The 140955-nt window shown below is 39.1% G+C and overlaps 1 protein-coding gene across 4 annotated transcripts; it reads right to left on the bottom strand.

The window, feature by feature from the left end:
• Positions 1–22258: 22258 nt before the first annotated feature.
• ABCB1 (ATP binding cassette subfamily B member 1) lies at positions 22259–135485 on the bottom strand. 4 transcript variants are annotated; one of them, XM_053218511.1, is made up of 29 exons: positions 135345–135485; positions 134791–134861; positions 131297–131411; positions 129584–129632; positions 116274–116445; positions 104154–104205; positions 101188–101379; positions 100608–100779; positions 88767–88891; positions 80187–80358; positions 77999–78112; positions 77771–77881; positions 77466–77591; positions 77153–77356; positions 76661–76831; positions 67867–68028; positions 66622–66798; positions 65930–66076; positions 63589–63696; positions 58454–58531; positions 55429–55512; positions 49242–49445; positions 45020–45120; positions 43637–43777; positions 40242–40398; positions 39551–39748; positions 27250–27456; positions 24011–24157; positions 22259–22863 (listed from the first exon to the last, which is right to left on the bottom strand). In XM_053218511.1, the coding sequence occupies exons 2-29, from the start codon at positions 134831–134833 to the stop codon at positions 22660–22662; spliced, it is 3933 nt and encodes a 1310-aa protein (XP_053074486.1). In that variant the 5' UTR covers positions 134834–134861; positions 135345–135485; the 3' UTR covers positions 22259–22659. The 4 variants fall into 4 exon arrangements, with proteins under 4 accessions (XP_053074486.1, XP_014941360.1, XP_053074487.1 ...); XM_015085874.3 differs by lacking the exon at positions 131297–131411; XM_053218512.1 differs by lacking the exons at positions 131297–131411; positions 134791–134861; positions 135345–135485 and adding an exon at positions 134600–134768.
• Between the last annotated feature and the right edge of the window lie 5470 nt (positions 135486–140955).

Below are 140955 nucleotides of genomic sequence, written 5' to 3'. Positions count from 1 at the left end.
ACCTGATAAAAACCTGCATTTTTTTTTTAACAAGAATAAATTGATGCTACAGAGGTTGAGTCTTGCTTGAGGCTGCATCAGGGTATGAGAATCCAGTCTCCAGTGGCCTCTCCTCTCCCTACTCTGATCTTAGACTTCTCCCTATACTAAATTGTCTCTGCACCTAGCACCTACTTGAGTCCCCTGTATGGGAACTGTCCCTTCTGATTAATTTCTTCACACTCTTTTGAAAAGAAAGTGTCTAAAACAGGGAGCAGTGCATCATTAAGGCTTCGAAGCCAGTGCGATTCAATCCCAGAGGTTCACATCTTGTAAGCTGTGTGACCTTGGACACTTTGCTCACTTCTCTGGGCCTCAGTTTCCTCATAGGGAAAATAAGGATAAAAACAACTCCTTTTCCAGGTTACTGTGAGGAATAAGTGAATTAAGAAGGTAAAAACCTAGTATGACGCCTAAAACATAGTAAATGGTCAACATTTATGGCCTGCCTTCTTCCTGATCAGGTAGCAAGATTCTCCACGGTCTCTTCCTTATGCTGTGCCTTTTATTAGTACTGAAGTCTACTATTAGTCCTGCCACAACTTGACTGATTCTATGGCATATGCTCGAATTAGGTGATAGAAGTGAATTTACTTACGTATTTTTCCCCTCAGAATGCTTTTTCTTCTTACCCAGTCTACCATAACCATGAAGAGTCTCTTTTTTTGATCAACCAGAAGTTGAGGCACCTGGGCGGCTCAGTCGGTTAAGCATCCAATTTCAGTTCAGGTCATGATCTCGCAATCCGTGGGTTCTAGCCCCGCGTCAGGCCCTGTGCTGACAGCTCAGAACCTGGAGCCTACTTCAGATTTTGTGTCTCCCTCTCCCTCTGTCTCTCCCCCACTCATACTCTGTCTCTGTCTCTCTCTCAAAAATAAATAAACATTAAAAAAATTTTTAAAAAAGATTCATAAGGACAAAGTTTTTCATTCTCTCTTCCACTATCTAATTTTCATGCCTTTTCTTTCCTCAAAACTCTATCATTCTTTCCCGATCTTTACCTTCTGCTGACTTACTCTGTTTCTTACTTCACAGATAGAATCAAAGTGTTCAGAAGGGAACTGCCACTGACATGACATTTGCTCACTCACCAGAATGTACCCAACACTCTGCCTTTCCACCCGTTTCTCTAAATGAACTATCCATGCCCCTATTATGTTTGTATTTTTATACTTTAGATCTCATCCTCCTAAGAACGCTTTTCCTCCCAGCATCATCAACTTCCCCATCCTAGCTGGATCATTCCTCTTGGCACACATGAGGCTGTTATTTTTGCCATCTTAAAAAAAAAAAAAAACAAAAAACCTCTCTTGACTCAACTTCTTCTGCCAACTACCATCACATTTCTCTCCTTCTCTTTGCAGCTAGACTTCTTAAGAGAGTTGTTTCTATCACTGTTTCCATTTCCTGCCCTCCTCTTTTCCCTTAAGCCCACTCTAATTAGGAGTTTGACTTTCACACCACTAAAACTGTTCTATTAAGGGTCACTCATAACCTCCATATTGCTAAATCCAAAGGTCAGTTCTCTCTAACTTACTTGACAAATCTAAGCAATTGACAAGTTTATCTTTCTCTTTTCCATAATACACTTTCTTCACTTGGATTCCTGGAGGAAATCTTGGATTTTCCAATGCTTCGTTGATCACTCTTTCTCAGTCTCCTTTGTCTTCCTTTTCTTGCAACTTTTAAACTACCATCAGCGTGCTCCAAGGCTCCCTCTTTGGACTTTTCCTCTGTTTTTCTCACTCCTTCTGTAATCTCAGCCAGTCTCATGGCTTTAAGTACCACTCGTATCCAACAATTTCTAAATTATTACTTCTAGCCTAGAACTCCCTCCTGAATTCCTGACTGAGACATATGAATGCATCTTTGACATTTCTACTGGGATGTCTGATATGCCCAACCTTGACTCCTGGTCCTCTCTCCAAGCTGCACCCCCCAACAGGCTTCTCATGTGGCAGTTCTAGCCTTCCATTTGTTCAGCAAAAACAGTGGAGTCATCATGCAGGCTCCTCTGTCTTCCACATCCCATACGCAGACTGTCGAAATATTTCCAGATCTGACCACTTCTCTTTCTCCAGTTCTACCACCGGGGTGCAGGCACTATCATCTCTCACCTGAATTACTACAATAGCTCTTAACAATCTCTCTGCTGCTGTCATTTCCCCCTCGTCTGCCTGTATCCACTCTCAAAGTAGCAGCCAGAGTGATTCTTTTGAAGCTAATCAGACCACATCAGGGTACATCTTCTCATTACCCCGCAGTGGCCCCCAGTGCACTCAGAGGCGCACCTGCAATAGCTCACTCTGTCCATGTCCTCTCTGACCTCCCTTTCTGTTCCTCTTCTTGCCTTCTTCCACCCAGAAAACCCCGGCTTATTTGATGTTCCTTGAACAAGAGAGGCAGAGTTCCACCAACTAGGAAACTGGTCTTTCCCTCTGCCCCCAATTTTCTTCCCGCGAATATTCACATGGCTAAAACCCTCACCTTCTATAAAGTGGAATCAAGCCTGGTCTCCCCTTTAAGAACTGCATCTCATATCCTCAGGACTCTGAGTTCTCATTACTCAGATTTTTATTCCCACAGCATGTATCACTTCTAGTATGCCATATAATGTATAGATTTTTTATCCTTGTTGTTTATTGTCACCTCGGTAGTAAGACCCATGCGAGTAAAGATATTATTCACTGAGATATCCAGCATTTGCTGCCCACACTTACTATGTGCCAGACCCTGTGCTAGGGTGTGAGGATATAAAGAACATAGGGCATGGTTACTGCCCCACAATGGACTGAGTATAAACAAATACAAAAATCATACAAAAATATATCATGCTTTATAAAGAACAGAGTTCATCACACACTTAAGATTATCCCATTCGATTCTCAAAACAAGAAGCACATTTAAGGTAAGCACATCAGAAGCTATTCTCAATTTAAAGGTGTAGAAATGGTTTGCCAAAGAGTAGATGACTTTCCACGTGGCTAGGACACGATGGTATTAGGACTCCATCCCTGGCCATGTGACTCCAGCTGCCCATTCAGTATCCCTGGGGAAGACAACTGCCAGGCAGAGGCCATGCCTATCTATATTTCTAGTCTCCACAGCAATAGAAGGCTCATTAAATGTGTATTGAATAGATCAATATTTTAAAGCTATAGCATAAAAGATTACAAAAAAGAGTTCCTTATAAGGGCCAAAGGGAAGAACAAATGCCATGTACCAAATTATTTTAAAATATATATTTAATATGACTGTATGGAATATTTATATGATATAATAATAAATTATAATGTTTTATTTTAAATATAAATTCATTTGCAACAGTTTTTCCTGAAGAGAATACAATGGACTTGGTTCCTTCTCCAGTTGACCTCTAGCTTGACAATAATATCCTTTGTGGCTTCCCCCCCACACACTGTATTTGTGGCTAACAGTCCTGACCTTGCAGCTCTGAAAATAGCTAGATACTATCTTCGACTACTGTGTTTGCACATGGTCACTCTCAACAGCACTCTGTTTCCAAACTCTCTGCCACCAGTACCTTTCAACTCTAACTTTTCCATCTTCTTCTCAGGGTTTATAGATTGATTTCTTCTTTAACTTTCTTTAAACTATGCTCCACATTATACTTTTCTCCAGAATTAAAAACAAAAAGCAAAAAAAAAAAAAAAACCCAACAAAAAAAAACCCCTTTTCATTGCTTGAAAACCAAAACAAAAATCCCTCTCACTTTTGACCTAGCTTTCTCCTAAAAAATAATTTGCTTTTTTTTAAATTTTTTTAATGTTTATTTATTTTTGAGACAGACAGAGACAGAATGTGAGTGGGTTAGGGGCAGAGAGAGAGGGAGACACAGAAGCAGAAGCAGGCTCCAGGCTCTGAGCTGTCAGCACAGAGCCCGACGCAAGGCTCGATCTCATGAGCTGTGAGATCATGACCTGAGCCGAAGTTGGACGCTCAACCGACTGAGCCACCCAGGCGCCCCCAAAATAATTTGCTTTTGATTTCAGTCTTCTTTTGTTCATTATAAAATTCATCTAACCAATTTGGTCCAGCACACTGGAATTCATATGATAATGAAGATGAGGGTGGTACTGATTCAGCTATCTCTTTCCCAAATAACACTTCCTTACACCCTCTTCAACCAGGGCAGACTTACAAAGCTACCATGACAAACCGTTGAGAAGCAGTTGGCAAGGGTTTGCTATGAATCACAGTGTCATATCATTTCTGTCAGCATAGAGTAATGGCACATTGGAGAGTTCCAAGGTCACATTGCCTAATGTAATTCTTGTGCTCTGTGTGGATTATGGGAATGATTAGGTAGACAGGAATGGCTGCAGGGTGCCAAGGTTAGGGATGAAATGAATAAGCATGAGTTAGGGTCACTATGCTTTAGGTCATTTATGTTGACTTACTCCTAAGGTTATTCCAAAACCATATCTTTTCAAAAGATTGCACTTTACTTTGCTACAGATTAAGACATGTGCTAGTACTGAAGTATCTATAAATAATATAACAAAGAAGAACAGTAACATCAAGTTTGCATTTGACATTAGTTTTCAATTACTCACAGTACTATTTCCTAGCCCTAAAATTGTGGCATCCTTCAACCACTTAAAGGGAGTTGTAAAATGTTCAGAAATCTATTGGAGCAAAACTAACTTGGGTTTGTAATAACCTATAAATCAATTTTGGAATTCTACTAACATCAGATGGAATCTAAGATTGTCTTCACCCACTCCTTTGCTCTGTTTTTTTTTTAACTAAACTTTTTATTTTATTTTTAAAAAATTTTTTTTAAATGTTTATTTATTTTTGAGACAGAGAGAGACAGAGCATGAGCAGGGAAGGGGCAGAGAGAGAGGGAGACACAGAATGTGAAGCAGGCTCTAGGCTCTGAGCTGTCAGCACAGAGCACGATGTGGGGCTTGAACTCACGGAGTGTGAGATCATGACCTGAGCCGAAGTCGGACGCTTAACCAACTGAGCCACCCAGGCTCCCCTAAATAAACTTTTATTTTGAGATACTTACAGATTCACATGCAGTTGTAAGAATACCACAGAGAGATCCCCTGTACCTTCCCCAGTAGTAATATATTGTACTTTTGTGTCTAAATTCATAAAGAATATTAGTCTGTAGTTTTCTTTTCCTCCCTTCCTTCCTTCCTTCCTTCCTTCCTTCCCTCCCTCCCTCCCTCCCTCCCTCCCTCCCTTCTTCCTTCCTTCCTTCCTTCCTTCCTTCCTTCCTTCCTTCCTTCCTTCCTTCCTCTATCTGTCTGTCTTTGGTTTTAGTATCAAGGAAATTCTAGCTTCATAAAATGAATTGGGAAGCATTTCCTTCATTTCTGTGTTCTGTAAGAGATTGTGGGTTCCCTGAACATTTTTTGAACTTCCATTTTGTGTGGTTCTGAATATTACTGTTGCTGCCATTTTACCTGCTTGAGTAAATATAGAAGTCTCATCTCCATTACAGCCATTTACCCTCTCCTCCTTATAAACAGATTTTCTTATACATTTCCTCTATATACATACATTTGAAACCACACCAGGGTGTGGGGTTAATTTTTTTATAATTTTTGGCTTCAATCATCAAAAATATTTAGAAAACACTATAGGAGAGAGGTCATTGTATTAGCAATATTTTTGCTTATCACATTCTTCCTTCCTGATATTCCAAGGTTCCATCTTTTATCATTTCTTTTCTGTTTAGAGAACTTCTTTTAGCCCTTCTTTTAAGGTAGGTGGTCTAGTGACAAATTCCCTTAGTTTTCCTTTAATTAAGAATGTCTTCATTTTCCCTTTATTCCTAAAGGATAATTTCACTGGATATGAGATTCCTGGTTGAGGGTGCTTTTCTTTCAGCATTTGAAAAAGGTTGTCAGTTCCTTCTGGCCCCCATAGTTTCTGAGGAGAGGTCCAGTATCATTTAAATAATTTTTCCCTATAATGATGTGTCCTTTTCCCATTGATGTTTGAATATTTTTTCTTTATATTTAGTTTTATCTTTTTGTCTTTATTTTTTTTTTTTTTAAGCAGTAGAATTAAGTAGAAGGTACAGAAATTTCCCACATTCAGTTTGACATGTTCCCAGTTCCTGGTCTGTTGAGTGTAATTCAACTGGCACTTGGACATTTGAGATATTATGTTATGAGATTCTAGATCTTAAGCCTTTGTTTTCCTTGATTTTTAGACATTTCTCCAAAAGAAAAAGGGGTATCATTACTGTCTCGTTGCTGTAAGTGGGAGAAAATCCAAGTTCTCCACTTGGTCTCTATTCACACCTGATGTGGTAGGGGGTCCTTGTTACTACTGAGCACTCATTACTGGCTTCCTGCTAGGCCTCCACTGTTATCGAAGTGCATTGTCAGAGTTCTCCATATGATCTCCCCTGGCACCATGGAAGATGGGGGCCGGAGTGGGGGATGGCCAGGTGGACTTATTACCACTCTGTGGTGGTGAAAGTCCTCAGCCTCCACTGGGCCCCTTTGAAATGACACCACCCCAGAGAGAAAGGGAAGAGAGAGTGCTTCATTTCTATCAGGTGAGGATGAAAAATTGGCTCCCTACTTAGTCTTGCCTGACACCACAGTGGCTGGGGACAGGCAATGAGGTTGGGGTACCTTGTTACAGCCAAGCCAGGGTGGAGGTTGAAAGTCCCTTTTAGCCTTTTCAGATGTGGGTCTGGAAAAACATAGTTTTTTTCTATGTTGTTTGGCCAGAGTAGAGTAGCAACTGTCTAAACATTTTCTGTCTTGCTAGGCTGTCCCTTTCCTGGTCCTTTGGCTAGAGAGAGCAGGCTGTCATTGGGGCTCCCCTTTGTCTGTGCACACTGGAAGTTCTGGCTTTTCACATCTTCAGTTCCAAGCCTGGGACATATAGGGCAAGAATAAAGCAAATCAAATCAAAACAAAATGAAAAATGGGTAACTCACCACTGTGTCATTCTTTGGATTCAAAGGTCCTTAACTGGTTTGCCTTTTTCAGAGTCTTATGTTTGCTTTACATCTGATGTTCAGTGCTTCTAGCTACACTCAGCAGGATGAATAGGAAAAAACACATCTACTCCATCTTTCTAGAACTTGCTGCCTAATTTTTAAGTCTATTTTCTCTAATAAAATGCAGAAGCAAAGGAAGAAGACCCTAAATTAATCAAATTAGCCAATATTTGTATTTGTTGATCAGTAGAAGAAGGGGTGTGAAATATTAGATAAAAAGACTTCTCTAACTTATCTGCTCATTTCCCACTCTACCCTCTTAGCAACATCCAGTCCATATGTCTACTTCTAAAAATCTGTATATTTTTCTACATAAGACATGAACACAAGTGGACATTATTTCAGTCTGGTCTCAAGCTTACTCCACAATAAAATAGGGAGTCAAATGTCAATAATTATAGATGCTGACATAGCAGAATAATGAGACAATGTTAAAGAAAACAGGGTGCAAGCTCTTCATTCATACACACTTATGTTTTGTGGTATGTTACGTTACACTGCATTAATTATACTTATTTTTATGTCTTTTCCTTCCTGTGAGCTTCCTAGACTGTGAGCTTCTCCGGGAAAGGAGATAACCCAAATATAGTACTTGGCATATTGCAAGCACCTGATAAATACTACTCTCTGCCTTCTTGTTTACTCCTTTTTCCACCCCTACCAAGTTCAGGGTTAAGGCAGAAAGCCCAGAGGAGAAACTGCACCTACAATTAATCTAGGCATAAAAGCTTGAAGAAGACCTCTGAATCCATAGCCAGGTACCATCAATCAGTACCTCAAACTGGATCTTATAGGAAATGCTGGCCACCTCCCAGCTCACACCATCTTAGAAGATCCTGATACAACAGACACCATGGGATTAAAAGAAAGGGGGGTGTAGAGCCCTTGCTTCCACTTCCTTTCTCTTAGAGCTCTGACCTATTGTGTCAATATTTGTTCATTCATTCAATACATATTTATGGAGGAAGAGCAGGATAGAGTTAGAAGCATCCTCCTACAGCAAAGTTTTCCAAACTGTGAACTGAGGAATGACGGCAGGTTCTTAGTAGGTAACAAGGTTCCCTTAGATAACAAGAGTCCCATGGTCAAATAAGTTTGAGAAATGCTGCTTACCCTCTGCTCTCTCAGAGGGTCACAATGCACATCAAAGACCAAAAAGTGCTGCCGTAAAAAAGTGATTTAGCTTTGTTTACCTGTGTTACCTCTCCACCCCCATCCCACAATACCCATTGAAAATGTAATATTCATATTCACTTTAGCCTTGCACATGAAGCTACTTCTAAGAAAAGTATTCTCAAAGTTCAAAGAGCAGAGAAGTAACGCAAGAACAGATGGGGGTGAAGAGTGGAGCCCTGGAAGGAAGAAGGTGTGATCTTAATTTGGCTGAGGTGAAAGACAGAAAAGGATGTGGCTGGGTACATAAGAAGTTTTACACACCAAGAGCCTAAAAGTTAGGCTAAATTCCTAAAGGAATTTAGACTTACAGAAGCTATTGAGAAGATTTTTAGAAAGCAATCATTATACTGGTCAAGAATGGTAGATTCTTTTTGCAATAATAAAAACTGTCTTTTATCAGTCAAGGTCTCAGCAGGAGAGGAATGGTATATCCAAATTAGGATATTCAAGGAACTAGTAATAAAGATAGGACAATAAGACAGAGACTCAGCCCTCAGGTATGCAAAAAAAAAAAAGTGAAAAAGAAGTAAATGATTAAAATACAGAGTAAAATATAAACATAAAAGATGAACAACATATATGGGAGTTTTGGTGCAGAGAATTTGCTTAGCTAACTTGTGACCTTAGCCTTGATATGCAATGCTAATAGATAAAATTGTTAGCCAAAGTAACCTTTCTGGTATAAATACAAATTTTGAGAATTTAAAATGTACTTGAAATTTAATTTCATCTATTAATAGCCAATAATAACCCATAATAGAAAATTTAGCTATTCAAAAATTTTGCTTTCATAATTAAAGTATATGCAAAAGACTTTCATGAATCTTAGGTATTGTGAAAGATCCAGTATTTTGTATTAAGCCTCCAACATTCTTAAAGACCCTTTTAAATATTTGTTCTCACAGAGAAAATCATCAAAAGTGTTTTTTCACTGTAACCCAACAACTTCCATTTTGACATATTTCTCTCCAGGTTTTATCTGTATGCACATGTTCCAGACATGGGCTGTCTGATCCCAAAGAATTTTATACCTTTTTTTTTTTTTAAGTCTAGGGAGGTAGATTATTACAGTCATTACAGTTTTTCAAATAAAACAGTCTCTGCCCTAGCTTGGCTGGAACTGGCACTTTCCCAAAGCAATGGAGGAAATCCATGGATAAATCCTAGGTGAGTCATCTATTTAAACTCTAAAGGGTTGGAGTCGTGGGGTCATTGCCCACACTGATAGACATGTTTTGCATAAGAGAATTGAAGAAGGACAATGAACTCTTTTGGAAAGGAAAAAAATTGTGACACTCAAATTCTGATTGAATAAGGAAGGCTCGACTTCAATACTGGTTTGATTTTAGGAATGAAATATTGGAGTTATGACCTTGATAATTAGTTTTCTCTAACTTTTGACTAAAAAGGAAAAAAAAAAACCCTCCTCTGCCCTGCCTCCTGATAGAATAGTGTGATTTCCTGCCTAAGACGCCAGGATGCTGTGTTTCCCTGATGCTTGAAAAAATGAAATGCTATGGCCACAGAAGCTCTCTTGGAGGCTACCTATGTGACTGAGAGATGCAAGATAGGTTTGTAAAGTGCGTTCTTTTCTTCCTTTACTTGTGGAAGTTGTAAGGTATATATTTTCATCTTTCTAATGAAAATAAAAAAGGTAAGATGTGGTTTATTTTATGAAATCTCACTGCACAATTGTAGGAATGTGGGCCCTCTAAATTAAGGCATGTCTCAATAATCTATTTCAAATAAACCACAGTGAGACCACAAATCAGTCTGTTCTGTCACACCAGGCCTTTCAGGTCTGGTTCCTACCTCACTTCCCAGACTCATCCCTGTGTTGGCCACCACCCACTCCTCCCAACGCACAACACAGGAAGCTGACCATCCTGAGTCACTTCACATTTCAGCCTTCTGGGCTGTTCTACACAGTTCTCCGCATCCACATCCTTGCCCTACCATCCACCTGACAGGTAGGTACTCAGTTCTCCAGGAAGCTTTTTAATCCTCAAATCACTCGCAGGAGAAGTGATTGCTCTCTTCTTGATTCCCCAAGAAGTCTTGAATCACGGCACTAAGACATATTACTAACCTAATTTCTAGTCTCCTAAACTGTGGGCTCTTTGTCTTATTATTGTGCTGCTAGTATCTAGTCCAGAAGGCACTCAAGATACTTGTTAAAAGAATAAATACAAAACAAAATTTCCTTTTCTTATGTAAGAGAATCGGTAGCCCTGGAGAGTGAGAAAAATATGAAGCAATGGCAAACAACATTATTATTTGCTTATATTCTATGTATTGAGTATTGTCCTAAATACTTTTAATATTTAGTGCTCAAGTAATCCAAGAAGGTAGCTATTGAAATCCCTTATTTGCCAATGAGGAAATAAAGGCTTAGGGAAAATAAGTAACTTGCTCAAAGAATCATACATGTTAACAAACTGGCAGCCAAAAGAGAAGCCCAGCGTTTTCTGACTGGAGAAACTAGATGTTTCTCCCCACACTAAGTGACAATCGCTAGGAGGAAAAACATTTCAGTGGAGCTGCCCAGTGGAGAAAGCGAAAACACTGAGTTTCCAACTCCAAGGTCACTTTTCCTTATGACCAAAACTGGCTCTTTTGAAAGAGTCCAGGTGAAAATATTTCATCATGTACCTTTGCCTTTTGCACATATCTGGAAGCATTCCTGCTTTTCTCTTTGCTATTCTGATTTCTCCAGACTCCAAGGGCAGAGGTCTTTAACCTTGGTGTTAGAAGTTCCAAGTGGGACAAAGGACTACAGTTGCAGAAACTGCACCCTGAAAATCTCGTTTAATCATTTTTAAGAGCAACAACTTTTTTTCATTTCACAAATACTTTTGTTGAGGATTTTCAACGTGCCAGGTGATGAAAGAGGACTTGGAGTACATGGGTAAACCAGGTGCCCACCAACATATTGCAGCTAAGTGGGATCCTTTGGAAGATCAAGGGTGTTAAAATACGTGAACATCCTTCATAGGCTCTGGAACAGTTACTACTTGTTGGCTATCAACTGGCTTAACTCATTTTGTCAGGGAAGGCTCCTAGAGGAAAGCAGGCAATTATCCTTACCCCACCAGGATGCCTCACGCCTCTCTCTGCCTTGTTTAGCCAGCTCCAACTTCAAAGTCCTTTCTGTACTGCAAACTCTCTTTGAACAGGCCACTTCCTCCACCTGAAATCTCTCCCTCATTCCCTATGGCTTTTCTCCCCACTCCCACCACTTCCTGGGTAACTCCTCGATTTTCAGATTTCAGCCCAAATCATTATCAAGAGCAGCAAATCCTTAAGTCTGATTCTCCTGTTTCTTTTTCCTTAGCTTTTTGTTGTGAAATAATGACAGATTCACAGGCAGTTGAAAAAAACTGTAGAGGGCTGTGGATCCTTTATCCAGCTTCCCCAAATGGTGACATGTAGTTACTGAAGGACAAAATGAAACCCAGGGCATTGACACTGATACAATACTGTTACCAGTTCACTCCAATTCCTTATTTTTTTTCTTTTATGAAATTATGGATACAATTTCCATAAGGCTTTCTTTTTTATTCTGTAGATTAGGTAAGGCTGGATTATAGGTTTTATGTTTTATGGTAATGATGGGCTCCCCTCACTACTTTTTATATAAAATTATATGGCCTTAGATAGAAACTCTCTTAATATATATTATATTAACAGAGGACTTTTCAGATGTTAATATGGGATAAAACAAAACTGACCCAGAGGAAGGTACACATTGGATCAAAAACTTGGCAGAAAAGCAAACCCTCATTCAACTTCTATATACAAGGACTTTGCCAAACACAAGTGATGCAAAGACACAGTCCTTCTCTCAAGGGTTCATAAACTGGGAGCAGGCATCTGAAACAGAGATGTGAGGAAGAAAAATGAATCAAAAAGATTTCTTATAATTGAGGCCAAATAGTTACTTTGTGGGGCAGGAAACAGACTGAAATACATTTTGGCCTGAATTCAGAATTTGATTCTGATGAACCATCATTGTTTAGACCATCATTGTTTAGACCATCATTGTTTAGAGTTGGATACAGCTGGATAATCCTAGGATGGAACTAGGAAGATAAAAGAGTAGAACTCAAGCAAACAGTACAGAATGGGACCCACCTGTGTTTAGTTAGTACCCTGAGGGTCACACATCCAAACACCTTCTACTATGATGTCACTTCTAAGCCAGAAGAACAAGCCATCTTCTTTCCAAAAGAGTTCTTCATCTCCATCAATGTCACAGAATTTTTCTAGCTAATTTTTATTACCCCTTTACCTTTCTCATGGATGTTTCTCATAGCCACCTGTTCTCTGTTCCCACCAGCCCAACACAGAATCTCATTACCCTTGTTGTTTGTTTTTAAATAAAAGTATCCTGTTTAGATTCCCTGATTTGAGTTTCCTGAGGCTATTGTAACAAATGACCACAAATTTGATAGTTTAACATTAGAGAAAACAGTATGGAGGTTCTTTTAAAAATTAAAAATAGAGCTGCCATATAACTGAGCAATCGCACTTCTGGGTACGTATCCAAAGAAAATGAAATCAGCACTCCTGTGCTGAATCCAGAATTATTCACACTGCTCAAGATATAGAAACCCACATGTCCACTGATGGACGAATGGATAAAGAAAATGTGTATATAAATATCTACAATGGAATATTATTCATCCATAAAACAGAAGGTAATCTTGCCATTTGTGACAACATGGATGAACTGGAGGACATTATGCGAAGTGGAATAAGCCAGACAGAGAAAGACAAATTTTTCAGTGGGGTCTTTAGTATTTTTTTATATTTATGATCCTATTATTTACAAACAAAGACAATTTTACTTCTTCCTTTCTGATTTTATTTCTTTTTCTTGCCTGGTTGCCCTGGCTAGGACTTCCAGTATGATATTGAATAGGAGTGCTAAGAGGTAACTTTTACTTTGTTCCTAATCTTAGACGAAAAACTTTCAATCTTTCACCACTGCATATGATGTTAGCAGTGGGCTTGTCATACATGGCCTTTATTATGTTGAGGTATATATTCCTCTATACTCAATTTGTTCAGAATTTTTATCATGAAAGTATGTTGTATTTTTGTCAAATGCTTTTGGTGTATGTATTAAGAAGATCATATATGATTTTTATCCTTCATTCTATTAAAGTGGTGTGCCACAATTACTCATTTGCATATGTTGAACCATTCTTGCATCCCTGGGATAATTCCTATAATTCCTCCTTGATAATGGTATTGGATCCTTAAAATGTGCTTTTGAATTCAGTGTGCCAGTATCTTATTGAGAGATTTTGTATCTATATTAGGAATATTGACCTATAGTTTTCTTCCTTCCTTCCTTCCTTTCTTCCTTCCTCCTTCCTTCCTTCCTTCCTTCCTTCCTTCCTTCCTTCCTCCCTCCCTCCCTCCCTCCCTTCTTTCTTTCTTTCTTTCTTTCTTTCTTTCTTTCTTTCTTTCTTTCTTTCTTTCTTTCTTTCTTTCTTTCCAGTACAATTAACATACAGTGTTATTTTGGTTTTGGGTATCTTGCAGTATCTTTGTCTGGCTTAGGTAACAGAGCAATGTTGGTCTGGCTAAAATGAGTCTTTTTTTTTTTTTTTAATATTTATTTACTTTTGAGAGAGAGACAGAACATGAGTGGGGGAGGGGAAGAGAGAAAGGGAGACACATAATCCAAAGCAGGCTCCAGGCTCTGAGCTGTCAGCACAGAGCCTGACAGGATCTCGACGTGGGACTCAAACTCATGAACCGCAAGACCATGACCTGAGCTGAAGTCGGATGCTTAACGGACTGAGCCATTCAGGCGCCCCTAAGATGAGTTTTGAAGTATTTTCTCCTCTTAATTTTTTTTTGGAAGAGTTTGAGAAGGCGTAGCGTTAATTCTTTAATGTAGAATTTACCAGTGAAAGCATCTGATCCTGGGCTTTTCTTGGTTGGTTTTTGATTACAGATTCAATCTCCTCATTTGTTTCTAGTCTATTCAGATTTTCTATTTCTTCACAATTCAGTCTTGGTAGGGTGTATCCTTCTAGAAATTTATCCATTTCTTCTAGATTTATCCAATGTGTTGGCATGTAATCATAGTAATCTCTCATAAACCTTTGAATTTCTGTGGTATTAGTTGGGGGTTCATTTCTGACTTTGACTTGTCTCTCTGTTTTCCTCAGTCTAACTAAAGTTTTGTCACTTTTGTTTATCTTTTCAAAAAAACAACTTTTAATTTCATTGATCTTTTCTATTGTTTTTCTGGTCTCTATTTCATTTATTTCTGCTCTGATCTTTGTTTGGGCTTAGTTTGGGCTTAGTTTGTTTTCTTTTTTCTAGTTCCTTAAGGTGTAAAGTTAGGTTATTTTAGATCTTCCTTAATGTAGATATTTGTATCTATAAATTTCCCTCTTAGAATTACCTTTGCTGCATCTCATAGGTTTTAGTATGTTGTGTTTCCATTTTCATTCAATATTTTTATTTGTTTCAAGATATTTTTTTTATTTCCATGTTGATTTCTTTTTTCACTCATTGCTTGTTGAGGAGCATGTTATTTAATTTCCACATTATTATGAATTTTCCAGCTTTCCTCCTGTTATTGATTTCAAGTTTCATATTACTGGGGTCAGTACAGATATTTGGTAGGATTTCAATCTTCTTAAATTTGCTATGACTTGTGACCTCTCACATGACCTATTCTGAAGAATGCTCCATGTGTGCTTGAGAAGAACATATATTCTGTAACTATTGGATGGAATGTTCTTTACATCTGTTAAACCATTTGGTCTAAAGTGTAGTTCAAGTCCAACTTTTCTTTGTTGATTTTCTGTCTGGATGACCAATCCATTGTTGAAAGTGGGGTACTGAAATCCTCTGGTATTGTCTGAAGTGTTCTACTATTATTGTATTGTCTATTTCTCCCTTCATGTCTTGTAGTATTTGCTTAATATATTAGATTCTCTGATGTTAGGTGCATACGTATTTACAATTATTATATCTTCTTAATGAACTGACCCCTTTATCGTTATATAAAGACCTTCTTTTCTTTTGTTACCGTTTTTGGTTTAGAGTCTATTTTGTCTGATATAAGTACAGCTACTCCTGATTTCTTTTGGTTTCTATTGCATGGAATATCTTTTTCCATCTCTTCACTTTTAGTCTGTGTGTGTCATTAAAGCTGAAGTGAGTCTCTTCATAGGCAGCATAGAGTTGCATCTTGTTTTGTTACCCATCCAACCACTCTATTCTTTTGATTGGAGAATTCAATTTACATTGAATAATTATTGATAGAGAGGACTTGTAATGCCATATTATTGTTTCTGGCTGTTTGGTAGTTCCCTTGTTTCTTTCTTCTCTTGCTGCCTTCCTTTGCGAATTGATGATTTTCCATAGTGGTAACTTTTGATTTCCTTCTTTTTATCTTTTGTGACTCTGTTGTAGGTTTTTGCTTTGTGGTTGCCATGCGGCTAACATAAAACATCTTATAACAGAGTATTTTACAAAACATACATAAACTAGCATACAAAAACACTAACCTTTTATTGCCCCTTTCTATGTTTTTAATGTCACAAATTACCTCTTTTGCATTATATACTCATTAACAAATTATTACAGCTATATAGTTATTTTAACACTATTGTCCATTAACCTTTATATTAGAGTTAAGCATTTAACACACTTAACCATATTATAGTATTAGAGTATTATAAATTTGACTACATACTTAGCTTTGCCAGTATGTTGTAAATTGTCATATGTTCTCATGCTACTAATTAGCATCATTTCATTTCACCTTGAAAAATTGTTTGCAGCATTTCTAGTAAGGCAGGTCTAGTGGTGATAAATTCCCTCAGATTTTGTTTGTCTGGGAAAGTCTCTCTCCTTCATTTCTGAAGAACTGTGCCAGACAGGTTGGCAGGGATTTTTTTTTTTTTTTCCAGCACTTGGAATGTATCAGCCCACTGTCTCCTGGCCAACAAAGTTCCTGTTGAAAAACCCAAGGATTAGCCTTATAGGGGCCCCTTGTAAGGTACAAGCTTTTAATTTTTCTCTTCCTACTTTTAAGAGTCTTTGTCTTTAATTTTTGATAGTTTTATTGTAATATGTACGGAAGGGGATCTAAGTTGATTTTATTTGGTGATCTATGAGCTTTGTGAACTTGAATATCCAATTTCTTCCCAGGCTTGGGATGTTCTCAGCTATTATTTTTTTACATAAGTTTTCTGTTCCCTTCTTCCTCTCTTCTCCTTCTGGAACTCTAATGATTCAGAAACTGGTTCCTTTGATGATATTCTATGGATCACATAGGCTTTCTTCACTCTTTTTCATTCATTTTCCTTTGTTCTCCTCTGACTGGATAGTCTCAAAATTGTTGTCTTATTTCTTACAGACTCTTTCTTCTGACTAATCTTTTCTGTTAATGATCTCCATTACATTTTTCATTTCATTCATTATATTCTTCAGCTCCAGAATTTGCTTGGTTCTTTTTTATATTTTCCATCTCTTTGTTAAAATTCTCATTTTGTTTATGTATTGTTTTCTTGGTTTTGTTGAATTATCTTTCCGTGTTATCTTCAAGTTCATCAAATTTCCTTAAAACTGCTATTTTGAAACCACACTCAGGTATCACCTCACGCCAGTCAGAGTGGCCAAAATGAACAAATCAGGAGACTATAGATGCTGGAGAGGATGTGGAGAAATGGGAACCCTCTTGCACTGTTGGTGGGAATGCAAATTGGTGCAGCCACTCTGGAAAACAGTGTGGAGGTTCCTCAAAAAATTAAAAATAGACCTACCCTATGACCCAGCAATAGCACTGCTAGGAATTTACCCAAGGGATACAGAAGTACTGATGTATAGGGGCACTTGTACCCCAATGTTTATAGCAGCACTCCCAACAATACCCAAATTATGGAAAGAGCCTAAATGTCCATCAACTGATGAATGGATAAAGAAATTGTGGTTTATATACACAATGGAGTACTACGTGGCAATGAGAAAGAACGAAATATGGCCCTTTGTAGCAACGTGGATGGAACTGGAGAGTGTGATGCTAAGTGAAATAAGCCATACAGAGAAAGACAGATACCATATGTTTTCACTCTTAGGTGGATCCTGAGAAACTTAACAGAAACCCATGCGGGAGGGGAAGGAAAAAAAAAAAAAAGAGGTTAGAGTGAGAGAGAGTCAAAGCATAAGAGACTCTTAAAAACTGAGAACAAACTGAGGGTTGATGGGGGGTGGGAGGGAGGGGAGGGTGGGTGATGGGTATTGAGGAGGGCACCTTTTGGGATGAGCACTGGGTGTTGTATGGAAACCAATTTGACAATAAATTTCATATATTGAAAAAAAAACCCTGCTATTTTGAATTCTTTACCAGATAAATCACAGAGCTCCATGTCACAGGAACAATTACTGGAAAATTGTGACCCTTTGATGGTGTCATGTTTCCTTGATTTTTCATATTTCTTGAAGTTTTGCATTACTATCTTCCCATGCAAAGTACCAGTCATCTCCAGTCTTTATTAACTGTCATCAGGAGAGAAATATCTTCCCTCAGCTCTGCTAGTAATTTGAAGGTTTCATTAGACTCTCTATGGATACAGCTGATCCACACTTTTTACTCCTTTATTGGAAGAGTTCTTAAGCTCGTGTGCCTTCTCTTGACTCCACACCAGGCCATGTTTTGACTGTCTTCCTTTTGTTTTACTGAAAGTAGTAGTAAAGCCCAAGTTTGTGGTTTCTCCCTGGCCCACAGATTCGGGTCAGTCTTCTGTGTATGCTCAATAGCTCTTGCCATCACCTTTGGGAACTTGTACAAAGATCCAGACACAGGACTGGGGAGGGGCTATGTGTGTGTGGGTGAAGAACACTAAGCACTAGGGTGCTCCGTGGGCCAGTTGAGGGGATCTGCAAGCAAGGTACTCCTGGTGGCTTGCCAGTGAGTTTCTTGATAGAGTCCGTGACATGCTTGGTAGGATCTGTGTCCCTTCCATGACCTCTGAGAGTCCAATCTGCTGCTCTCTCAGTTTCTTCCCATTTCCTAAAGCCATGCAGCTCTAGATTCAGTCCTGTGGATGAGGCAGATAAACCTCTGTACAGCATTCTGCACAGCTGGGGAAGTCAGGTTCTCATTCACCCTTTCACTTCCCTCCACAAGAGAAGTCTGGGGCTAAGATCTTTCTTGGGCCCTCAGTTATGTTGCCTTGGGAGCAGGGTGGTACAAATCAAATCAAACTGTTCTTCTGACCCTCTCCAATGCATTCAAGCTAGTATTTTTGTTGTTGTTCTAATTTTTTTTGCTGTAACTTCTCCTCTGGACTCCTGAACTTCTACAAAGTCTCTTTCATCCATGGGTGACTGTCCAACAGTGTTTTTTTTTTCTAGGACTGTGGCTGAGAGGGCTTGGAGACAGTTCACAGGCCACTGCAGCGTCCATAGCCAGGACTAAAATGTGTATGCCTATTTCCTGACACACAAGTCAGTGAGACTCCTGAGGACTGATGGCTTATGGTGCTGGATCTCACAGCTCCCACAGAGGCATTTTTGTCTGTTGATAGGTGCTAAATTATTGTTGTTGAGGTGGAGAGAAAAAAACAAGGGATATTTTTTTATTTTAATTTTTTTAATGTTTGTTTATTTTTGAAGGAGAGAGAGACAAAGTATGAGCAGGGGAGGGGCAAAGAGGGGACACAGAATCTGAAGTGGTCTTCAGGCTCTGAGCTGTCAGCACAGAGCCCAATGCAAGGCTCGAACTCCTGAGCCGTGAGACCATGACCTGACTTAAAGTCGGATGCTTAACTGACTGAACCACCCAGGAGCCCTCAAAACAAGGGACATCTTATTCCACCATGAAACTGCTGTTATTCCTCCAGGGTATTTTATTACATTTCCTTCATTATTGAGACTGTGTACTTTTTAAAAAAAACATATTTCTTTTTGGAAGCAGAAAAGAGCCCAAAGAGCCAAAGAAATCTTGAAAAAGAAAACTGAAGCTGGAAGCATCACAATCCTGGATTTCAAGATGTATTACAAAGCTGTAAGCATCCAGACAGTATGGAACTGGCACAAAAATAGACATTCAGATCAATGGAACAGAACAGAGAACCCAGAAATGGACCCACAAACGTATGGCCAACTAATCTCTGACAAAGCAGTAAAGAATATGCAATGGAGTAAGGACAGTCTCTTCATCAAATGGTGCTGGGAAAACTGGACAGCGACATGCAGAAAAATGAACCTGGACCACTTTCTTACACTATATACAAAAATAAACTCAAAATGGATGAAAGACCTAAATGTAGGAAGCAAGCCATCAAAATCCTAGAGAAGCAAGCAGGCAAAAACGTCTTTGACCTCAGCCGCAGCAACTTACTCAACACATCTCCGGAAGCAAGGGAAACCAAAGCACAAATGAACTATTGGGACCTCATTAAAATAAAAAGCTTTTGCATAGCAAAGGAAACAATCAGGAAAACTAAAAGGCAACCGATGGGATGGGAGAAGATCTTTGCAAATGACATATCAGATGAAGGGTTAGTATCCAAAATCTTTAAAGAACTTCTCAAACTCAACACCCCAAAAACAAATAATCCAGGGAAGGAATGGGCAAAAAACAGGAAGGAACAGACACTTCTCCAAAGAAGACATCCAGATGGCCAACTGACACATGAAAACATGTTCAACATCACTCATCATCAGGGAAATACAAATCAAAACCACAATGAGATAGCACCTCATACATGTCAGAATGGCTAACATTAACAACTCAGGGAACAAGAGATGTTGGCGAGGATGCGCAGAAAGAGGATCTCTTTTGCACTGCTGGTGAGAATGCAAACTGGTGCAGCCACTCTGGAAAACAGTATGGAGGTTCCTCAAAAAATTAAAAATAGAACTACCCTACAACCCAGCAATTGCACTACTAGGTATTTACCCAAGGAATACAGGTGTGCTGTTTCGAAGGGACACATGTACCCCAATATTTATAGCAGCGCTATCGACAATAGCCAAAGTATGGAAAGAGCCCAAAGGTCCATCGACAGATGAATGGATAAAGAAGATGTGGTATATATATATATATATATATATATATATATATATATATATATATAGACAGACACACACACACACACACACACACAATGGATTATTACTTGGTAATCAAAAAGAATGAAATCTTGCCATTTGCAACCATGTGGATGGAACTAGAAGGTATTAGGCTAAACGACATTAGTCAGAGAAAGATAAATATCCTATGACTTCACTCATATGAGGACTTTAAGATACAAAACATGAACACAAGGGAAGGGAAGCAAAAGTAATATATAAAAACAGGAAAGGGGACAAAACATAAGAGACTCAGAAACATGGAGAACAAACTGAGGGTTACGGGAGGGGTTATGGGAGGGAGGATGGGCTAAATGGGTAAGGGGCACTAAGGAATCTACTCCTGAAATCATTGTTGCACTATATGCTAACTTGGATGTAAAATAAACAATAAATTAATTAAAAAAATGTATTTCTTCTTGGGAATTACCTGATCACGTCCTTTGCCCATTTTTCTTTGCAGGTGATGGCATTTTTTTTCCTTTTATAATTCTTTATGGGGTGCCTGAGTGGGTCTGTCATTGAGCATCTATTGATTTCCAACTCAGGTTGTGATCTCATAGTTCATGAAATCAAGCCCAGTGTAGGGCTCTGCTTGGAATTCTCTCTCTCCCTCTCTCTGCCCCTCCCCTGCTCTCTCTCTCAAGATAAATAAACATTAAAAAAATTCTTTATATAGTAAGGTTATCAAGTCTTTTTTTTAATTTATTTTGAGAAAGAGAGTCAGAATGTGAGTGCGGGAGGGGCAGAGAGAGAGGGAAACAGAATCTGAATCTGATGCAGGGCTCAAACTCACAAGTGTCAGATTATGACCTGAGCCGAAGTGGGACATTCAACCAACTGAGCCATCCAGCTGACCCATCAATTCTTTTCAATAAATATGGCAAATACTCTTCCCCAGCTGGTCTTTCAATCTTATTTTCAATCTTATTTGTAGTGGTTTTTGTTGTTGCTGTTGTTGTTGTTGTTGTAGTCAGAGTATCATTCTTTTGTGCTATTTTCTTTTTTTATTGTGTTTGCATACATCTGCCACCAGAAGGATCAGCTTTGGAAGCAACCAATTATCGGGAAAAGTGACTCATTATCAAAACAGAAAAAGAGTTACTGCATTTTTTAAAATGCAAAAATAGGGGCACCTGGGTGGCTCAGTCAGTTGAGCATCCAAGTCTTTAACTTTTTTAATGTTTATTTTTGAGAGAGACAGAGACAGACAGACAAGCGTGAGCGGGGGAGGGGCAGAGAGAGAGGGAGACACAGAATCTGAAGCAGGCTCCAGGCTCTGAGCTGTCAGCACAGAGTCTGACATGGGGCTTGAATCCACAGACTATAAGATTATGACCTGAATTGAAGCTGGATGCTTAACCAACTGAGAGACCCAGGGACCCCCAGCATCCAACTCTTAATTTTGGCTCAAGTCACAATCCCAGGGTTGTGAGATCAAGCCCCGTGTCAGGCTCTGTGCTGAGCATGGTGTCTGCCTGAGATTCTCTCACTCTCTCCCTCTGCCCCTCCCTGATTCACTCTCTTCCTCTCAGGGAAAAAAAATTAAAATCCCGTAAGAGCCCTTTATCAGAGCAAGGCAAAATGTTTGATGTATATCAGAATAGACACTTAACAACTGTGCATCCTTGGCTGCACTCCCACCTCTAAAATTCTGTATTGATGTATGTGGTTGGTTTAAGAGCCATCATAATGTGGAAACGTAAGAACCAGTAGGATCAAGCCCACAAAGCATGAAAGCAGATGGTTCTGTAGGACCCAATGTGAAAAGACATGTATAATAGGGATTATTTATAGTATTTAACATTCTCACAATTAATGGGAGTTTTTAAAAGAAGTCTTTTTTTTTTTTTCCCCCAAATGCAGACAGAATCTTCAATATTCCAATTGGGAGATGATCATTTACAAGCATTTCAGACAAGATGACTGTGCTCATACAAAAGTTTAGTTTTATTATAGCACTTTATGCAAACATTCAGCACTTTTTGCCACTTCTATTATCTTTCAGCAAGGCAGTAAGTTACAAATAAGAAAATATAAACAAAAATTACACTATTTATTAACAAAATCTACTTTGAATTATTCTACCAATTTTTATAATGCAATTAACACCAGTGTTTTATTCCTTTCAATAATATTTCTTTCGATTCCTTTAATGATAAAGCCTGAGGGCTCTGAACTTGGTGGAATGATCTTCAGCTGCGGAAGGAAATGTTAAACAGGTAATTCTACATAGCGTTTCCAGTGATGCGCTCGCTTTTTAACTTTGATTAAATGCCATATTTTAACACAAATAGAAAATATTTATATGGTCATAAGGTCACAGTTCACTAGCGCTTTGCTCCAGCTTGGACACTGACCATGGAAAAGTAGATGCCTTTCTGAGCCAGCAGCTGTTGATGTGTGCCATGCTCCTTGACCTTGCCATTCTGAAACACCACTATTAGGTCTGCGTTCTGGATGGTGGACAGGCGGTGAGCGATCACGATGCAGGTGCGGCCTTCTCTGGCTTTGTCCAGGGCTTCTTGGACAACCTGATCAGTAACCACATACATTAATGCTGGTAAAAAAACAGTCCTCTCCTTTCTTCCTTCATAAGGCTCACTCTCTTCCAACAATAGGTCCTCCTATTTTAATAATGGTATCAGTGAAATATAACAGAATTTACAAAGCCAGGAAGTAATCCTAGTGTGGATTAGTTCTGAGGCAGGAGTTATCTGTTTTCAAAGTTATGACAATAAATGCAGTCTGTCCGGTCATTTAAAAACATGTACAGGTATGTCCACCCACAAAACATCCTTCAAAGCCACCCTCCGGTCCAGCAATAAAGCAAATTCAGGAAGACTGAGCATAGGCTGAACTTCTGGCATTTTTAAGACAGTATATGGCTCAGAATTAACTTGTCTTTCAGATACCTGAATACTCAACTTTTTCTTAAACTGAAAATGATTACTAATATGTATCTTAAGATACCATCAGCTTTTGCACCGTATTAACCTCCTGCTTTTTTATATAGTTGCTGAGGAGATGCCACCAGTAGAAATAGGACATTGGCTTCCTGACACAGCTTCGTAGATCAATACAGAGATCCAGGGCTGCTTTTTGGAGCCTAAGTGCTATAAGACCGATTTCCCCTACTTCATCTTGTTCTCTTGAATAACAGCCACAGAAAGTGTTTAAATTCCGCTGACGCTGACAGCAGACAAAAATAACAATCAACGTATCTAGGCTGAATTTTGTTCTCTACTGTGGAAGACAGAAGCATAAATGTAAAACATTAAAAAAAATTTTTTTTCAATCTTTATTTTTGAGAGAGAGAGAGAGAGAGAGAGAGAGAGAGAGAGAGAGAACTCTAGCAGGGGAGGATCAGAGAGACAGGGAGACACAGAATGTGAAGCAGGCTCCAGGCTCTGAGCTGTCAGCACAGAGCCCGACCCGGGGCTCAAACTCAGGAACTGTGAGATCATGACCTGAGCCCAAGTCAGACACTTAACCGACTAAGCCACCCAGGTTCCCCTTAAAATTTTTTTTTTCAATCTTTATTTTTGACACAGAGAGAGAGAGAGAGAGAGAGAGAGAGAGAGAGAGACAGAGTGCGAGTGGGGGAGGGGCAGAGAGAGGGAGATAAATGTAAACCTTTTAAGGACAACCAATTCGACTGCAAATGAATTAAATTCTTACCTTTTCACTTTCTGTATCCAGAGCTGATGTAGCTTCATCCAAAAGCAAAATACGAGGCTGTCTCACAAGAGCACGAGCTATTGCTATGCGCTGCTTCTGGCCACCAGAGAGCTGGGTTCCTTTGTCTCCTACTCTGGTGTTATATTTCTGTGAATAGGGTTTTGTTATTATGAAACATAGAACTGATAATTCTAAAGAAGAGTTTGCTCAGAGAAAACAGGACAACTACTACCATAAACACACACAATAAATTTAAGTTCAGAAGTTCAGAATGGGTTCATAGAGAATTAAACGACAAAAATGGAGCTCTAAACGGCAGGTTTGAGCTCTCTTCTTGAAAACAGACATTTGGGTTTTAGAGGTTATGTTTTTGTGTAAACAAGTTGATAAATTTATCAGGAAGAATACTTTTATAATGTTAGTCTCTTCCAGTCTTCTGATTTCATTATATTTGGGACAAAGATTGGTTTTGATGAAAGAAATCTGACTTGTACAGGCCTTGCAGAAATAAATGAAGCTCATCTTACAACCAGCAGGTGGTGCTCTCTGCATTATTTTAAAGTCAGGGAGGGAACAAATTCTTGGGATGCTAGCCTTTTGGTATCTGTTTTTATAAACTATCTTCTAATGCTTCAATACTTTTAATGGATGGTAAGGAATTCCACTTTGATATCTAACTTTAAAAGCTAAAATCTCTAAAATTTTTTGATTTCAGAGTTCTTCCAAAGTTCTTCAGATATAGTTTCCCACAGTAGGTAATTGTCATTAACTATTCAATAGGAGGATAGGAACAGGAGTTACAAGGATATATAAGGGAGAGGAGGAACAAGAAATGACAGCATGCACAACCTAGAAAACAATACTGTGGGCTCTGATCCTGCATCCAGAATTTGACTCAACAATTCATGTTCTATACAGGATTGCCTATTTTTATTTGCTTTACCTGGTAACCCTAGTTCACTGGCACTCAGATTGAGATGTCCAGGTGCAGATGGAGTCAGAGGACCCCAGGTGAGGCTCCAGCAGATGCTTTTGACCGGCTCCATCCCAGAGCTGCAGGTGCCTCAGAAGGCAGGAGCCACAGGGTGCCTGGCTGACTCAATCAGTTAAGTGTTCGACTCTAGATTTCAGTTCAGGTCACATCACACAGTTCGTGGGGTCAAGCTCCACATCAGGCTCTGTGCTGACAATGCGGAGCCTGCTTGGGATTCTCTCTCTCCCTCTCTCTCTCTCTCTCTCTCTCTCTCTGCCCCTCCCCCACTCACACTCTCTCAAAAATAATTAAACATTAAGAAAAAAAGGTGGCAGGAGCAATGAAGTGTGTCCCATGTGAGTGCAGGCATTCTCCAGTTGTACTGAGCCAATATCGATCCTGTTGAAGCAGGCAAAGGCAGGGCCGTCACCCTGAAGGAAGCTGGTAACCAGACTAGCTTCTTGAAGGGTGAGGAATTCCTAGTAGGAATCACTCAGGTAAAGAAGTGGGTCCTTGGGCAGAAAAAATAAGACTTAAGGAGTTCTGCCTTCTGTTTGTGCATCTAGACACCGAGGGAAAGAATCATGACACCTATAGGTGTGTGCTCTGTGTGCGAGAGCCCAGGAGCCCAGAAAGGTTGGGTTCCTCTGGTAGACAAATAATGAATGCCAGAGGACAAGGTATGTTTAATAAGCTAGTTAGTACTCTCTGTGTTTGTCTTTGTTAACCACTAGCCCAGTGGCTCTCAAAGTGCAACCTGGTAACTGGGCCATTAAAACACACATTGCTAAACTGTACCTCCAAAGTTTCTGATGCAGCAGCTCTAATATGATGGTCAATGCCCATACTTTAGAACATACTTAATGACAGATCACTAGTAAAGGGGGTTGAAGCTATATCTTTCAAGTTTTCTAGCTTTGGGAAGGACCAATTATCCACAGCTGGGCAAGAAGGTTAAAAGGAGGGAAGAGGGGGAGCCTGGGTGGCTCAGTTGGTTGAGCGTCTGACTTTGGCTCAGTTCATGATCTAGTGGTTCATGAGTTCAAGCCTCTTGTCGGGCTCTGGGCTAACAGCTCAGAGCTTGGAGCCTGCTTCAAATTCTGTCTCTCCCCGCCCCCCTCTCAAGAATAGATAAACATTTAAAAAATTTTTTTTTAATTAAAAAAAGGAGGGTAGAGGGACAATTCCTCCTCCCCGGAGGTCTATGATGTGATGGCAGAAGTTATCGGAAGAAGAGCTTCAGGTAAAGGAAACCTTGTGAAACAGAGCCAGCTGTTTTTGCCATCCTTCTGCATAAGGAGATTGCCTTCTGCTGGTTTGAGGCTACTGAGCTTTATTTTTAGGGGTGCTTCCTAATAACAAACCTAGTAATAATGGGAGGGGGTATAGATATACCAGATCAAGGTGACTTCAAAATGCAGAACCTGGGGCACCTGGGTGGCTCAGTCAGTTAAGCGTCTGACTCTTGGTTTCAGCTCAGGTCATGATCTCAGGGTTCATGGGATAGAGCCCCACACTGGGCTCTTTGCTGACAGCACAGAGCCTGCTTGGGATTCTGTCTCCTTCTCTTTCTGCCCCTCCCCTGCTCTCTCTCTCTCTTAAAAAAATAAAATAAATAAATAAACATAAAAAAAAAAAAAAACAACACAGGACCTAAGGGGCTTAAGGTAATGCAAGAGGTTCCTTTTATCTAACTTCCCAGGAAGAATTTAGAGGGCATCCACAGACGACAGCCCTGGGAGCCCCAAAGAAGGTTTCAATAATCAACCCTATAAGCAGAGATTGGGACCCATGAAATGTGCAATGGTGAGAGATTACATGTTACAACATCCACTCCAAGGGCTCAGCTCTTTTCAGGGAGAGCCTTCTTTCTGACATGGGCTTAGTTCTCCAGCCTGGCCCAACTCCACCCAGGTAGGTTTGCAGCTTGGGGGAGAGCAGCAAGGAGGCAGACAGAAGGCAGAAATTGGGGTAGAGGGGCTTGTTCCTGCTCCTGCAAGCCCTATGCTTAGTCTCAGAGGGAAAGGCCTGCCCCAGATATGCACTGTTCAGTCAGGCTTGCTCACAGGGAGAGCTAGTTGGGTAATCAGGCAAACATAATAGCAAATGGGGATACAAAGTGTGGGTAGATGTTGTGTACAGGTGGGTGTGTATTTTGGTTGCTCACTTCTCTTCACCTTTGGGAAACCAGGCCTATAGAAATCAAACTGTGGGTCAGGGAGGCTGCGACAGGCTCCTGGGCTCCTAATCTGGAGAAAAGACTTACATCAGGCAGTGTCTCAATGAAGGGGTGGATGTTGGCCTCCTTGGCCGCACGCACAATCTCTTCTTGTGACACCACCCGGCTGTTGTCTCCGTAAGCAATGTTCTCACCAATGCTGCAGTCGAACAGGATGGGCTCCTGGGACACGATGCCCATGTGTGCTCGGAGCCACTGGACATTCAGGTGCTTTATCTCTTTGCCATCAATTAGCTGAAAATGAGAGTTCACAGAAAACTTCAGGACCAGCACATTTTTAACTTAGCAAAATCAGTATTGTTATTTCATACATTAAAATTGCCAAGTTACCGTGGGACACCGTTTTTGTTGCTGAGTTTGGACCATCAAAATTAACTCAACGAGGTCATGGCTGTATGTTCTGATGAACTGCCATGTTTCTTCTGTTTTAACCCTGGTTTCTGATACATGAATGTGGTAGGCGGGGTAACGCCTGCCCTCCAAGATACCCACGTTCTAATCCATGAAACCACTGAATGTTAGATCACATGGCAAAAGGGGATTAAGGTGTAAGGTTGCTCATCAGGTGATCTCAAAATGAGAAGATGATCTGGGATTATCCAGATGGGTCCAAAGTAATCATGAGGGTCTTTGAGCAAGAGGGAGGCAGGACAGTATCAGAGTGATGCAATATGACAAACACTCAAGTTGTCATTGTTGGCTTTAATATCGAGAAAGGGGCCAGGAGCTAGAAAAAGTAAGAGAAGAGTCCCTTTAAGCCTCCAGAAGGAACACAGCCCCAGTAACACTTTGATTTCAGCCCGGTGAAATCCATTTTAGACATCTGACTTCCAGAATTTGTAAGGTAATAAGTTTATGTTGTTTTATGCCACTGAATTTACTGGCACCCTCATTCTTATGTATCAATTTTTCACAAGAAATGCAGCTGAGATTAAACTGGAAGTAAGTAACTACTGTGAGCACTCAATAGGTTTTGAGGTCAGGTTTCTAAGAATCAGGTTTTGGTAGAATGGGATGCAGCAGTTAAATGGAATAGAAGTCTGTGTGGGAGGTGGCTGCTGTATCTGTAAGTAGTTGTTGATCTTGGGGAAATGAATTAATTTCTCTGACCATTTTGTTGTGGGTAAGACAGGTATTATGATAATAATTCCTATACTCATAAAACTGAGGACATGAGATTATGTCTGGACCTTACTCAGCACAGTGCTGGGCACTGAGTAAGTGCTCAAAGATTGTCAGAGACTGGTAACTCTGTGCCACTGTCACTGAACACTGTCATAGCCACTGTGTCACTATCTATCCATACAGTGGATGGACAGAGGCCTGGAGGGGGTGGGGGATGAAAGAGTGGACAGACATCTACAATGCTGAGCCAATGGAGTAAGAAGGAGAAGCTATCTCTTCTCTAAGTGACCTGGCTCCCTGGGTTGCTCTGCAGAAGCCTGGAGATCTACTTTGCAAGAGAACTCTGGTATTCAGGTGAGAGAGCTATTCATCCCCTCTGAAGAAGACATCAGTGACTCAGCTTCAAGCTTTGCTCAGAGTGATGGGGACTATATCCTGAGCTGTATATGCTCTTTGGATCCCATGTGCCTGGTTGGGTGCCCCTAGGAGACAGCTGGCCAGGGGTAGGGTGCAATCTTTGCTGCAGGAACACGGCTTCTGGTTGTGAAGCTGGCACGTGTGGGGATAGAAACAAAGCCATGACCTTGTTAGTAACAAGCCCAGTTGCCATGGAGACTATTCCAGCATCTGTGTTCCAGGCTTTCTTACAGTGTTAAGTGAAGGTGGGAAGTAGAAGGTGGAGAGAGGCAATAAAGACTATACAAGGATGTGGCAAAACAGCAGGTCTTGTTAGATCGAACACTGGACTTGAGAAATGGAAATTTCAGGAAACAAGGAGTGGTTTAATTTTTTTTCCAAGCTTATGCTCCTGGGAAGGAAACGGACATTGCCTAACTAATATAATTAGACAAATCTGAATGATCCCATCACGTTTTAATGAGTTTCCCTATCACACTGAATACAGTAACACTCTTGGCTCTCTTCATCCCCACATGATACACTGGAATTAGAAACTACTTAAAACCTGTTTCTGTAGAGAAAACATTTAGAAATCTAAAGATAAAAGAGATCAGTGCAGAGGTTATTTGGCTGAGGCATGGGTGAAGGTCTAAGGGAAGACCAAGGAACTCTGGGGAATCAGTGAACACTGTTCAAAAGACACTGGCCTAAATAAAAACTTAATGAGGAAAGTAAACACATTGGTAATAATGAGATCAAGCCAGATTAAAATGACTAGCCATCTCTATTCCAGACTGTTCAATATACTGCTGCTTTCATCAGCACAATCAAATATGTGTTATTCTGCTATATATGTTTACTCTGAAATCACGATTACAGATAAATTATTGAGCACTGGCTATATTATAGGTCCTGTGATAAGCTTGTCTCCTGCATTCTCTTGTTTAAACTTCACAACATCCCTTGTGAGGTAGGCGTGGTTTTAGTCTCCATTTTACAGATTCAAAAAAAAAAAAGCCAAGTGATACGCATGAGGACACACAATAACGAGAGGAGCTAGGATTGAATGTATACACTACAGGTTCGGTTTTGGTAACACAGTGTCTTATAATTGAAAGATACCTTCTGTCCTCCTTCTAAGAGGAATGTCCCATGTTAGCCCCGGCACCTACCAGCTAATACCCAGACTAGGACAACAGGCTTCTGACAACAGTGCATGGCATGGACTAGAGAAGGGAAAAGGAAAGGTTGGGCAAGACTCAGACCACAAGCAATTTTACAGTGAAGTTAATGAAGTTCAGCTTCAAGGATCCTAATCTGCAGGTAATTGTTGGGAGCTGAACTGTGTTCTGGGAGGGGGCAGGGTGGGGGAACAGCGGAAGGCCAGGCTGCAGTTAGGAATCTTCCAGGTGAATATTTATGATAACCTGTCTAAAGAGAAAAGGGACCTGAATCTTTAAGGTTTCGATATTTTGTTGTGATTTGTTTTATTAGAAGTAAATATTCACTTTTATACCTAATTTTGCATTCATAACTTTGTATTCTTTTACGGAGAGTCCCTAAAAAATGTAGAACCTTCATGCCCCAAAAAACCTGGAACCTCCCCTCTGTACAATTTGGTGGCTTCATTTTTCAAGAGTCTCCAAAATTTAACCTACACCTTTCAAATTTATGAGCTCAGTGGCTCTCAAACGATGGTTGGCACCAGAATCACCTGGGAAAATTGTAAAAATTAATGGACCAGATCCTGACCTACTGGAATGAGCCAGGGTGTTCTTTAGTAGTTCTGTAAACCATTCTGATGGTTTGAGAACCACAGCTCAGGTCACTGTTTCTCAAAGTATAATTCAAGGCCCACTGATGGTCATGAGGATTTCCTGACCTCAGGGTCACATCCTTCCTTCAGTTCTTATGATCAATCATGCTCAGATCCACACACATTTTTACATGGCAACAAGAGCTACTTACTCGTAACCTACTGAGTTATTAAGGGTTACTAGTTAATGGTCATTAACAAAACGGCACATGGACTCGTGTGTCTTGAGGACACTTCCACTATGAAGTCTGGCTTCTATGCAAAACTTGGCAGTACTTCAAAGCTCTAGCACAAATGTACAGGAGCAGATAATAGTGTTCCTTAAATAGGTAAGAACACTTGGTTTTCCTTGCATTGTCAGTGTTGTCTTGAGATGGTTACTGTCCGAGGCCCTCAGCATTCATTTCCATATTCCTCTGTACTACCTTTCTAGATAGGAAGGGCCAGAAGGCCAAAAACTATTTCTGAGACTCCCTTTTGGCTCTGGAAGTAATGGAGGTTATACCAGTGAGATGCACTGTGCAAAATCTGTAAGGTATGGACTCTCTTTAGCAGCAACAGTAAACTAACCCATGTGACTATGAATACAGTAGAGAGGCCATGACATTTTTGTTCTTCCTAAATGGGTTATAATTTGAAAGTTTAAGGATCAGATCTTTCATTATATCTGCTATTTCGGCCCAAATAGGCTATATGGATATATGGACATGGGAGGAAATCACCTATCAATGTAGCTCACATTATCTCTTGCATCAAATGACATCTTGACTGCTCACCCTCTCAGCCTCATTCAATGGCTCTGTTTATCTCTTAAGAACCAGCTCTAGGTGGAGGGGCCAACATGGTAGAGAAGAAGGGAGATCCATACTTCCTGCATCTCTCAAACAAAGAAGGGTTGAAGCCAAAGGACTTTGAACCCCAAGAGTCTGGAAGAAAAGAGACTGAGTCTAACAGGGAGACATCAGGACAACCAGACAGTCCATAGGCGGGTGATTGTGAACGGCAGGACATAAAACGGGCCGTGTAGGCATGGAGGAGAAGGATCCCCTTCTGCAGAGAGAGAAAGGGAAAAGAAAGAGTGTCCGGGGAAGCATAGGACTGTATCTGAACGAGAGAAAAACCTCTGACAGGGACGGAGAGGGATCCCATCTCTAACTGCAGGGCTTTCTCCAGACTGGGGTTGGCTGCCCTATTCGTGCACTTGGGGAAAAGGGGAGCCACCCCTGGATTCAGTGGTAGGTTAGGGGCACAGTCCACAACAGGAGAAAGCAGTCACCTCCCTGAAGTGCTGCTGCACGGGACAAAACCAGCTGGGACCACATATCAGCATAGAGAAGCGCTTCCCCAGTGCCAAGGCACACAGAGCGCGAGTTTAAATCCCAGCCAAGTGCCGGGGCATGGGAGTCGGTGGAGCGAGACGGACTACCCCATCTGCACCAGCAGCACAGCGAGGACGACTCCAACAGAGTGATTGGGGACACTAGGTGTGTGGAGAAGAGACTGGGGGGGGGGTTGCCATTTTTCTCCCCACCACCACCAAGGCAGGGCCTCAGGGATCAGTCCGCAGGGCCCACAGTGGAGGCGGACCCGCCTACACCAAACCACGTCCCTCCATCCCAGGTAACTGTGTGCCTACTGGAGCGGGATAGACGCTGAGGAACCAGACGGCCCCCTCCTCCAGACCAGCGCTGCTGAATTGCCTGGATTAATTCTAGGACAATTCTTGTGATTTGGATATATTCTTCCTTCCTTTTCTCCTTCTTATTTCTTCCCTCCTCTAGGCTGGATATTCCAGTTGTTGGTTTGTTTAAGCAGACATATTTAATCCATTCCCCTGATACATGTTCTACACCTCCTTCTTTACTTTCTGTTCTCTCTCTCTGGAATAATCAAGCCATACAGTTTCTCTGTCTGGGTAACTTTATCTTCCTTTCTTTTTCCCTTCTCCTTCTTTATTTTCCTTTCTCTCTCTCTGGATTAAGCCGTTTAGTCTCTCTGCCTGGTCAATGTTTATTTTCTCTCCCACCCCCCACCAACCCCAGTCATTTCTCTCTTTGTATATGCTCTTCCATCAGCTCTACCCTGTTCTTTACTTATAGCTGGTGTTTCTGGTTTTTTGCTTTTGCTTTGTTTGTTTGTTTGTTTTATTTGTCTCGTGTTTGTGTGTTTTTGTTTCCTGTTTGTCTGTTTGTTTTCCTTTCTAGGGCTACTTCAAGGAACAAATCAAAGCACACCTGGTGGAGGGTCCATAAGATCATTACAAGTAGGGAAGTAAAATTACCAAAGTCACAACAACAGAGAACAAGTAACACTCCCCAAAAAACACCTCCTGAAGGGCCAGGCCCTGGACAGTGTATGACCCCCTTTAATATAGCAGTACTCACAGGTGCAGAGCACATAACAAGCTTTTAAAATTCATAAGGGACAGAAAACTAGCCAAAATGATGAAACAGACAAATTCTCCTCAAAAGAAATTCCAGGAAGAAGGGACAGCTAAAGAATTGATCAAAACAGGTATAAACAATGTAACTGAACAAGAATTTAGAGTAACAGTCATAAGACTAGTCACTGGGCTTCAAAAAAGCATAGAAAACAGCAGAGAATTTATTGCTGCAGAGATCAAGGAACTAAAAAATAGTCATGATGAATTAAAAATGCTATAAATTAGGTGCAAAATAAAATGGAGGTGGCCACAGCATGGATTGAAGAAGGAGACGGGAGAATAGGTGAATTAGAAGATTAAATTATGGAAAAGAGGAAGCTCAGAAAAAGAGAGATAAAATAATCCAGGATCACGAGGAGAGAATTAAAGAACTAAGTGATTCAATCAAGTGGAACAACATCAGTATCATAGGAATTCCAGAAGAAAAAGAGAGAGAGAGAAAGGGGCTGAAGGTATACTTGAACAAATCATAGCTGAGAACTTCCCCAATCTGGGGAAGGGAATAAACAGTGAAATCCAAGAGGCACAGAGAACTCCCTTCAGACTAACTTGAATCAATCTTCTGCCTGACATATAGTGAAACTGGCAAAATAAAAGGATAAAGAGAGAATTCTGAAAACAGCTAGGGATAATCGGGTCTTAACATACAAAGGTAGACCCATAAGACTAGTGACAGACCTATCTAATGAAACTTGGCAGGCCAGAAAGGAATGGCAGGAAATCTTCAATGCGATGAACAGGAAAAATATGCAGCCAAGAATCCTTTATCCAGCAAGCCTGTCATTCAGAATAGAAGGAGAGAAAAGGTTTTCCCAAACAAACGAAAACTGAAGGAATTCATCACCACTAAACCAACCCTACAAGAGGTCCTAAGAGGGACCCTGTGAATGGAATGTTGCAAGGACCACAAAGTACCAGAAATATCATCACTACAACTACGAAACCTACAGATAACCCAATGACTCTAAACCCTTATCTTTCAATAAAAACAGTGAATGTAAAGGGACTAAATGCTCCAATCAAAAGACACAGGATATCAGAATGGTTAAAAAGACAAGGCCTATTTATTTGCTATCTATAAGAGACCCATTTTAGACCTGAGGATTGAAAGTGTGGGGATGGAGAACTATCATGCTACTGCAAGTCAAAAGAAAGCTGGAGTAGCCATACTTATAGCAGACAAACTAGACTTTAAAGGCTGTAACAAGAGATGAAGAAGGGCATTATATGACAATTACAACATCTATCCATCAGGGAGGCCTAACAATTATAAATGTCTATGCTCCGAATTCAGGAGCACCCAAATATAGAAAACAATCACAAACATAGCCAATCTTATTGGTAACAAAGTGGTAATTGCAAGGGACTTTAATATTGCACTTACATCAATGGACAGTTCATCTAGGCAGAAAATCAGTAAAGAAACAAGGGCCCCGAATGATACACTGGACCAGATGGACTTGACAAATGTATTTAGAACTCTACATCCTAAAGCAGCAGAATATACTTTCTTCTCGAGTGCACATGGAACATTCTCCAAGACAGATCACACACTGGGTCATAAATAGCCCTCAATAAATATAAAAGAATTGAGACCATACCATGCACACTTTCAGATCACAATGCTATGAAACTTGAGATAAACCACAGGCAAAAGTCTGGAAAACCTCCAAAATCATGAAGGGTAAAGAACATCCTACTAAAGAATGAATTGGTCAGTCAGGCAATTAGAGAAGAAATTTAAAAATATATGGAAACAAATGAAAAAAGAAAACACAACAATCCAAAACCTTTGGGATGTGGCAAAGGCAGTCCTAAGAGGAAAATACATTGCAATCCAGTCCTATCTCAAGAAATAAGAAAAATCCCAAATACAGAATCTAACAGCACACCTAAAGGAACTAGAAGCAGAACAGCAAAGATACCCCAAGCTCAGCAGAAGATGAGAAATAAGAAAGATCAGAGCAGAAATAAACAATATAGAATTAAAAAAAAAACAAAAACAAAACAAACAACAAAAAAAAACCAAACCATAGAACAGATCAATGAAACCAAGAGTCAGTTTTTTGAAGAAATAAACAAAATTCATAAAACTCTAGCCAGGCTTCTCAAAAAGAAAAAGAGAGGACCCAAATAGATAAAATCATGAATGAAAATGGACTTATTACAACCAACCCTCAGAAATATAAGCAATTATCAGGGAATACTATGAAAAACTATATGCCAACAAACTGGACAATCTGGAAGAAATGGACAAATTCCTAAACACCCACACACTAGCAAAATTCAAACAGGAAGAAATAGAAAACTTGAACAGACCCATAACCAGCAAATAAATTGAATTGGTTATCAAAAATCTCCCAACAAATAAGAGTCGTGGCCCAGATGGCTTCCCTGGGGCATTCTACCAGACATTTAAAGCAGAGTTAATACCTATCCTTCTCAAGTTCTTCCAGAAAATAGAGATGGAAGGAACACTTCTGGACTCATTCTATGAAGCCAGCATTACGTTGATTCCCAAACCAGACAGAGACCCAGCAAAAAAAGAAAACTACAGGCCAATATCCCCAATGAATATGGATGTAAACATTCTCAAGAAGATACTAGCAAATCGAGTTCAACAGCATATAAAAAGAATTATTCACCATGATCAAGTGGGATTCATTCCTGGGCTGCAAGGCTGGTTCAATATTTGCAAACCAATCAATGTGATACATCACATTAATAAAAGAAACGGTAAGAAACTTATGATCCTGTCAATAGATGCAGAAAAAGAATTTGACAAAATACAGCATCCTCTCTTGACAAAAACTCTTAAGAAAGTAGGGATAGAAGGATCGTACCTTGAGATCAGAAAAGCCATATATGAAAGACCCAACACTAATATCATCCTCAATGGGGAAAAACTGAGAGCTTTCCCCCTGAGATCAGGAACACGACAGGATGTCCACTCTTACCACTGTTGTTTAACATAGTGTTGGAAGTCCTAGCATCTGCAATCAGACAACAAAATGAAATAAAAGGCATCAAAATTGGCAAAGCAGAAGTCAAAGTTTCACTTTTCGCAGACAACATGATACTCTACATGGAAAACCTGACAGACTCCACCAAAAGCCTGCTAGAACAGATACATGAACTCAGCAAAGTTGCAGGGTACAAAATCAATGTACAGAAATCAGTTGCATTTTTATACACCAATAATGAAGCAACAGAAAGAGAAATAAAGAAATTGATCCCAATTACAATCGCACCAGGAACAATAAAACACCTAGGAATAAACCTAACCAAAGATGTAAAAGATATGTATGCTGAAAACTATAGAAAGAGCTTATGAAGAAAGCTGAAGAAGACACAAAGAAATGGAAAAACATTCCATGCTCATGGATTGGAAGAATAAATATTGTTAAAATGTCAATACTACTCAAGGCAATCTACACATTCAATGTAATCCCAATCAAAATTGCACCAGCATTCTTCTTGAAGCTAGAACAAGCAATCCGAAAATTTGTATGGAGCCATAAAAGACCCCGAACAGCCAAAGGAATTTTGAAGAAGAAGACCAAAGCAGGAGGCATCACAATCCCAGACTTCAGCTTCTACTACAAGGCTGTAATCATCAAGACAGCATGGTATTGGCACAAAAACAGACAAATAGACCAATGGAATAGAATAGAGAACCCAGAATTGGACCCACAAATGTATGACCAACTGATCTTTGACAAAGCAGGAAAGAGTATCTAATGGAAAAAAGACAGTCTCTTTAACAAATGGTGCTGGGAGAACTGGATGGCGACATGCAGAAGAATGAAACTAGATCACTTTCTTACACCATACACAAAAATAAACTCAAAATGGATGAAAGACCTGAATGTGAGACAGGAAACCATCAAAGCCCTAGAGGAGAAAGCAGGCAACAACCTCTTTCACCTCAGCCACAGCAATTTCTTACTTGACAGATCTCCTAAGGCAAGGGAATTAAAAGCAAAAATGAACTACTGGGACCTCATCAAGACAAAAAGCTTCTACACTGCAAAGGAAACAACCAACAAACCTAAAAGGCAACCGATGGTATGGAAGAAGATATTTGCAAATGACATATCAGATAAGGAGCTAGTATCCAAAATCTATAAAGAACTCACCAAACTCCACACCAGTGAAGAAATGGGCAGAAAACATGAACAGACACTTCCAAAGATGACACGCAGATGGCCAACAGACACATGAAACGATGCTCAACATCACTCATCATCAGGGAAATACAAATCAAAGCCACATTGAGGTACCACCTCATGCCGGTCAGAGTAGCTAAAATGAACAAATTGGGAGACTATAGATGCTAGGGAGAATGTGGAGAAATGGGAACCCTCTTGCACTGTTGGTGGGAATGCAAACTGGTGCAGCTGCTCTGGAAAACAGTGTGGAAGTACCTCAAAAAATTAAAAACAGATCTACCCTATGACCCAGCAATAGCACTGCTAGGAATTTACCCAAGGGATACAGGAGTGCTTATGCATAGGGGCACTTGTACCCCAATGTTTATAGCAGGACTTTCAACAATAGCCAAAGTATGGAAAGAGCCCAAATGTCCATCAATTGATGAATGGATAAAGAAGATGTGGTTTATATATATGATGGAATACTACTTGGCAATGAGAAAGAATGAAATCTGGCCATTTGCAGCAATGTGAATGGAAATGGAGGGTATTATGCTAAGTGAAATAAGTCAGGCAGAGAAAGACAGATACCATATGTGTTCACTCTTAGGTGGATCCTGAGAAACTTAACAGAAGAGCATGGGGGAGGGGAAGGGGAAAAAAAAGGAGTTACCAACAGAGAGAGAGGGAGGGAGGGAGGCAAAGCATAAGAGATTCTTAAATACAGAGAACAAACTGAGGATTGATGGAGGGTGGGGGAGAGGAGAAAGTGGGTGATGGGCACTGAGGAGGGCACTTGTTGGGATGAGCACTGGGTGTTATATGGAAACCAATTCGACAATAAATTATATTAAAAAAATTGATGGCAATGTTTAAAAAAATATGCTCTAGGTCTATCTTCTTTTATATAACTCATGGAAGTATACGCCACATCTCTTCAGTGAAATTCTTTGAGTACAGACATCACCTGTAATTTATTAGAGCTCAACATTTAATATACTGCTTACTCAACATCTGTTAAAGACCATAATCTTTCCTGAGAGCTAACATTTCCTCCTAATTGCTTCATTTCTCTCTTCCTTTAGAGCCCTTTGTTCAAATTTCAACCACAAAACTGAAGCATAAAGTCAGAATTCACAGAAAATATACAACAAGAAAATAAAAATAGAGGATAAAGCTTATGTCGCTGTTAAAAAACAGACTGAGTAGAATACAATAAAAATATTTATGAATAAGTCATAAATAAAAATATTTATGACTATAGGTTAAAAGTTTCATTTCCACCTCACTCATTAATCCAAGTGTGGCCCATATGGAGCTGGGGCATCAATTTGACTGTATGGAACAGGTGTCCATTCTGTTTGGTCAGTGCCCATGGCTTTCCGGTTGTTAAATATTTTTATTATCACCTGTGAGTATGACTAGTAACTAAAACTTCTTGCTATAAATTCTATTCCTTCCTAATCTGATTCTTTTCCTGTTCTGCACTGTAGTCACACTGCTCCCTTCACGACTTCTATCTCCTCCCCAGTACCCAAGATAGTCCCTGACAGGCACTGAGTAAACGTTTACTGAATGCTGAATGAACAAATCTGACCCTTCATTTATTCTTTTAGTTCAGGGAAGAAAAAGGAATCCTTCTATATTCTTTATCTGCTTCCCAAATTCATTGATTCCAGTTTTTAGAAGCTATTTCAATACCCTCTCTCAATGATTTTATCTCATCCTCAGCCATAAAAATACTTAAGATATCCCCCTGTTACACCTCTTCCCTGGCCTATGCTTCCCCCCTCACGCTACTGCTCTTACTGCTTTTCTTTCACCTTTAATCTTCTAGACGATCTGCATTCAGTCTCCACTTCCCTTTCCAGCCATCCCTCAGCCATGCTAAACTGTTTCCCCACCAATACCTCACTAAGAATACTTTAAAATGTCATAAGTAGCCCATTAAATTGCCAAATCACATCCTGTCATTTCAGTCTTCATCTTACTCTACCTGTCCACAGCATCTGTCATTGTTGACTACCTTCAACTTCTCAAAACATTCCCTATCCCTGGCACCCACCTTACTTGTCTCTCCTAGCATCCCTCCTGCTCCTGTATCTTTCTGGCTACTTAAATTTTTGCTGGATCCTCTCATGAAAACAGAAACGTAACGGAAGGAAGGAAGGGAGATGGATGATAAAAAGGCTGCTCACAAAGGAGGGTAGAGGGGCAATTTGAGACAGAGGTTGGGGCAGCAGACACAGCTTGGAGATGGTATCTAGGATGTCACACTTTAAGTGAGGCTGTTGTTTAAAGACTGGAAAAACTAGAGCTCATAGTCAGGAATTAAACATATCCAGGCATTCCAATGATTAAACACTTAAAATGAGATGAATAAGTGCTCACCACTGTTCCGGCCATTGGGTCGTAGAACCGCTCAAGGAGCTGGACCACCGTGCTCTTCCCGCAGCCACTGCTGCCCACCAGGGCCAGCGTCTGGCCCTTTTTCACCTCCAGGCTCAGCCCTTGAAGCACTGGGATATCTGGTCGAGTGGGATAGTTGAACATGACTTCATTAAATGTCACATTTCCTTCCAACGTGTTCTAAAATCAGAACAGTAACAATAGAGATGATTACTGCGATCCTGAAAATGCATTGCAAACCCCCTCTATCACCAGGTGTCAGAAGACGGCAAACTTGTATTACAATTAGGTTGCATTTGTAACTGCCAGAATGTAATAAGTAAAATCTAAGAGAGTCAGTGTTTGTACAGCATGTATTGTTAATACAATACAAATGTGATAACTCAAATCTGTTCTCCAAGAATAGAGTACCTAACCTACATATAATAAAATCCGATTAACAGAATTTGCTCATAAATTGGGTGGTATTTCCATCTCCCTGCAGCCTTGTTTTACAAAAGTACTGAATGTTAACATACATTATTAGCATTTATTAAAATGACCTCATGATCTAGAAAGTTTCATTTTATTACCTGCGAATAAAAAACCCCCACAGATTTTATTAAATTTCCTCTTAGAGTACTTTCACTCATTAGTTAGGAATGAAAACACATCATCAAAACTTCAAACTCACGGGCATTAGGCCTTCTGTGCTATAGCTGTCGATCAGAGGGATTTTTTCAATGATCATGATGACGTGGGCAGCTGATACTTTGGCTTTGGCATAGTCAGGAGCAAATGAACTGACCTGCCCCACTGCCATGGCACCAAAGACAATAGCTGAGAATACCCTGCAAAAACAAAGACAAAGCATGAGCGGAGTTATGGCTATAATGCTAGACAACTGACAGTTCTACAATAGAGAACACTGCCTCAAACAATGTAAAACACAAATTAAAAACATAAAACAAAATAAGTCAACACTTTCCCTTATAAGTTCGCATCAGTGTAACAGATTGTAAAAGGGCCCCCTTTTTCAACTGTCTCTGTATCCTCACCTTCTTGTAATGGGACTTTGCAGCTCCTCCATTTAAGAAGTGGAATCTGTATTCCTACCCTTTGAATCTGAGTTGGCCTGTGACTTGCTTTGGCCAACAAGATGTGGTGGAAGTGACTTCTGCCAGCTCTAAGCTTATGACTCAGGGGGCTTTGTGTGCTTTTCTCTCTCTCTCTCTGCCACCACCACAAGCCCAGCTAGCATCTGGAGGACAAGACACAGATGGAAGAAAGCTGTGGGGACCCCAGCCAACCAGCTTGTCATGCCCTACACACACAAGCGAGCCTACTTGCGATCTGCTATGTCCATCTTAGACCAGCAAAACTGCCCAGCTGACCCACAGACTTGTGGGCAAACATGAACGTTTATTATTGTGTGGCACTGAGGGTTAGTGGTTGGTTGTTATGTAGCATGATTGTGGCGATCAATAGCGGATACAGGCATTTGTGACATCGTAGATGGACCTTGTAGGCATTATGCTAAGTGGAAGAAGTCAGACTGAAAAAGACAAATACTGTATGATTTCACTCATGTGGAATTTAAAAATACAGATGAACAAACAAGCAAACAAAAGCAGTATCAGACCTATAAATGAGAGAACAAACTGACAGTGGCCAGAGGGGAATGGGTGAGCAAAATGGGTGAAGGGGAGGAGGAGACACAGGCTTCTAGTTATGGAATGAATGTCACAATAATAAAAGGTGCAGCAGAAGGAATCCAGCCAGTGATATTATAATAGCCTTGGATGGTAACAGATGGCAGCTGAACTTGCAGTGAGCGCAGCATAAAGTATAGAGAAGTAGAATCAGTATGTTGCACACCTGAAACTAATGTGACATTGTATGTCATGTCAACTATTAAAAAAATAACAGATCCAGGCAATGGTGCTGAAATTACACCAGATGCTTAGAAAACGTGTGAGCTGTACAGCAAAGAGTGAGTTCCTTATAGAGACAGGTAGCATGCTGCACTCAGGATGCACTCATATTCTTAACCTATGACATCAAAATCATAGCAGCTTAAAGCTGGGAAAGACTCCACAGGATATCGAGTCCAGTGCTCAATGTTTGTTTCCTGGGCACTTCTCCTAGGTTGGCCTCCATTCTTTGTTTTAGGAAGTAGCAAGTTTGATTAAGTTTGTTGTTCAGAAGTTCTTCTTCACATAGAAGAAAAATGTACATCCTTTGGCATAATATAGCCCTTACTGGAATATTTTTTAAAAGGCCCTGTGTTTCTTTGATGACTCCCATCTTTCTCAACACTCCAGCTGCCCTCCTCTGGACACATTTCTCAACATGTTTTTTTTGTTGTTTTGTTTTTTTTTTACCTTTATTTTTTTTTCTTTCCATGTTTCTATTTAAATTCCAGGTAGTTAACATACACCATACTATTAGTTTAGGTGTAGAATTCAGTGATTCATCACTTACATATAACACCCAGTGCTCATCACAAGTGCCCTCCTTAATACCCATCACCTATTTCATCCATCGCCCCACCCACGTCCCCTCTGGTCACCATCAGTGTGTTCTCTACAGTTAAGAGTCTGCTTCTTGGTTTTTCTCTATTTATTTCTCCCCCTGTGTTCATCTCTTTTGTTTCTTAAATTCCACATGAATGAAATCATATGGCATTTGTCTTTCACTAACTGACTTCTGTCGCTTAGCATGATACTCTCTAGCTCCATCCACATCATTGCAAATGGAAAGGTTTCATTCTTTTTGATGGCTGAGTAATATTCTGCCGTGTACGTATACTACTTCTTTATCCAATAATCAGTCAAAGGACACTTGGGCTGTTTCCACAATACGGCTATTTCACCATATCTTTTTAAACAGTGGGCCTGGAACTAACAGAATATTTGGGAACCCTCCTGGAAGAATACTGTGAGCCTGTCACATCCTCTCCTCTGAACTCTAAATAAATCATACAAATGGCTGGGTAATCTCAGGCTTGTCATCATTTACCCCTGGGAGATCTTTTAAAAAATGGACTGCCCTTCAGACAGTCTCCCCTTTCCTTTACTTGGAAGATTGATTTTCCCAATCTAAACACCCAACTGTCAGCAACTTTCACCAATTCAATGCCTTACCTTGAAGTAAAGCAATGTATCAAATAGTTATCTAATCGAAGACCCTATGCCAATGATGCTTGGTTTTGGTCTTTTGGTCCAAGTCATAAATAGCTTCTGTATATCATTTGTCAGATAGACATATCAAGTGGAAATTTTAAATCTTCTGTTGGGGTCGTCCTGAGCAAACTATAATGCACACACATGCCAATGTTTCAACAGAATGGAAATATTACACTAACACCTTATATCAGACAAGCTTAGGTGATTCTGGTTTAAATGAAAAACTCTATTACCACTATTTATGATATGCTGTCAAAGGGCATAATCTCACCCACCACCAAATCTACTTTATATCTACTTTTTCATTACCTAACTGCATATTCGAGTACTTGGGGGTACAATTAAGTTCGGGTCTGTCTTCTCCTGAGATAGAATTTTCTGCATTCACAGCAATGGGGCAGAAATCCCAATGTAGCCTTTCCTTTGTCATTTCTGAATTTCTTTAGCTCTTACCTTCTAACTGCTCTTCTTTTATCAAGGAAAGCAAATGTATCCTAGACTCCCCCAGGGCTTGCAGAACTCAGTGTTCTACTCCTGCTCTTTAGTTGCCTTTGTTCAGAGAGTTCTTTAAAAGGAGCTAGACACTTGGCTCCGAGTTAGGCTTCTTCTCAAATGCCAAAACCTCCTAGAATCCCCTCAGTGAATCACGACCCCATTGAGCCACAGATTCAGAAGGTCAAAGGTATGAGTCAGCACTGGGGAGGGGGGAAGTCACTGATTCCCTAAATGAAAATAGGGTCCCTCAGGGATCATACACAGAGACTCAAGAGGCAAATGACACCTTCTGAATCACCAAAATCTCTTCACAAAGCTTCACAGTAAGGTTTTCTACTTAGACATGAAGCATGTCCACCTCAGTTTTATTTCTAGAGTTCAACTGTAAATAAAACCTGATACTTACAAGAGAACATCTTGAAAGTCCATGAACTCATGTGCCACCAAGTAGGCACCAAACCGGAAACAACCAGCATAGGAAAAGTACATCATTGCCTGGGTGATGGAAAATGAGATTCCAAAGATGTGTGCTTTCCTCAAAGAGTTTCTGAAAAGGAGACGTTAAGAAACTCACTTGACTTTCATTTCTCAGTCCTTAAAACATAACCTTTGATAGATCAGCGGTGGGGTACGGCGGACAAAAATGGGTTCAATTTCCAAAAAAGTTAAGTTTGGTCCTCATTTTCCCACTTGTGAACATTCAGGAAACTTCCTGATGGAGTATTAACTGCACCTCAAAGTACTGAAGTAAAGTTAAAATAAGCCAAGGAAAACATGAAGAGGGGTTAATAAATGGAAGTTCTTTCCGTTTCCCCCCACTTTTGGACACATAAGATATATGCACTCTATGGTAAATATTCATTCAACACACATTTATCCAAAACCTACAAGCTTCAGGAACCATGCGGTGATACAGAAGAATCAGTCATGTTCTTGCCCTTGGGGTCCAGGAGTCAAGTTTACTATAATTATGCAGTGAAGGAACCTTATGAATAACATGTTAGGGGAAGAAAGGAGGAAGCACAACTCTCTGGAGGAGTTAGAGAAGACTTCACAAAGGCATTAACGTTGGTGGATTTTCTGAGCCATGTGAATTGGGTGATGTGGAGGTAAGGGCAGGCTGGTGAGTGGGTAGCCTCTGGGCCTCCAAGCCCTGCTTCAACCAGGTCAACTCCATTTCTATCTGTTTCATATATTGGGATTTCAAATGAAAACATTTTCAGGAAAAAACCTCTACTATTATTTTTTTTTAAACCTTTGAAAACTCATCGATAAGGTCCAGCTCTCTCCATTTACCATACAAGAAACTGAGACTCAGAGAGGTTGGGCTTACATTTTTGAACCCTCACTGGAGGAGTTCATTAGCTTCCTTTAATACAGAAATTCTCCACTAGAGAAGTGTCAAAAGAGGAAGGAAAGGCATACTCAAGAAGCACCACCCCTCAGGTCCCACAGATAGCTCAGATTTCATGTTCCATAGAGAATTCATTCCCAATGAGAGCAAATAATAGGGCCATTACCCAAACTTGGCATCAGAGTCATTCTCTATCCTCTCTCCCTCTGCTTCCCATCACTTACCTACTCTTACAGGTTCTACCTCAGAGAGGTCAGGGTCTTGTGATTTCTGTCCTGGATAACTATAAGTGGTTCCCTTTGGTTCCCATTTGGTTCCCTTCTAGTAGCTTCTCCACTTGTTCCCTACATTCTGGCCAAAGTAATCCTTCTGAAAACAAATCTGATGATTGAAAAACCTCCCCACACTCCCCTCCCACTCTTCAATGGTTATTACCTGTATGGTACCTGCAAACTCTGTGCATACATATATTCAAACTTCTGCTCTCGAGTCAAAGAGACAACAGTTCGGAAGTTTTCGATTGCTTCAGTAGCAATCTGTCACAGAGAGCCCCCAGTCACAGAGGCAAAAAAAAAAAACAAAAACAGTTGCAATTAGTGTGAATTCCATAAAAGAGATTAATAAAATTAATTTTATTGTTACATATTACTTATTTATTATCACCTATGATCTTCTTCACTATGAGAAAGAACAGTAATTTATAAAATCAAATTTCAGATCTGGCAGGAAGATTGGCTAATTCAGTGTTTTTATAGAAAGAGAAGCTAAGGCTTAAACAGATGAGACACTTATCTAAAGCCAAAATTACAGAGGCAAGGTTAACCTGAGAACTCAGTATTTTATGTCTAGTGTAGTGCTCTTTCTTCTATGACGGTCATGTTTTAGGTTTATTGTTATTTTACATAAATTTCAAATGTGATGTTTATATTTTCTCTTTATAATAACCATTCATGAAAATTGAAGAATATTTGGAAAATACTGAAAAAATAAAGGTTTTTTAAAAAAAGCTACATATAGGTGTATTTTATATATTAGCTTACCTGTTTTTTTTCCTAAGCATATACATACTTAACAAGATTGGGACCAAATTTTCTATTTGGCTTTACATCACTTTTTACGTTAAAAAATATCAAGAGCATTTTCCAAGGTCATGACATATACATTAATAATGGGATGTTTAATGAGCCACTTAATATCCCAGCCAGTTAAACATTCCTTTATTGTTGAACAAGGTTTTCCATTCTCTATTAAAAAAATTCTGTGATAAACATCCTTACACATAAACATTTGTCCATATTAAGTTACTTTCTTGGAAGAGGTTCTTAGAGTGAAATTACGAGGCCAAAGGGAACTAATTTTTAAGGAACATGGCACACATTATCAATTTGTTTTCCACAAACTTTTTATCATTCAGTTATTTTTTAATTGCATGTAACTTCCAATTAGTCTATGTGATTAGGATAAATACATCCTTTTGGAGTCTGCATAAAGGTCTGTGGAAAACATGAAAGATTCCAGTATATAAAATGAGACTTCAGCCATGGGACCTTGAAATATCTCTGTCTCATTTTCCTCATCAGTAAAATGAAGGGGGTGGACAACTGTGAGATCATGACCTGACCCAAAATCAAGAATGGGGATGCTCAACTGACTGAGCCACCCAGGCGCCCAGAGGTGAGAGAACTTCTAATGTGAGAAGAGTAAATAGCATTGAGTTTCCCTCAGAAGCCAGTGTGCACTAAATAATTTTGGAGAAAGCATTATACACATATTTCTAGAGAGAGGAAAAAAAACTCCTCCTCACACTTCTCTTCTTTCCTCAAATAAACTGAAGTTTGGTTATGGATTTTATTTCTGAAAAGGAAAAAGCATCTATGTTACTAAGATGTTCATTAGTCAGTAATAATGTGACAGAAATCTAAGGAGCACAGAACACAGACAGGTAGAGGTTATGCACAGGCTGACACCACACGGCCTTGCTCTTGAACACTAGGCCTGCTCTGTCCCTTTAAGGGCAAACCAACAGACATGGTCTTGGTCCCCATGGAGCTTATGTCTTAGGAGGAAAGACAGAACATTAATCAATAAACAAAGAAATAGTAAAAACAAACATAAAAAAACATCAGGTACTGAGAAGTGTCGTGAATTAATTCCAATGCAGGAAAGGCCCCTCTGAAGAGGTAATAATGGTGAGACTTGAGTAACATAAAGGAACCAGACATTGGAAGATCAGAGGGAGCCAGCTTGGAATGTTCTAGGAACTGAAAGAAGGCCCTGAGGCCAGAGGAGGGTGGGCATGGGAGAGAGCAGTACAAGATGAATTCACAGAAGTTGCCAGGGGAGCTGGGTCATGCAGAGTTTTATAAACCATGGTAAAAGGTTGCTCTTATTCTAACTGTGATCAGAAGCGATTGGAAGGTTTTAAGTTGGGGTTAGCATGATCTCATTTATGTTTGTAAGAGATCAGTGTGGCTTGTGTGAGAGGAATGTAGAAAGTGGGTGGACAAGAAAGGAAGGAGTGGAAGCAGGGAGATCAGTTAGACTACTGCTGTGTGATTTGGGCAACTTACCTAACTTCTCTGAACTCTGTATTTTTATCAACTAACTGGAATAATTCAAAGGGTTATTGAGAGTATCAAATGGGAAAATGCATGCAGAACTCTTTGCATGATGCTCGGTATATAATAAATACTAAATGGTAACCTGAGAATGATGATCTTTGGGAGTTGATATTCAAAATTACATAGACTAGATGTGCCGCCAGCACCACTTTTCTCACCTGCTTCTGCCTGTCTCATGAACCACCACGGAACACAGCATTTATCTCACCCCTAACCTTTGCGCAGTAAATCTGCCACATGTACACATATCCATTTCCGTCTTGCCCCTGTGACAGAACTCCAAAAGAGTCTTAAATCTGATGTGCCCCTTCAAAGGTGCTAATCTGTCTGTGATGTGCAGTGAATTCCTTATAATTGAGCTTCTCAATCACCTCCTTCCTATAAACAACCTAAGTCTCCTTTGTGGGACTTTTTGAACACCTCAGGAAACGATGATACTACTAAAGAGTAATACATTTTTTTAAAATACATTTTGTCCTAGATTTTTCCATCTTCCCCGCATTTGAAAAGTCTACCTTAGGTGGAAAAAACAAGAAAGAACAGCACTAAGTGAAGTGATTGGTGACAGCAAGTGTTCCCTGACAGGGGCCAATGTTACATGGGCCAGACCATAACCAGATGCCTGTGGGTCAGCACGGTCCTGCTGAGGCCCAAGACTGGGCCTCTGATAGCCTGAGGAGACCTTTTTCCCACAGACGCTAGTTAGGAAGCACTAAAGCTGTGGTCCAAAGGAATTTCCTGAAGGAATGCTAAGGAAATAAGGTACAATGTTTGAGGACAAAGTGTCAGCAGTGATGATCAACCTTCATGAAGAAGTACCCTCTTTGTCATTCTTTATTCTCTGGTGAGGTGCCTGGCCTGGAAACAAAGTACTTCAGACACACAGGCCTAGAGAGTCAGAGCCACTTGACCTTCCTCGGTCCCTGCCCCAACTCTTGGGAACCTCGGAAGGTCCACTAATAGATGTATCCCTACCCAATTTTAGGGCTCAGCCGTGCTCCGGCCATTTATATTTCTGCAATATACAAACTGTGTGATATCAGATTTATTCCTGTTTCTTTCTTTTTTAATGTTTATTTTTTGAGACAGAGACAGAGTGTGAGCAGGGGAGGGGCAGAGACAGAGGGAGACACCGAATCTGAAAGCAGGCTCCAGGCTCTAAGACGTTAGCACAGACCTGATGCAGGCTTGAACCCACGAACCGTGAGATCATGACCTGAGCCAAAGTCGGATGCTTAGCTGAGTGAGCCACCCAGGTGCCCCTCATCTCTGTTTCTTAACAGAGGCACAACTTTGAATCCTGGCTCTGAGGCTTATCAGCTCTAAGGCATTGGGATGATTACCCACCTGTGTCTCAGCCTCACCTGCAAGAGGAGCTAATAATAGAACCTACCTCATAGGATCACAATGAGGAAGAAAGCATTTGCCAAGGAAACACAGTAAATGCCATGTAAGCATTTGTTTAAACAACAACAACAACAAATAGACAAGCATGGAGGAAGAGAGAGAGAAGAGGAAAAGCAGGAGGAAGAGGAGTAGAGGGAGAAAGGAGTAACAGTAGCAGCAGCAGCAGGAGGAGGAGGGTAAAGGTAAACAGAAACAAGATGCTAACAGGAAGCATGATAAAAAGGAAAGAACGCTAATAATTTAAGCCTGACAAAATAAATACCTGTAGGACCTTTTACTATTTTAATCTTCCCCATCATATGTAATTAAATGAGGCTACTTTCCTCAATAAAGGAATGGATTTCAGCTGACTTGAGGGAAAGAGAGAGGAAGGGAGAGAGTAGAGGAAGAGTGTGAAGATGATGGTTTGACTTAGAAAAGCTTAATAAAGTTAGTCATAAGTCTGTGAGCCTAAGAATTGGTTTTGCTCCTTCCCTTCAGCTTCCAATCTGCTAATTCAGTGTCAAATAAGATCGCTGTGAGGAATGATTATAAAAACATTCTCCAACCACAGTAGTAGCAGTGAGTAACAGAACGGTACTGATTAGAATATTTTACTCTATTAGATCGGTAGTCGTATTTAGACTCACCTTCCCAGCACCTTCTAGTTCTTTCTTATCTTTCAGTGCTTGTCCAGACAACATTTTCATTTCAACAACTCCTGCTATTGCAATGATGGGTACAATTGCTAAGAGTAGAAGTGTCAACTGCCAGCCATAGATTAAGGATATAATAATGCCTGTCCCAAGATTTGCTATATTCTGGGTAATGATAGCAAGCCTGGAACCTATAGCCTATAAAACAAACACACAAAAATTAGAGAAATGCTTTCATATTCTCTTTCAGATCCATGCTTATACTTTCTTGAGGATTATGACAATTCAGCTTCATGAAGTTCTATTAATTATCTTCTCAGTTACGAAATAAAAACTAAAGATTTACTTGTAAGTTCACTTGGTTTCTAAAATGAAGATTTCTAGGACTTCAGAGCAAATACTCAAAGTAGAAGATCAATAATTCAGAGTTAAATTACATATTTGTATCTCTTCTGATTTTTGATACCAAGAAAATTTTCAGTAATCAATGAAACCATGGTCACTAAAGCTCTGCAAATGAGCAAGATAAAATAGCCTGACAGTTGGAAATTTCCAACATTAGATGCATAGCTACTCATAAGTTAAGCCTAATATTTGTCATTAAGGATATCCAAATATATCGTGGCCTATTTGAGATGCTTATTGTGTTTAATTTAACATGCATTTATTTGACACAGAGCTGAAAACTACGGAAGTTAATTTAGGATTTTAGGCAGGCATCAGAGCCTTTAGTTTGAATGCCAGAGGGGGCTTGAAGCAAGACTTTCAGTAGCATGCAGTGACTTCCAGTTCTAAAGCCAGAAGTCAAACCATACAGTCAATTTACTACTCTATACTGTACTTCTCTCCTCTACCCTGGAAACACCTGAGCCCTCAAGCCATTCCAAATTCCTGCTCTGGCACCCAGATCTGGAAATGGCCCATGTTTTTTTCCACTCTCAAAGTTCCCTCTGCCTGAGTGGGGTCAGACTTAGCTAAAGATCATGATGGAGTAGAGTCTAGAATGGTCACTCCCTCCTCTGTGACTTTGGACAAATTTCCCCCAACTCTCAAAATGAGCGAACACACTGATTAATAACCAACACTTCTCTTACCTCTAAATTTTAGAACAGAATCCTTCACACCCCCTTTCCCATCATCCCAGCATTAACCCTCTGATATCATTCAGTAGTGTTTATGTGATATAAACCCTAGACCGGTAATTAGGGGGAAAGGGCACAACAACTAGCAGGAGCCTCTGTACATGAAATTCTGTACCAGGAATTGCATCAGACAACATAAATGACGGGGCATTTCTTTTTATTTGATGCAGTCACTGAGTTTGTATTCAAGGGATGCTTAACCACATTTGGCCGAAGTCAAAGAATGAAGTGGATTTCAAAGCCAGCTCTCTGTATTTGCAAACTTTCAACCTGAAAGTCAAAGGTTATAACCTGGAGAGAGTCTGTGGCACTGGGAGGATGTAGAGTGCCCCTGTTCTTAGAATCTACAAGTCCTCCTCAGAATTCATTTCCCACAGCAACCGAGAGAAGTGCTCAGAACATTCCCCCAGTTCAAGGCAGGTGACTGACTGAAGCACATTAACCTTTCAGACCTATGACTGTTCAGCTTTGGATGGCAGTCAAGGCCATGAAAATAAGTAAAACGGGTCAAAGATGACAAATTCTCGCTTAATGTACATGAAAGGTGAGCGAAAAGATTGAGAACCTTAAGCTGATGAGGTCTGGGGAGATTTAGCTCCTTGGCTTAACCTGATATAGCACATGGGGGCCATGGCACCAGTTACCGTTCTGTATTCTAAAGACTAACACTCACGGTTCCAAAACTTTTCCTCATATAGAGTAGGAGTCTAGAATTCTAAGGATCACAGTGGATGAGAGAGCACAGCCTGGTAATTTTCATTTCAAAAGTAGAGCCAAGTGAAGGTAACACTCCAAAAACCACAGCCCAAGTGTGAAACGGTCCGATAAAAACAGGCTCACTCCTGAAACCCACTATCACCTCTCATAACCTCTCCATCCCACTGTATGTACACATATTTATATCTCACTTCCTCTTCTACTCATTTTTCTGCCCACCCTTCCTTGTCACTCCCTGTTCTGCTATTTATTTCCTCCTCCACACATGACCGTATTGCTTGAAATCTAATTTAAAACATTCGTGCTTACTGGGGGAAAAACAGCCTATTTCCTGAACCACCTTCTGAAATTAAAAACATTTATAACTTCATCCTTCCCTCAACCACCTTCTCCCGGGGAAAATTTTTTTTAAAGATGTGGTGGCTTTTGATCTCTGCGTGGCTCTCATTTGCTTTTTCCCCTGCAGAATTGTAGTCCTAATACCCAAATAAAATTTAAAAGCTCACCATTTCATAGGCAAAATATTGAGATCTATTTTCTTCCTGATTTATGTTTAGCAGAATTAAGCTACTTATTCAAAAATACATCTGAGAAAATGTTTCACCGGTGGTGAAGTTAAATGTGAAAAAAATTTAGCCTAGGTCACCATTATCACTAACTACCTACATACACACAAACTGGGGGTTAGTTCTGCCTTGGGTGGAATGATTTTTGACAGCACTGATTATGTCAGGTGTTTTTAGATATAAAAAACTAATTTCACTACTTCCCACTGTGGAATAGACAGATACACACACAGATGCGTGTGTTTACGTGATATATATATGTATACATGAGTGTGTATATGTACACATGTGTATATGTATGTATTACACATGTATCTGGGTACGTATTTACACACCTACACACATATCCCCCATCAGAAAGAAACTGGTCGGCTGGTAGCATCAGGTGGATACAATTGTCCCGTCTTGGCCAATTTGTGGTTATAGCTATTTCGGACTTTTCTAGCTCTGATGGCACTTACATACCTACTTGCTTCTTCTCCCCTGGTCCTTCTTTATTAGTCCCTGTTTTAAGTTCTGGACAACAGTTCCAACTCAGTAGCTCACACAGGCTGTGAAGGCACCTGTGCTCGTGGGGCCATGAGAGTGTGAGTTTGAAGAAACAAGTGAAAAGCAGACAGTCAACACCAGCAGGCCATCAGGGACTAATGGACTTGTTGCATGTGGCTGAGGACATCACAGCAAGGGACAGGGCTGACCACAAATTTTACAGATATAGGAAGGGACCACAGCCTTAAAACAGACCATAAGCCCAGAAGCATTTCAGAGGAGGGTGGAAGGACTACCAGCCCACAATGCCCAGACTGCACCTGCTCAGGGTTCTGCCGCAACTAACTGAGTCCGTGTTTCCCCTAGGATGTAGCCTTCACACCAAAAGGGATATGGGATGTGTGTGCCTATGCGAGCACATACAACAAGGTCTCTGTGAAAGGCATACTAAAGTATGGCAGCAAAGTTTAACTAGGGAAAATAGGGTTTCAAAATTTCAGGACACAGTTTGTCCAGAGTGATCATGCAAGATGGGAGAGAGCAAAATAAATTTATCCCAGGCTCAGTGATGGACTGTCATGCCAATGTAAATTAAAAAATAGAGACCGATGCTATCTGTCCTCTACCTACCATCCATTTCTCTCCTCCATTTACCAGAAAGTCCATTAACAATTTGTCCATTTGTGTTAGTCCTCTTTTCTCCTTCCTCTTGAAGCCACTCCCCAACAGACGTTGTTCCCACCACACTCTAGAATCAGTTCTTGTGAGAAACAAAAGCACCCTCTGTGTGGCTGCGGCACGGAGGTGAAACATTTGGTCACCTTACAAACTCACCAGTAGTACTTAATATCCTGTAATGCTCCTTCCTGAAACATTCCCTTTGTGTTGTTTCCAGGACCCTGCTCTCCTCTCTCTCTGGCCATTCCTTCACACTCTTCTTTGCAGGTCCATCCTCATAGCCCTGATGTAAAGGATCTCTATCTGTACAAAGTTCCTTGGCTATCTCATCCAGTCTCATTGGTTTATAAGCCACCGATGCACCGAAAAATCTCCAGATACTATTTCCAGAACAGACTTCTGTGCTCAACTCCAGACTTGCATGTCTACCTGCCTTCTTGACATCTCCACTTGGGCGTCTAATGTGGGCATCTCAAATTTGTCATGTTCCAAAAAGAACTCTAACTCTCCCTCAATTCTGCTCAATAGGCTCCCAGTTTCATTAAAAAGCAACTTTAGCTTTTAAGTAAAGCAGGTCAAAAATTGTGGAGACATTCTAGATCTCTGTTTTCTTATTCCCCATAGGTAACCAACAAATTCTGTTGGCTGTACCTTCAAACTATGTCCAGAATCTGATTACTTTGTGTCACCTATGACCACCCTAGTCTAAAACGCTATCATCTTTCCCCTGATTATGGCAATAGAGTCCCTGCTTCAACCCTTACCCCCTTCAGCCCATTATACAGCAGCCTTTAAAGATTTCAGATCCCATCATTCCTGTGTTCAAAAGCCTACAATGGTTTCCCATTTATTTCCAGATATAATACTGATTTCAATTCTTATGACTCTTCCTTTCACTCACTTTACTCCGCCATACTATCCTCTTTATTGTTTTGGGAACAGTTATGGAAATGCTCTAAGCCTCAGGGCCTTAGCACTTGCTGATCCTTCTGTTTAAAATACTTTTCCCTACACATCTACAGGGCTACTACCTTTCCCTCATTCAGGCCTCCTGCATCTATCACCAGATCTTTGAGGCCTTCCTTATCTGACAACCAGAATCCCCATACCCATCTATCCTGCTGCTCTTTTCTTTCCACAGCACTTAACGACAATGTGACATACCGTGTAGATGCCATAGAGCCAGAGTTGTCTGTTTTAGGAAGTTCAAAGTTATTTCAAGCAGGGCACATTCGGCTCTGTTAGGTTCTCTACAACTTGATCTAAACCTCAGTTTTTGTTGATTTGTTTGCCTCAAGCAAAGAAATCTGTTTAAAACAATCGCCAAGATTTATACTGTAATTTTACAACTGTGTGTACTTCCACATTCAAAACCCAATTTATTTTTACAGAAGGTCCATTTACTAGATAGAAGAAACTTTAAAATAGAGCTACCTTATAGAAAGGTTTAAAGATAAATAAGGTTCAAGTGAGGGAGAGACACAGGAGAGATCACATGTTTTTTTGAATTCTACATTATCTTGTGGAGTTTTGCTATCTCAACAGCTGTAGTTGTGTTTGTAGAAGAAGAAATTGTCATTTCATCCACAAATCAAAACCTCCTGGTTCAACAGTTTCTAGTTAGATCAATCAAAGAGATTCATGTGGTGGTAAAATTTAAGCTTTGTAGCCTGATATAGTTGTTCCACTGCTTTAATTTTTTAATGTGCTTCTCATTTCTTTCAACCTGCTTTTACATTTTTCTTCCCTCTCCTCTAAACTGCAATGCTCCTAAATGTTCATACAGAAACTACACACATTATTTTTTTCAGCAGCAATTACAATTTTCTCATTTTTAAAAATATAATTTATTGTCAAACTGGCTTCCATACAACAACCAGTGCTCATCCCAACAAGTGCCCTCCTCAATGCCCATCACCCACTTTCCTCTCTCCCCCACCTCCCATCAACCTTCAGTTTGTTCTCTTAATATTTAAGTCTCCTATGGTTTGCCTCTCTCCCTCTGTTTGTAACTATTTTTTCCCCTTCCCTTCCCCTCTTGTTTTTTAAATTATTTTCCAATGTTTATTTTTTGAGAGAGACAGAGACAGAGCCTGAGTGGGGAAGGGGCAGAAAGAAACAGAGTCACAGAACCTGAAGCAGGCTCTAGGCTCTGAGCTGTCAGCACAGAGCCCGACATGGGGCTTGAACTCACAAACTATGAGATCATGACCTGAGCTGAAGCTGGCCACTTAACCAACTGAGCCACCCAAGCACCCCTACAATTTTCTCTTGTTTAACTGATCACAACAGACTGGTCCTACGTGATATGCTGATAAGTACTTCCTTTTCTAAATAATTATCCTTCCATGTGTATCTTGTTAATAGCATGACTAAGTAGTAAATAACAAAAGAAAGCTTGTAAGTTATGTATACACTACACAATATATAATGTTTAAGCAGTTAACATTTTTGCTATAAAGCATATATACTGTGTTAAATACTTAACATTTTAATGATTATGAGAACACCTGTAATGAGAAAATTAATTTCCTGCTGAGATCCAAAATAGCCAATTAAGACAAACACCAGCACAAAGGAGGCACATACCCCTTTAACCTGAGCAGCGTCATTGGCAAGCCTGGTTGTTAATGCTCCAGTAGTATTTTTAGGGTCATCAAACCAGCTCACATCCTGTGGCACAGAAAATGATTTTATTATCTTAAAGCTCTATTTACAAGACTCTTAGCTCTTAGGGCAATGACAGGGTCAGGTTGGTTATCACTTATATCCCTTGTATTTAGCACTCAAGATTTGACACTCAATAGACAAGAATATAAATAATTTCATTTATCAAAAAAATTTGAGTGTTTTGTTCCAAATGTGATTTTAATTGTTGGATCTAAACAATAGTGAACAAAAAAGAAAATGTTGCTGCTTTCATAAAGCTTAGATTCTAGAGACGTATGCCACAAGTAAATAAATACATACAGGGCCAGGTGTAAATAAATGCAATGAAGAAAAACAGATCAGAATAAGAAGGAAAAAAAGCGAAGAAAGGCACTAGGGAACAGAGAAGGCCTCTCTAAGGTGATATTTAAGCAGAGATCTGAATGAAGAGAGGGAGAAAAATATTTGAGAGAAGGAAGAAATAGCATGTGCAAAGGCCCTGAGGCAAAGTCATACTTGATCTGTTTATGCACCTCCAAGAAGGCCTTAAGGGCTGCTAACAGCTTTAAGAGTACCTTTGTGTGAATTTGTAAAAGAAGTCTCTTCCTCTGGACAGATCTCCATTCTCATTTGGCTTTCCTACCCCTGCCCTCTCTCATCCTTGTGTAGCAAACCAGTGTGTAGACTGTACATTGGGGAAGGGGGGAAGCTGTAGAAGATGAGGTCTGAGAGGGAGTGGGGACCACATCATGACCTTAGAGGCAACTGTAAAGATTCCAGATTTTACCCTGAGGGATATGGGAAGCTTCTAGCAGGATTTGAGCAGGGGGATATGAGTTGACTTATATTTGAGAAGAATGACTCTGGCTCTTAGGAGGTGAAACTAATGGATTTGAATAAGGATCAGGGCAGCGAGACCAGTTAGGAGGTTATTATAACATCACATAGAAAGAGAGGAGTCAAAAATGACCTCAAAGTTTTTAGCCTGAACAACTGGTAGAATGGAGCTACCATTATGGATATGGGGGAAGACTAGGTAAAAAGTAAGCCCTGTACAGAGGGGAGAAACAAAAGTTCAATTTTATTTTTAACTTTTTTTTTCAAAAGTGCAATTTTAGATATAAGATTGAAATGCTACTTAGATATCTAAATAGAGAAGTTGAATAGGCAGTTTAGATAACTTATTATAGTTCAGGGCAGAATAAATGAATTGGGTTTAAAAAAATCAACAAAAGAAATCTAGATTAAAATTTAAGAATTACATACAACAGGATTTTTTTTCTATAAAGCCACTTACATTTTTAAATACATAAATACTAAAAAGATTGTGAGTTTGAAGTATGAATTTATATCTTTAATAAAAATAACTATGGTCCTGGTGGCTTGCAATTAAAGCAGTATCTACCATTTCCCCCCAAAGTATTAATGAAAAAGAAAGTGTTCTAAATTATCATAGCATGTATCACTTTGCTTTTTAGAATTATTGTGTTTAAGTGCCTCTTCTACTGGCATGTAACTTCCTTGAAGACAGAGACTGTTGAGGTTTGAATGCCTGACAATACTTAGTATTATGGCAAGCAGAAGGTCCCTAATGTGTATCTGATAGATTTAATAATTTATGGAGAGGGCATTACACAAACCATCAGCTCAACTGCCGAAGTATAACAGACCTAAGAGCTGGCCTGGCAGCTGGCGGGATAATGGGGCATTTGGTTCTGGACCAAGTTCAGCCTCAATCCTAACTGGAATCTCAGTTATAAATATGGTTTGACTCAGAGTCCTAGGACAGCGCCCCCATCAAACAGTGCTCTGTTACTCATTCAATTCAGTCCTGGCTCTGCCAGTCATGGGCCAGCAACTGCCATAAATATATGCTTCTTTTTTTTTTTTTTTTAACTTTTTTTTTAAACGTTTATTTACTTTTGAGACAGAGAGAGACAGAGCATGAATGGGGGAGGGTCAGAGAGAGAGAGGGAGACACAGAATCTGAAACAGGCTCCAGGCTCTGAGCTGTCAGCACAGAGCCCGACGCGGGGCTCGAACTCACAGAGCGCGAGATCATGACCTGAGCCGAAGTCAGACGCTTAGCCGACTGAGCCACCCAGGCACCCCTAAATATGCTTCTTTTTAAGTAATGGTGGTGTAGGTGGGAAAGGATTGAGGAACCAAAGACAGCTGGGAAGATGTGAATGCCAACTAGAAATCCTAACACAGCAAACTGATGCTTCTCAGCCAGGATTCCAGTATTCCTGGCATGTCCAGGGCATCCTTCTGGAGCCTCATGTTATTCGCTGGCAAGTGATCAGTAATTTTAAGATGGAGGGTTATAAACTCACATACAAAATTTTCATGGTTGTTAAAGAAACTCTCCCTTAGAACTGGACTGCTTTGGGTTACATTCCCAGAAGCTCCCTCCCCCTTTCCCCAGGAAAATATTCACGTCTGCCTGTTGTTAGGGTTTTGAAGGTGGAAAATGTAAGAGGCATTCTAGTAAGCCGTTATCAGCTTGTAACGAACACTATGAGCTGAACTGCTCTATCAGTCTGGCCACAGCAAAGAAAAAACTGGGCAGTCGGGATACATTTTGATTTGAGGAAAGGGCACAGGTAGCATCTCTTGGTGGGAAGACACACATATGGGTTCTGAGGGAAAAGAAGGAAAGAAGGAAAGAAAGAGAGGAAAGGGATGACTCTGCCTCCAGCTGCCAACACAAAGGCTGGAGGTGAACCAGCTCTGGGGACCATCTGTGATGATCCCATTCCTTGTCCCACCCACAGCAGATGGACAGCAGGGCCTCTGAGCCCAACCTGGGGGGCGGCGGTCCAGGCACATCTCTGAGGAGAGACCGAGGGAAGACCATTGCAGGAGTTCGCTCTGAGAAACCCAACCGCACTCCCTCTGCACGAGACCACGGGCCCAAGCGAAGAGTTCTGCACAGCCCCGGCACAATCCTCACCAGACATACCTGTCTTAGCATGGATCTGAAGACCATGTATCGGAGCCGCTTGGTGAGGATCTCCCCAGCCTTGCCAAACGTGAAGCCCTGTGAAGAAGAACATGCCACAAGGAAGAAGACTTGTCACAGACCCAGCCATGGGCTACACGAAAGGAGGGAGAGTTGATGTCACGGCTAACGGGGACACCAGACAAAGTCAGAAAGCCTGATTCAGGGTTGGCGGTGTTTCGGTGACTGTGTACTAAGGGCACCTAGCCACAGCAGCCGCATAGCCAGGGGAGCCCCGTTTGGAAACCATCACTGCTACTCCCCAGCTACTGGTGGGCTGATCAGGGGCTGACTGGGAAATGTGTTTCTTTGTCCCTATTCCTATCCCTGCTTATTTCTCCCAGTGAACCAGGGTCTGTCACTCAGAAAGCTGAAGTTGTTCCGAAGACAGGGGCACTCGAAGCAGGGTGGCTGTATTACCTATCATGCAAACCAGGACACTTGGAGAATGAAAAGGGGTGCTGTTAATAATCACACCAGGACCTGAGGTATAATGTGAGAAAAAAGAAGTATTTGGTCACCCCAGCCATAAAGGATGCAGAGAACAAAGATAACAAATTCCCAGTTTCAAATATAACCTTCTGTGTCTGGGAGGAGGGAAGAGTCACTCGGGGAAATAAAGAGTCAGATGTGAGTGTGCTGCCATGCAGCCACATCTGGGGAGGGAGGATATCAGAACCCTCATCCCAGTGGGTGTGGGGATTTAGGACTAGGATGGAGCAGCATCCCCCTTTCTTTCTGGAGCTCCAGGAAGCAGCAGTCTGTGGACGAGGCCTGACACACAATCTCATGGAGAAAGCAGAGTGGAAATGGCCGACGGTGCATCAGAAGAGGAGAGGCTCGAATAACAGCCCAAGTCCCTGCAGAATCAGAGACGTGGAAGAGGGCAGCCATAGCTCCTCTGGGCCCACTGAGACACATTAGCGAGAGAGAGAAGAAACACACGCAAAGGGCACAAGTGAAGCAAGAGCCAATTCTTCCAAGTGGTTCTGATAAAGGGGCACAGCCGGGTTGGACCACGTAACTGAAGGCCGTGGGCCCTGCCAGGTGCCAGCAAGAAGCAGGCAGGCACGTGACGTGCCTCTACTCTCTATGCCTCTGCTAACATAGACACTGATCTGGAAGAAGGAGGAAAGGGAGAAACCCTGGGTTAATTGAACTGAAGGCTGAAATTACTAAAACAGTAAATTTACTTAGACATGGCCAGATTAAGGTTTCTGTCACTGGACTGAATGAAATGTGAAATATCTCCCTCACTGCAGGAATATTACCGTTATTTCTATAGGGACCTAGCCGTTTTTAAGTGATTACTCTGACACTGTACTTTATACCAAGTACACAAACACATACACATATATGTGTGTACACCTATGACAACCTTTTTAATGATGGGAGAAGGTCATCCTTATGACAACCGTATAACCGCTTTACAAACGAAACTAAGGTTTAGAGAGACGACAGACACAATTGTAAGGTGGCAGAGTTGGAACCTGAATCTGGGTCTGTGAGAATTCCAAACAAAATGGGAACCCAGAGCCTGAAATTTAATCACCCACAGAGCTCCCTCCTTTGGTTTCTAAATGAAGGGCTGAGCATTCTAACATTGTTCAGCACATTGCCAGCTCTACAGCTCTGAGGTCCTATAATTTAGAGCCTTTGTTCTCACTTAGTTTTGCCAGGCAAGTCCGGCTCCAGTATCCTGGAGCATCATTATGTTACAAAGGTAACTGCTTTCACTGCCTTTGCTTCAGCAGTTCACGTCTCCGCCTCCGACATGTAAGGGACCAGTTCAAAGCCTACCACCCTTGAAACTCCTTAACCAACTTCACACTTGGCAATCTTTCCGTTCTGTGGCATTAACAGTTGCTCTGGCAATCTTGCATGTAGTTAAAGTATCAAATCTATTATATTTAGGTCAGGGGTGCCTGTGTGGCTCAGCTGGTTGAGCGACTGACTCTTTTACTTTGGTTCAGATCAAAATCTTATGGTTGGTGGGATTGAGCCCTGAGTCAGATTCCATGCTGACAGCTTGGAGGCTGCTTGGGATTCTCGCTTTCCTCTTTCTCTGCTCCTCCCCTGCTCTTGCTCTCTCATTCAAAATAAACAAATAAACACATAGACTTTAAAAAGTTACATGTGGCTAATTATCTATTCATTCAATAAGCAACTGTTTGCTACTGCCTCACGCAGACCTAGGAATTTGATCACATTATTTCTTCCTTCTCCCTTTCTCTCCTTTCTCTCTTTCAATGATTGTTTAATCCCTAGAATCCAGATTTGAAGTATCCATTCTTACAGGAACTAGTGTTTCCTACTGTAGCCAAAAAAGATTGGTGTGGATACAATAAAGGTAGCTTTGTAATTTATCACACACACACACACACACACACACACACACACACACACACACTTATTTCTTCATTTGGTTTTCTGGCATTTCCAAGTCTGCAGTAAAAGTTTCACTATGGGGGCACGTGGGTGGCTCAGTCAGTTAAGCACCTGACTCCTCATTTCGGCTCAGGTTATGATCTCATGGTTTGTGAGTTCGAGCCCTGCAGTGGGTTCTGTGCTGAGTGTAGATTCTACTTGGGATTCTCTCGCTCCTTCTCTCTCTGTCCCCCACCCCCAAAATAAATAAACTTTTAAAAAAAGTGATTTAAAAAATATTTTTAAAAGTTTCAGTATGAATTTTTTCTCTGGTCTACAACGGGGCAGCATTGTGCTTGTGCAACCTTAAAGAGCCCATTCAAATTTAGGAGAAGCAGACACCTATCCTAAGGAGACACAAACAACTGATGACACTCTCACAGGGATGCTTCTGTGTTAAAAAGTTCAGAAAGTCGAAAAGAGCTCCTGGAGTTGTATTCCAAAATTATGTTCAGGAAGGCTGGTGTTAGCAGGCTTCAACCTGTGGGCAACTCAACAGCAAGCGTAAGAGGACTGGGGACAACAGCTTCTTCTGGCAGAAGGAGAGCCTAATGAAGACTGGTGTAGAATGCATGAGCAGCTCTTTTATGTCAAACTTTTTTCAGGATCCAGCTTGATAGATAAGCTTATTGGCCCTGAGTACAGGGTCTTCTCATCCACACTTTGAACATTACAGGAAATAATTTCCTTCCTTGAACTTTATCAAGCTGGCTATTTATCACAACAGAGCAAAGGGGGATAGGCCTTTTAAAACTGATGTTGAGGGGCACCTGGCCCACTCAATCGGTTAAGCTTCAGGACTCTTGGTTTCAGCTCAGGTCATGATCTCGTCGTTTGTGAGATCAAGCCCTGCATCGGGATTCTTGCATTTGGGACTCTCTCTGCCCCTCCCCCGCTTACTAGCTCTCTCAAAATAAATAAATAAAACTTAAAAAATATAATAAAGCTGATGTTGAGATTGGCAGCCAGGGCAATTCCCCCGGCTATAACTGCAGACATACCAACAGCAGCAGTAATCATGGCGGCAATGGCACCTCCACGAAGGAATCTATGTGCTCCTTGCAAGTAAGTATCTCATTGAAATATGCAAATATCTTTTCTTCAGCATGATTATGAAACATTGCATATTCAAAGCTCAGGCCTTCCTCAAAACTTCTGGGAAAGAGTGGGGTCTGTGACATTTGTTCTTTTATAGGCTTTGTGTGAGGAAAAAAGGTTTTGAAGTCTTTGATCTTTCCAGTAGATTTACATTTGTATATGAAGGTAAATGTTTCCAGGAGCTGTCTGCACCTTTCCTCAGGAGCTGGTCAAAGAGGAGGCTCATGTCCTTGCTCCAGCTGGGGCTAGGAAGAGCATGGTCCTTATAAATGACCTTCTCAGAATAAAACAACCTTGGAAGTGGCCCTGGATCCCTTGACGGTGGAGATTCATCTCCCTGTGGGCCATGCAGGAAGCAGCTTTGCAGTCTGGCTCCAAAGGTGTGTGGGGCTCTCTCTGGTCCCAAAGATTGCATGGCTGCTGGCCAGCACACTCCTCCCCCCATCACAGAGGGGCACGAGACCCAGGTCACAATTATTTCTTTCAGTCATCAAGAGGCAGGTACTAATCTTCCTATTTTATAGATGAGGAAACTGAGGGTTGGTTTAAATTATTTTATTGCCCCCAAACACAAAATTAGGAATTGGTGCAGCTCATACTTGAATCAAAGTCTAACACCGCCTTATCATACTAAACTTTTAGAGCACTTAATTCCTTTACAATTTTGTTCCAGCCAAATCATTTGCAAGCTGTAAAATCTGACTCTTCAAAAATGTGTTGTACACTTTCTGTTTGAAGACTGGCATTCTTCCATCATTAAAAAGGTTCTTTCTCCTTTAGCAAAAGTTGAATGATAAACTCTTCAAACATTTTTAAAATAGTGTGACTTGCTTAACGTGTTTTTTGCTTTTTGTTGTTTTCAGAACATACCAAAGCATTTTGAGTACTTAAAGTGACTGGCAGTATTTCTATCCAAACTTATGTCCAGGGATTCCCTGAATTCCATTTTTGAGTACCTAGCTTTCATTTTGAATCATTGTATTAGATCAAATACCTGCTTCCCTCTGATTTCATTAATATTTCAGTTAGAGGAAGTCATGTTGGGGAGGAAAAGGTAACCAAGCAAAGTGAAAGCAAAACATCTTTGTTTTAATTATGTCAAAGAAGGGACTGAGCTTCAGTGGCTCACTCCATGAAGCGTCTGACTTCAGCTTGGGTCATGATCTCATGGCTTGTGAGTTCGAGGCCTTTATCAGGCTCTGCACTGACAATGCAGAGCCTGCCTGGGATTGTCTCTCCCTTTCTCTGTCCCTCCCCGACTTGGGGGCTCGCTCTTTCTCTCTCTCTCTCAAAATAAATAAAAATAAAACTTAAAAAAATAATAAATGAATATAATGTCTCTCCCTTTCTCTGTCCCTCCCCCACTTGGGGGCTCGCTCTCTGTCTCTGTCTCTCTCTCTCTCAAAATAAATAAAAATAAAACTTAAAAAAATAATAAATGAGTATGTCAAAGAAACTTGGTTGCTAACAGTCCAATTTATAAGAAAAAATCACACAGATGTTTAGAAATTTCCCCAGTTGAATAATAATGCATTCCCCAAAATGAATCAAGTGAAAATGTAGATATTTACCTGAAGGAAAAATGTAATGAAAGAAATAATTCCAAGGACTAGAAACAATAATGAAAATATGTTACTATTCTGTCGTTTTGTTTCAGGATCCTCAACTCTGGTAAAAACCTGTTAAGAAAATATTGAAAGGTTTCAGTTCAAGGCCTAAGGAAGTCATTCTGGGTCTGACTCGTGTCCTGTCAAGCATAGTATTTGGGGGTCAAGATAGCTTTAGTAAAACAGAAGTCAGGGCTGGTTTCCCTAATGCCAAACCTAAAGGTGTGTGTACTCTTCCTTCCTTAGGGGCTGAGAATGCGTCTCTCGTTCCTAAAGGGATCCACTCCTTTTTCTGGGCACACCCCTCTTGGAGTAACTGAGTGCCACAAGAGCCACACCTACTATGTAAAGTAGAAATGAGAATAAATACTGTCTTCTTCTTTTGATGGGAAACCACACTCAATGGCAGTTTGTTTTACAATTTGAACATTTCAAACTGGAGACAAACCTGCCGATGCTGTTTTGGTAAACTAGAGAGAGCCCAGGCCTTCGGCATGAAAGGAGCCTCCTTGAGGTAGGCTTTTTTGGAGGATGGACGGCTGGACAGCCAGCTGACCCAGCACCACACATGGAGATCTTTCCAGAGATGGTAAGAAGGCTCATAGGATGTGTTGGGCTTAGAGAACACAGAGAGTCACCGCTTCCCAGGAAAGAAACAACTCCCTTCACAGTGGGCCAAAACTGTCCTGTAACAGAGCTACACTCCTAATCCAACCTATTCAACTTTATACTCTGTAAAGTAACGACAGCCTTTTAGAGGAGATCAATTTTTGATGATTAGTTATTGCAACCAAAAAAAAAAAAGCAAACAATCAGCAAGCCCTTACTCTGTGACAGATATTCAGATATTCTTCTACACAAATTCATGTATATTGTTCCTTTTATCCTATCACCTCCTAAAGTTTATTATCATCACCACTTTATAAACGGTAACTGAAGCTCAGAGAGGCTAATTAACCTGTTTGAGTTAACACAGCCAGCAAGTGATGACCCAAGAGATAAACATGAGCAATCTAACTCAGAGCCCACAGCCTTAAATTCTGTGTTACAAACCTTCAACAGGCAGATAACTGGTTGCCTAACCAATGTGCTAGCCCCGGATCATTTGCTTCCAGCCTTACTGTTACATGAGGAATGAGAAAAATATAAAGTTCTTAGGCTGAGTTTTTGTTACATACAGCCAAACCCATTCCTATTTCCATTTTTTTTTTCTGATGATGCAAACTGTCTACCTCCCTGACTGTACAACAAATGTTAGAACAGGGATCAGCTCCCTGTGGACCACCAGCCAAATGTCTATATAAAGCCTTAATGGATACTGCCATGTTTGTTTCTGCTTGTATATGGGTGCTTCTGCACTACAACAGTAGAGCTAAGTATTTGCAACAGAGACCATCTGGCCCTCAAAATCTAAACTGTTTACTATCTTACCCTTTAAAGAAAAAGTCTGCTAACCCTTGTCCTAGAACATATGCTCTATGCAATCAGACACTAACTCCTTCTTGGTATTTTTCACCACCTAGAATAGTATATGGCTCAGAGCAGTCACTGAAAAAAATATTTCTTGAATGAATACATTATACATATGAGTATCAACCAGAAATAAGTTAGCCAAGCATGGGTAGAGAGCTGAATATTTACGTAGTTTTTAGTATAATCACAAGTTAGAGTTTCGCATCCTTCATGTAGGGATCAACTTCTTTGTCTGCAATTTTTTCAGCAGGTATGATGGCAAGGGTATCCTCAGCTTGATATATGAACATCTACCATCAAACAGAGAGCATTCCTGCCTGGGTTGTAGCATTATTGTTGAAAATGCCTTCCTTAAAAGCAGGTGCAGACAAAATATGTCAACCTTTCAGAAGCTGTTGCTTTTTGTTTTCATCTTTACAAGTGGGATGGACACCTCACAGAGGCGGCATTCCTGCTTGTGTCCTGACAAGTGCGTCTGTCCCAGAATGGCTCTGTCTCAAGCCAGTCTGACAAGCACACTGGTGACAGGACTTTTCATGACGTCTACTCAGAGCCCAGTGACAGCAGGCAAGAGAGAGTCATCTAGTCGGTTTTGTGACTATTTCAGCAACCTGGGCCCTAAGACAGCAACCAACCGCAAGGATGAAGGAAAGCTTGAAAAAGTAGTCTTTCTATCACAAATCAGATTTGCATTCTTACATCTTCAAGTTGCAGAGTTTCATATGAAGGTCCTCATTTTTTTGTGGCTTGTGTGTACACTTACAAATATAAACAGCTCATTCTTTAGTCAGGCCTCACAAGTCAATCCAAAAAAATGGACATAAACACTTACCCCTATAATCCTTGAAAATATTACTGAAAATGCTGGTTGCAGGCCTCCATTTATAATAGCACAGAATATACCAACCACAAAATAAGGCCATTCAGTTATATTGAGCTTCAGAATCCTCCAGAAGGAAACTGGAGGTACATGTTCATCCTGGGAAACAAAATATGACAACAGGCTAGTTATAAAAAGACTGATCCTCAATTGATTTAATGATGCACAGTTCTTCAGTATGCACAAATTTTTAAATGAAGATTTTTTTATTCCTGTTTTCTTATGAATTGGTGGCTATTTAACTTTTTAAAAAAGATTGTTATATTACTCCTTTATATTTTAAGAAATAAATGCTGTCTCCACAAACATTCAACTGGACATCTGGAAAATCACACTTGGAACAGGACAAGAGGATTTACAAGTAGGGATAAAAGAATAGAGCTATCCATATTTGAAGACCCCTTAGAATCTCTTTAACACTATAAATTCTAATTGTAAAATTCTTGGCCTGTAAATTCTCATGCATACATTCTAACCTGAATCTAAAATGTTGAGATTTGGTCTGTGGAAGGTTTTGGGAGACATGACAGGAGGATTCTGGATAACCCTTTCTTGTTTTGACCCCTACCACCCCACTGCTAGCCCACCAAACTACGAAAGCCGCAGAGAGAGGGTTGAAGACATAACTACATCCTCCTCCATACCAAGTTCTCTTTTGTACCAAGCTTTCTATCTTGGCCTTGTGATGCATGTATACTCTTGCGGGTTGATCTTCTTCTAATTAAACTGGATCCTGAATCTTTTGGAGACATTTCCAAGGCATCAATTTCACTTATGGATTCATAAACTGCATTTTCTAATTCAATTTCATTTCCTCTTGTCTAAAGTAAACAAGAAATATGCACAAGTGGGTTAGGCTGGGAAAAAATAATGAAAGTTAATTGCCAACCATCAGCTATCAAGCAAAGTGGTAATTTACATCATTATAGGAAAGGATAAAGTTGCTGAGGGTTTCTGTGCATGTGTGAATGTGTGATATATTTGAAAATTAAAACCACTGAAGAAGGATTGCCACTGAATATGCTGAAATAACATGACATCCTTTCCCTATATCTTACATTGTGATGTCCTTTTTGTGGTTGTTTGGGCCTCAATCCTATTTGCTTTGGACCAGTGCTATCAATGGGAATATGATCCAAGCCATTCTGTGACCCATACTTGTCATTTAAAATTTTCTCAGTAGCTGAGGAGTCTGGGTCGTTCAGTCAGGTAAGCGTCCAACTTTGGCTCAGGCCATCATCTCATGGTTCATGGGTTCCAGCCCCATGTCGGGCTCTGTGCTGACAGCTCAGAATCTGGAGCCTGCTTCAGATTCTGTGTCTCCCTCTCTATGCCCCTCACCAACACACACTCTGTCTCTCTCTGTCTCTCAAAACTGAATAAATGTTAAAAAAAACTTTTTAAAATAAAAAAATAAATAAATAAAATAAAATTTTCTCAGTGGCCACATTAAAAAATATAAGAGGAAAATCCGTTTGTACTATGTATTTGGTTTAAACCTAATACTGGCATTTCAACATGCAATCAATGTAAAAACTTACTGTGATATTTTGCATTCTTCTTCGGTACCACGTCCTTGGAATATGGTATGCATTTTCTCCCTAAAACACTTCATTTCAGAATAACTACCACTGACATGTCAGTAATTACATGTGGCTAATGCCTACTATGGTGGATAGATTACCTTTCAACGTTTTTAAATGTTTAATTTTCTCTAATTATCCTTCTTTATTTTCCCTCCTTTTAAATGGGGAAAAAATCTGGTCTGAATTCCCCAGTTATTTTTCTCACTTATTAACAAAATCAAGTAATGTTTATTTATAGTACTAAACACACAAAATCAGCTTATACCTGAGACAGTTCAGGAAAATTCTATAGTTGGATTATACCTGCATTGTGACAAGTTTGAAGTAAATGCCTTCCTCTTTCATGAGTTCATCATGATTTCCTTTCTCCACAATGACTCCATCATCAAAACCGGCGATGACATCAGCATTACGAATTGTAGACAATCGATGAGCTACCACTATGGTGGTCCGGCCTTTTCTGGCCTAAAGAGAAAGGTTAGGTTTTTGAATAAATGAACAATTACATGCAAAAATTCATTCAATTTAGATTTACTTGGACACTGTAAAGCCATCTAAACTATATAAGGTACTCTTGCTTCAGTAAATGTATAGTGAATTGATAATGATTTAAAAATGTTTTATTATTAACACAAATATGATAATCACCTAGTAATGTTATGTAAGCTTCTAAATATTCTACTTAACCTCTATCAGCCTCAGTTTACAATAGTAATAAGGGGTTTATACAAAGTAAAAAATGCTACGGTCCAGGCACTGGCCAGTCAGAGCAGACACAGGTCAATGTGCATTACTGGTGCAGACTAGATAGCATCAGTCTGGGGATCCATGGCATCCCATCTCACAGGATCTCTGGATGATTCAGATGGACAAGGAGTGTGAGGCAGCAGCATTCAGTCTCCAGTGTCACACTGATCTGAATTCAAACCTTAGTTCTGCCAATTATAAATTCTAGGATTTTATTCAACTCTTTTAACTTATGTGAGTTCGATTTGTTCACATATTAGTAGATAATATGTGTACTCACATTAGTAGATAATATTAGTACTCACATATTAGGAGATAATATTAGTACTCACTTCTTAGAGTAGTTGTGATGATCAAATAATATAATGTACACAAAGCATTATGATATATGCACTGTAAGTGCTTAATAAATGGTACTCACTCCTAGGTAGAAGCATTATAGAAAAACTGAAGAGCTATGCAAATGTTTTTCTTTTTTTTTAAAGAGTTCCCCATTCTTTTTTTTTTTTTTTTTTAACGTGTATTTATTTTTGAGAGAGAGACAGAACGTGAACGGGGGAGGGTCAGAGAGAGAGAGGGAGACACAGAATCGGAAGTAGGCTCCAGACTCTGAGCTGTCAACACAGAGCCCGACGTGGGGCACAAACCACAAACCACAAACCCACAAACCGTGAGATCATGACCTGAGCTGAAGTCTGGCACTTAACCAACTGAGCCACCCAGCTGCGCCTTAAAGCCTGGAGTTTTAAAGGTCAGTAGGCTTGCCTGGGACAGAGCCAAGAGGGCACTGTGCTGCTCCTGGAGAGAAGGCAGGCAAACAACCTGGGGACAGATAGTGTGTAAACAGCTACCTGAAAAATGCTTGGGGCACACTGGGGGATACTGTTTGCTGTTCTCAGAGCAGGAGGCAGAGTTCATGGAATTGCCCCTTGGGGACAAGGGAGCTGGCAGGCGCCATTTCACATAAACACAGAGTCACCTGCAGGAAGCACCGCAGCACCAGCACCAGCACCAGCACAGGCTGCTTGACTCGCTTACACCACGCTCCACACCCCTGTGCTCTCGCAGAACTGTCCTTCTCGGTCAAGCGTGTCTCATTCCCAGTGCTGTGGACTCCTTCCCCAGAAGACCAGGACAAGCCCTTGCCCACACCATGTCTCTAAAGCCTAGAGTTTTAAAGGTCAGCAAGCTTGGCTGGGATAGAGCCAAGAGGTCACTGTGCTGCTCCTAGAAAGAAGGCAGGCAAAAACCCTGGAGGCAGACAGTATGGAAAGAGCAATCTGAAAAAACATCTGGGGTAAACTGTGGGGAGATTATCCACTATTCTTGGAGTACTTCCCTGTCAGGCAGCATTCCTGGGAACAAAGGAGCTGTCTGGCTGGTGCCACTTCCCTCCCCGGCCCCCTCAGCATAAACAGAGCTACCTGAGGGAAACAGCTCAGCTCAAACAAAGGCTGCCTAACTTGCTGAAACCAACCTCCCCCTCACCATGCTTTGGCGGGACTGCCATTCTAAGTCAGGCTTGCCTTAGTCTCAGAGTGGCGGGGTCCTCCCCGAGAAGACCAGCACCAACTCCTGCCCACTCTACATCTCCCAATCAGAGAGTTCTGCAGGGCCTCAGTTCTGGGGAGTTGGTATGAAGTCTCACTTCATAAGCAGACCAGAGCATACCTAGTTAAAACCACATTCAGGCCAAGGATCAAACACTGCCCACAGCAGACAAGGAGAGCCTCTGCAGACGCCTGGCCTGAAGGATAGAGCAGCCAAAACACAATAGCAGAGCACACATAGCACAAACCAGAGACACTCCCTGAAGCACCAGGCCCTGGATACTACATGACTACTTCTTTATAAGGTCATCATTTTCAGAAGCAGGAGACATAAATGGCCTTTCTAACACAGAGAAGAAGGCAGACACTTAGAACATACTAAGACAGAGGAATTTATCCCAAATGAAAGAACAAGATAAAGCCATGACCAGAGAACTAAGCAAAACAGATATAAGTAACATGCCTGATGGAGAATTTAAAGCAACAATCATAAGGATCTTCACTGGGGACTTGAGAAAAGAAGATTTCAGGGAGATCCCTATCACAGAGATTGGAAACAGGTTTGATGCAATGAACAGCAGGCTGGAAGAATCAAAGGAATGAACTAGTGACCTAGAAAACAAAATAATGAAAAATAATAAAGCTGAACAAAAGAGAAAGAATTGTGGAATATGAGAATAGACTTTGGGAACTCAGTGACTCCATCAAACATAGTAACATTCCTATTATAGGAGTCCCAGGACAGGAAGAGAAAAGGGGGCAGAAAAATTATTTCAAGAAATAATAGCAGAAAAATTCCCTAATCTAACAACAACAACAACAACAAAACCAGACATCCAAATCCAGAAGACAAAAAGAATTCCTATTAAAATCAACAAAAGCAGGCCAACACCAAGACACACTGTGATTAAATTTGCAAAATATAGTGATAAAAAAAAATCTTAAAGGCAGCAAGAAAAAAAAGTGTTAACTTACAAGGGAAAACCCATAAGACTAGCTGGAGATCTCTCAACAGAAACTTGGGAAGTCAAAAAGGAGTGCCAGGATATATTTAAGCGCTGAAAGGGAAAAATCTGCAGCCAAGAATACTCTATTCTGCAAGGCTACCATTCAGAACAAAAGGAGAGATAGAGTTTCCCAGACAAACAAAAACTAAAGGAGTTTGTGACCACTAAAAAAGCCCTGCAAGAAATATTAAAGGGTACTCTTTGAGTGCAACAAAGAGACCAAAAGTGAAAAAGACAAAAAAGGATCAGAGAAAACCTCTAGTAACAGTGACAAAACAAGTAATAAAATGGCATTAAATACAGCTCTATCAATAATTACTTTGAATGTTAATGGATCAAACACTCCAATCAAAAGACTCAGGGTGTCAGAATGAATAAAAAAAATAAGATCCATCTATATGCTGCCTACAAGAGACTCATTTTAGAACCAAAGACACCTACAGATTCAAAGTGAGGAGGTGGAGAAACATTTATCACATAAATGGGTATCAAAAGAAAGCCAGAGTAGCAATACTTATATTGGATAAACCAGACTTTATTTATTTTTTCAATATATGAAGTTTATTGTCAAACTGGTTTCCATACAACACCCAGTGCTCATCCCAAAAGGTGCCCTCCTCAATACCCATCACCCACCCTCCCCTCCCTCCCACCCCCCATCAACCCTCAGTTTGTTCTCAGTTTTTAAGAGTCTCTTATGCTTTGGCTCTCTCCCACTCTAACCTTTTTTTTTCCTTCCCCTCCCCCATGGGTTTCTGTTAAGTTTCTCAGGATCCACATAAGAGTGAAAACATATGGTATCTGTCTTTCTCTGTATGGCTTATTTCACTTAGCATCACACTCTCCAGTTCCATCCGTGTTGCTACAAAGGGCCATATTTCATTCTTTCTCATTGCCACGTAGTACTCCATTGTGTATATAAACCACAATTTCTTTATCCATTCATCAGTTGATGGACATTTAGGCTCTTTCCATAATTGGCTATTGTTGAGAGTGCTGCTATAAACATTGGGGTACAAGTGCCCCTATGCATCAGTATTCCTGTATCCCTTGTGTAAATTCCTAGCAGTGCTATTGCTGGGTCATAGGGTAGGTCTATTTTTAATTTTTTGAGGAACCTCCACAGTTTTCCAGAGTGGATAAACCAGACTTTAAAACAAAGACTGTAAAAAGAGGCAAAGACGGGTATTATATAATCATATAGGGGACAATCCAACAAGAAGATATAACAATTACAAATACTTACGCACCCAACATGTAAGCACCCAAATACATAAAACAATTAATAACATAAAGGAACTAACTGAAATAACACAATAATAGTAAGGGACTTTAACACCCACTTACATCAATGGACAGATCATCTAAACTGAAAATAAACAAGGAAACAATGGCTTTGAATGACACACTGGACTAGATAGATTTAACAGATATATTCAGAACATTTCATCTTAAAACAGCAGAATACATATTCTTTTCAAGTGTACATGGAACATTCTCCAGAATAGTTCACATATTAGCCAACAACAACAACAACAAAAAACCTCAACAAACACAGAAACATTGAAATCATACCATGCACCTTTTCTGACCACAACACTATGAAATAAAGTCAATCATAAGAAAAAATCTGAAAAGACCACAAATACATGGAGGCTCAACAACACGCTATCAAACAATGAAATGAGTCAACCAGGAAATCAAAGAAGAAATTTAAAAATACACGGAAAAAAATAAAAATGAAAACACAGAAGTCCCAAACCTTTGGGATGCAGCAAAAGCAGTTCTAAGAGGGAAGTATATAGCAATACAGGCCTATTTCAAAAGCAAGAAAAATCCCAAATAAACAACCTACTCTGACACCTAAAGGAGGTAGAAAAAGAACAACAAATGAAACCTAGAGCCTTAGAAGGAAGGAAATAATAAAGACTAGATCAGAAATAAATGATATAGGAAACCACAGACTAGGTCAATGAAATCAAGAGCTGGTTCTTTGAAAAAGTTAATAAAATTCATAAACCTCTACCCAGACTTATCAAAAAGAAAAGAGCAAGGACCTAAATAAATAAAATCACAAATGAGAAAGGAAAAATAACAACCGACAACACAGAAATACAATTATAAGAGAATATTATAAAAAACTATATGTCAACAGTTTGGACAACCTGGAAGAAATGGATAAATTCCTAGAAATATATAAACTACCAAAACTGAAACAGGAAGAAATAGAAGACTTGAACAGACTGTAACCAGCAAAGAAATTGAATCAGTAATCAAAAAACTCCCAACAAACAAAGTCAGGGCCAGGTGGCTTCAGAGGTGATTTCCAGTAAACATTTAAGAAAGAATTAATACCCATTCTTCTCAAACTATTCCAAAAATAGAAAAGGGAGGAAAACTTCCAAATCCATTCTATGAGGCCAGCATTATCCTGATACCAAAACCAGATAAGGATTCCACTAAAAACAGAACTACAGGTCAATATCCCTGATGAACATGGATATAAAAATTCTCAATAAAATACTAGCAAACCAAATTCAACAATACGTTAAAAAGTCATCCACCACAATCAAGTGGGATTTACTCAGGGTAGTTCAATATTCTCAAATCAATCAACAGGATACCCCACATTAATAAAAGAAAAGAACCATATGATAATTTCAATAGATTCAAAAAAAGCATTTGACAAAGTACAACATCCATTCATGGTAAAAAGCCCTGAACAAAGTAGGTTTAGAGGGAATACACCTCAACATAATAAAGGCCATATATGAAAAACCCACAGCTGGAGCACCTGGGTGGCTCAGCTGGTTGAGCATCTGACTCTTGGTTTCAGCTCAGGCCATGATCTCACAGTTCGTGAGTTGAAGTCCCACATCAGGCTATGTGCTGAGAGTGAGGAGACTGCTTGGGATTCTCTCTCCTTCCTCTCTTGCTGTCCCTCCCCCCGCTTGCACACTTGCTCTCTCTGTCTCTGTCTCTCTCTCTCACTTTGTCTCTCTCAAAATAAAATTAATAAACTTAAAAAAAGAGAAAAACCCACAGCTAATATCATCCTCAGTGGGAAAAAACTGAATTTTTTCTCTATGGTCAGGAACAAGACAGACATGTCTACTCTCACCACTATCATTTAACATAGTACTGGAAGTCCTAGCAACAGCAATCAGACAGCACAAAGAAATAAACAGCATCCAAACTGGTAAGGAAGAAGTAAAACTACTTGCAGACGACATAATATTCTATATAACCCAAAAGACTTTACCAAAAAACTGCTAGAACTGATACATGAATTCAGTAAAGTTGCAGGATACAAAATCAACATGCAGAAATCTGCTGCATTTCTAGATATCAATAATGAAACATCAGAAAAGGAATCATCCATATACAATTGCACCCAAACCAGTAAGATACCTAGGAATAAATCTAACCAAAGAGGTGAAAGACTTGTACCCTGAAACTTTATAAACACCAATAAAACAAATTGAATATGACACAAGGAAATGGAAAAACAGTCCATGCTCATGAATTGAAAGAACAGTGTCAAAATGTCTGTATTACTCAAAACAACCTATAGATTTAATGCAATCCCTATGAAAACACCAACAGCATTTTTCACAGAGCTAAAACAAACAATCCTAAAATGTATAGGGAACCACAAAAGACCCCAAATAGGCAGAGCAACCTTGAAAAAGAAAAGCAAAGCAGGAAGCAACACAATTCCAGGCTTCAAGTTATATTACAAGGCTGTAGTGCTCAAAACAGGATGGTACTGGCACAAAAACAGACACAAAGATAAATGGAACGGAAGAGAAAACCCAGAAATGAACACACAACTAAATGCTCAATTAATCTTCAGCAAAGCAGGAAAGAATATCGAACAAGAAAAAGACAATTTCTTTAACAAATGGTTTTGGGAAAACTGGATAAATAACCACATGCAAATGTATTAAAGTCGACCACTTTCTTACAGCAACACAAAAATAAATTCAAAATGGATTAAAGACCTAAATTTGAAACTTGAAACCATAAAATTCCTAGAGCAACAACAGGTAGTAACCTCTTTGACACTGGCCACAGCAACTTCTTTCTAGACATGTCTCCTCAGCCAAAGGAAACAAAAGCAAAAATGAACTAACAGGACTTAACTAACAGGACTTAAGCTTAAATAAAAAGCTTCTGCATAGCAAAGGGAACAATAAACAAAAAAGGCAACCTACAGAATGGCAGAAGTTACTTGCAAATGGCATATCTGATAAAGGTTAGTGTTCAAAATATATGAACAATTTATAAAACTCAACACTCAAAAAAATGAATAATCCAATTAAAACATGGGCAGAAGACATGAAAAGACATTTTTCCACAGAAGACATCCAGATGACCAACAGACACATGAAAAGATGCTCAATATCACTTATCAGCAAGGAAATACAAATCAAAATCACAGTGATCCATTACCTCACACCTGTCAGAATGGCTAAAATCAACAACACAAGAAACAACAGGTGTTGGTGAGGATGCTGAGAAAAAGAAATCCTCTCGCACTGCTGGTGGGAATGCAAACCAGTGCAGCCACTGTGGAAAACAGTATGGAGGTTCCTCAAAAAATTAAAAATAGAACTACCCTATGATCCAGCAATTGCACTACTAGGCATTTACCCAAAGGATACACAAATACTAATTCAAAGGGATACATGCACCCCAATGTTTTCAGTAGTATTAGCTATAATAGCCAAATTATGGAAATAGCCAAAAAGTATCCATCAACAGATGAAAAGGTAAAAAAGATGTGGTATATATATACAATGGAATATTATTCAGCCATACAAAAGAATGAAATCTTGCCATTTGCAATGACATGGATGGAGGTAAAGAGCATTATCCTAAATGAAATTCAGTCAGAGAAAGACAAACACCATGTGATTTCACTCAAATGTGGAATTTAACAAATCAAACAAGCAAAGAGAAAAAGAGAGAGGGAGGGAAACCAAGAAACAGACTCTTAACTATAGAGAACAAACTGAGGGTTGTGGGAGGTTGTTGGGGGGTGGGTGATGGGGATTAAGGAGAGCACTATTTTGATGAGCACCAGATGTATGGAAGTGTTAAATCACTATATTGTATACATGAAACTAATATTATACTGTATGTTAACTAACTGGAATTTAAATAAAAACTTAAAAAAAGGTCTTCACATTCCTTGTCCTCACAGAACTAGCCTGGTTACCAATACATGCCAGAGACCAAGCACACAAGACTGGCACAGTACACTCAAATCTGATTTCGTGAACAAGTCATGTGAACTCAAGGATTGTAGGAAGGTCAAACTCTGTTGACAGTCAAGGAATTTTCATGGCCCACGTAAGTTTCCAACATCATCAGTTCTCTGCGGACAAGAGGTTTCTCATTTCCGGTAGTCTTCAATAGGTATTTACATCTTGGAAATTAAATGTGAAACTTCTAATTATATTTTCCTCTTGTTGTCAAAACAGAAAGTCTAAATAACTGGGTTATTTCTAAAGTCAAATTTTCAAGATTGCAATGAAGACCAATTTTCATTTGAATCTGTATTTCTCATTGTTTAATTTAAAAAATTCCCAAGTACCATTCAGTCAAAATTTGTTCATTTCTACTTTAAAAAGGAGATAAATAGAAATTAAATGAATAGGTACAAATAGGACTGAAGATTTCATTTTGATAGCTTAAAAGATCACTTTAGGAGTCATCGGAAATGTCCCTTTTTAAAAATAGTATTATGCTCATGAATCAAGTCGGTGTGAATTGAGGCTCACAGACCTTATCCAGGGCCACCTGAACCACTGCTTCACTTTCACTGTCCAAGGCTGATGTGGCCTCGTCCAGCAGGAGGATCTTGGGGTTGCGAACCAGGGCCCGAGCAATGGCGATTCTCTGTTTCTGTCCACCACTCAGCTGGGCCCCTCTCTCTCCAACCAGGGTATCAAATTTCTACAACACAGAAGATAAAGGCGGTTAGCAAAAGAACAAGCTATCTCAGGTCACATTTTAAGATGGGAAGTAATCCCATAAACAATCCAAGGCCCACAGGTAATACAGTCCAGTTCCTTAAAATTTAGCAATAACCAACACCATTTTTTACAAATATGCCTACTACTAGTTGATGGTGCTAGAGCTTGAAAATCTGAAGGAATCTTGATCTTTCTTCTTAGAAGGAAGATCTATTTTTTTAGTAGATTCCTAACTTCTTATGCATTAGCCAGCATTCTATTCTTTCAATCTCTAGCATGGCAAAGATCAAGGAAGACTTACATTAGGGAGTTTCATGATAAAGTCATAGGCATTGGCTTCCTTGACAGCTTTCTCAATCTCCTCCATGGTGACATTTTCACGTCCATAGCAAATGTTTTCAGCTATTGTAGTGGCAAACAACACAGGTTCCTGACTCACCACACCAATGATTTCCCGAAGATATCTCACATTTATGGTCCTAATGTCCTGTCCATCAATACTGACCTGAAATAAAAAGTAAGTGTGATTTCCATGCATTGCAGATTTTTAATGTGAAATTTGCAATGGTAACTGCTGATTGCTGCAGCGTCTAGTTCAGCAAGAGTCACCTCACCATGCCATCTGTGGGGTCATAGAGCCTCTGCATCAGCTGCACTGTCGTGCTTTTCCCACAGCCACTGTTCCCAACCAGGGCCACTGTCTGCCCACTCTGAACCTTCAGGTTGAGGCCCTTCAAGATCTAACAGAATGAATGAGAAATAAACTTAAGGGCAATACACAGATATTGGGACTATGAATTGACAGTTCAAGTCAAACCTAGGGTTAAATATACATTTCTTTAAAATCACTAAAAGAAAGTATCAGAGACTCCTCATCCAATACATGGTGGAATCGCTCATGAATCATTTATCATTGTACCTTAACTTCTTTTCGAGATGGGTAACTGAAGTGAACGTTTTTGAACTCCAGATTTCCCTTAATATTATCTGGTTTGTGTCCGTTCTTCGAATAGCTGTCAATACTTGGTTTCTAAACAGAATAAAATTTCAGAAGGTTTTTGTGGAGAGTTGGATAAAGCGATAAAGAGGTTGACTTTTAATTAGAAAAACATTTTGAGAGATGTATCAATGGCTAGCCCAATCTTACATTATCAATTATCTTGAAGATTTCATAAGCCGCTCCTCTTGCATTTGCAAATGCTTCAATGCTTGGGGATGCCTGTCCAACACTAAAAGCCCCAATTAATACAGAAAAGAAAACCTGAAGAATGTGAAGGAAAATCATTAAGTTACTTAGTGTTTATTACATTTTTTTCCATACATCTTCCTTCTAACATAGCTAATTAAATGTTATTTTTATTTTTTTCAGCTAATTAAATTTTGAAATGGCAAGGCAACTTATGAATACTGGGTATTAAAAACATTTTAACAATTTAAATACTTTAAAAAAATTTTTTAACTTTTTATTTATTTACTTATTTATTTATTTATTGTTGAGAGAGAGGGAGAGAGAGAGAGAGAGAGAGAGAGAGAGAGAGAGAGAGAGAGAGGAGGAGACAGGGTGTGAGCAGGGGAGGGGCAGAGAGAGAGGGAGACACAGAGACTAAAGCAGGCTCCAGGCTCTGAGCTGTCAGTATAGAGATCGTGTGAGATCATGACCTGAGCTGAAGTCGGATGCTCAACTGACTGAGTCACCCAGGCGCCCCTAAATATTTTTTTGATTTATAATGCAGATTTAGTCTTACTTGCTCAGTGAAACAATGATATAAATTCCACAGGACCAAAATATAATAATAATTCTAGTATATATTTATTTAACGGCTAAGAAGTTTGGTTTAGATCATCAGCAGGGTAGAGGGGAGACAAACATCAATAGGAGTGTTAGAAAACCAAGGTCCAAATTTGCAAAAGTATGCAGGATTCTGTCTGTTTTCCTTACCTGGCAACCTCAGAGTTGTATCAAATGAAACAGTATATATGAAAACACTTTGTAAATGATAAAGCATACATCTAGGGCATTATTCTTTATCGGGTTGTCTTCTTTCCTTCTAACAGACTGTGTTCTCTTTGAGGTCTGATAAATAGGTTTTCTATTTTTCATTTTGCCAAAATGAAAATGTTTTTCTTCAGGGTTACAGGCAACTAGTATCACTATTCATTTCTTTCTAAGTCACACAGATATTATATTACCCAATAATTTACCCAGAAGGAGTTTTGCTAAGTGATTCTATATTCATTTTCTCATGTTAGGACTTACAACTACACTGAAAAGTTATGGCAAAGTAGTCCTGACATTTTCATCTGGCAAAAGAGGTAGCATAAACCTGAAGTCTAGGTGGCTACCCCAAACCACACAGCTAGTAAGTGGCACAGCTGGAATTTGAACCAAGTCAGCCTGATTTCAAATCCCATGTTCTTACTCATATTCTGCACACTTCCAGTTTGTGAGGAAGATCTAGGATCAGTGAACACAGGATTTTAAACTGCTTATCGGCATTACAATTAAGTAGAACACATTTCTTATTGCAACCTAGGTTCACCAACAACATTACTATCCTAATAAAAGCCTTTTGGTAAAAGCCATTCTTAACTAAATAGCCTTGCACCTTTTGGATGAGACAATTATTATATCCACATTACAAATCTGGTTCCTGAAGTATTTTAAGGGACTTAACAAAATATGGTCTGGGTACTAACAATATACCTGTGCTTGGCCTACGAAAAAGGAACTGGGTCACTCTTCTAACTATGTGCTTTATTAGATCAAGATACAGATTGAGCTTGGTTTATGAACCATTTCACCATTTTTAAATAAAAGAGGGTAACATCAAATGGCAAGCTTTCTGTGCTTGTACAAAGGTCTGTAAGGCAGAGAACCTCTAAACAGAGTATTTTTTAAGGACGGGTAACAATTAATACTTCCATAATTTTGCAAGTTGGACTAGCTGTCATTGAAAAGAATTTGAAAAATAGTTAAACTGTGTATTTTGCCATTTGTTGCTGTGAAGAGTAAATTGGAAAGTAAAATCGAAATGCTTAGCATGGAGCCTGACACAAAGAAATAATTTCAACAAATGAAAGCTCATGCTACAGAGGTTAGTAATGTTAGTATTATTTAGGCTGCAAGAAAAAACTACGCCAGGGATCTGCAAAAAAGACAACATTGGTTACTCAATACATCTAATTGCCTTTCCACTTTTAATCTAGTAGCACATGACTCTTTGTATTACTCAATAGTTCTTCAAAATCTATTCTCCAACATCATTCAAGCCAACACCACTCAACTTCACTGAAGTTTTTATGAGAGATTCACTTCTTAACAAAACATCACTTACAGTGAGTACTTGTCCAATAGAATATTCATGGGAGAGGACCAAGGAGGTCCCGTACCAGAATGCCAGGGCGTATGATGCATAGATCAACAGGAAAGCGATACCGATAGAAATGTTGGCTGTGATAGCTTTCTTTATCCCAATTCTTTTAGCTTCTTCTAAGTTTTTGTTGTACCTGGGAGAAATAACAAAATCTATCACAAATACTCATAAATCATAAGAAATGAGCCAAGATAACATGATGGTTATGAAGTACTTAGAATGTGCCCAGCCCTGTTGGTAGGTGTTTTACATGTATTTTCTCCTTTTGTCCACACGTTGACCCAATGATGTTAGTATTATATTAATCCCTTCTTGTAAAAGAGTAAATTGAGGATTACAGAGATTAAATAATTTGGGGGAAAGTGTTACAAAAGGTTCTTTCTGGCCTTAACAATAGTAAAATAAGGGAAATTATGTTTAGCAAAACTTCCAGAATTTGCATTATTTCATAGTCAAGACAAAAATAGAAGCTATGAAAACATCTGTTTTTCCTTCATAATCTGCACGTCTTTTAAATTAAATAATAAAAAGCAGATATAATGCTAGAAAGTGCCCACCACAAGGAAATCCCTTAAATCTCTGAATGTTTAAGGAAACATTAAGGAAAATTCTTCTTTTTTTTATGTGGGCTCCATTAGCTTATCTTCATGTCTCTTTTCTTAAGAATCTCTGTAAATATAGAGTCAAGGTAAAATTATTACAGAAATAGGATAGATTATAATTGAGTCTTAAATCTGTCTTCATCCTTTTTAATCATATCTCCCTGGGAATTTAGAACATTGCCTTGCAGGAGGAAAAAGTTCATAGCTACTGAAATGAAAGAACTTACTTGCATACAGAATTCATATGTTGAGGTCTTTGATCTGTAAAAGCATAACTACATAAATATTATGTAGTATTATATTTTCTTTGGAGGATTCACTCTGTTAGTTGGAATGTACAGCCAAGGTAAAGTCTTGCTCCGGTAAGAGCATGCCTTCTTTCTTGCCTTCATGACTTTTTTTAACTAGCTACTGTACTAATTAAAAGCATGCCAAATGTGATTTACATGACTACTATGTCTACTAAAGACGGAACTTAAACAGAACTTTAGAGTAATAAAATAGTAAATTATTAGAGTTTCTCTCTGCAAAAAACCCAACTTGCCACTTATAATCTTTGAACAAAAACATTATTTTTGAGTAACGTGTTTCAATGATTTATCTATCTATCTATGTATCTATCTATCTATCTATTTCCCACTTTTTGAGTTGACCTGAGACAAAAGACATTACCAGGCATGGACAATACATGATTACAAACAAGGAACTTTAATGCACATGACCCACACCTTTATTGTTATTTCCTTTACATCAGTTCTTGCTTACCGAGACTAATGCAGAAATCATTTCAATGACATGTTGTGGTACCATGCAGCCAGAGGAAACACTTTCACGGGAAGAAGCAACAATAAGGAAGAAAATCATTTAGATACCAGAAAAGAAAATGAAAAAAGGAAGAGGGTAAGGAGAAAGGAGAAATCGACAATACTACTTTTACATAGGCCTTTTGATTAGCATTTTAATAAAAATACCACACTATAAAACCAGATAATAAAATCTACTCATTAAAAGCATTAGTATGAGGATGGTAATTAAAGTGACACTCCTAGAATGGATTAAAGATACACAACAAAAACAATGATATTTTGAAAAAAATTCTTAAATATTATGAAAATATAGATCAGTGATATAAACAGCCACTTACAAGAGCAAGAAACAATTTTAGTTAAGCAAGAGAAATAAATACTAACAGGTAGGACATACACAAGAGAGGAAAATATCATTTTAAAATTAGGAGAATAAAGCTATTCTTATACTACTGAGTTGAATTTCCTTTTAAACTCTCGTTAAATTTCCTTTCCAAGAAAGCCAGCTTCCTCCTGCACCTGTTAATTGGGAGAGAAAGTCAAACTAAGACCTTAATTACCTGTCAATGCAGAAGCAGAGAAAGGAAGGGAAAGAACTAAAAAGAAAACTGAAGGGTTGGTTACATTTCGTCTAAATATAATTTCAGCAATCCTACTTCCAAATTATATCCGAAATCTAGGTACTTCTCTCCCCTCTCTTGCCTGCGGTCTACCTCAGGCCACCATAAGCCTTTTCATCTGGGCTACAACCACAGCTGGTCCCTGTTTCCAATCTTTAACTGCTCTCCTCCAATCACCAAACCAATTACACACAGAGAAATGATGTTAACATATTATGTGGATACTCATTCCTTTGTTAAAACCCTGAGCCCTTGGAGTAAAATCCTACCTCCTCACCATAACCGCCACTTCCTTCAAAAGCCTTTCCATCTCCCCTCACTCAACACAGCTCCAGGCATATAAGCCACATTCGTGGTATTTTCTAGAATACATCAAACTCTGCCACCTCAGGAAATCTGGAAGACTCTTCTATCCCTAATCCCACGAGGGCAGGCTTTTCCTCATCCCTCAAGTCTCAGCCTAGATGAAATATCCTCAGAGAGGACGTGACTGCCACAGCCTTCCCTGACTGCCATATTTGAAGTAAATTTTCCCTCCTTGCTATTACAGCACACTCCTTGATTCTTTCATAGTACAATTTAAAGGTCTGGGGCACCTGGGTGGCTCAGTCGGTTAAGCGGCCGACTTCGGCTCAGGTCATGATCTCGCGGTCCGGTCCGTGAGTTCGAGCCCCGCGTCGGGCTCTGTGCTGACAGCTCAGAGCCTGGAGCCTGTTTCAGATTCTGTGTCTCCCTCTCTCTGACCCTCCCCTGTTCATGCTCTGTCTCTCCCTGTCTCAAAAATAAATAAAACGTTAAAAAAAAAATTTTAAAGGTTGATAATTTAATTAATTTCATCAATGATTTCTTTTTTACCTTCTTTTCTTTCTTTCCTTCCCTTCTTCTCCATCTTACTCTTTGGACTAAGGATCATAAGAGGGACAAGGTTTTCTGTTTCCAATTCACTACTGAAAACCTAGAGCCTAGTGCAGTGCATGTGGTAGATATTGGCTAAAACTATTGAATGAATGAACTTTCAAGAAATGGCCAACCTGGAAAGAAACTTATGCCAGCATGTTGTAGTCCTGAATCTACTCTTTATTTAAAGGCAAAACCAATTTCCAATTTGCCAGCAGAGAATGTCCTTTCAAAGATACATGCCAGTAACTAATGTCTTCTGAATGAATGATGCCACACAAAAAAATGAATCTTTGAAAACAGCTGTGTACGCCCATTTGCTTATTCTTATAATAAAAATTTGATCCCCATCTTCTTTAGGTAAAAAAAAAACCTTACTGTGCCTAATTAATGAAAACAGTTAAACTAAAAACAACAACGAACACCTCAATTTATTTAAACTTTTACCGAACTAAAATAATCAGATTTATCTAAGTTCTGAAGATTGGACTTGACTCGCATGATGTCCTTTCTCTCTTTACCAATGTTATTTACATCCCATACATAATTATAATTTTTATTTCTAATAATACCTTTTTAAAAATTATCGTATTCATCAAATTTAGGATGTCATTAATTGTAAGAAGTTAGTGTTATTCTGTTATTTTATGTAGCATTAAGGAGTTTAATAGCATACTTCAGGGGCACCAGGGTGGCTCAGTCAATCAAAGCAACTGACTTTGGCTCAGGCCATGATCTCATGGGTCGTGAGTTCAAGCCCCGTGTCGGGCTCTACACTGACAGCTCAGAGCTTGGAGCCTGCTTTGGATTCTGTGTCTCCCTCTCTTTCTGCTCGTACCTCGTCCGCACTCTGTTTTTCTTTAAGATAAACAAACATTAAAAAAATTAATAAAAAAAATAGGACACTCCATATACAGCTGGGAGTCAAAGGGCTACAGCCTCAGTATAGTAAGCACATGCCCCAGGGAAAGTGACAGCAAGGGAACTTGCATGTCTCAACCCTGGCATCAGGTAAAGTGAGGAAAAACAACTCCCTGAGAATCGGAACCACAGGCAGTTACTCATGCAGGTCTGAACTATAAATTCACACTGCCAGTGTGGTTCAAAAACTCCTAGACATATAATTTAATGTAAGGTGGTCTCAGGTTAATAGTGTCCCCAGTGAATGGCAGAAGCAAACACAAATCCTGCAAGAGCTGACTTCAATCCAGACCCACAGCAACTATAAGATGGCATTGATTGTAAGATTTATCTCAGTTTCAGAACTGTGAGAGAAAAATGTGCATCTTAGAATTAATGACATTTTATATGTTTTCTAATCATTCATTGTTGCTTCACAGCAATTTTCTCTGAATTGTGATCAGGTACCCAGAGATCTCACTGAATATTATTAGTCTGCAGAGGCTACTGGAATTTTTGTGCATACAATCATACCATCTGTGAATAATGACAGTTTTGCTTCTTGTTTTCAATCCTTATAACTTTTATTTCTTTTTTTTTTCTTTTCCTTTTATTATTCTTACTCTTATTTATTTCTTTGGTCTTATCTAGAACCAGTTCAACACTAAACAGAAATGATGCTAGCAGACATACTTGTTTCATTCATCATTTTAAGGAATGCTTTTCACATTGTACCATTAAGTATGATGCTTCCTATACATCTCTGGTATATACTTTTTATTGAATCAAGAAAATCAATTATTGCTCCTGGTTTTATGAGTTTTTGTCATGAATAATACATAATTAATTCTTTTTCACCATCTGTTAATACAAAATCTGTATTTTCCTTTCAATCTGTCAATATGACTAATTATATTAATAGATTTCCTAATGTTAACCATCTTTGCATTCATGGGATAAAGCCAGTAAGTTCAAGATTTCTTTAATCTGATGATATTTTTTACATGGATTTGTTTAGCTAATAATTTATCTACACCTTCTGCATCTATGTTTTAGGTTAAACTGCTTTGTTAATTTTCCTTTCTCATGTATCTGTCTTATTCTGGCATCAAAGTTACACTAGCCTCAAGATGAACTCACAACTTGCTATATATATTTCTTTCATTCTCTGAAACAATTTCTGAGATAGAGTCATCTCATTCATGAAGTTTTAGTAGAACCTTTCTGTGAAATTATCTGGACTCTGTGGGTTTTGCTTGTTTATGTGTGTATATAAGGGCAGGAGTAGAGATTTTAAACTTTGGATTCAATTCCTTTAATGATTGTTGGCCTACTCAAGTTTTCGTCCTCTCAAGTGAGAGTTTTAGCCTATATTTTTCTAGGATATTGTCTACTTCATTAGGGTTTTATAATTTATTAGTATGAAGCTATACTTTTAACTTTATTTTTTATTTTTAAAAATTGACATCCAAATTAGTTAGTATATAGTGAAACAATGATTTCAGTAGATTCCTTATTGCCCCTTACCCATTTAACCCATCCCCCCCACAACCCCTCCAGCAACCCTCAGTTTGTTCTCCATATTTATGAGTCTCTTTTGTTTTGTCCCCCTCCCTGTTTTTATATTATTCTTGCTTCCCTTATGTTCATCTGTTCTGTGTCTTAAAGTCCTCATATGAGTGAAGTCATATAATTTTTGTCTTTCTCTGATTAATTTCACTTAGCATAATACCCTCCAGTTCCATCCACGTAGTTGCAAATGGCAAGGTTTCACTCTTTTTGATTGCCGAGTAATACTTCATTGTGTATGTATATATATATATACACCACATTTTCTTTATCCATTCATCCATCGATGGACATTTGGGCTCTTTCCATACTTTGGCTGTTGTTGATAGTGCTGCTATAAACATGGGGGTGCATGTGTCCCTTCGAAACAGCACACCTGTATCCCTTGGATAAGTGCCTAGTAGTGTAATTGCTGGGTCGTAGGGTAGTTCCATTTTTAGTTTTTTGAGAAACCTCCATAGTGTTTTCCAGACTGGCTGCACCAGCTTGCATTCCCACCAACAATGCAAAAGAGATCCTCTTCCTCTGCATCCTTGCCAACATCTGTTGTTGCCTGAGTTGTTAATGTTAGCCATTCTGACAGGTGTCAGGTGGTATCTCATTGTGGTTTTGATTTGTATTTCCCTGATGATGAGTGATGTGGAGCATTTTTGCATGTGTCGGTTGGCCATCTGGATGTCTTCTTTAGAGAAGTGTCTATTCATGTCTTTTGCCCATTTCTTCACTGGATTATTTGTTTTTTGGGTGTTGAGTTGGATAAGTTCTTTTTAGATTTTGGACACTAACCCTTTATCTGATATGTCATTTACAAATATCTTCTCCCATTCTGTCGGTTGCCTTTTAGTTTTGCTGATTGTTTCCTTCGCCTTGCAGAAGCTTTTTATTTTGAGGAGGTCCCTGTAGTTCACTTTTGCTTTTGTTTCCCTTGGCTCCAGAGACATGTTGAGTAAGAAATTGCTGCGGGCAAGATCAAAGAGGTTTTTGCCTGCTTTCTCCTCGAGGATTTTGATGGCTTCCTGTCTTACATTGAGGTCTTTCATCCACTTTGAGTTTATTTTTGTGTATGGTGTAAGAAAGTGGTCCAGGTTCATTCTGCATGTCGCTGTCCAGTTTTCCCAGCAGCACTTGCTGAAGAGACTGTCTTTATTCCATTGGATATTCTTTCCTGCTTTGTCAAAGATTAGTTGCCCATACGTTTGTGGGTCCATTTCTGGGTTCTCTATTCTATTCCACTGATCTGAGTGTCTGTTCTTGAGCCATGAAGCTGTACTTTTTAAAAATAAAATGTATTTTTATCTGTAGCAATTTTTTATTACTTTTTTTATTCCTGATTAAACTTGCAAAATACTTGGTTATTAACTAGTCTTTTCAAAGAATTAGTTTATGGATTTGTCAAGCCTCTGCTTTTTTACATTTATTTTCTATTCAATTGTTTTTTGCTGTTTATTATTTCTTATACTTCCTTTACTCTGTTGTTCTTTTTCTAACTTCTTAATTTGGATGCTTCATTTGTTAATCTTCAGCAGTTTTTCATTTCTTCTACCAGATACCCTAGTGGTATCATGGAACTAGGATTTGTTTTTAATGTGAAATACTCAGTTTCGGGGAGACAGCACTCCTTAGCTCACAGAATTTTGTAAATTCAGATCCTAAGGGCACCGGAGAGTGAGTCTTGAGGTTTTGATTTCTATGGGGAGATGCTTTCCCCCAGCTCAGAAACTGGGCAGAAGCAGAAAAGCTGTATTTGTTTCCCTATGTTGGTGGACATATTCTTTCTCTGGTCTACCTTTCCACTGAGAAAAACTGGAAAAGAATCTGAGCTCAAAACTTCCCTCTGTGTTTGCTCAAACATTAACTATTCAGAAAAGAGTTTTCTGAATCATCTTTTAAATAGTATGCCCTATGACTCTAACAGAGTATTTTATATCCCCAAATAATATTTACCCAACTGGTATATTAGATATTTTGTTTATTTGTGATCATCTGCACCTTTCCCCTCCCCTTGATAAAATTTAAGCTCCAAAAGAGGAAAGCTGTATTTGACTGGATGCTTGCTTGACCATTAGGCAAGACTTCTCATTTTACTAGTCAGACATACTTTAAGGCAAAAGCAAAAACCTTACCAAAAATTGAGAGAGAATACAGTACTGCTTTCCTTTGAACAATGGTAGGTACCTAGTCTCAGAGGGCATCTTTGTGGGTAGGAAATATATATTATGAACACAAGTATACTAAAAACACATAGGTACACTATAAAGAATAATTATGCCATGAACACCCATGTCAGCACACAACTGAGGTCAAGAAACAGAACACACCAGAACCACAGAAGCCCCTTGCTATGAGTCTTAATCTAATTAACCATGTCTCATCTCCCCCAGAGGGAACTATTATTCTGACTTATAAAAATTCCCTTGTTTTTCTTATGGCTTTACCAACAATGTATAATGTTCCAAACACTATAGTTCACTATTCCTAACTTCCAAATATACATATGTTCATAACATTAAAATGCTCTAATATCAGAAGAGTAGAACATATATTCAATTTTAAATAAAGTCTGTCACTGTTTAGAAATCAATGGATCTGATGAATATTATACACTGCAATAAATTACTATCTACATTCTCATAAATCTAATAAAAAGGGACAGTTGCAAGAATATACTAAACAACATATAATAAAGATTTTGATCTTTTGTACAAAGGTGCTTTTTAATTATATTTTTATCTTCCAAAAGCATCACATAACTGATTAGGTGCCTGGGCAAGAGGGGAAATGAACCACAGATTAAAATGTCTCCCTAGATCTTACACAAAATACTCATTTAGTCTTAGAGAACCAAGTATTAACTTGATGGGGAAAATTATCATCATATATAAAATATGTTAGCCTTAAGAAACCATTTCATTGTCACTACCCACCTAAGACATTTTAGAAAATGTTTTGAATTAGCAGATATAAGAGGAATACAACTAAAATTACAACTTTTCCAGAATATTAGCTATGCTGTATGACATCAAGGAAGCTATTAAAAAATATATACACACACATACACACCCTTATACTCAACACTGTCAACCTGAAGGGCATATCAGATGACAGAGAACTTAACATTTCTAGCAACTTAAAAAAAGAGACTCAAACCTTTCAAGTTCTTTCTTTTGTCCTCCAAAGGCAATCACAGTTCTAATGGCTGCTAAGACCTCTTCAGCTACTGCTCCAGCTTTTGCATATGCCAAGAGTTCTTTATCAGTAAATGAAGATAGTATCTGTTTAAAAATATAATTTCAGATCATTTGAAAATTTTTAGCAAGTTAATTTTATCTTCTGTAAAAGAAACACAAATATATACACCAACAATGTTTGTATGTTAGTGTATATGTAGAATAATATCTTTCAACTCATCTTTGGTCATAATGTTCTATTTTTTTTTCAAATTTTTATTTAAATTCTAGTTAGCTAACATACAGTGCAATATTGGTTTCAGGAGTTGAATTCAGTGGGTCATCACTTACATACAACACCCAGTGCTCATTACAAGTGCTCTCATCAGTATCCATCACCCATTCAGCCCATCCCCACCCACCTCCCTCCATCAACTCTCAATTTGTTCCCTACCTTTAAGAGTCTCTCATGGTTTTTACTCAAAGGGTACAAAAATACAGATTCGAAGGGGTACATGCACCCAACGTTTATAGCTGCATTATCAACAATACTAAATTATGGAAAGAGCCCAAATGTCCATTGACTGATTAATGGATAAGGAAGAAGTGGTGTATACATATACAATGAAATATTACTCAGCCATCAAAAAAATGAAATCTTGCCATTTGAAACAACATGGATTGAGCTAGAATGTATCATGCTAAGCGAAATAAGTCAGTCAGAGAAAGACAAATATATGATTTCAGTCATATGTGGAATTTAAGAAACAAAACAGATGAACATATGGGAGGGAAAAAGAGAGAGGGAAATGATATTCTATTTTTAAGTATATATATTCACTCTATTAGCCACTTCAAATTCTTTTTGGACTGAGATGACATATAATAAATTAAAATTTTTATTTTTTCACCAACTACCTCATGGATCCTCATCTAAATAAATAAAACAGAACTTTGGGGAGATTTTAAATTTCAGAAAAGAAGGTATATACCATAATCATAAAAACAGGGAAAAAAAGGCATTAATTACATCAAGGAAATATGGTATGAACTGAACACAGCAATTGCTAATTGTTCTCTGGAACAGAAGTATAAGGTGGGAGGCCAGCCACTGACACGTAAACTGGGCTCCCCAAGGGCCCTATTATGAAAATCGTATCAAGTGATATGGGCAAAGGACTAAGGTTACTATTTGTACCTGGAATGCTTATGTAGTCAGCCACCTAAGGGTTGCATGTAAGCAATTAATAATAAAGTATTACACCCTTTCAAAAAGTAATTTATAGGCATTTGTGGACTCATTTATATAAGTCGTATCAGTGAAAAGCTCTAAGTGGTTTTGATTTTAACAGTGTATTTTTTCTTTTGTTGTGTGTGAAAGTAAAAGGAGCTGTGAAGGATTTAAGATGGAAACTGACATGTTGAGTTAACAAATGCTTGGCCATTCTACTGTAAGGAAACTCTGGTTAACCTGATTGATTTAGGAGCCGGTTTGCAGAAGCCGACCAACCACTGGTAAGACTAGCTGAGAACAGAGCAAAACGGGAAGAATTCTTGTGGTTGTACAAAAGGCATCAAGAGTGAACAAAAGTAACATCTGTGTGGTGACATACCCTGAGATCTCCACACTTCTCATTCTTATGCTGCTATTTAATGAACATGAATCCCAGAAGAGAGAACACCTCCCTTTTTCCTTTTATCCAATCAGCTTATTCCATTCAACCTACATACCCTGTGACATCTTGACCCCTTATCCTTATATATACCCAATTGCAGCCCTTCGGGGAGGCAGACTGAGAAATTTTCTCTCACTTTCTTGCTTGATGCCTTATAATAAAACTCTTTTTTTGTGCCACAAAACTGGGGTCAATATTTGGCTTGCTGAGCACCAGGCAACAGACCCTTGTCCAGTAACAAGAATGGGTGGGTGAAAGCAAATGAAAATCTATTAACTGTGTTCTATGTACAGATATGGTGCTGTATGTACCTATCTTCTTTGGTACCCAAAGCAATAACCCACTTATGCACTAGACTTTCCTGACTTCTCAAAGCAACCACAAAGAAGCAAAATTTGCCACACAAAATATGCCCCAACACATATTATTTTAAATTTGTTATTTTTAAGAAATTGCAAACACAGGAAGAAATCCAAGAACCAAGCAGAAATTAGCCTTTTGTAAGACACATATACATGTATAAGGGAAATCTCCATTTGTTTTTTTGTTTGTTTTTTGTTGTTGTTGTTGTTGTTTTGAGAGAAAGAGTACATGAGCAAAAGAGAGCGGGGGGGGGGGGGGGGGAGGTGAGAATCTTAAGCAGGGGCCATGCTCAGCATGGAACCTGACAAGGGACTCAATCCATGACCCTGGGACCATGATCTGAACCAAAATCAAGAGTTGGACACTCAACCGACTGAGTCACCCAGGCACACGTGGAAATCTCCATTTGGAAGAGTATCTCCCTGATGTGCCAAGACAAGGGCGAGACTTTAAATCTCTAGAAACTCGTATTAAAAGAGAAGACAACCAAATACTTAAATCTGCATAACAACCTTACCCTTGCTTATTGTGCCTTTCCTAATAGGCTCCTATAACTGACACCCCAACCCCAAACACCTTCTTTTGTCTTTAGCTGAAGATGGTATTTAAGGTGATGGCTTCAACCATTTTGGGCAGTTATTCAGTTTTCCTTGGTCCCTCCCATGTACACAGGAAGTATACATGTTATTAAACTCTTGTTATTCTAGTGTTAATCTGTCTTACACCAATTTAATTATTAGACCAGCCAGAGAACCTCAAAGGGAAGAAGGGAAAACTCTTCTGCCCCTCCCGTCCTTCCTAGGGTTTCTCCACCACACTTGCCAAAATCATTAATAGTGCTGTATCTGAGTTAGTGTGGTCATTGCCATCCCTGAACAAACAGCTCTGCATAATGTAAGAGGCATAGGCAATACACTTCAGCTATTTTTCTCTGTTGCCCTTGAAACCTCATCCCACAGTGATCACGAGGCAGACAAATACAGAAAGATTACCAGAAATATTTTTGAATTTGGAGTTTCAAAATATGCTATTTTAATTTACTGTTGATATATCAAGTACCATATCAATTACTTCAATAAACCTGGATCTTTTTCTCTTCTAAGACCTTCCACAAATATATATAGGCTTAGGCAACATTATGGTAGAATCTTAAGTGTTTGTTAGTTTCTCTTTGTTTTGAAGAGATCATGTCTTTTCAAAGAAAAAAAAAATCTCCAAACTATTCTCAGGAATATGAAAATGAACTTTTACTATCCCTCTAATATAAAATTATGGAATGGTGATACTTCCATTACAAATAACCACATAAAGTACCACTTACTCATCCTTTCTTCCACAGATGGCCAATTTCTTAACAAAACTTAATTTTTTTAGTTTGAGACATGAAATTGCCATTTTAGTAAGTTGTGTAATATAGGCAATTTTGTATTATTCAAACTAATACATTCAGAAGCAATATTTCTGACCAGATATTTTGATCTTTATCTTTCTCCCATTCTTCCATTTCTCAGTTTAGGTTTTTGTTTTGTATTGATATAATTTATATATGCTTTATTTTTTTTAACTTTTCTATTTCAAGATAACTGTAGACTCACGTACAGTTGTAAGAAACAACAGAGACAAAAGATCTAAAATGGAGTCACCTGTGCTAAGCCTCAAGCCAGCAAACCAAGACTTAGTATCTAACCTAATTGCAGTTTCAGCCTTTCCCAGGAATGTGACATTTAACCAATCATTCTGAAATGACTTGATCAGTACTAATGAAGTCATCTGCATGCCCTTCCCCCAAAGGAAGGTGATCTTGACTGACACAATCTTTTGTTAGAAAACTTTCTCTTTCTGTCCTCTTCTGCGGATAAAAACCTTTCATTTATACGGCTCTTTGGAGATCCTTTCTATTTGTAGATGAGATGCTGCCTGATTCATGCTTCAATGAATAAACCCAATCAGATCTTCAAATTCACTCAGTTAAATTTTATTTTTCAACATACTCTTCATCTAGTGTTCCCCAAGAAAAACATCTTGAAAACTACAGTACAATATCCCAATCAGGAATTTAACATTTAACATTTATCTGTCAATGTTATTTTACATGCACTCACGTGCATGTGATTAGTTCTAAGCAACATTATCATCTCTGTACCTTCATGTGACCAATCATGATACATAACAATTCCGCCACAGGGATCCTTTGGTGCTACTCTTCATAGCCACAGCCACCTCTTTCCTTGCCCCTTGCTTTTCCTCTCCTCTCCTCCCTATCCCTTAACCCTGAAAACCACAATCTGTTTTATGTCATGAATTTTATCATTTCAAGAATACTTATATAAGCTAATTCATAATGTGATGTGACATTTTTGGATTGGCTTTTTTCACACAGCATAATTTGTCTGGAAATTCATTTGGGTTGTTGTGTATATTACTAGTTTTTTCCTAAGTAGTATTCCATGGTATAAATATTCCACAGTTTAATCATTCACACATTGAAGGATATCTGGGGTTGTTTCAGTTTTGAACCATTACAAATAAAGCTGCTAAAACATTTGAATACAGGTTCTGAGTGAACAAAATTTTCTTTATTCTCAGATAAATGCCCAAGAGTACAACTGCTGAATTATATGGGTAACTACATGTTTAGTTTTCCAGAAACTGCAAAACTGTTTTCCAGAGTGCCCTACCATTTTACATTCCCACCAATAATCTACGAGTTATTCAGTTTCTCTGCATCTCACCAGCATTTGGTTTCATTATTTTTTAATTTTATTTTAGCAATTCTGATAGATGTGTAGTGATATCTCATTGTAGTTTAATTTAGTTCTTTCCTGATGGCTAATAATACTGAAGAACTTTTCGTGTGCTTACTTGCTATCTGTATATCCTTTTTGACAAACTGTTTGTTCATGTCTTTTGTCCATTCTAATTGTTTTGTTTTTTACTGAGTTTTTAGTTTTAGGATACTAAGTCCTTTGTCTGGATAAGTTTGCATATAATTATTCCCCAGTTTGTAGCCCATCTTTTCATCCTCTTCACATGGCTTTCAGAGAGCAAAAGTTTTTAGTTTCGATGAAGCCTAATTTATAATTTTTTCTTTCCAAGGATTGAGCTTTTAGTGTCAAATGTAAGAACTCCTTGCCTAGGCACAGATCCTAAAGATATTCTCCTGTGTTTTCTTCTCAAAGTTCTATAGCTTTACATCTTACATATAAGTCTATGATCCATTTTGTTAATTTTTATATGGTGTGAGGTTTAAGTCAAGGGTCCCCCCCCACCCCTGCACCTGTGGATATCCAATTGCTCCAGCACTATTGTTGAAAAGTTCATTCTTCCTTCACTGAATTGCTTTGTATCTTCATCAAAAATAAGCTGGGCATATTTGCGTAAGTCTATTTCTGGGTTCTCTATTGTTTTCATTGATTTATGAGTCTATCCTTCAGCCAGTATACCACAGCAGTAGAGTAAACTTTGATAGCAGACGGACCTGTTCTTCTCACTTTATTCTTTATCAAAATTGTTTTAGCTCTTCTAGGGCCTGTGTCTTTCCATATAAATTTTAGACTAGCTGTCTCGTCTATGTCCGCAAGAAAACGCTACTGTAATATTTATATATTTATAGGAAGTGCCTTATATCTACATACACATCAGTTTGGAAAGAAATGACATCTTTACTATGTTGGGTCTTCTAATCTATGAACATACCATGTCTCTTCAATTACTCAGCCTTGATTTCTTTCATGACCATTTAATAATTGTCACCATACAGATCCTATGTATGTTTTATGAAGTGTATACCTAAGTATTACCTTATTTGTAGTGATCACAAATGGTATTAATTTTAACTTACTATTTACATTTTGGGTTGTGCATGTTTATTGTTACTGTGTAGAAATGTAATTGATCTGGTAACTTGTGACCTTTCTAAATTCAATTATTAGTTCTAGAAGACTGTAGATTCCTTAAGATTTTCACTTGATCCTAGCCAAAAGGCTGAGAAGTGATCCTTAAGATTTCCTACATAAAAAAGTATGCTATTGATAAATAGATATAATTTTATTTGTTCTTTTCTGATCTATATGCCTTTCTTTTTCTTGCCTTCTTATAATGACTAGAAGCTCTATACTTTGTTGAAAAAAGTAGGAAGAGCAGACCTCCTTACCTTCCTTATTCCCAGTATTAGGGAGAAACCATTCAGACTTTCACTATTAAACATGACATTAGCTGTAGGGTATCTGCAGATGATTTTTATCAAGTTGAGGTAATATCCCACCATTCTTGACTTGCTGAGAGGTTTTTTAGTTTGGGGGTTTTGGGTTTTTTTAATCACCAATGGGTGTTGGATATTGTCAAATGTTTATTCTCTGTCAGTTGATATTATCACACAGTTTTTCTTCTTTACCTTGTCGATACAGTGAATTATACTGATTGATTTTCAAATGTTGAGTTAGTCTTACCTAGCTGAAACAAATCCCACTTGGTCATGGTATAGTATTCTTTTTTTTTTTTTTAACATTTATTTATTTTTGAGACAGAGAGAGAGCATGAACAGGGGAGGGTCAGAGAAAGAGGGAGACACAGAATCTGAAACAGGCTCCAGGCTCTGAGCTGTCAGCACAGAGCCCGACGTGGGGCTCGAACCCACGGACCGCAAGATCATGACCTGAGCCGAAGTTGGACGCTTAACTGACTGAGCCACCCAGGCGCCCGGTATAGTATTCTTTTTATACATTGCTGGATTTGGTTTGCTAATACAGTTAACCCTTCAACAATATGAAAGGGATGCCAACACCTTACACAGGCAAAAGTCTATGTATGACTTTTTTTTTTTAAGACTTTACTTTTAAGTAATCTCTATACCCAACATGGAGCTCAAATTCACAACCCCGAGATCAAAAGCTGTATGCTCTACTGACTAAGCCAGCCAGGCACCCCCCCTGTATAACTTTTGACTCTCCAAAAACTTAACTACTAATAGCCTACTGTTAACTAGAGGCTTTACAGGTAACATAGTCAATTAACACATATGTATTATACACCGTATTCTTACAATACAGTAAGCTGGAGAAAAGAAAACGTTAAGAAAATCATGGGTGCCTGCTTGGGACTCAGCCTCTGTCTTTCCACTGATCATGCTTTCTCACTCACTCTCTCAAAATAAATAAATAAACTTAAAAAAGAAATGCTTCCAAGTTTTTCACTGGTTTACTTCAATCCAGGGAACAGGGCTCAATCAATAATATGGAAATAGTATATAATCTATATAAAATTGGGATGCCTGGGTGGCTCAGTCGGTTGAGTGTCCTACTCTTGATTTCAGCTCATATCTCGACCTCATGGTTCTTGAGATTGAGCCCCACACTGGGCTCCACACTGATTGTGCAGGCCTGCTTGGGGTTCTCCCTCTCTCCCTCTCTCTCTGCCCCTCCCTCACTCACACGCCCATGCTTGCTCTCTCTCTCTCTCTCTCTCTCTCAAAATAAATAAGTGAACATTAAAAGAAAGTCCGAGAAATGAACATACACAGTTCAAAGCCAGTGTTGTTCAAGGGTCACCTGTATGCTACTGAGGAATTTTTACTCTCAGTCTGTGAAAGATATTGGTGTACATTTTTTTTTATATTGTCTTTGTTGTCTAGTTTGGGTATCAAAAAATACTAGCCTCATAAAATGAGTTGGAAAATGGTCCTTAATCTGTGGTAAAGAAGAGAAAGTATTCTTTTTCCTGGAAGAGATTATATAAATCGTGTTAATTCTTCTTTAAATGTTTGGTAGAATTTTTCATTAAAATCATTTGGGCCTGGGGATTTCTTTATAAGAGCTGTGAAGTCACAAAATATTAGTGATTATAGGGCCATTCAAATTGTCTATCTCACCTTAGTTGCGTTTGGCAGTTTGCTGTTATTAAGCAGTTTATCTCAAACTTTTTAAATTTAGGAGTGTAAAATTTTTTGCAGTATTCCCTTATTATCTTTTTAAGGCCTGCAGGATTTATAGTGATATCCTTTAATTCATTCTTGCCATTTTGATTTGGTGTGTATTTTTGCTAGTCTTGCTAATTTTATTGACTTTTTTGAAAAACCAGCTTTCTGTTTCACTGATTTTCTCTATTATTTTCCTATTTTCAATTTCACTAATTTCTACTCTTACCTTTTTATTTACTTCTGTTTGCTTTGATTTTATTTTGCTCTTTTTTTTCTAGTTTCTTGAGGTAGAAACTTATATTATTGGTTTGAGACCTTTCCTCATTTCTTTAATTTATAATTACGTTTCATGTTTATTTTTGAGACAGAGAGAGAGAGAGAGACATGGGTGAGTGGGAGAGGGGCAGAGAGAGAGGGAGACACAGAATCCGAAGCAGGCTCCAGGCTCTGAGCTGTTAGCAGAGAGCCTGACACGGGGCTTGAACTCACAAACCATGAGATCATGACATGAGCCAAATCATGACCTGAGTCAAAGTCAGGATGCTTAATTGACTGAGCCACCTAGGTGCCTCGGACCATTCCTCATTTCTAATGTAGATATTTAATGCTATAAATTTCCCTCAGCACATCTTTAGCTGTATCCCAAAATGTTGACAGTGTTTTTGTTTTCCTTTAGTTATATATGCTTTTCATTTGAAACTTCATGATCCAAGGATTATTTAAAAGTCTATTGACTCCCACATGCTTAGAGATTTTCTCATTGTCATTCTTTTATTTGTTTCTAGTATGACACTGCTGTAGTCAGGGAAAACACACTTTATGGCTTCAATTCTTTTAAATTTGTTGAGGTTTGTTTTATGGCCCAGGATATGATCTATATTGGTGAATGTTTAAAGTGGATTATGCTGTTGTTGCATAGAGTGTTTTATAAATCTCAATTAGATTCTATTGGTTGACTGTATTGATTAGATCTTCTATATTCTAGCTTATTTTTTGTCTAGTAGTTTTATCAGTACTAAGAAGGGGGTGTTGAAGTCTTCAACTGTAACTGTTGAATTAATTTTTCTATTTTTCTCTTCAATTCTCTGACCTTTCACTTCATATATTTGAAGGCTGTTATTGGGTGCACACACATTTAGGATCAAGATGTCTTCCTGGTGGATTGAAACTTTTATCATTATGTATTATTCTTTTTATAATAACTGTCTTTGTTCTGAAGTCTAAATTTCCAGATATTAATATAGCCATTTTTAAGTTAATGTTTGCATGGTGTATCTTTTCTCATCCTGTTACTCTATGTTGTTGAATTTGAATTAAGTTTCTTTGAAACAGCATGTAGTTGGTTCATGTGTTTTTTTAATCCACTGTTAATTCCTCTTATGATGGGTATATTTAATCTCTTTATCTTTAAGATAATCAATGATAGCAGTTAAGTCCACCATTTTACCTGTTTACTATTTGTTGCCTCTAGTTCTCATTCTCCTACTTTAAAAAAAAAATTTTTTTTTTTTACATTTATTCATTTTTGAGACAGAGCACAAGCCGGGGAGGGGCAGAGAGAGAGGGAGACACAGAATCTTAAGCAGGCTCCAGGCTCCGAGCTGTCAGCACAGAGCCTGATGCAGGGCTTGAACTCACAAATTGCTAGATCATGACCTGAGCCAAAGTCGGTCACTTAACCAACTGAGCCACCCGGGCACCCGGTAAATTCTGTTGTTCTATCTCCAGATACACTGATTCTATTCAGTCATCTCCACTTAATGAGACCGAGCGCATCCGCTGTGACTTCTATTTCTGCTGTTGTATCTTTCACTTCTCTCATTTCATTTGTTTTTGTAATTTCTACTTCATTGCTGGTATTAGCTATTTTTTTCTTTTGTTTCAAGAGGATTTGAAATTTTTAGGGCAGCTGTTTCAAAATCCATGTCAAATAATTCTAACATCTGATTTATCTCAGTGTTGGTATCAGTTAATTAATGATTTTTTATTCATTCAAGTGGTGATTTTCTTGATTACTGGTATGACAAGTGACCTTTTACTGTATCCTGGACATTTTGTCTAGTATGCTAGGAGAATGGGTCCTATTTAAATCTTTTTAGCAAGCAGTTACCCTGTCTGGCCTACTTTGTGAGCTGTGGTTCCAGGGGCAGTTTCATATTCAGAGACTTTCTGTATTAGTTTGGTCAGCATGGTTTATCTGGAGCTGCCAGTACTTCTATTGGCCTCTGTGTCTGCTACCTGAGGAAGTGGAAGTGGTTTCTAAAAGGTCAGACCACCAGGTATCTCTTGCTAGAGGCAGCGTGTGGTGGTTTCCCCTACCTGCGCCCTCTAGCTGTGCTAGTGTCTCTGATCGTAAGATGTCAGTTGCCAGAGTACCGGTCTAAAGAGGCTTCCTAGACCAAGAAGCTTGTTGTGACTGGGTCTCATCCTGTTCCTCCTTCTTGACCCAATTGGAGAGAAGAGCCTCAGGCTCACAGGGACAAAGAAGCTTCCCAGATGGGGCCACATTTCTTCTTTAATATGGCTGATAATCAAAGAATTTAAAAAATTCATTTCAAATCTTACCAAAACTTTATGACAGAGTGAGGATTAAAACTTAGGTCTCTGGCAATAAGCCGATGGCTCCATTTATTAAATAAATAGTATCAGAAGCAAAGCATAATTATTAAAATATTAACTTGCTGTCTGTTTTCCTAACATAACTAGAACAGACACCAATACATTTTAGACAGTTTTTCAACAAATACTGATATGAACAGTTTGCCACCTGACTAATATTCTAGGTAAACAGAAAAATCAATTACCACACAGGCCAAGTATTTCAGCAGACTAACAGAGAAATGCAGTTTAAATACCAACAACACTGTTAGTCTCAGCAACATATTAACAGACTCCTCAGAAACTCAATTTTTTCCTGTGCTAAGACCTAAACGTCAGAAGGATAATATGAATTTTCCTGATATAGCTAAGTAAATGGTAGTTATTGTTTGCAATATCAAAACAATATCCATCCTACGGGGTAAAATTTCTAAAATTTCTTAATACTTACCATCTGGTTTCTTTTGTGTTAGGCTTGACTGTGGCTGGTCCCCAATACTTTATATCCTTTTGCCAAATGAATTTGTAATGCTTTTGCGAAGTTGTGTTGAATCCGACACAAATCAGAAACTGGACCAATATCTACCACTACCCACTCTTATATCAAATCAGTTTAAAGTGAACACTACACCCAGCCTTGCAAGGGAAAATACATTTCACAAGATCATCTGTGTGCAGAGGTGGGCAGGGTAACTGGCACTACTTTGCTTTGTGATTGGAAGAGAGAAGAACTTCAGGCTTAGGATTTATATGCATAGGGGACCCAAAAGTAGTTTTGAAAAATAATTTTCATACCAATGGATTTAAATATGTTAAACACTAGAGAATCATGTATAACACTGACACAACTATTAAATCAATTTACAAATTAAATAAGATCTAAAAGACTTTAAAATCAATAACGTTAGCTGAATGGGACATATGTTGTCACTGAACTTGAATCTCCAGTTGAATTTCTGTTTGTGAATATAGAACACAGCTCTTTGAGAGTTGAGTATGCCTTTTATATGAAATCAGGGGATGAGATGTGAGACCTACTTCCTTCTAGCTCATACCTTGCCCAAATAATCACATGGCCCAGGACAGCATGCAGTCCTGGCAAGGGTGGGACTTACTGAGGTTACACCCACTTATTCCCACTGATTTTGAATAGATGATCTAAAACCAAGTAAGTACAGGGGCAGGGTCATCATGTGACAAAAACAGCCTTCCACCATGGGGGGAGGGAAGTGGGGACAATTTAAAATCTGGATTTACATGCTTTACCCACCTTTGCCCAGATAGCAGCTGACAGTCCAAGAACAGGGCTGATGGCCAAAATCACAAGGGTTAGCTTCCAACCACGTGTAAATCCCACTATAAAACCGATGAAAAATGTTGCCATTGACTGAAAGAACATTCCAATTTTGTCACCAATTCCTTCATTAATTTTGGAGACATCACTAAAAGAACAGTGTTAGAAATAAATGTTAGAATTGTGAGCACAGAACTTTTCTCCTGAATCCAGTTAGTTGTGTTGTTTTCAGTGCAGGGTAATTAGTTTACATCTACAATTTTGCTTGGAAACATCCTCAGAAAGTTCCATGTTGTTGCTCTACTGAACCACTCTCAGAGGACTCTGTGAGTCTGGCAGGTCTCCCTCATTGCTAGTCATGCAAATCCCCTCATGCCCTGCCTGGGTGGTGGGAACAAAAGAATACATAAGACATGGTTGCTGCTCAGAAGGAATTTAGCTTTCTAATTACTCCTGAGTTATGCACTAATATCTCTGAGCAGATCTGATGTCATCCCTTTTCATGTAAGTAAGAACAAGAACCATGTCTGTGTCAGACACAAAACCTGGTACTTACTCCGTGAGCCGGGTGTTAAGCTCTCCAACATCATGCACATCAAACCAGCCTACCTCCTGTCGCATTATAGCATGAAAAAATTGTTTTCTGATTTTGAGTATTTGCCTTCCAGCTGCCAGGCACCAGAATGAAACTTGGATGTAAGCAGCAACCAGCACACCAGCACCGATCCCACTGTAATAATAGGCATACCTGCAAAGCAACAAGAACACTACACGTACAGTTTTCTGGTCACCACAGCTTTCCCAAACAGACTAATAATACTTATGTTTTCAGTCATCTGGCTATCTTTCCATCCTTAACAAATAAGGAGGGGTTGTAAAAAACAGATTTGATGGTTGGCATCCAACTATGTCTATGCCAACCAACATGGTGGGTTGGTTAGGAGTGTGGTTTCTGCTTTGGCTCAAATCCCAGCTTTTCACTTATCTGCTGTGTAATCCTGGGCAAGGTGCCTAACCTTTCTAAACCTTTTCTAATTGGTGAAGTGCAGGTAAGAATAATAATGCCACAGTGCATGATATGCACTTGGGTCGGTGCCTGGAACACAATAAGCTTCAGAATATATGCCAGTTACTGTGAAAGACTTGTGTGTTGCCTTGAGGCATCCCAGCATCAAGTAAGACCTACCACTGCACTCCTGTCTACTTCTATTGCCTCAGGATCCTTGATGAGCACTTTGAGGTGGTTTCTGCACCTTGGAGAATAGAAAGAAGTGACAGAATCTGCCAGAAAGTGGAACCAAGACATGGAAATTATCTCCTGACCTTGGGCTAACTAATTTGGCAGACCGTAAATGCCAAATAAAAAGTATTTTTATACTGTCTGCCCAACTAGGCTTTGTGAGTTATCCTAAAATGCTTAATGAATCAAGTATCACTTCTTCCCATTCAAACTCTAACAATAAAAAAAAATGACCATCTTCTAAAATCAGACTCTTGATTATCTAGAAATAGTGAGTTTATGTCTTTTTGCTCTGAGACTTTATATTTTAAAAAGGCTGGGGCGCCTGGGTGGCGCAGTCGGTTAAGCGTCCGACTTCAGCCAGGTCACGATCTCGCGGTCCGTGAGTTCGAGCCCCGCGTCAGGCTCTGGGCTGATGGCTTCAGAGCCTGGAGCCTGTTTCCGATTCTGTGTCTCCCTCTCTCTCTGCCCCTCCCCCATTCATGCTCTGTCTCTCTCTGTCCCAAAAATAAATAAACGTTGAAAAAAATATTTTTTTTAAATAAAAAAATAAAAAAAAAGGCAAACAACTCTCACACTTTACTACGCAAATCTTTTTAGGTTAAAGACAGACATTCTACATGAAATAGGAGTTCCAATATTCCCATTTTTTAAAGTGCACTACTTGCTGTCTTCAAATAAAAAGGGTGGTATGAACCTTGAAGAAGTTACAAAAATAGCCATGAAATAACCAGGTAGTCATGGATGTTACTGTTTACAACTGTGTGTTCAGCCCAGCAGGAATCGTGGTAAAAACATCTTCCCCAACCTATACCTTGGGATTACAACGTACTTATCTGGGAAGATATAATTACAATACTAAATTTTAGTTAATAAATAATTTAGCAATTATTATCCAAGTGTTAATGATATAGCAAGAAACAGCCAAAAAGAAACCACATTTTGGGGCACCTGTGTTGCTCAGTCGGTAAAGCGTCCGACTTCGGCTCAGGTCATGATCTCACAATTTGTGGGTTTGAGCCCCACTTCAGGCTCTGTGCTGACAGGCTGGAGCCTGCTTCTGATTCTGTGTTTCCCTCTCTCTCTAAGCCCCTCCCCTGCTCGTGCTCTGTCTCTCCCTCTCTCTCATGATAAATAAACATTAAAAAAATTAAAAAAAAAAAAAAAGAAATTCCATTTAACAAGTACAATGCTTGAAAAGGACTTAACGTATTCTAAACAATCAGTCCATGTTAATTCAAACAAAATATACTTATATTTAAACATTTGTAAGATGATTATAAGACACTGTTTCATTTTCCTCAGTATAAAAAAAATGCTTTTCCCTAGGGATATTTGAAGGGCTTGCTTCTTATCTTTCAACATATGATCAAGATTCTCTATTTTCTTCAAATCTAACAGATGATTTACAGAATGATAGTAAAACAATAAAACAATATGTTCGTTATCTTCTGATTAACAAACTCATACCTTTGGACATCTTTCATAAGCTGTTCTGAGGACCAAACTTCAAGATAAATAAATCATTAACAAAAGCACCCTCAGATGAATAAAGGTCAGAGGGACTATATCTACACTGGGATGTTTTATTTCATTATTTAGAATTTGGTGCTGTGTTAAAGAAAAAAAATTGTGTTGACTGGTCTCATCATCATATCATGACTAGAAAAGTACAGGAAGCAAACTATTACAAAGCCATTGAAATTTGTGATTCTTAATTTAAGCACATTAAAAAAAACACTTTGAAATCCTCTAATCTCATTGTGTATGATATTCTATATTTACAAGGCATACATAAATCTAATCTAGGCTTAACCTTAATTTTAGTTCATCTCATGCAGAAAATTCTTTTCTTAAAAAATAAAAAATTTTATGGGGCGCCTGGGTGGCTCAGTTGGTTAAGCGTCCGACCTCGGCTCAGGTCATGATCTCATGGTCTGTGAGTTCGAGCCCCACGTCGGGCTCTGTGCTGACAGCTCAGAGCCTGGAGCCTGCTTCAGATTCTGTGTCTCCCTCTCTCTCTGACCCTCCCCCGTTCATGCTCTGTCTCTCTCTGTCTCAAAAATAAATAAAACATTAAAAAAAATTTTTTTAATAAAATAAAATAAAAAATTTTACACTATATCCTCCTAGAAAACTAACAGTGGTATTGTTCTCCAGTTTGACTCTTTATTCTAATAATTCTAAATTTTAAACACTGCTATAATTGGTTACAGAAAAGCTTAGGAAAACACTGCTATAATTGGATACAGAAAAGCATAGTAAGGAAAATGTCTAATTACGTGGTCATTTCCTCCTCCAGACGGTTGATGAAATATGAATCGTTGACAATACCTAGATCGCCACAAAACAAACATATACCATTATGTCTCTTTGTTCTCCATTAAAAATAAGCATATAAAAATGAATCAAACTTGTGCTACTTAACAGTTTACACAAAAATTGGTCAAACTGATGTTTGAATTGTGTGTAAGTATCATGGCATCCATTCAAATCCTTCACTGTTGGTCGTTGCAACCACACACACACTTAATTCAGTGAAGCTGACTTGCAAGAAGAAACTCATATTTATTAAGAAGTAATCTGTCAGCTGGATTATTGGCGTCCATGAATTAAAATATTTTATGAAAAATCACTCTAAGGTGACAGAGAGAAAACTCTTTTCTAAGGCCTCTGTCCTGATAAATAAGTATCAGCACATACACACTTGATACTAAAGCACTTAGTGCTTACAATCTAATGCTGCATTTCTCCAGCTTCTATTTTTATTTAAAAAGCATAAAATATAAAAAATAATGTAATAAGCATGACTTTTTAAAAAAAACAAACAACTCTCACATTTTACTAAGCAAATTCATTTTAACACTACTGAGGAGTATTAGCAAATGTTGACATTTTTAGATAAGGTACATTAAAATTTTACCACCACACACACACACACACACACACACACACACACACACACACCTCTACTGTTCAAAATTTCAGTATGTACTTTTTCAGAGTTTTTTTTTTTTTCTGTATGCATGTCTACTCACACATAAGTACACAAATCACAGCCCACATTCAGTGGCCAATCTTCTATGTCAGTTTGTGTGTATTCACGTCTCCATTTTTTCCAAGCTGCATCTATTTCAGTTGTTTCCAATATTTTACTATTACAAGCAATGTTGCACTAAACATATCTGTACACATATATTATACATGAACGTATGATATATATTTTTATAGGATAAATGATCATAATCAGGACTGCTGGATCAATGGGGAAGCACACTTCAAATCTTACAGTCTTTTCAAAAGCTATGTTATGTGAGGGGCTAGTTGAGAAGAGTTTGATTTTGACAGGCATGGGAAAGGGGAGGAAAGTTTTTGCAACAGGAGCAATGTGGACAAATGACCATGGAATGTTTGAGGAAGGAGTCAACCAGTTTGGCTGGGGTGTAGGTGTGCTGTGTGGATGGGAGACGGTGGATATGTGGCTGGAACGATCATCTGGACCCTGCAGGCAGAGCGTATAAAACTAGTAGTCACTCAGTGGCTTGAGCAGCAGAGGACATGATTAGAGGTATGGTCTAGGATGACTTAGCTGCTAGCAATGTAGAAGATTAACTGAACTAGAGAGAGACCGAGCAACACGAGCTACTGCAATTATATAAGCATAGAGGGTCTAAATGAGAACAGAAAAGAAGGAAAGTACCCACAAGATTCAGAGAACAAGAAGTTACAGATTCTAGCAACTGCTTGAACAACCAAGGCCTCAAGTCCAAGCATCTGGAGAGTGGTAGTATCATGGTGAGAAATAAGTTAGCCAAAAGAGCAGATCTGGTCAGATGTGAGAAGACTACTGGTTCGGTTTCGAAAATGTTTATTCTGTGGTACCTGCGACATTCAACTGAAGATGTCTAATAGGTATTTAGCCTATAGCACTCCAGTTCTGGAAAGAGTTCAGGTCCGAAGATGTAGGAGTCATGGCTAGAGGCCACAGCTGAATTTGGAAGGAAACAAGCCAACTCCTTAACTGTGACAACAGGGTGGTAGGTAAGCAAAAAGGAGTGAGAAAGCACAGAAACCCAGGGAAAACTGTATTTAGGGGTAATACAGAAAGTAAGGAAGTAATAAGAAGATGCAGAGATGTAGCAGAGAACCTTGATTGCTTCCTACTGATTATGGCAATGCAATAATGTGTCCACATTGATCTTTTAAGTCAGTTATGAGATTGCTTCTGCTCTATATTTTCAAGGATAAAATATTAAGTAGCTGCGTAAAGATTTTTCTCCACATGTGTCTTAGAAGATCTCTCATTAGGGATTTTCAATCTTATTTATCTAGCCAGGAAATGCTTCTAAACGATATTTATTGTCGCCAGTGTGTATTACTACCAAATCAAGATAAATTTTCAAATCTAACTAAAGGTCTGTTTTCTACTGTTTTCATTGTTACTACCAGTTTTCTCAATTCTAAAGGTAAGGAATCAAAAGAATTTCAAAAAATGTTCTTTGGCAATGGTGGCTTCTAGGGCCACATTTTATACAGTCCATAAAGTAAAAAATTATGTTCAAGGTCAAAATTGACCCCCTTATGTTTGTGCACAACACTACACATGTGGTATATACGTATCTATATATACATAGATATATATAGAGAGATAGATATATACAGATATATATAGATATATATAGATTCAGTCATCAGAAATCAACCTTAGCAACAACAAGTGTCTTTTACTTGTGCTTCAGTAGTGTCAAAGTGTACCCATCAGCATAATGGAGCATTCAACTCATTTGAGAGAGACAATCTCTACTGACCAATGAAATAAAAATGCTATATACTTTAGACTCCCTCCAACTAACTTTTATTTTCCTCCAATCAATTCTTATCATTTGAAAGTTCTCTGACCCGGAGATTTTTCCTGCCTCTAGGAGCTTCTCACAAAATTCTCATCCTTAGTCATGCCTTCACAAAATCAAAACTTTCAAGCTGAAATGATCTTAGAGGTCATATGGTCTAGTAATTTTCACTTGTATGGGTCGCAGGGGTTACTGACCAAACCAACAGTTATAAAGAAGAATATTTAAATAGTATCTAAACATTTATATTTTTTCCAGAGGGGAAAAGCCAGAAACTCTCTATATAACATATACATAGATATATGTGTGGATGTATAGATACATATAATATACAAATACACACACACAGACACACACACGCATTAACAGTATCAGCCAAATAATGAATACAGGAAAGCCAAATATTTAAGTACAGCTTTTGTTTTAATAAAACATTTGCTTAGACTCTTGACCACTTTTTTCTCTTCCTCTGGCTTCCAGAACCTCATTCTCCTGGTTCCTCCACCACTGTGATCCTTCTCCTTGGCCTCATTCACTCCTCATGTTCTCCCTCCCACTACACGCTGTTGTTTCCCAGAACTTCATGCTCTCTCCTAGGTGACCTTAGCCACTTCCACAACTTTAGAGACTTCCATATCTGGGCTGGAGTTATTCAAATTCTCTCCATCCTCAGAGTCAATGCTCTGGTTGAGGGTCCCATCAACCCTTACTTCTACACTATTAAGAGCTCCTAACTGGTTTATCTACTCAATCAGGTCTTTGCATTGTCATAAGATTTTATTTTTGCAAACAAGAATATAATCATACTGCTTCCATCAATACCCTTCAATGACATTCTCTACATCAAGGATAAAGTCCAAGATCCCTAACATGTCATATTAGTGTCTTTGCAATCTTGTTACCATATCTACCTGACAGGATAACATTTTTGAAATGACAACCAATGAAATTCCAAACATTTTCTTTACCACCACACCTTTCCCATTTCAGTACTAGGACACTGTGCAGTCACTGTCTGGAGGGATGTCTGCTGCAGCATAAAAGAAAATAGTACCTAGGTTTCTTCTTGGCTTTTGTGCTCCGGAAGCCTTTGCCCTTGGGGATTAGAGAGGATACAGAGCATGACAAAGTATTCTGCTTAAATGTCATGAGACTGAGCCCCACCCTTTTAGACTAAAGAATATTTTCTACATACTGAGAAGATATTCAGTAGAGAAGTGATGACAGCTTTCTTCCTCCAAGATTTTATTCTTTCTCCTCCCTTTACCTGGCACACCTTTTACCACATTTTTTCTTCTAGAAAAGATTCCTCCTCCATGAATGAGCCCAAATATGATCTCCTCTCAAATGGCTTACCCCTAGTAGAGTGATTCATCTTGTCAAGAACACATGACACATCACAAAATACATGACACATATCACAGAGCACATAACACCAGACTAAATTTATTAAGTCAATGCTAGAGGTATGATAATCTCTATCTCCTCTTTCCACTCCCATTCGTGTGAGTCCCTGCAGAACTGGACTGACTTAGCAATCTTTGTATCTTCAGTGCACAGCCTACTCCATCTGCTATAACCCAGCCGAAAGGTTTACAAGTAGTTTCAGAGTCACCACACATGCGGACCACTGCTCAAAATATTCCATCCAATCGTTCTACTTAGTACATGAGTGTCTCATATATTGTAAGATCAAAAAGAGATACAGTAAACCAGTACCTTACCACCTAAGCAAGACTTCAGAGAAACCTCAACTCAACAGTGCCTACCACCATGACTAAGGACTCCATACCACTTAGGGATCATATTACATTGCATTTTTATCTGACCCAAATATGTAAGTACATTTAATAATTTTACCTACCGCACACTTAAAAACAGTATGAATAAAAAGAATGAGACATAAGTACATTTGTGGCTTCCTAACTGGTGAAATGAGATTGTATCATAAGGGTGATTTTCTGACCATCTTCCACAGAGTCTTTGTGCTAAGCACTATTCCAGACACCCGGGACACAACCTAAAATGAGGGAGTGACTTTTTTCTAATCTTGTTGGATTTCTGTGCAAGCAGGAAATGTTTTTACTTTCAGGTCCTGAACTTCAAGTGATAGGACACTCACTGTTGAAATATCTGTGATAGCTTTTCCCAGGAACTTCCTCTTTTTCCCCTTATTCCTCTATTCCCCTTTGAGAAGCTGTAATAAACAAGTAAACTAATAAATTAACAAGATCATTTTTGAGTAATAAATCTTATTGCATCAGGCAGCAATATACTATAGTGACTTTCAGGTGGGATGGGGACAAAAGTTCTTTCTTAGGGAGAACTGAATGCTACAAAGCCATTAGAGAGAGATGGGCAGGTTCGCAATGCCCCAAGCCAGGAAAGAGATGGGAGCGCTCACAGAACAGAGAAGGATGCTGCAGGCGGGATGTGCTGAGTAGGCAATAAGCAATGAGAATGATGGGCAGGAGGGGCCTAGTCATATGGGCCATATTGGCCAATGTAAGGAATCTGCATTTATTCCATGCAATGGAAAACCACTGGGAGAGATGTGACCTGACTTGTGTTTGTAAAAGCTCACTGTGACAGTGTGTGGAGAACTGGATGCAGGTGGGCAAGAGTGGGGTTAGGATGTTAGAGTCATGTAGGCAAGCGACGAGGCTATCTCCAGGATAGGCTGTGGCCAGGGTTATACGTGGTAGGCTATACGTGGAGTGACCTCGGCATTGCTGCCAGGTGGTAGCAGACCGAGACAATCAGGAGATCCTGGCTCTGGACTCCCCTCTGACACTGTCAACCAAGGAAGCCTCTCTGTGAGCTGTTTTACTTGGTGAAGTTCCATGAGAGACATTATTCATGTGGTGGGTTGGGGGTTGGTGTCTGATTAAAGAGCTAGTAAACTGCATAGTTAAATGATCCACAAGGTGCATCCTAGCTCAAGAACACTATGAGAACAATTTTTATACTCTTTTGGCACCGGAAGTCCCATCAACCACATGCCAGAGAATGTGGACCTTTGGTCTTGGTGATTAATCCCTCAGGCATTTTGCCCAGGGTAGGGCCTGACATTCAGAGAGGTTGGGCTTACTTCGGGTGACGGATGACTCCAGGAGCCACATTATCCTCCCATGTGCTGTCTTCACACCCCTGACCTGCAGAGCTGTACCTCATGGCTGACCTGCCTGACATACCTGTAAGCAAATCTACAGGGTGGCATCTTAGGGAGAGAAAAGACCAAGGGAAAAATTGTTTGCCACAATTTTAGACGAGTTTGAAAGCTGCTAGTACAGTGGACAAAACACCAGACTAAAAGGCTCTGCCAAATAGCAAGCAACTCCATTGTGACCACATCACTTCAGCTTCCCTGGCCTTCCTTTCTACAGCTATCAAATTATGGGTTTGGGCCAATTTCTAGGCTCTTTTTGCCTACAAAATTCTATGATTCAGTCTTTCATTAGGTTTATCCCATTTCTTAAGTATCTAAAATAGGTCACATAGTATCTGTGTGTCTTTTTTTAGGCTGTCTTTATAATATATTGTGGAGACAACATTGTAGCTAATTTAACTTTTTGATTGGAAAAAGCATTCTCTGATACTAACCGCCCCCCCCCCCAAAAAAATCTGGCTGTTACACTATTACTCTAGCAAAACTACCCATATTTTAGTTTTAACTCAAACTTTAAAAACTGCCACACTAAACAGCACACTTCGAATATATTGTCAAAATTTCATACTCAATTTTCCAGACATTTATCTCTAAAAACTGTTCCAATGAAATGGTTAGGGGCAGAGGAAAGCCTTGAGCAAATGAAAGAAAACGAATCCTTTATGAAAAATTGTATGAAATACTTAAAATTTAAATATTATCTCACATTCTAGTTATCTAATAGATAACATTCTATTATCTAACATACACATAATGCTGGCCTTGGGGGGACACATGGCAGTATTTTCTTTGTGTACATCAAAGTCTTAAAACACACATTCAAAACCTGTACATGATTTATACAATTATAGTTTAAGCAGCAAAATACAGATATTATTTTGAAGACAATTTTACAAATAGCTTTCCTGATCCTCATGAGTTTCAGAGCAGGGGAACAGAAATGTTAAGTATAATGAAAAATATGAAAATAAGCTCTTTCCACTTTGCCCCCTTTGTGTCTGAATGATGAACCTGTACTAGAATTTGAGTGGCTCACGTTTTCTCCATTCCTCAGTCCACAATCTGGTAGGAAACTAAACAGAACCGACCATAATACAGTTATGGAAAAAGAAAAAAGCCAGCAATGTGGATATACCATAAATGGAAACATTAGAGACAATAAATAGTCAAGAGTTTATTTAAAGAGTATCTCTGGGTGATAACCACCATAGGACATGACAAATACCCTCCATGTCCCTTAATTTCTGGATCAGAATGTTATCTTCAGTGTCTTCCTTTCTGGGTGTCCCTCTGTTTCCTTCAGTGCTTGGGCTCAGGACCAGTCTGCATAGGTTCAAATCCTCATTACCATCTGAATGACCAGAGGCAATTTAAATGTATGTAACCCTCTGGAAACTTGACAGTTTCCTAATATGTCAAGTGTAGATAATAACCGTATCAATCTTATGTGCATGAAAGGAATAAAGGAGTCAATGCATGTAATGTACTAAGCACAGTGCCAAGCACATCTCAAATGCTTAATAAACATTAGCTTTAGTTATCGTAAATAATTCAGTCTTTTCTCAAGACTTAAGGTTCCCACTCCTTCTACTCTTCCCTGTGTCCTATTCCAGAAGGTTTAACATTCCTTCCACTCAAATACTGCCAACTCTCTGTCCTTTTCTGTATGCCAAATTTACTCTTATTTCTTCAAATGTCTGGACGTCATTTACACTTGTACCCAACCAGTTACCTTAGACACAGCATGTCTAAAATCGTAATTGTCTTTATCTGGTCTCACTTCCAGAGAATCATCAAACTCATGAGGAAAATGAGAACTCATAGAATACTACAGAAATTCAGCAGTGCTTAAGCTTTGTTCACCACAGTAGTATGGCAGGACCAGAGAGTTCCCTAGGCCAAAATCATCAGAGATTTTCAGACAAAGGAAAATTCTAACTATAAGATTAAGATGGATGGGAGTAGGGTGTCAAGAAATCAGGTACATAACAAAAAGAACAGGACAAAGGCCAGTGTCTGATAATCAGGACAAGGCATCAGGAGAAGACCCCTACAATGAGTCTATTGTAGCAGCAGAGAAGGATCTGCTCACTCAAAGTTTTTAGAGCTATCTAGTTAAATCCAATGTTTAGTGTAAAACAGCAAATCTAAGTCTCCTCTAGGCAAGAAATACTTCTTATCCAACAAGCAGGCTCTGTTACTTATGTCTACCCCCATGGAGAGGTAGTGAGGTTCTACAGGGGGAAAGGCAAAAAGAAGAAAGGTCAGAGAGTGTCAGGGGTCCTAGGAGTTCCATAGATTGACTCTCCCTCCAGAAATATCAGAGAGCTCATTTGCCCACATCTCTAGGATCAGCATCAAAACCTTAAATCTGTCCCCCCTAGATGATCTGATATCTGGAAATCTGAATCTACAGACGAGCAGGTTAGTGACAGGGAACGGAGGGTCCCAGACTAAAAATTAAAGTAGAGATTGCATGCTGCCTTTGAGATGACATGGAAGGATATATAACAGGGAGTGGCAGTAATGGGTACTGATGAGAGAAGGTTATTAACTTATTTTTTACCTAATATTTATTTTAAAATAATTTTACTTGTTATACAGGACATGTTTATTTTGTGCATGACAGAGGTACTATGCCAAACCTGGTTATCACCTCCTCTTGGAAGCCTCCCATGATTCCTATATGTGGAGTCGAGTGCCCTTCCTGTCTTTTCCCAAGCATTTTGTACATCTCTGTATCACAGCACTAATCATATCCAACTACATTTGCTGGTTTGCTTGTCCATTCTTATCACTACACTAAGTTTCTTGGGGGTTGGGAATGAATACTTAGGATGTGTACTATGACTGGCACAAGCAACATTTTAATGCAAATTTACTGACTGACTGAAGATGATAACCCCCCTACTTAATTCCCCACCTCAGAGACTGGCAACCTCTTATTGGAATGAGAAAGTAAATGTTTTGGGCTTTGGGTATGATATAGTCTCTGCCACACTTATTCTACTGTACCAGTGTGGTGTGAAAGCAGCCACAGAAGAATGCAAATGAATGGGCATGGCTGTATTCTACTCAAACTTTACTTACAGATACTGCAATTTCAATATCATATAACTATCATGTGCCAAAAAACATTATTCTTTTGATTTTTTTTTCCCAACGATTTAGTTCATAAGCAATACAAAGAGGCAACAATCCAGATTTGTCCAACAGGCCATACTTTGAGGACCCTTGCTTTTCTGGAAAGGCATGGCTAGTGGTCCACAGTTACCAAAGAAATGCTGCTGATAGGGACAATTATCCACATCTGTAACAGGTGCTGAGTAACTCTGGGTATGTCCCAAGCTTTAAACAATGATAAAAAATAAGCAAGTATCACAGAGTTCCATAAAGATGAAATGACATACGGGCACCTGGGTGGCTCAGTCAGTTGAGCGTCTGACTTCAGCTCAGGTCATGATCTCATAGTTCACGAGTCCGAGCCCCACGTCAGGCTCTGTGCTGACAGCTCAGAGCCTGGAGCCTGCTTCGGATTCTGTATCTCCCTCTCTCTCTGCCCGTCCCCTGCTAGAACTCTGTCTCTCTCTCAAATAAATAAATAAATAAATCTTTAAAAATTAAAAAAAGATGGAATAACATAAAGAACCACATCATCATGCAAATTATGTGGGTCCATTTGTGAGTAACATGGATTACTAGTTTACTGATGATAACAGTAATTAATATTTGTTGAGAACTTTTTATTACTAGGCCCTATTCTTTGAGACTTAAGTGATGAATCCATTAAATTCTCACAACCACTCCATGAAGTAGGTTCTACTGTTAGTAAACTTTTTTATAGATGAGGAAATTAAAGTATGAAGAAATCTCCCAAAGTTCAAAACTAAAAAAGGTTATAGGTGCGGAGTTTTACAGCCAGGCAGTCCAACTCCAGAAAGCCTGCTCTCTAACCAATGAATAGTGTACCTCTTAAAAGCCTGACAGAAGCATACTTCAAAGTTTTCCCAAGACTAGAAGAGTGAGCTAAATGGGAAGGATGAGCAAGGAATGCAATGTGAACTACAACCCCAACTGGAAACCATGTGATGCAGGCATCTATGAAGATGAAGTCCCAGTTACCAGCCCATGAGGTGTGGTAATGCAGGCATTCTCCAGCCTGGGAGACTCTGATCAGCATGCAGACACATGGGCCTATGAGGGAGCTAGGCTCCACAGCTGGACCACCACCGGGGAACTCATGCACATGATGCAGTAGCTTAAGTCACATTACTGTCCCTCTTAACCAGTCTACAGGAGGTCCAGGTAAAGCCAAGACATAGTAAGGATTAAGTACTTGCACTTAAAGAAATCAATTTTTTTTTCATAAAGAGGTAATTAATATCTGGGTGATGGAGATACAGTGTATCAAAACATTAATGCAGTTTTTTAAAAAAGACCACTGGACATTACAGCAGTTGAGTTTGCTGTGACCTGTCAGAGTTCAGCTCTGTTAGCTCAGGCAGCCATTTAAGGATCTGCTCTTCCCAGACTGGGCCAAGCTTCAACAGTTATTTTAATAGCTCAATATTTCATTATTAATATACATGATATCAGCAGTTGTCCCTTTATGTAGTGCATGCAGGTGCACAGCATGATTGGCATGATACCTCCCACTCACATCGTTAGATCAACGTGTATGTCTGGACTTCATAAAAAAGTGAGTAGGATCAGAATGGGTACAGATGTACACATAAGGTCTGCTGGGCTACTATAAGAATTGATTCTCCCACCGTATGGTGGTAAGAGAACGAACTCCAAAGACTACTGCCTAATACAGCATGCACAGGAATCAATAAATTTAGAGAGCACTGAGAACTTCCGTTGGGTACATGGTAAAATAGAGAGGCGTCAATTCAAAGGTGGTATATCTTCTGGCAGGTCCTTCTGAATGCCATTTACATAATAATACATAATACATAAGAATTTTACATAGCTCAAACATACTATAAAATTTTCTGGCCCAACTCATTACCTGCATTCACAGAATTGAAGTAAGCCTGCCTCAGGGTAAACAGTGTGTTCTTCAGAATTACCAAGAAGGGGCTCCCAGGACTCCTGGACAGGTTCAAAAAATCCATAAATACCCCAAATTTGTATGAATATTTACATGCATATTTCTGGGGAAAGGATTTATAACATTCGTCAGAGACTTAAAGTTGAAAAAGCGGTACCACTATAGTCTCAAGTTTATTCTCAAACAGGTATTTTCAACATTTCTACCATTTGAGCACCCACGAGGTTGTAAGTCTTTGGTAAGTTTAGTTTAAATCAATCAAGGCTTAACTAAAGGTGGCTTAGAATCTCAGAGCTGTCAACCAGTCCCTCCTCAATCAAGTATGAGTGTAAGAATGTGTGTGATTCCCAAATAATTTCAATAGTTCCTTCACTTTCCCACTCTCCTGGAGGTCTGTTTTAGACCTCTTTTCTTTATCAGCCAAATGTCTTGCTTCCTATTTCACTGAGAAAAGTGAAATAATCACAAGAAACCTTCCACAAATTCTCACCTCCTCATCAACTCAGCTTTGTGTACTGTCATTCAAATGTTCTCTATTCCCACCTGTTACTGTGGATAAATTCATCTGTGCTCCTACCTAAAGCAAGCATTTCCTTTTGGGCATTAGATTCCCTCCTTTCTCAAGGATATCACTCAAATAAATCTCTTCCCTCTCTCTCAAGCATCACTTTCTCCTCTCTTTCGGATCATTTCCATTAGCATACAAACAAGCTATTATTTCTTCCATCTTAAAACAGACACACACACACACACACACACACACACACACACACACAACTTATCTTGGCCACATTTCTCCATTTTAGCATGTTTCCAAAGAGCCCAACCTGTGACAATACCCAAAATTAAGTTTCTGGTATTTACTGCTCAAAACACTACTCTCTCTCTCTGCCCTCTGTATCTCAATAACTGCATCCAGTTCATCATGTTTCTCAAGCTAAAAATTTTAGAATCATCCTGGACTCCTTTTTCTTATACCCATATCCAGTATGTCAGAGAATCTCGTAACTGATTTCTACTTATCATTCAAGGTCCAGATTAAGTAGTTCCTATACCTCTTCCAGAAACTTCCTGGCATCTTTCTGACTTTACAGAACTCGGCCTTTTTTTTTTATGTATCTCTGACAGCTCTTCCCAAGTGGATTCTAATGCTTGTGAATATTATCTTCTCAAACTCATTACTAATATGTACTATAGCTCAGGCCCTTCAATCTTCCACAGAACTAAACACATTAGTGCGTTTAGTAAGGGCTCCACAAACATCATTTTTAAGTGACTGATTTTCCTTCAAGCTTCCAATAAAATCAGTACCACAAACAATACTCACTTTCACCAGTTATGTTTAGATTAGTTAGGTTTCGTGAAATTCCTGCATTTGCAAAGCTATCCGTCATGTCTCCAAAAACCAGCATCATGAGAGGGAGTGCAGCTCCATGGATGATGGCGGCCATTGTCCCCACCAACATATATAACCTATCAAGCCAATTTGAATAGCGAAACTAAAAGAGAAAGAAAGAAAGAAAGAAAATGTAAAGAATAGGAACAATTAGCACAGTTTCATGAATGGTTTGCTCTACTTTCCAAATATATCCAAAATCCAGACATTTTTCAGACTAGTACTACTATCAACCTGGTCCAACATAAACTATTACAATAGACTAATTAGAAATGGGTGTTTGAGGGCTGCCTGGGTGGCTGAGTCAGTTAAGCCTCAGATTCTTGATTTCAGTTTAGGTCATGATCTCCAAGTTCGTGGGATTGAGCCTCACAATGCGCCCTGCACTGACAGCATGGAGCCTGCTTAGGATTCTCTCTCTTTCTCCCTTTCTCTGCCCCTCCCCCCTTAAATTAAATAAATAAACTAAAAAAAAAAAAAAAGAAATGAGCATTTGGCTCTTCTATTGAATTCTGACCTACTTCTTCATATTGGACTCATTCTGTCTTCTTTTCTCACATGAGGATTGATGAGAGGGATGGGACATTTTGGGAAACTGTAAAAGTCTTTAACGGTACAATAATAGAAATATGTATTGGGGCGCCTGGGTGACTCAGTCAGTTAAGCATCCGACTTTGGCTCAGGTCATGATCTCACAGTTCGTGAGTTCAAGCCCCGCACTGGGCTCTGTGCTGACAGCTCGGAGCCTGGAGCCTATTTCAGATTCTGTGATTCCCTCTCTCTCTCTGCCCCTCGCCCACTCACACACTCTCTCTCTCTCTCAAAAAATAAACATAAAAAAAAGAAATATGTATTTGTTGCTCTGCTTTCCAAGAATAGAAAACACTTCATCTCAAGATTTTTTTAACCAAGACAAATCTTGATTGCCAAAAGTTCCTGTGAGGACACCACTGAGGAAACATTTTGTTGCTTTATGAAAGTGGCTTGGGTTTAATATCTGCTGCATAATGAAAGTAGCACAAATGTAAAATAATTTTAATATAATTAGGACTCGATAGTGAGAAGGAAGAGGAAAGGAAGAATCAGTTAAATGCATGCTTCCCCAAAAGAGATTCTGGCCATAAAAGATAGAATAAGGCCATAATGACTGACTAGTGCAGGTCTAAAAAGATAGAATATGGCCATAATGACTGACTAGTGCAGGTCTGCATAGTCTCTTTAATTATAGGCAAGTGAAAAATAAAGAAAAACTTCTCAGGGCTCCTGGGTGGGTCAGTCAGTTGAACAGCCAACTTAGGCTCAGGTCATGATGTCGTGGTTTGTGGGTTCAAGCCCAACAGGCTCTGGGCTGACAGCTCAGAGCCTGGAGCCTGCTTCGATTCTGTGTCTCCCTCTCTCTCTCTGCCCCTCCCCTGCTTGTGCTCTGTCTCCCTCTAAAATAAATAAACATTAGAAAAAAAAAGACAGACTTCTCTGTATCCAAAAAAGTGATGACAAGAAGAAATAGTAACGGGACCTGGCTTGGGGCTCTAGGACAGTCCATTTGAAAAGCAATCAATACTTCTATACATTTAAGGAACTAGGTTAGGACTGAAAGAAAACCAAATGAAAGAAAACAGAAACAAAAACACAGACAGGATGAAGCCATCTGTGGGGGTTTTGAATAAACAGGCGGTTGTCCTGTGGATTCATGACAGTCAGCAGGTTTGTAACCTAGAGAGGAAACTGGGTAAAAAGTCAGAGGTCTAGGAAGGGAACATAAACCAAAACAAAGATCAATATCAGGCAACATAAAAGACACAGCAGCAGAAGTAAGGTTTTAGAATTTATATATACTTTACAAAGAGACAGAAGCCAATCCTAAAGTTAGCTAAAAAGGAACTTCGAGTGGTAACAAATACAAATAAGAACTAAATTGACAAGTGGAGAAATAAAGAGCAAAACAGTTCTTGGGAGTAGTGACTGGCAGTCCATAAAGCAGGGAAGAATTAGTGAAGCTGAGTTATAAAATCAGCAAAAATTCAAGTTTGGTGTAAGAAGAATGTCTAATATATACTTAGGTATTTGCATTTAATATTTTTCTAGCTGTTAAAAGTGTAATCAAGTAAGCTTAAGTTTGAAGTAATGACATATCCATAATCTATAACATTCCATAATCTAAAAACATTATCCTCTTTACAAATTTAAACAGCAAGAATATGGTTTTTTTGGCATTTTTTTCCCATTTCATTGAAACACAGGCTAAATTTTGTCATTACTTATTTTGTCTTAACTAAGCATTCATCCATCTCCTGAAAAAAAACACCTGGGGTTCCTAGGTAGTTCAGTTGGTTAAGCATCTGACTCTTGCTCTCAGCTCAGGTCATGACTGCAGGATTGTGGGATCGAGCCTCACATCGGGTTCTGTGCTGAGCATGGAGTGTGCTCGAGATTCTCTCTCCCTCTGCCCCTCCCCCCAGCTCTCTAAAAAAAAAATACAGGGAATGCAAACAGGTGCAGCTGTTCTTGAAAACAGTGTGGAGGTTCTTCAAAAAATTAAAAGTAGAATTACCGTATGACCCAGCAATAGCACTACTAGGAATTTATCCAAAGGGTATAGGAGTGCCGATTCATAGGTGCCCACATACCCCAATGTTTACAGCACTGCTTTCAACAATAGCCAAATTAGGGAAAGAGCCCAATGTCCATCAACTCATGAATAGATAAAGAAGATGTAGTTTATATATACAACGGAATTACTACTTGGCGATGAGAAAGAATGAAATCCTGCCATTTGCAAAATGTGGATAGAACTGGAGGGTATTATGTTAAATGAAATAAGTCAGAGAAAAACAAATATCATTTGTTTTCACTCATATGTGGAATTTGAGAAACTTAACAGAAGACCATGGAGGAAGGGAAGGGGAAAAAAAAGTTTCAAACAGAGAGGGAGGCTCTTAAATAAAGAGAACTGAGGGTTGATGAGGGGTGTGGGAGAGGGGAAAATGTCTGATGGGCACTGAAGAGGGCACTTGTTGGGATGAGCACTGGGTGTTGTATGTAAGTGATGAATCATGGGAATCTACCCTTGAAGCCAAGAGCACACTGTATATGCTATATATTAGCTAATGTGACAATAAGTTATACTAAAAAAATTAAGTAAACAATACTGGAGGTCCTTGGGAATCTCAGGAGAAGAACTCTGGGAAAAGATGGGGCCTCTTGCAATTGTAGAGAGGGGCTTGAAATTGTACTAGTATAAATGACCTTTTTTGTTACTCTAAAATGGTGAAATGGGAAAAATAAATAAAAAATACATTTACCAACTGTTTATGGCCTCTAGATTTTATACCCTTCTTAGGAAGACCTTTTCCAACCTGCACTCATGTTCTCTTTTTGAAATTTTATGGTTTATGTTCAACTCCTTGATACATGCTAAATCTTTGGATTTAAATCTTTCAGGCGCCAAAAAGGAGAGGATGTGGCAGGAATCTAGCTTTTCTTCGCTAACAATTTGTCAGTGGACCCATGTTTTCTCCCTCTTCGTTTAAAATGTCACCTTTGCCAGAAAATAAAATGCCATGTGTAAAAACACAAAACAAAATAACAACGACAAACACACACACACAAGGAGGAAGAGAGGGTAGAAGCCATTTATCTTCCCTTAGAGACTCTATAAAAGTGGGCAAAATATCAAATTCCTCAGTAGAGGAAGCAAAGATAACGGACACTCTCATCACCACTCCCATATGATATTTTACCTCCAAAACTAATGACTGGCCATAATAAAAACAAGAATAAATATAAATATTTACTCCATGCGCACCCAAGGACTAATAAAATCCAGATAAATACTAAAGGAGTAAGTCCTGTCTTCAGAGTGCTTAAAGAGAAGGAGTAAGGCAAAGCAAAAGAGTATGTGCAATCTACACTCTGCAAGCTGTGACAGCACAGCATACACAGTCAAGCAGACACAAGACTGAGCAAATGGTCATTGCCTCCTTTGTGGAAAAGCCTCACAGAAGAGGTTATACTTCCTCCCAGCTTTGAAAGTTTAGCATGTGTTTAGAAGCAAGAAGAAAGGTATTCCAGCCGGAAAGTAGGCATAGCAGTATACTCAGAGGAGATTGGGGTGTGAGGTGTAGAAGGAGCAATAAAAAGCTGATTGCCTTCCACTGAGATAACCAGAAGAGGCAAGGGTTTGGAGGGAAGGAGCACAGAGAAATCTCATTTTGTGCTATCTGACTGCTCATCCTGAAAGAGCTATCCAAGAAGCACATGGAGAGAATTCAGAGTTTGCAACGCAGTTTTGTGATAGTAGCGTATGTAGCAGAAGTCATGGGAGTGGGTAAGATCATCCAGGAAGAGAAAAAGAGTGAATGATATTAAGAAAAATTTGAAAATAAATAGAGACAGCATGTTGACTGTCCTTTTGATGATCTTGGGGCAAAAGGAAAAGCAAGAGAATGGACACCAGAGGGGAATGTCACATTTCCTCTGGGCAACTATTTTGCGAAGTCTTACACATGTTTATAAGTAAATCAGTCAAGGAGATGACTGGTGAAAATACAGAAGGAAACTGAGATGGGGCAAAATCCTAAAGAACAAAGCAAACAAATGTTTCTTTGGAACCTGAGGAGAGGGATCATGGGTGGATGCTATAACTAATGGGTGAAACAAGATTTCCCATGATGTCCCAAGACAACTCATAGTTGTGAGGGGGCAGAGATCCATCTACAGTGGAAGAATCCACTCGGTCATCACCTTAACCAAGTGATCAAACCTAGCATTGCAGAAAAGGAAAATACACTCTGACATTTGAGGTTTCCAGATGTGGTAAGACAAGAAGTACACAGCATCCCCTACACAATCTTCTTACCACAAACATTTAATGTGAATGTATTTAGACCTAACTTTCAGCACATTCAAAATGTAAGCCATGGAAGAACAAGTTAAATGATGCCATCAGGAAGCAATACCTCACCTCTAGAAGGTGAGGTATTCTACAGGACAACTAGTATAGTCTTTAAAGCATGTCAATATAGTTTTAAAAGAAGAGAAAACTTCTAGACTCAGAAGACACAATATCTAAATGTCATCACTCACTAGATCCTATTTTGAACAAATCAACTGTAAAAGACATTTTTTTGGAGATAATTGGAAATATTTGAATATGAACTAAACATTACATTAAGAAATTATGATTCATTTGTTAAATACGATCATTATGTTTTATAGAAAAACTTTGTGTAGGAACATTTTTGATATATGTAAACAATTACATATGAAATATCACAAAATCTATAACTTCAGGTAAAATGTGTGGTAAAATTTTAACAGTTGTTAGATACAGACAACGGCTATATGGGCCTGAATTTTACTGTTCTACCTTTCCATGTGTTTGAAAGTTTTCACAATAAAACTTGGTAAAGGGAGAATGGTTCTCAAATAGGCAAAGATATACCTCTTCAACTCAAACTAGAAGAAATGAGCTAAGAGTAAGCACAGATACAAACAAGTTTCCAAGGATAAGGACAAAGTTGACAGAATTTAGAACCTCCTGTTTACTTGGGACATGAGTCAAGATGTCTCAAGAAAAGGTGGTAAGATTTGAGGAAAGTGGTAAGTACAATAAGGCTAAGCAGGACAAAACCCTCAGTGAAATGTCTTAGCTCTGTCACTAGGAAGGAGAGTTTGGGGAAAATAATCTCTTCATAATGCCTTGGTTTCTATATTTATAAAATGAGGAGAATATCATACATGCAGAAAAACTCACATAGCTGTTATGAAGATGAAAATGAGATTTAACTAAATAAATTTTTATTAAGAATACACTATGGTAATATATAATATATTCAGGTACTGTTATTGGTTTAAGAAATGTAAAAATTAAAAAGACTTCAGTAGCTTACAGTGAAGGGGACAAAAAAAAGTAACATATCAGGAGAAATGTAACACAGAGGTATAAACTAATTATAATTGGAACCCTTTAAACACAAGGAAATGGAAAACATTTGGCTAGACATTGATAAGAAAGAGGGGGACAGGAAGCCATCAAAATCCTTGAGGAGAAAGCAGGCAAAAACCTCTTTGATCTTTGCCACAGCAACTTCTTACTCAACACGTCTCCGGAGGCAAGGGAAACAAAAGCAAAAATGAACTATTGGGACCACCTCAAAATAAAAATCTTCTGCACAGCAAAGGAAACAATCAGCAAAACTAAAAGGCAACCGACGGAATGGGAGAAGATATTTGCAAATGACATATCAGATAAAGGGTTAGTATCCAATATCTACAAAGAATTTATCAAACTCAACACCCAAAAAACAAATAATCCAGTGAAGAAATAGGCAAAAGACATGACTAGACACTTCTCTAAAGAAGACATCCAGATGGCCAACCGACACATGCAAAAATGCTCCACATCACTCATCATCAGGGAAATACAAATCAAAACCACAAGGAGATACCACCTGACACCTGTCAGAATGGCTAACATTAATTAACAACTCAAGCAACAACAGATGTTGGCGAGAATGCGGAGAAAGAGGATCTCTTTTGCATTATTGGTGGGAATGCAAGCTGGCGCAGCCACTCTGGAAAACAGTATGGAGGTTCCTCAAAAAATTAAAAATAGAACTACGCTACGACCCAGCAACTGCACTACTAGGCATTTATCCAAGGGATACAGGTGTGCTGTTTCAAAGGGACACATGCACGCCCCTGTTTATAGCAGCACTCTCAACAATAGCCAAAATATGGAAAGAGCCCAAATGTCCATCAATGGATGAATGGATAAAGATGTGGTATATATATATACATATATGTGTGTGTGTGTGTGTGTATACATATATATGTATATATACATATTACTCAGCAATCAAAAAGAATGAAATCTTGCCATTTGCAACTACATGGATGGAACTGGAGGGTATTATGCTAAGTGAAATTAGTCAGTCAGAGAAAGACAAATATCCTATGACTTCACTCATATGAGGACTTTAAGACACAGAACAGATGAACATAAGGGAAGGGAAGCAAGAATAATATAAAAACAGGGAGAGGGACAAAACATAAGAGACTTAAATATGGAGAACAAACAGAGGGTTACTAGAGGGGTTGTGGGAGGGGGGAATGGGCTAAATGAGTATGGGGCACTAAGGAATCTACTCCTGAAATCATTGTTGCACTATATGCTCACTATTTGGATGTAAATTACAAAAAATTTTTTTTAATTAAAAAAAAAGAAAGAAACAGGGGGGATGGTGAACCAGAACCACATAGAAGGAAGGCTGATACACAAAGAAGAAGAATAGTTTAGGTAATCAGCAGACCAGTGGTTAACACAACTCTACCATGGTGCCTGGGTTGGAGAAGAAGTCAGTGAATCCATTCATTTATTCATTCATTCAACATTCAAAAGATATTTGTTAAGCAGCTAATAAGGGTCAGGTTTCTAGGTATTGGAAGTAACAATGAATAAGACAAGCTACCTGTCCTCATATATATTCTAGTGCAAATAGTAAAATGAGGAAAAGATGTATTCAATATTCACTCAATATCTAACTACCTATTCTAGGCACTAGGAGTACCTAGGCAAGCAAACATAGAAAAATGCCTTCCTTCATAGAGCTTAGACCACAATGACAGGCAGGATCAGTTGGCTTAGACTGGCTGGTTAAAGACTGTCCCTCTGAGAAGGCAACATGTAAGCTGAGACCCAAATGACAGGAAGGATACAGTTAGTCACATGGTGATCTGGAGACAGAGCATTCTAGACAGAAAGAGCAAATGCAAAGGTCCTGTGGTGAAGAGAAGGTTTGTATATCTCAAGGACCAAATAGAATTACCACTGTGACAAGAGCAGAGCACAGATTAGTCTGTGGTGCAGTCAGAGATGTGCCAGAGGACAGATTACACAGGGCCTTTACAGCTGGATAAGGGAGTCTGGGTTTTACTCTAAACTTCCCAGCTAAGTGCAAAGGAAAGGCACGAACGAAGGTGATTGGATGTGTCTACTATGTGTAGAATAGCTTTTAGAAGAGCAGAAATGGAGTAAGGGGACCAGCAATAGAAAGTGGTTGAGAAAGCAAACCCTTGACCAGGTATAGAAGGCGGAATAATGCCTTCTCTTCATGAACATAAAATAATGCCTGAGATTAACTTAATCTCAGGAACCTGTGAATTGTTTCTTCACATGGTGAAAGGGACTTTGCAGATGTTAAGGGTCTCAAGATGGGGTGATTATCCTGCATTATCCAATTAGACCAAATGTAATGACACGGGTCCTTAACAAGAGGGAGCCAGGTGGCTCAGACTCAGTAGCAGGAAAACAGATGACTGAGGAGGTTGGAGGGATGCAGTAAGAGACCATTAGCCTAGGAATGCAGGCAGCTTCCTGAAGCTTGCTGATAAGGGGAGGGAAACAGATCCAACCCTGCTGACACCTTGATTTTAGCTCAGTGAGACTTCTAGGCCCAGAACTGTTAGGTAATAAATTTTTGTTGTTTTAAAAAGCTACTAAATTAATGGTATTTTGTTACAATAACAACAGGAAATGAGTACACAAAGTCAAAAAAGAAGGATAACAAAGAGAAAAGGCTAAGCTAGAAGGAATCAAAAGTTGAGGTTGAAGACTGATACCTTTGAGTTTATAGTTTCTTAGATGGGAGTCCACCCAGATGATAAACCCCAAGTCCTTGTTCACAAGTGTAATTTACTGAAGTAGAGTAGGAGTGAAGGTTGTTGGAGCTGAAAGGTTGAAGAATGCTGAGCCTAGGAGTCATTATTAAGGTTGCCCAAAGAGAAGAATAATGAGAGCATAGCTGAGTGAAGTAGAAGCAATTAAATACCAACATCCTCAATGGAGAAGCAAAAGTAACTAGAAATTAGTAAAGGAAACCACTGCATATAGATAAAGATACTAAAACTTTACAGAATGGAGCTCAATTGAGAAAGAAGTTTTGCATGAAAACAATTTGGAAATGTCTGTACGAAAGCACAAAAATGCCAACACCATCACTGAGCTGGGACAAGGGATTAATGAATTCTAATTTCACAGGCAGAGATGACACAAGAAAAAAAAGAGCTAGGAGAAAAATCAGAAGACTGTGGCATCATAGAAGCAAAGAGAAAAAAGAAAATAGTAGATAATGTCAAGCACTACTTAAAAGTCAAGATGGAATCAAGACAGGTCTACTGAATTTGATGAGTGGCAGAGACAGAAGCCAAGTTATAATGTCTAACGAAGTGACTGCAAGGTGAAACTTAAACAAGTAAAGGCAGCTCCTGTATGTGAAGCAAGCAAGAGGGGAGGTGGCTTGAAAGATGGCATTAATGAAACTAAAGACACCTCACATATAAATGCCAATGGGATAGACCCAGTTAAGAGGCAGAGACTGTAGACACAGAAGAGAAACGATGATGATGATGATGATGATGATGATGATGATGGTATTAATAATAATAGCAGTAGTGATATATAAGGTCCATGAGAAGGCAGAGGATTTGGGAGCCAAAGTACAAATGAGTGATTAGTTTTAATAACCAGATTCTTCCTCTGTTATATTAGGAGGGAAGGAAGAGGGATCTGATCCAGGTAGGGATATGCTTGCAGATTAGGAGAGATGGGCTGAGGAACTTCTGTCAGATGGCTTCCATTCTGTTTGTGAAATAAAAGTAGAGGCCATCCACCAAAGGGGGAAAGGGAGAAGTGGGAAACGTGAAAAGAGTAGAGGACTGACAGAGTCAAGAGAAGAGGAGAAATAGGAGTTCAGTTGGGAATATACCCTGTTGTGAGGTTTGCTACAGCAACAATCAAATGAAGGAGTTCAGGCACCAGTGATTTTGCTCAGGCTTTGTGTAACAAATGACAAGCGGAAGGAAGATTATTGTTTGGGCAAGAGAAAGGGCTGATGGGAAAGTGATGGGTCAATGGACCAAATATCCAGAGAGAACAGTGAGCAGATTGGAAAGAAAGGAGATGGCTCACTAATTTAAGCTGTGGCTTCAATCAATCACTTTGGAGGTACGACAGTTTCAAATAACAATAAAATTCAGGATGTGAGTGTACAAACAGATGGCTGGGGAGGGGGGCAGGGAGAAAGAAACAGATTACTGCACCTGTGAAGGTCAAGAAGCAGATACCCAGAACACCATAAAAGTTACCCAAGATAGTAGGAGCTCTGGGAGTGGAAAGAGAGACACTGAGCCTGGCGGTAAAATCTTCAAAGACTGAGGAGTGACGAGGTGGTCAGAGGATAATAGAACTTTTCAACTCCAGACAGGTAAAAGTTTAACTGGCCACAAGCTTTCATAAATGATTAAAGTTGTTAAAAGCTCTAGCTTGAGTAATCAAATCTGGGGGCAAATTTTGGACCTGCTCCCTTACTAGCTACGTAAATCTGTGAGTTTGAATGCATTACTCAACATCTCTGAGTCTGTTTCATCATGTAGTGTAAGAATAATACAAGTTCCTATGTCATTGTGGGGATTAAGTTAGATAACAAATGTGGAGTGCTTAACAAATCCCTGGCACAGAGGAAGCAACAGACAGATAATAGCAATAATCTGTTTTGAAAGAAATGAATTCTTCGATATGATCCATTAAGTAGAATGCTCAGAGTTGAGCCTGCTGCAAAATCCTGACAACAGTACGTAATCTTTAAGCAGTGCTTTGTATTGGCCCTACGACCCCACTTGTATGTTTCCTGCCTTTATTTCCAACTGTCTCATTTCTTTGTTTGCTTTAGATTTTATTCTACTTTTGTGTTTCTTGTTCTGTTGAAACAAGGCCTGATATACATATTTAAAAAATAAAAGCTAGGGGGCACCTGGGTGGACCAGTCGGTTAAGTGTTGGACTTCAGCTAAGGTCATGATCTCATGGTTCGTGAGTTCGAGCCCGGCATTGGCCTCTGTACTGACAGCTCAGAGCCTGGAGCCTGCTTTGGATTCTGTGTCTTCCTCTCTCTCTGTTCCTCCCCCCACTCATTCTCTCTATCTCAAAAATAAATAAACGTTAAAAAAAAAACTTAAATAAAAGCTAGTAGGAACACTTGAATATTCTTTACCTCTTTTTCATCACCTTCTCAAGACTGCTAAAAAGTCTCATAGTAGAAAGAAGTTAAAATTCCGAGCCTGAGACTTGCTGTTTAGAAAGACCTGTGTTCAAGGTTGTCCCTTGGTGGGCATCTAGAAATTGGATTTTGGGTGGATTGACATCACCTAATTGATAAAAGTGACCAAATTATTTGTACAACAATGTGCTTTATGTCAAATACCTGCCTTCCTTCTATGAGTCTGGAATTCTGGTATACGGTATGCCTATGTGATCAACTCCCAGTATAAACTCTGGGTGCTAAGTTTCTAATGAGCTTGTCTGATGGCCTTTCACACTTATCACCATTCATTGCTGGGGAAGTTACGTGTGACTCCACTGGGAGAGGACTCCAGGAGCTTGTGCCTGGTTTCTCCTGGAATTCTGCCTCCCTCTTTCCTTTTCCCAATGTTGATTTTGCTTTGTATTATTTTGCCATAATAAATCTTAGTCATGAGTATCATGAGTATGACAATATGCTAAGTCCTGAGAGACCTCATAGTGAATCATCAAACCTGAGGTTCTTGGGGAGCTCTGACACACGAGTTTTTGTCTTAGCTGATAATACCAGCACTATACTGTTAAACTTTCTGAATGTGTCCTCAGGTCAATAGGTTTTACATACAAGTTCAGTTTTCTACATCAACTCTTCAGGAAAAAGACACAAGGAAAAGCCACATAAACTTAGAACATGAACTTCACAGGTTTCAATTCTGGTCCTGCTATGTATCAAGTGGGCAAGCTAATATGTCTGGCTCAGTTTCTTCACCTGTCAAATTAGAATAATAATAGTACCTATCTCCAAGGGAGTTGCAATGATTAAATGAGTTCTATATAGAGTACTTAGATCGAACACATGGCATAGAGTGCTTTATGTGTGTTATTATTCCCTCACATTAAAAATCTAGATTTTTATTCCTTTGTGGCTTAATTATATTGATACTGTTACCTCCAAGTATTAGATATGTCAAATTTTCTGAAATAAGGATTTAAAAAATTTAAGCTACAAATAATAAAAACTAAACTACAAAAGACAGAAATGCTTTGGTCTTAAAATGATAAAATTGAAATTAAATCTTGGGAATAAACCCTACTTTAACATTAAAGCTTCTTTTAATACATAAGAATGAAATATAAAACAAAATCTGTCCCTTGGTCACATGAATAGTCTTCTTGAGAATGAGTAATCATTCTTGAGAGTGAACATATAGTCTCATTCCTCTAAAATTTCAAAGACTGTAGAGATCTGTAGCCAGATCAACTGTAGTGCAAGAGGATGATCATGTAAGATAACCACAGAGTCCGCAGTGTCAAAGTGAGGCAACTATTTTTTCCTGCCTGTAACTATTATATTTAATTTACTAGTATCCATTTTACAAGATAGCCTATCCCTCCCCCACCAATGACATTTCAAAAATGTCTCGTGTGTTCTAACTGAATTATAAAGTATGTACTCACTGCTGGACTTAATTGGTTCAGTAGTGTTCCAGGTTCTTAGGAAAGAGAAAAAGCAGAATCCAAGTAGAGAAAGACCATCAACCAGCCCCACCTATAATATCCCTGTCTTATTCCAAATCTGATTAAACAAAAGGTTCTAAGCAACCGCCATGCAACCACAAAATGAGATGAAGAATTATATAAAGGATTTCAAGTTTGAGATAAGTTATTGAGCACAGATGAATAATGACATGTACTAGTAATAAATAAAGCATAGTAATAAATAATGCATTGCTGACTTCTATTTTTTCATACCTGGGACTTTGACCTCAAACCTGCCAGAATATGAGTCACTAATGACAAGGAACCTTGTGTCCTATTGGAACCACACTCCGTGTGGCTCTATCTAGATGGCTGAGATCATCACTGGGCTTACATAAATAAGTGCTTACCTGAATAAATCACTGGCAATTTGCAGAATATTGGCAGAATACCAATTGGCAGAATACCAAAATATAGGCCAAGAAGAGTAGCTACAGAGAATCCATTTACGTGGCAGATTATGATCAGCATTCCCCCTGAAAACAAGCTAAATTAAACCTATTCATTTTACCTCTCCATTAACATACTCTCTAAGAAAATATTATACCAGATGAAATATCTCTAGTCTAGGTAAGAAAAAGTCAAATTTCCAAAGCATTTTGAACAGTAAATAAGTTCCAACTCACCATTGCAAGTGTACTGACAGTTGGTTTCTTTTCTTTCTTCTCTTTTTTACTGAAAAACAGAAACAGAATTGCACAAAAGCCTTAAAATTATGTAAATTTTTAAATGACCGAATTAACATGGATCCTATATTTTTTTAAATTAATGTTTGTTTTATTTTTATGAGAGAGAGAGAGAGACAGAGTATGAGCGAGGAAGAGGCAGAGGGAGAGAGGGAGACACAGAATTCAAAGCAGGCTCCAGGCTCTGAGCTGTCAGCACAGAACCCGACATGGGGCTCGAACTCAAAAACCATGAGCATGACCTGAGCCAAAGTCAGATGCTTAGCCAACTGAGCCACCCAGGTGCCCCAGAGATCCTGTATTTAATAGCAAACAGGACAAAGAAAACATGTCTATATTATTCCATAAAAATATACATTAATAGTATGATCCCATTTATGAACTTTAAAAACGTTTACATATATCTTAGAAATCTAGATATGTGGTTATCACTGGGTATTGAGATTTCTATCAAAATATTTTCTTCTTTGTGCCTTTGATATTTCCTAATTTTCTATGATGAATACACAGACACATAACTTTTTCAACGAGAAAAAATAATGCTGAAAAAAGAAAGCTTCCTGTTTTTATTCTACAGACAGTCCCCGAATTACAATGGTTTAACTTTAGCACAGCAAGAAAGTGTTATGCATTCATTAGAAACTACACTTCCAACACTGGATTTGGATCTCTTCCCTGGGCTAGCAACATGCAGTACAGTACTCTCTAGTGATGCTGGGCAGCCACAGTGACCTACAGCTCCCAGACAGCCATGCAATCAATCACAAGGGTGAACAACCCATACTTAAAACCGTCCTGTAACCATACAACCACTCTGTCTTTCAGTACAGTACTCGATGAGTTACATGGGATATTCAACACTTTATTATAAAATAGGCTTTGTGTTAGATAATTTTGCTCAAGTATAGGCTAAGGTAAAGATTCTAAGCAAGTTTAAAGCAGGTTAGGCTAAACTATGATGTTCAGTAGGTTAGATGCCTTAAAGGCATTTTCAACTTTAATGGTATTTTTAACTTAGGATGGGGTTATGGGGATATAAGTTAAGGAAGATGTGTAACTAGAAAATCAGTCATCCTGTCCAGAGTTAATTCCCTTAATTATCATCTAAGTAATTCTAGCAGTTGATATCCTATCTATGTACTACCTAGATATTATCCTTAATCATTCCCTCTACTAATGGAGGGTAGTGGCAATCAGATGCTGGGCATAAACAAACCTAAGAAGAAAGGTAATTAAATCACTCTCTATGAGCTAATCTAATTCTGAAAGGATATCTGGAGCCTTAAATGTACCATTACAACAATAAATTCAATCCGGAAAAGCTATGGTAAAAAAAAAAAGGGGGGGGGGTCTGTCAACTGTCAGAAAGCTGTCCTCAGGAATAAGAAGGCTAATTACTATTTTGAGCCCAAATTCAAATTAACTAACCTTTTTCTACTCTGTTTTAACTGCCACCTATAGCATGAAAGTAAACCAATCAAAAGCAGTACATATTTTCATATGTACAAATGAAAGACTATTTGAGAGAAAATCACATTATTTTTATACAGATTTTCAAGTTCAAAAGTAAATTCATCTTTGTCTTTGTTCTTTATGCTATGTGAGGTCAAAGAATTGAAGAGACTTCTAAGGAAAAAAAAATCCACAGCTTACCCCATATTTGGCTTTAAAGTGATGTTAGACGGACATGAAAACACACAAAATACACAAACATAAGTCTTCAGATTTGGTCCCACCCTATTCCCAGTAAAGCATGGTTTCAGTATCTCTGGAACCAGGATGAGAGGAAAAAAATAGTCACACATAATTGAATTTTAGCTCCAGCCTTTTTATTTATTTTTTCATTCTCTAAAACTGTTGCTACTCTGAAGAATTGATAATGTTCCAGATGCTGGCTAAGTAAACACTTCCCATACACAATCTCATTTAATCTTATCTCAATCTCTTCAAGGCAGGCACATTTTTGTCGTTCTGTCAGAGCCGAGAAAACTGTAGGTGAAGAGAGTTCATGAACTTGCTCAAGGTCACACAGCTGCAATAAAGCCAAGTTTAAGCGGAAAAGTCTATCCCCCAAACACCAAGCTATTCAGTGCAACCTCAGGCTTCTGAGATACCACTTTATATAGAAATGCACTTCCACATTGATCTCTCATCCCTACTAGATTATTCATTTATCCCCATCAGCTTGAAACGCAGTGTTTACAAAAGGCAAGTTGCTTATTAAACCTTTACAAATACACAGATTCCAAATGACATTATCATCCAAGCATTATATATACTAGCAAAGCCATGTGCTTCTTTATAATTCCAATTTAGAACACAGAGTTAAAAGAAAAAAACTCACAGAAAAAAAAGATCAGCTTTGTGGTTATCAGAGGCGGTGGGAGGTAGGGAATAGATGGAAGTTGATCCAAAGATACAAAGATAAAGAAGTCCCAGGGATGTAATGTACAACATGATGAGTACAGTTAACATGAGTACATGATGAATGCCTTATGATATATGTGAAAGTTGTTGAGAGTAGATCCTAAGAGTTCTCACCGCAAGCAGAAAAAATTTTGTTTTTTTTTTTATTTTACATGTATGACAGATGTTAACTAAATGTACTGTGATAATCATTTCACAGTGTATGTAAGTCACACCATTACGCTGTATACCTTAAGCTTATATAGTGTTGTATGTCAACTGTATCTCAATAAACCTGGAAGAAAACATATAGTTATATTAAGAACAGATTAAAATCAATGGTGATGGGCATAGTTTAATAAGAATTACTTAAGTAAAAAAAAAAAAACAACAATTTTTTTTGTTTAAAAAGTCTGTAGGCCATGATAAGAACCAATAATAAAAATGAAGGTACGTACAGGCTCCAACAAATTTCTTTACTATTTCTTTCCACATACCCTCAATACTTCTTATGCCAATACTCCTGTTTGTGTATTAAGGACACAGTTCTTTAAGAGATGTAGTAAAACAAAAATTAAAAACAACGGAAATATCTTTCTTCCACTCTATGGAGTCTTTTTCCTTTTGTGTATATGAAATTTTTTATTATGAAACCTTTCAAATAGAACAATTAAAAGAATACTAATAATGACTACCCATACAAGATCCACCTAGATTCAACAATTGTTAACATTTTGACCATATGTTCTTTATTTACATAAGTATATATCATCATCGTTAATATTTTGCTGAGCCATTTGAAAGTAAGTTGCAAACATCATGGCACTTCACATATTTTCCCACCATTTTCACTTTTCAGAAAATTAACAGCAATTCGGCTATCATCTAATATCCAATCTACAAACTGCCCAAGGATGTTTTCTGTAGGTTTTTCCTTTTTTTTATTTGAACTCAGATATAATCAAGGTTCGCACATTACACTGGGTGGTTTTTCCTATTTAGTATCTTTTTTTAAGTCTAGAAGTCCTTCTGCCCCCTCTCCCCACATTGACTTTTTGTAGTAACAGACGTCATATAGAATGTCCCACATCTTGGATACGTCAGTTTCAAACTGAGTCCAAACTGAGATGTGCAGTAAGCACAAAATACACAGATTTGAATATGTAGTATGAAAAAGAGAATGTAAACTATATCAGTAATTCTGATCACATATAGAAATAATATCTTAGACATAAAATTTAAAGTGCCTGGGCTCTTTAAAATATACTTTTCAAAATTAATTTCACTTGTTTCTTATGTTCTTAATGCTGCTACTAGAAAATTAACAATTACAAATGTGGCTCACATTACATTTCTGTTGGACAGCAACAGTCTAGAAGCTTGATAGGATTCAGTCTAAATGTTTCTGCAAACATACTTCCTGGGTGGTGTCATGTCACTAATACAGGACTCTACCAGGTCTGATTACATGGTTAAGATCGCTAACTGCAAAAAACCTCTCCACTGAAAATCCCCCACTTTCCTTTTTTCCAATTACAAAAAATTGGGGAGAATTCTTAGACAAAACTTTTCTCTGAGTCATTTACGATCCCTACCAATCTTTGCCTGAATCAACTATAACAATGTAGGTTCCAAATATGATAGCTGGCATTCTGTGAAGTGAAGAACATTCCGTTATTCTCACTACGTCTCCCACCTTGTTATTTTCCTCTTGTATACGGTATTTCATAACCCAGCACACTGAAGCCAGCTCCTGTGTCTTTTTTTTGACAATTCCACTGAACAACATACTTACTCCAGGCTCACTCTGCATCTCCCCCCATCCCACACATGGGGGTACAGATTCCATTTAGTGAGCAATGGTATTTAGAAATCAAGATCTGGCACAAAGGTACTCACTCCTACTGTCCCTTTCAGTGGACAGAAAGTGAACTATTTTAAAATTCATGAGTTCATATTGAAGTTTCCAGTTCAAATTTAACATTTTCTAAAAACTTACTTGATGTCCATATTTGTATTTCTTTTCACCACACTGAAAAGTTTGGTGCCTAATATTACTGTATTTACTAATTTATTTTATTTTACCATTTTTATTACAATTGACAACTACCAATGAACCTACTGAGCAAAGTTTAAAACTTCCTGCTTAGACAGCTCACTGTGAGCAAAATTTACTTAAAATTCCCCTATGGGGTTCCATTACCAACAATTTCAGACAATGCTAAGTAGCTTCATTGGCACGAGTCTTTTCGTAATTTTCTTCTACAAGGGTCAGCTATTCCTTGCCTTTAAAAAAAAGAAAAAAGAGAAAAGAAAATCAACAGCTAAATGCAGTTTTGGCCTTTGGTCCCGTCTGCCATGCCACAAACATGAAATGTTTACGTGACCGGGATGTTTACGGTTTACCAGAAGCGCGAGACTAGACCACGAGGCAGAGCACACGCAGCACCATGTTCGGGTGCGTCGTGGCGGGTGGAGCGGAGTTCCTAAAACACAGAAAAGGATGCGAAAGCACTGGCGTGTGTGGAGCCGCAAGACTGAGAAGCTCACCGAGGCCGTGGGAAGATGTAAACGTTGTCCTCAACTCAGCCGGAGAACTTCTGCAGAAAACCCCCTTGCGTTTAAGGTTAAAAAATATCATCGCCACCATCAACTCTTCAGTTATTACAGAGCCGGAGGCTAGAAACAAATCTCCCAAATCTCAAGACGTCTAAACTGTGAAAGCGAAACAAACTGGCTACCTTTTTTCGCCCATTTTCCAGAACTTCTTCTCTGCTCTTCCATTGCTGCCTCCTTCAAGATCCATCGCGACCTGAGGAGAAACCACAGGCCCCGAGTCAGATGCGGAAACCGCAGGAAGCGGAGGGGACACTCCGCGAGAGCGGCTGGAGGACGGAGGCGCATCGCGGCCTTTGCCCGACGCCTCCGCGGCTGCGTCTGTCCGTCCCGTCTGCCCTCGGGCGCGGTGATGCTTCTCCCGGCTCCGGCCACGGGCTCAGACTCCCGCTTCCCGCACCGCGCCCCCTCTACGCGCGCTCGGGCGGCAGAACCCAGCGCGCGTGGCGAGCGCAGAAAACGGGGGTGGGGGGGCTGGAGTGCCTCAGGAGCTCCGCGGGGGACTCTAGTGCTCACCTCGCTTGCCCTCCACTCCCCCGACGGACTTGCTAAGAGGAATGGCCCCCTCTCTCCTCTCCGAAGTCTTCCTCCCACGGGGGACCAAGCTCAGGAAATTGGAGAGCCCGAGCCTTCCCTGCGAACTTGTCCCCATCTAGCCCTCAGCTTCGCGCGTCCCTACCTCGGGCTATCTTTCGGAACTTCGACCGAGATGCTGATTTTTGAAAGAAGAGATTCAGATTTTAAAGCAAAGACCCGGCGGATGCGAACAGCGGCCCCGGCTTCTTAGAGCCGGGAGGAGCCGCCGCTCGTATGCACCCGGTTTCCTGCGTCCCAGGGAGTGAGGCGAGAGGTGCAGCCCACAACCCGGCGCTCCTCGTGCCCAGCCAATCAGCCTCACCGAGCCGGGTCGCTCCCGGGCCCTCTGGCGTGAATGCTGATTGCGCGAGTTACGAAACAGGTTGGATTTGCAGGAGGTGTGTCCTCCTTTCTGTTGCCCCTCAGCATAAGAGTCAGGAGACAAACACTTACCAGCTGAATCACTGGGGACGGGTACCTCTATAGAGTCATGTCTCTACATGTCCACATCACGCTCCATATCCGTGGAATTATACACATATATACATACACATGTGTATATTTTGTATGTATATACAGATTATGTATTTGTATATATATGTATATATTTTGTATATATAATATATACATATAATTTACATGTACACATGCATGTACATATAATATACATGTACATATAATGTACATATAAATATACAGAAATAATACACATATATAATCGGTATTTATGTAAATATACATATTTATAAATTCCATTAATAACTAATTTAATTTACTTTATTAATTATAATTACATATTTATATATTCACATACATATATATATTATATACATATAATATATACATGTGTGTTAACACAAGCTAAACTTTGCTTTCTAGCAGCATCTGTAAAAAAGCCAGGTGAAAATTTTCTGCAAGAGTCTTTAATATGCTTGACAGTTTCGGAGGTATATCTGTGCATCTTTTAATTCAAGATAAATGGAAGGAAATAGGAAGATTTTAAATATGTAAATCGAGACAGATATTTCAGGGTAAAAATAATATTTAAAAGCATGTAACCTTTACAGATTTAAGCCATCCAATCAAGGCCCACATTTTCCCCAAGGCATTTCTTTTTATTTTTTCAATGTTTACTTATTTTTGGGAGAGAGAAAGAGCATGAGCAGAGAAAGGGCAGAGAGAGGGAGACCCAGAATCCAAAGGAGGCTCCAGATTCTGAGCTGTCAGCACAGAGCAGGTGGGGCTCCAACCCACTGACCGTGAGATCATGACCCCAGCTGAAGTCAGACGCCCAACCTAGTGAGCCACCCAGGAGCCCCACCCCAAGGCATTTCTAAACACTTACACTTTAATTGGGATTATTAAAGAAAAGTATTGTGTATTTACCATATTACATTAGTTGTAATTTAATTCCATATTTACTGCTACCATTTACTATTTTCCTGTCTACTTTTTTCTTCACTGTGATGAAAATTAAGTGCAATCTTTGCAATAAAATTCATAAAGCAATGTTAACTCACATCAGAGCTTTTCGTACTACTTATAAACCTAGGGGAAACGAATGCTTTTGTCACCTTTAGTCTTCGTTCTCTGACTCAACATGTGCGCCTCTTGGCTAGCTGCAGAAATTTAAAAGAAGAAAAACCTTTTTTTTTTTTACTGCGTAGTGTATTTTCCCTACTTTATTTAAGAAAAACATACTTTTCAAAGCCCTAATTTCCTTTCCATCTTTCACTCCAAATATTCCACGTCATATTCTAGTTTTTCTTTAGATTGTACCAATCTTTCGCCTTTTACCAAATATTCTATGCCTTGATTTTTTTTTCTTAGCCATACAATCAAGTTTCTTTGCAAACTATAAATTAGATACCACTAATTTTCTGTGTTCTAATTGGATATGCATGTGTTCAGCATTGGTTCATTGATTAAAAGCTTAACACCAACCACCTGGGTACACCTGGAGCAAATGTATAAAGCTTTCATCTTTTTTGCATCCATTTTTAATGTGATTCATCAATCTGCTGTCTGTTTCCACTGTTGTTTCACTTTGTCCCACCTTTAACTTATGTGATCTTGTTATATTTTATGTATCTGTGTAAATGACCTTAAATCCTCCCTAAAACAATGCAGGATGTTTCTTTAAAGTATAATATTATGGTAATACTGTGTCTACAGGCTTGAGCTTCAAGTAAAAACCTTTATCAAGGACATAGGTAGCTTAAGGATTAGAATAGCCCAGAGTTTTTAATAAAGCTCCCTTTTTCTATTATACATTTTTCTAAATTTCTTCGCTCCACTGGCCTGAAAATATGGACATAAAATATGATAAACCTAAAACAATTGACTGGCCGAGCTACTTCTAAGCCACAGTCTTGACTTCTTTAAAGATTTTGACTCCTGTCAGCATTACTGCTCACTACTCTCGGTAATATCTAACAACTGAACTTGGCATTTCCTCCTCAAGCTTCATTAATTTCCAGTGAAACCCAAGTCTTCACTCACATACCTTCATATGAGCTGCTACTTTTCCTTTTAAAAGTATACTTCCCGGGGTGCCTGGGTGGCTCAGTCGGTTAGGCAGCCGACTTCGGCTCAGGTCATGATCTCGCAGTCCGTGAGTTCGAGCCCCGCGTCGGGCTCTGTGCTGACAGCTCAGAGCCTGGAGCCTGTTTCAGATTCTGTGTCTCCCTCTTTCTGACCCTCCCCCGTTCATGCTCTGTCTCTCTCTGTCTCAAAAATAAATAAACGTTAAAAGTGTACTTCCCAGGACGCCTGGGTGGCTCAGTCATTTCAGCATGCAACTTCAGCTCAGGTCATGATCTCACCATTTGTGGGTTCAAGCCACATGTTGGACTTTGTACTTACAGTTCAGAGCCTGGAGCCTGCTTTGGATTTTGTGTCTCCCTCTCTCTCTACTCCCCCCCCCCCCCCGCTCGTGCTCTGTCTCTCAAAAATAAATAAACATTAAAAAAAATTTTTTTAAGTGTGCCTCCTCATAATTCTACACCTTCCTGTCCTCCACCAGCATGCAGTCCTTTTACCAACTTGTCTCTGCCCCCCCCCCACACTCAACATTTGTGTCCATTCACATACATATGGGAATAATGCTAACTCCCATTTCCTAAGCACTGTCCATGTACCAGGAACTATCCCAAGCACTTGAAAGAGAGTAACTCTTTTAATCCTCACAAGAATCCTATGAAGTGGGTACTATTATTGTTGCTCCCATTTTACACTGGGAGAAACCAAGGTTTCCATGATTTGCCCAAAGTCACATAATTGGTAAGCAGCTGACCCAGGACCTGAGGGCAGTCCGGCTCCCCTCACTAAACTCTTAACCACTAGTCTACACTACAGTACACTATTACAGTGCACTCCGCTACACTGCCTTTCTGAGCCCCATGAAACACTTTCATCTATGATACCATCTCAGAAAACATGCAATGGTTCCCTACCACTAATTATATCTAAGAGTTTCCACCTAACTTTGAAGGACTTCTCTCTGACCATCTTCTTAATTTTTAATTCTTTTTTTTTTATTTTGTTTTTTAACATTTATTTATTTTTGAGAGACAGAGAGAGACAGCATGAGCAGGGAAGGGGCAGAGAGAGAGAAGGAGACACAGAATCTGAAGCAGGCTGCAGGCTGAGCAAGCTGTCAGCACAGAGCCTGATGCGGGGCTCGAACCCACAAACCGTGGGATCATGACCTGAGCCGAAGCCGGAAGCTCAACCGACTGAGCCACCCAGGCACCCCTCTTTTTCATAATTCTAAGTGAAAATCTTTCCACATGTAAATCTGTAACTAAGTTGATTTACAACTTCAGTACCTGACTCCACTCAACAATTTGGGACTTAGAGTCAGAACAGATTTAGGTACCATTTCTGGTCTTTTTTTGCTGCATAACTTTGAACAGGTTACTTAACTTCTCTTTCGGTTAAGTCTTTGGTAGAGAGGGAATAATAATGGTACTTTACAGTGTCATTGAAAGATTAGGTGATTTGTGTATTAAAAAGATTTGTACAGTACCTGAAACACCCCAAACACTTAACAATTGCTATAAATTAGTAATAATATCCCTTCTTCATCTCTTTCTGCCCTTTCCTGGTGCTCTTCAGCACTCTTGTTTGTAGCTACATTTATTTATTCTGTTACTTTCAGTAGAGTAATAGAGAAAAAAACTAGCACCAAAATACTAAGGAAAATGAACACATCTTCTTTGCCACTCCCCCCCATCTATCACCGTGAATACTGAATACTGCAATATTGCAATAACTTCAAAGCTGGTCTCTCTACTTCTACCTTTACCCCTCTTTAATGGTCTCTCTCCACCCCCCCTCCCCAAAGTCCACTGTTAAGAGTAAGTCAAATTCTGTCACCATCCCCTGATTTCCTCTCTCAGAGTAAAATTCAAAATCCTTCAATGGCCTGTAAGTCCCTACATGATCTGGCCCACTCTCACTTCTCATTTCATCTCCTAGTACTCTTCCCTCATTCTGTTCCAGTCTCATCAGCCTCTGTTCTTTGAACAACCAAGCATGCCCCTACATTGGGACATTTACTCTTACCATTACCTCTGCCGGAAACTCTCTTCCCTTAAGATAGCTATACAGCATGACTCATTTCCTCATTTTTTTCAAGCCTTTACTCAAATGTCACGCTATTTTGCTTGAAGCACTGAGAAACAGTGTCTGGCACATGGTAAATGCTTATGAAATATGTGTTAAGTAAATGAATCGAAAAAATGAAGGAACCACTTGACTCAGAACTTGTGGATTAAGTATAAAATTATATAAAAGATTTTGACTCTAAGAACATTGTTCTTATTTTGTCTGCTGCTTAAAATTTTTCTAATTCTTTGAAAATAATTATTAATTCCAATAATGGAATGTTTCTTCACAGATCTCAATTTCACTTCAGTCAGTATTTATTCCACAAACATTTACTGAATACCTGCCATATGCCAAATATTGTGCTAAATGGTAGTGATGGATGATTTAATCATATTCTGCCTTCAGGGAGACTGTAAGATTATTTTACTTGTAGAAGTTCTGCTGGCCCGATAGTCTGCCATTGTGTATTTTACTTATTTGTTTGTATAGCAGTTGGTGTAGTGTTTTTCCAATAGGAGGGATTCAATAAAAACTATCAGCCTACTCGCCTTATTTTCTTTCAAACTATTTGCCATCCCAAATAACATTAACCTCCTCAGAAACACACTTTCTACCCTACCTCAAGCAAAGCTAATATGCGAACATGTAGCAAATGACTCAGTCTTAAATGTGACGAGTACCTGCCATGGAAGTCTCATAAGTGATGAGTTTCTCCCAGTGCATTGAAATATTAGAGATAAGATGTGGAAGGCCTACCAGTATTTTAGCCATTCTTATTAGTTCTCCTTATTTTACAGCCTGTTAAACAATGCACAAATAAATCTTTATTCCAGTTCCTTCCTTTTTAATTTCCGTAAATGTATTATTAACAAATGTTTGTATTTCTTATATGTGAAATTTTTAAAAGCTTACAATTCTGCCATGAAGAGAAAATCCATTACATGTGTTTCTATCAATCAACAGGCATTAACTAAAAATGTATTGTGAAGAAAGTATAGGCTCGCTGGTCATATTTTCAGATAAATATTTATATCCTAGCTCCTTCAACGCTTTATTATTTTCTCAAGCCCCTCTTAAAATTTGTGTATTGTGCTTTTCAC

The sequence above is a fragment of the Acinonyx jubatus genome, chromosome A2 (genome assembly GCF_027475565.1).
Source record: "Acinonyx jubatus isolate Ajub_Pintada_27869175 chromosome A2, VMU_Ajub_asm_v1.0, whole genome shotgun sequence".
In the NCBI taxonomy this organism is placed as follows: domain Eukaryota; kingdom Metazoa; phylum Chordata; class Mammalia; order Carnivora; family Felidae; genus Acinonyx; species Acinonyx jubatus.
This window is presented reverse-complemented; position numbering and strand designations above follow the sequence as displayed.

Excerpts from the sequence above, each read along its gene's own strand:
- ABCB1 (XM_053218511.1), bottom strand. The coding sequence starts at position 134,833 with ATGGAAGAGCAGAGAAGAAGTTCTGGAAAATGGGCGAAAAAAG. Across the intron at positions 104,206-116,273 it reads TCTAAACATAACTGGTGAAA|GTATTGTCAACGATTCATAT; the intron begins GTGAGTATTGTT and ends GTGGCGATCTAG. Across the intron at positions 45,121-49,241 it reads AACTAGAAGGTGCTGGGAAG|ATTGCTACTGAAGCAATCGA; the intron begins GTGAGTCTAAAT and ends TCTCTGTGACAG.